This window comes from Amblyomma mixtum, chromosome 2, assembly GCF_055824585.1.
Source record: "Amblyomma mixtum isolate Tamu chromosome 2, ASM5582458v1, whole genome shotgun sequence".
NCBI classification, from domain to species: domain Eukaryota; kingdom Metazoa; phylum Arthropoda; class Arachnida; order Ixodida; family Ixodidae; genus Amblyomma; species Amblyomma mixtum.
This window is the reverse complement of record NC_143013.1, coordinates 45249238-45391665: the sequence shown is the minus strand read 5'-3', so window position 1 is coordinate 45391665 and position 142428 is coordinate 45249238. Positions and strand designations below refer to the sequence as shown.

The following is a 142428-nucleotide window of genomic DNA, read 5'->3' as shown; positions in this document are numbered from 1 at the left end:
CGAACTAGTGGCATTCGACAAATTTAAACTCTTCAATACAGGTGGTGGTGGTAAACTTTATTAAATAAAGAGCTTTGTGCCCGCCGAATTGGGAGGGACCCTAGTCCAAGGCTCCTACGGTTTTAGCTGTTGCTGCACCCACTGAACCAGCCGTCTTTGGTCTTCTAGGCTTGAACTGGACAGCACAGCCTCCCACTACTCAGGCAATTATGGGTTTAGGATTTTCGGGGCAGCCTGTACGCTTTGGCAAACCTATGTGGTGTAATGCAATGTGGGGTGTTCCCCACATAGCGGGCATGTGTTTGGGTATAATGTGGGCTGTCTGTGGCGTAAGAGGCCGGTATCTAGGTATGTGTTCCATTGCAGCTGCCTCCGAGCTATGGCTACTTCCCATGCCAGCTTCTTGTGTGGTGGAGGGGATAGATTCGTTTATTTAGCCCGTGGTAGGTAAGAATCTCACTGTGCTGTTGTGGAATTGGCTCTGGGGCCCCCAAGTCTTCGGTTGGGGCTCGCTTAGTGAGACATCAGGCAATGGCATGTACGCGCTGATTACCGCACAGACTTGTGCCCCGGTGTCCGGATGAGTAGAGTTTAAGGAAGTGGGCAGTTTTGTGTTGTTAAGGTACGGTGTGCGTTTGCTGGCACGCAGCAATTTGCATATATTCTACATGCCGCTTGTGGGTCTGAGATCATGTGGATTTTGTCTTCCACGCAGCTGCAGGCCATTGCTACAGCGATGGCCATCTCCTCTACTTCTACGGATTTGGAGGTTCATATGGTGATGGCTGACAGCATCTACAGTGAGTGGACGACACAGGCGGCCATAGCAGGTCGGGAGGAATACTGCGCTGTGTCTGTGTATTTGACGTTTGTGAGGTTTCCGTATTTTGTTCTTGCGTACCTTCTTTTTGCATGGTAATCCATGCGCATGTTTCCTGGGATTGGGTTGACTACGATTCTTGTCCCGAAAAAAATTGAAAATTGGTTTTGAGGAAAGAAAATGTGGACACCTGAACAGCGCCCAGGGATAAAGGAGGGAATGAAAGAAAAAAGGAAGAAAGAGGTGCTGTAGAGGTTTCCCAAATAATTTCGACCACCAGGGGATCTTTAATGTGCACTGACATTGCACAGCACACGGGCTCCTTTTGTGTTTCGCCTCCATCAAAACGCGCTCATCGCGGTCAGGTTCGAACCCGGGTACTCTGGCTCAATAGACGAGCGCCTCAACCACTGAGCCATTGCAGCAGGTAAGAGGTCAGACTGTCAGAGGTCAACAAAGGTGTGACTGTTTGACAGTGCATTGTGTTATGAAAGATTTCCTGCATGCTTGAGAGTGAAAACAGATGAGAAATACCTATTCACTGCGTCAGAACAACGGTCCTTAGGAACTTGAGATCTGTCTTGATCTATTAGAGAAGTATTACTACGCGAGCCACTATGATTGGGAGTTAACAAATTACAAATTTTTTTGGATTCTTACAAATGATGGTCAGCAAGTCTTTGTTGTAAAATTTTCCTTTAGAGTTCCTCAGCAAATGAATGCAATTACACAGACTAAGCAGTTTTCCCATGGTGAGGAAACAGCACAAGGGACAAGACACAAGGAACAAAACACTGAAAGACACACACGGATGCCGACTATCAAATTAATTTTTATTTTGAAGTACAGAGAATATATAGTGAAGGGAAAATGGGGTGGCACGTCGTTAAGAGGGTTGCTCAGTCACCGGAATTCGGAGAATAGTCACGTCTGTGAATAAAACACGTATTTGTGAAAGAAGAGGCGGTGAAAGGCGATAAAGGGGGAGGGGGTGCAGAGGGCCATTGCACAGACAACAGATAAACACTACTGGAAGGTGGAATAACAGGTGCCCAAAAGAGGCTAAAACCTATAAAAACAGAAAGCTCGAGGTGTAAAGGGCCTTCACACAAAAAACATTAAATCCTAATGGAAAGTGAAGTTAAAGGGGCCCTTTGCTTGAAGGCCCTGTACACCCCGCAGCTTTCCGTTTTTATAGGTTTTAGCCTCTTTTGGGCACCTGTTACTCCACCTTCCATAGTGTTTATCTGTTGTTCACGCGACAGCTCTCTACACCCCTCCACCTTTATCACCTTTCACTGCCACTTCTTTCACAAATATATGTTTTACTCACAGACGTGACTATTCTCTGAATTCTGGTGTACTTCTCTATAATCTATGTAATTCTCTGCATTTCAAAATAAAAATTCAGTTGATAGTTGGTGCCCGTGTGTCTCTTTCAGTGTTTCGTTCCTTGTGTCTAGACCCATGAGCTGTTCCCTCACCATGCAAAAGAACCAACAAGGCCACCAACTCGTTTTCTACACTTTTCCCATTTAGATGTTGAACTGAATTACTGGCTTCCCTGCAAACTTATTCTTATTGCATAATGTTCTTCAACAAAACTTTGCGCAAACAAAATTGGACAAAGGGAAGAAGAGGCACAGACGAGAACAAACTTCTCTTCTCCCCTTTGTCCCATTTTGTTTGTGCATTGTTTTCCTTGAAGTGTTTCCCTAACTAGCTCAAGAATCTGTACTACCGTATTTTCCGGTGTATAAGACGTGGTTTTTTTCCAAAAATCTTGCTGGTGCGTCCTATACAAGGGTGCGTCTTATACGCGAATTTTCCGGTTTTTTTTTGCGAGTTCAGAAATTACTCAGGTTCATGTTCAAGCTTTTTCACCGAAAAAATATTACTACCAATAACGCGGTTGTAACATGGTTAATACTTCAATACGGGGACCGCCGTGCGCTACTTTTTTAGGTGAACTTTATCATGAAACGGCGGGGTTGACCACTTCTGGGATCTTAAACACGCGGCCGTTTCGGAGAGCCCAAGCAAAGGTAATGTGAAATGCCAAAAGATGGCGACAGTCGCGCTTCTCGCCATTGTCAAGACAAGCCAAGAGAAGCCGATGTTTTTTTTTAGTCACCCTTTGCAAGTACGTAGTGCAAACAGAATGCTTCAGCCGCGTTGCCTTTTCGATAGCGCATCCGAAGATGAAGACTTTGAAGGTTTCATGTAAAAATAAATTGTTGTGGACAGAGTTCTTTTGCTTTTTTTTCTTTTGTGCTACAACGTGGGCGGGTATGGCGTGAGTGTTGCCTTTTTCGATCAATTAGCATTGCTTAAGAACTTCTCACACGTACGGTGCATTTTACGATGGTCGCATAAGCATGCTTAATTAAGCCTCACTAGCCTAACTGGGTAAATTGGGATGCGTCTTATACACGGGTGCGTCTTATATACCAATTTTTTCAACGACAACCTGCATATATGGCGGGTGCGTCTTGTACACCGGAAAATACGGTACTCAACTTTCTTCGAAATGATCAAAACCTTGGTATGGGCTAGTTGGTGGCTCAAGCACAAAAAACAGGGATAGAAGAGAAGACACAAACAACAGGACTGGCACTTCTTCGAAAGTTTGTAAACAGCATCACCACAAATACAAACTTGGGGTACACAGGATTCGATTAGTGAAATAATTCCATTCGTATATAAACACTCCTCATTGATGGATCTACTGGAAGTGGACTGTTCAAAGCAGTGCAAGAATGTGGCCAGTTCACCACCGATTTTCGAAAAATTGACTTTGCTGCAGTGGCAAACATACTTTACTAAATGTTTTCGAGAGGGAACTGTAGTGGCGAGGTTGAACATTATGGTTGCTTAGCCCATCGATGCATGACGATATCTAGATTAATTCTGGGTCAGATACAAGAGTAAGATCAAGAGGTCGAATCACGCCACCATGAAAAATGAAAGGCATAGTAACTACAGAAGCTACAAGCAATGAAAAGGGCAAGTGCGGTGCCAGTCTGTCCTTTTTTCTTGGCTCAACTGACCGTGCAATGCCATAGGCTACTTTTGTTTAACAACGTTTTCTGGTAGCCTTGAATCTCTTAAGATTGCCGGAACTATTCCTCTTTTTCTGGCTCTTTTCATGAGAAGTTCTATGAAGGAAACCTTTGTCTTACAGCAGTGCATGCAATGGCTTGATGAATCAGAGTCCTAGGAGAGAATCAAATGACAGATGCCAAATAATAAATACAATACACTTTAATTTTCATGACTGACATGTCACTTGTGCTGTAATGGACACAATACACTTTCAAATAGACACAAACACACAAAAGTGCTAGAAAAGAAGCTAAAAAAGAGTCATCTGCGTAGATATCCAACAGCCAGTACAACTCAAGTCACAAAGGCAAAATCCACAATCTCTACGTTTTTTTTTCAATTTTGTTATCTATGGACAATGCTGTCAGGTTTTGTAGTGCCTTATCACAAACACTGCTTCAAACAGCTTATTGGAGCACCAGCATATTGAGAGAGAGTACAGCTTAGGAACCATGCGATGAGGTTCATAAATTTGGTAATGCACGATGAAAGGTTTAGTGGGCTGGTGCGGATTAAAAAAAAGTAACAGTGAAGGGTTCCTTGCTTTCCTCACGACCAGTAACAAACCCAAACATGGTCTCTTGTGCTGAGCCGTCCACCCGACAGTGGGCAGGAGGCACCAGGCCAAGCCACCCCACCACTTCATGGGTGGTTCTTTCAACTGGAGCAACTTCTTTCCCACTGTGGCCACTTTTCTGTACCCGGCACCTATCAGCATTTACAGCCTTGTGCCTAGTGGTGGCAGAATGCTGACACCCACTCAATGGGTTTCTGGGTGACAGAGTGTGGCAATAGTTTCCAGCTTCCCCAAACCACCAGTGAGATTAGGGAGGCCTTGATTCCAAACTTCAGCACCTTGGACGGTAGCGAGGGCTCTGGAACACTGCAAAAAATGTGCAAAAACTACCGTAATGAGTGCATATATAACAGATGAGTCACCACAGTTCTCTGCCTTGAAACCTCCCTCTTCTGCACCACCATTCTGTAGTCCTAAAGCTAGTTCCAATCATGAATGCAGTATGCCACGGTATTACTGACAGGCAATCGCAATACACACAAGATGCAGACGACTTGAGCCTTTGTCTGCGAGAACTTTCCTTTTATTACACTCTACAGTTTAGCATACACTGAGTAGCAACACCGCTGATAGCAACTCTTATTTGTTACTGTTAGTATTTGATAGAATAGCTCAAAAATGGACGAGACACTGGAAGAAGGCACACATGACAAGCACTTACTATCAACAAAGGCGTTTACTCAAATGTGTGGTATACATACAGGGCTAGAAAAACAAGACAAAGAAACTAAGGAACAAAAACCGAAGATTAGCTGTCACAATCGAAAAGAAAGGAAGGCAAGAGATGGCTTGCTGACACAGTGATCTGTCTTGGAAATGTAGTAGGCTTCTGATCCTGATACATAAAGATTACAGATATCTGCTCCAGGAGGGCTTCACAGGTTTTACCTGTTTCCCGAATGTTTTTCGCACATGACATGCAAGGTGAGTGTTGTTGTCTGCATGAGTCTGCACCGTTGTCTGCATGAGTTGCGTAACTGCCGACCTGGTGGCCCAGCTGGCACTCCTGTCACTCCACGTCATGCACACAACAGCCCAAAAACAGCCAAGTCAGAAAGTGCCAACAGTGCCGGCCAACTCACCTCATTATGGGAGGTATATCGGGGTCGGATACCTTGTCCCAGTTCTCCACGATACCGGGGACATGGCCAATGCCCACCACGCCAACCACGACAATCGGCTGCATCCCTGCATCAGGGTCAACACACATGCACACGGCCCCGTCTAAGCTGCCTGCGGGTGCTTCTAAATAAAAACAAAAGGAGGAAGATCTGAGTCCTTTAACTGTGAGGTCTGCATGGTAATCTCGCTTCAAAGGAGTCAAGTGTGTACACAGGAGCAGTAGCACAAAAAACCCACAGTCCTACTGCTAATAAACAAACTTCAAACTGTTTCCAACATTAACGGGGAAAAACACAGTTTTCGCCCACTAATATTCCGAGATACGATTGCACATTACACTAAGCTTTAATTATAGGCCTTCTAATGAATGGCTCACCACCTCTCAGAAAGCAGCCAGTCGCTAGCAGTCAGTCAATACTAGCTTAAGGGGGGACACTGGTCTTGAAAAAAAAAAATTTATTAATGAAGTCACAGTTACGAAATCTTCAGGGAATATGTATTTTTGTGTGCTGATTCTAAATATGTCATTTAATTTCATGTAAAACAATTCCTTGAGCACTTATGCACTTTTTTTGCTAGTATTTTGCGAAGAGTTTTGAAGAAAATTTGCTGTGGGAAACTCGCTGAAATGTATGCCACTGGGTTCTCTTGACACCAAGGAATACAATAAGGGTGAAATTGTCTTCCTGCCTATCATAAAACTTAAGTTATAGAGTTTTGAAGTTGTCGCTTCAGAAATGAGAAGGAAAGTGTGTATTTCTGTTTCTGAAGTGGCAGCTTCAGTACCCTATTACTCAAGTTCTATGAGAGCCACGATGATAATTTTACCCTTATTGTATTCCTTGGTGTCAATAGAACCCAATGGCATACATATCAGCGAGTTTCCTGCAGCAAATTTTCTTCAAAACTCTCCGCAAAATACTTGCATGAAGAGTGCATAAGTGCTCAAGGAATTGTTTTACATGAAATTAAATGACATATCTAGAATCAGCGCACAAAAATACATGTGCTCTGAAAATTTCATAACTACGACTAAATTAATAAAATTTTCTTTTCAAGACCAGTGTAACCCCTTAACTAACAGATTCTCCAGTTATCATTGTTCACAACTCTTAGATGTGAGAAGGCTGTTGTGGTTGAGAGTTTGTGTCAAAACCGCACAAACTCCTCCACACATGGCATAAAGGGCAGGAGAAGGAGGAGGAGGAAGATCTGGCTGTCAACGGCAGGAAATGTTATAGCCTTGTACAGCAATGGCACCAATCGCTAGGACAGTGGGAAGCAGAGAGTGGAGCTGGGCTACACACTGTAATGTTGAATTTTACTACACGCTGGTTACACAGTGCAAACGCCAAGCTGCAAACCAAGCTAGCTCTTCATATCAGCTGCACTGCATTTAGTGCTCTGCTAGAAAAAACAAAATTCATCTCTACAAAGCACTGCAGTACAACTACAACACATCCGAGCTAACAAAAAGCAACCGCAAAACCAGCTGTTTGCAATGCTCGCTAAAATGAAAGATAAAAAATTAGAGCAAAAATTGTACATGAACAACTGCAGCACCAATAGGGGTCTGTTCGCCATTGAGTCCAAAGTGGATCATGTCTCAACCGCAAGAGACATCACAGAGGATGTTACCACTCCCCTTGCATTCTGCCCAGTGTGAACGCTGCGTTTCTTTATCTCAATCACGCCATTTTCCATGCACACCTATTTTCGCACCCTCCTCAGCACTGCTAGGGTGCTGGAGGGCACAGACCCTGGTTCAGCATGACATATGCAATGTCCCAGACAGAAAAGAACGTAGCACTCCAGCCAAAAGTCTCATGATCAGAAATGCAATGTTGACCAGATGGGGACCAGAGATCTGCCTCTGTCTGGTCTGCTGCAACGATTCCAGCTGCCCCCACCCAGGTGATCCACGACCCCTTTCTGAAATTGTCGCAGTAGACCACACATCAGTACCTTGTCAGCCCTGAAGAAAGAGCCAAGCTGGCCGCATAACATTGGGTTTCCACTCATGAGACTTCTGGGCATTCTTTTCTGTTTAATCCACCTCCTTCCCAGACAGACTGCTGCCAAATGTTCATATTCAATGTCCCCAAGGTTTTGCCACTCCCACGGTGTTGTCTTTTCACTTCACTGACGACGCGCTTACTGGCAGAGTCATTTCTTTTCTTGAGTAAGAGACTGTTCAGTTTATTTACACGACTGCTAGGCATACGAGGAGGTTGTAAAGAGATAGCTTTCGCCCTGGCGTTTAATTTTTTTTATGCAACACTGCCGTAATGCGAGGAAGCCACCACAGTTGGCTTTTGACCTGCCACTGCTGAGGTTGGGGGGTGCTGTGCAGAGAAGCAAACTTAACAGGCGGTTACCATTCTGCTTTCTGCGGCCGCCGCAAGCGGCTTCAAAACGGTGCTATAACTACGAAAAAGGTTGCTCCCAATTCGCGTTCTTTCACCAACTAAAATTAGTTTCTCCAGTGCAACTTTGGGCAAAATTTTATATTAGGAAATTCGGCTATATCGAACTAATTTAAGATTTTTTAGCAGTTCATTATAACGAGGGTTGGTTGGTTTATGGGGTTTAACGTCCCAAAGCGACTAAGGCTATGAGAGACGCCGTAGTGGAGGGCTCCGGAAATTTCGACCACCTGGGGTTCTTTAACGTGCACTGACATCGCACAGTACACGGGCCTCTAGAATTTCTCCTCCAAAGAAATTCTAGCCGCCGCGGCCGGGATCGAACCCGCGTCTTTTGGGTCAGCAACCGAGCACCATAGCCACTGAGCCACCGCGGCGGCTCATTATAACGAGGTTTTAGTGCATTAAAGTAGGGCGGTGTTTGATAATCCATGGGGCAGATTATTGCATATCTTCAGGTGTATCTAGATAAAAAATGTGGCTCAGTGGTTATGGTGCTCGGCTGCTGACCCGAAAGACGCGGGTTTGATCCCGGCCGCGGCGGCTGGAATTTCTTTGGAGGAGAAATTCTAGAGGCCCGTGTACTGTGCGATGTCAGTGCATGTAAAAGAACCCCAGGTGGTCGAAATTTCCGGAGCCCTCCACTACGGCGTCTCTCATAGCCCTAGTCGCTTTGGGACGTTAAACCCCATAAACCAAACCAAACCTTCACATTAAAAGCAGAAGCAAGAAACCTAGTGTCATGAAGACGAGTTGCATGCAGCTCCAGAAACTTGTTTTCTGCAAGAGAGATGAAGCTAATGTGGCAACAGTGCCAGTTAACCTTCAGTGCCACCCGAAAACTCGCCCTGATGCAACAAAAGCCGCGACAGGAGACAAGACACTCAAAGGAAATGTGTCTGTCTAAATGGTGACATCACTCTCACCTGAAGGGTTGCCCATGCAGGGCATGGGATTGGCAGCCAGTCGTAGGGAGTAGGCCAGGTAGATGTCCCTCTCCCGCACAAACACCTTGCTCAGTGCTGGGAACTCGCCAGTCATCTCGGCCAGCATCTCCTCCAGCAGGTCCTGCTTCTTGCACCGCTCCACCTCCTCTTTGCTGTGCACAGCCAGCATCATCATAAAGACGGTGGCGATGGGAGAGAAAAATGCTCCCTGGGCCCATCATCTTGATCACAACTTCTCATAGAGATTCAAACACCAGAAAAATGACCCTGCTCAGAGTATGCTCTGTACAGACAGCTCTGCAAAGAAGGGATGACGTTGGAATCCGAGGTGAAACTTTTTACTTTCTGGTGTACAGCAATGAAATTTGGCAAGCTTATTGGGAAGCCGACTGAATGTTTAAATACAAAATTTCAGTGAAATATCGGAAGTAGTTTTGACACTATAAATTTTTATACTGCAGAAAGCCTGCCGTGACAGTAAAAGATGGTAGGAGCTTGCAGTCGCTCCTAAGTTTTACCTAGACGAATGGCTGATGCAGTGACTTGTATCCACACTTGCATTATGCACTCATTGTAGTCATGTCAAATTAGTAACAGAGTCAGAACACGAGAAAGTAATTTAGAATCATAGAACGTCACTGCATAAATAGTTTATCAAGGAACACAATGCAGCCAACTGCATGAACGTCTGTGAAGCCATTGTCATGCTATACTTTCTGCAAGCAGGGCAGCCTGGTCAAAAAACATTTGTGAGAAAACTGGCATTTACAAGGAGGTTTCAGCCAGTTCTGCCTAGGGGCACTTAACATTTTTTAATGTCACTTCTGGGCTGTTTTCGGGAAAAAAGATTTTTGGGTGTGATTAAAGACTTTAAAGATATCAAACGTAATGTTTTCAAAAAACCGATTTTTTTTTTGAAGATTTTTGCAATTTGATCCCTGTGTGTCCCCTAAAGCAAGAGGACAGTGAAAATGAGCAGTTATGCAGTGCTGCCATCTGACTACGGGAAAGAACTCTCCAATAAGCAAAACAAGGGCTGGGAGCCAACAGGCGGCAGCATTTTCCCAGTGCCTCTAAGAGAGAACTTCTAGGTCTGCCCCGCTCAACATTCAGAAAAGGTTCATCATAAACAGTTTAGTAAGGGGACTCAGCATTAGCTATTAGAGAACCAGATTAGCTGCCTTGAATGCAAGAGGCTTCTGCGGTAAAAGCTTTGGAGTCGGCGAGTGCAGTTGGCTGACTGCAAAATGGAATGCTACATGGATGCCCACCATTTCAGCTCACAAGTTCAAAGAGACAAGCTTGCCTGATGGGGTCCTTGGCGGTGATCATGTGCCATGCCAGACGCAGCTTCTGCCACACACTCAGTGCGGCCAGGGCCCTCTGGAGGGTGATCTGCAGGGGACGATCTCCAAGGTGGATCAGGCAGCCTTTCACCTTCTCTGCCTGCATGGCCAAGAATGAAACAAAATGATGAGCGCATTCACAAAAGGCACTCACAGAGAGGCAATGAAGTGACATTATCACAAGAGGGTGAACATTTTTCAGCAAGGAGACAGGCTGAATAAGTGAGTAACTCAAAAGTTGGCAGAACAATGAGGAAGTTTTGTTATGATAAAGCACGAACATACATGAGAGGAACACCGATTGCAACGACCAACCGCAGTTGACACAACGCGCTGTGCTCCGGTGCAGTCAGCGCATCTCCGGTGCTCTTTCTTTTGGAACATCATACCATGTGGCATTACAACAGTTCACGTTCAAAAGCAGCAAAAAATATTAATAGGGCATAGCAAAAAAAAAAAAAAAAAAAGTGAGCAGTGCGCAGCCATTGCCACCGCACGGTTGCTCGCGTAATTCCGGCGCCGATGCCTCTCGCGCGTTGGGAGCGGGGACGGCGGAGAGCGACGCAAGGTGAGGAGTGCGTTTCCTGGAGCAACACCGAGGGGAAGACCGAGAGAGAGAAAATGCGGGTAGAAACACATAACCCTCCGTAGTTCAGTGGTGCGGCTGCACGCGTTCTCTAGCTGGGCCGCGGCACCCTCGCCCCCGCCTCCACCCTCCCTCCCCACCCATCCCCCCTAGTCACCATAGTGTGGTGGCGTGGGCACATTCCGTGGCAGTGCAAGTTTTTCACACGTGGTTTTTCACTGACATCTTGGCACCAAGAAGATGGTGTCCTTCAAGCGAAAAGTCGTGCTCGCTGTAGAGCAGTCTTCAAACCTACAGGCCAGTCGGGACTTCGGCGTGGGCGAAACATTCGCCGTTGGAGGCGGTGCCGTGATGAACTTTTTGCTTGTGCCGCAACAAGGAGGTCCTTCACGGGCCTGAAGAAAGGCTGCCATTCCAAAGTGGAATAAGCACTGGCAGAGTTCATGAAATCGTGGAGGTCACCGGCACTTCCAGCGACTACAGAAGTGCTACAGGTCAAGGCGAGAGAGCTGGCAAAGAGAGAGAGCTAGCTGGATCACGGCAGCCGGGGATGACATGCAGGAAAGCTTGGTTCCGTGCTCCTTCTGAAGGTACAGCACTTCCAATACACTTGATGGCACAGAAGATCGTGCACTGTACGAAGAGGATAGTGATAAGAAGGTCAGCGATGACGAGGACGAGTGAGTGGGAGCAGGTTTGTGGAAATAAAAGCCATTTGCATTCTGTCCCTGCCGTTGTTCTCAATTGTTTTCGATGCCAGCTTACATTCGAGGAAAGTTTTTTTTGTATTATTTGGCCTTCAACTTTTGCGTGTCACCTTTAGAAGGCCAACCTAGATTCGAGTAGATGTGCTACTATCACTGAGTGGATAGTTTGCAATCGGACATCGCTACACAAACTAACATGAAAAATTCTAAAAATTCTCATTCGCCAGGACAGAAATGTGTAGTGATTTCTTTTTTGTTTTTCCCCCTTTTTTTCTCCCTTTTGTGTCATGAATTATGTTCTAATTAATGTTTTTATTGTTGCACTTGTTCTTCCTGAAGTGTAACATGTTTGTTAGTATGATTGTATTGCACTCCCCTCCCCATGTAATACCCTTCATGTGAGAGCCTTTACGGGTAATGTGAATAGATAATTAAATGACTTACTGCCAACGGGGTCACCAGAGGTATTTCTTACTTTTACATCTTGCAAATAAATTATTTATCTGGAGCGTGGAGTTGAGCTTTACACAGCTCGTCTTATAACACAATGGCATAGTCAAAATCCTAGAGCACTGTGCCTAGTTCACAGTAGAGTCAGGCTCACCTCTTGGACTGCCCGGCGAAACTCTCCGCCAGGAGCCATGCCCAGTTGCCGTGTAAGGTGCGCAGACATGCTCAGCAAAAGGATGTACATGATGCCCTGAACAAGGCCATTCTGGAAGAAGAAGGGGAAGGAATACTGAACAAGAAGTGCAAAATATCTCACAAAAGCACACAAGAGCAACTTTTTTTTTTGCCAACAGTCCCTCCTACCCCTTGAGCAAGTTTTCACATACAGTAACACAGGCTTCCACACTGGCAGATCAGAAAAATAGATGTTAGCATAACATTTCTATGCTACACCTTTTTCACAAGAGGAAAAAAAAAACAAAAAAAAAACTACGAGACGAACTTGTAGGAAGTCTAGACAACAGCTTAGGTAACCAAAAACAAAACAGTACAAGTTTTTCATGAAGCAGCTTTCCACACAACAAATGGGTGATCCAAATTTTCCATGCACAAAAGACGGGGGATCTCAAACTCCGTTCTTTACTGGCACATAAAGCATACACATATGCATTATTTATTTCATCATAAATTAACATCATTTATTCACCCACCTGCTTGATGGTCGTCATCATTTTCTCCATGTTCATACTCTGCGACTCCCTGAGAATAACTTCTTCATCAAAGGACAAGATGTTTAACCGACTCTTGCACAGCTCTATCAAAACAACGTCTGGCTGAGTTTCTTGTATCGTCTAAAAAATATGAAACCAAAAGAAGGCAGAAATGAAATAACACAAACAACTGCGCCACAAAAGGTTTGATCAGAAGACTTCACACAACCTTCAAAATGGTTATCAGAGCATGCAGCTAATTTCAAAACTCTGATGCCCACACCGATCTTACCAGATATCTAACGTGATTCATCCGAGCAAAGGAAGGCAAAATTCTGGAGGCCCGGGTACTGTGCGATGTCAGTGCACGTTAAAGAACCCCAAGCGGTCGAAATTTCCGGAGCCCTTCACTACAGCATCCCTCATAGTCTGAGTTGCTTTGGAACGTTAAACTCCAATAAACTAACCATCTGAGCAAAGACCTCCTTTATGTTTGTAAACAGGATGTCACCATCTCCGATGCCTCGTTAAAAGAACTCTGCCTTATGCTGAGCAGCATGCCGAAGTTTATACTGCGATGGTTCTTTCACTATCACAGTACTTGATGAAAATATCCTGGCCTCTCTGCAACATTTCTGGCGGGTTCTGAACGACGGTCTTTGGAAGTGAAAACCTGCCACCTGCGCAAGTCCCCTTTACTCCAGGCAACCTTCGTGACAACTGGGAAAGCACAGACTGCCTTCACCTGCGCTTGAATGACATCCTGCTGCATCCCAACACATGTGACCTCAGCCTGCATACCATGAATTGTGACTGCTCACAGGGCAAACACTAGGCATGTGTGAATATTTTTTTTTTGGTTCGAAGCGAAAAGTAATTTTTTTCGAATAACATGAAGCAAATATTTTGGATACTACTGCCACACCAAACAAGGCTGAACGGCCCAATAGGCATTTTCAAAATCATGTATTTTTCAAACACACACAAGGACACTACATGCAAAAAAAAATTCTAAACGGCTGACAAGCATAGCCGGTTTGTCGAGCAGGCCGGTTTGTCGAGCAGGGTGACCGGTTTGTCGAGCAGGCCATACCGCAACACAGCACCACTTCGGGAGTACGTCCAAATTGATCAATGCCAGCTCCCGGGCCTCTGAATTAACAGCACATGGGCGTCTGACGGGACTCTGGTGGCAGTCCGGATTATCCAAATTAATGGGTGTTGAAGAGTAGGTATAAACGTTTATATAGTTGGGTCGAATTAACGATGCTGCAATACATGACACGCAATACATAAGTGGTGCGGACAAGGTTCCCTTCTCCGCCTCAACTTATGTGGAGCACGCACTCCTCTTCTATCGGGCTCATCTACTGTACAATGTTCTAGCTGCTGCTGTTGCTGATTTCACAGATGGTTGGTTGGTTGGTTTATGGGGTTTAACGTCCCAAAGCGACTAAGGCTATGAGAGACGCCGTAGTGGAGGGCTCCGGAAATTTCGACCACCTGGGGTTCTTTAACGTGCACTGACATCGCACAGTACACGGGCCTCTAGAATTTCTCCTCCAAAGAAATTCAACCGCCGCGGCCGGGATCGAACCCGCGTCTTTCGGGACAGCAGCCGAGCACCATAGCCACCGAGCCACCGCGGCGGCCCATTTCACAGATGGTACATATATAGAGTTTTCATGGCGGTGCAGGTACCACTGGCAACGGTGTGGTTTTTTTTATAGAATTTCTAACAGTTTTTTTGCAAATAAAATTTATTTTCCGTAAAATTTGGGGCAAGATCTGCAAAATCATAATACCGGTCCAAATTCGTACATTTTTAAGGAAAATTCAGAAGAGTTGGCAGGCATGAGAATGTGAAAAAAATTCCACACAAGAAATTTAAAGTGCAAAAACAAAGATTGTCTTGCCGCCCTAGCTCACGAAAATTTTTTTTTTTTAGCAGTACCTTAAGTCAACTTCAGCAATGAAACTTTGAGACAGAATAAAGAAATTAGGTATAGAAGCAGATAAACAATTATATAAAATAATTTTTTTGCTCATTTTCTGGGGATTTCAGAGCTGTGTCTCCCTTAACTTCCTGGCCCACAGCAGTGTGAAGGCAGCTGTGGAGGCATCACCACTTGCAGCACACGAAACACACCAAAGATGACACAAGTGACCGGCTGCCCTGGAGAGGCACAAACCCCACCCAAACCCACCTTGGCTACATCTTCCTGGCTCTCTAAGCTAAAGTGTGCAGTGCCCACGAGGTAGACGATGGAGCCTTCCTGCGTCTTCAGCACGGTCACCGTCTCGGGAAGCTCTGGGTTTGCTTTCCGAACTCTTTTCACGGCCACTGGCATTGTGTGCCTGACATCCCCGCTCATGTGGCTCAGTTCCAGGCCCTCGCCAATGCCTTCAGAATCAGTCTCCGACTGCACGTCTTCTGCACAGAGGGAAAGGTCATAAGTGGTGCGGGACTTTCCAGTTTCAACCGATAGAGACCGATAAAAGCACGCCAAATTTAGTTTTTGAAATTCGGTTTTAATCGAAAAAGGTCAGTATTCTTAGCATGCACAGCATAGCTAGCTCGCTACTGAGTACGAGTTACACTCAATTAAAGTTGAAAATTAACAAAGTAGGGAAGCCAGGGGCATTGACGAATGTAATGCGCGTAGTTGTGCGATTTGAGATATTTTTCCGGTTGTTTGCACTCCTCCGCAGACTGGGAAGCACCACCATCTCACCGCCTGCTAGATAAGCACTGTTTGTTTACTAACATCCCCCACTTACAGCAGTTAGTCAGTTAAGTAGGTTTATCAGGTGCATGTAGGACACTGACACGAAACCATGCATGGTCGTCATGAGAAGTTTCATCTCTGGCCTACCGCAGCGATTGAGCTGCAGCTCCAATCAACACACAGACCAAGTGATGTCTCGCTCAGCCAAATGCGACAGCTTAAAGCAAACTTGCAAGCCTAGTTCTTAGAAGCAAATTCCACTCGGGTTCTTGACTGCCAGCTGTCTCAAACTTGTGTTTCTTTTTTAATGACGAAAGAAGTTCCTAATACAAGCACACCTCCAAGTGCAAAATTACTGGTAAATTATGTTAACTACTTGCAAACAAACTGTTTATGCTGACAAAATAGCCGAGATAGACTCTCAGTGACTTTTGACCATGCAGAATTGGAAAATTAAATCACCGAAAGAAGTCAGTAATTCATTAGTTGAAAATTCATCAAAAAAACCTAAACTTGCATTCTGAAATAAACAATACACCGAATTTCTAAAAAATAAAAATCGAGAAGTCCAACCTCTATTCATAATGTTCTGGCAGTTATTCTCACATATGGGAGCACACGATAAGGCACGCAGAGCACACATACAAAAAAAAAAAATCAGATGATGCACAGCTCAATGGTAAAGCTGATGGCGAGTAGTAATGCACTCTTTAGGTGATTTCATTTTATGCGCCAAACCACCACCGTCATTGCCTATCAGGAAACAGCAGGAATCTCAAATGTGCACGAAAATCTCTCTACAAGAGTATTTGTGCTTTCTCTCTCACTGAAACAGAGCTACCAACTGTAGTGGCTTGCAATCTCATGCATCGCTACCAAGCACCAGAGTTCAACTGGCACAGTGACTCGGCATAAAACTGATTTTTCGTGGGTACCGTATTTTACGACTGTAAGTCGTAAAAATACGGAATTTTTAAAATATAAAAATTCAAAGTTGTAGGGTTGACTTACAATCGAAGCTAAAGCATGACACCATCAATAAAGGCGAAACAAAAGAGATATCAGGGACTCTTCAGCGTGGTTGCAATTTTATGCTAGCTCTACGGTTTTACACAGTAGCATTTGGCTATTCTGTGTGCTTGTTCGAAAGAATTTTTTCCTGTTTATTTTGAACTGTGCACTTGGCGCTTATGGGAGTGTCGACAGTTAATGGAAGGGCCGCTGCTGCAATCGTGGCGGCAACATCCTTGGAATGGAAACGTTTCCAAGGAGTGTCAGTAACTGATGAAATAGCTGATGCCGCTCATGCCATGCTCAAGCATAGTTTCTTTTTCGCTCTGTTTGACACATTTGATTTGACTGTCGGCCACGTTTTACTGCCATGCTTTGTGAATCGTCAATACTACTCCCGGTCCAGTAAGCGTTTGGTGCTTGTTCGTGGCTATATTCAAGATGGCTGTCATTCTTTGCACCGAAGAAATGAACTGTGCGTCGGGCCGCAAGTTCAACATTCTAGGACGGGTGATGCTGGTGTGGCGGCTGCAGCGAGGAAGAATTTTCAGCTGTTCCACGCCACTTTGTGGTACAGTTGTTCGCGAATGCTGGCACTTATGTTCATTCCTAATAGAACCCCATGCCAATGAGGGGATAATTTGAGTAAAAAGAAAAGAATGCCAATAAATGAGGTGAGCATTTTCAAAAAGGTGTGTTGGGTAAGTACACCATACTAGCAAATATCCTGCAATTTTTATTCCTGAATATCTTGACAGCCTATCAGTGCCTTTCGTAGTATATTTTGACAGTTACTACATTTTGTTCTCAAAGTACATCTGTACTCAAAATCCACTTTACAGGGGGCCAGGACATCGCCAGGCAAACCTGCCTTTTGTCTTTGCCACCTGGGAAGTTGTTTTTCCTGCGAATAAAGCGTTACTGACCAACTGAGTGGCTATTTTCTGTTTTTGTTTCATTCTCATGCCTAATCTATGTTCCTTCTGTCATCATTGCACAAGCTATCCTGGCTGGTGAAGAAAACAGCGACAAAGAGGAAGTGGCACCTGTCTCTCTTGAGAGAAAGCTGTCCTCCTCGGAGTCGCCGTCTGCGGTCTCTTCCCCCATGTCCCCTTCATCGGCCGTGGAAAAGTGCTCAGGCGAGGAGACCGTCTTGGAGTAATCCCCATCCCCATTGGTGGCTGTGAACAGCGACAGGCTCTTCTCAGAGTCGGAGGTCTCCTGCCGTTTGGCGGGGCTGCCAGTCAAGGAGCCGGGCACCTTGGTTTCGACATTCCCATTGCCGTCCCCAGTGAGCGGCATGCCTGTGAGTGTCTTCAGGGCGCCTGAGGTGGGCCCATTGGCCTTGGCATCACCAGCCACCTTGTCGGGGGGCGCACACACGCCTGGAGGATTAATGGTGAAAATGTGCAAGCTACAATAAGATGCAGTGGGAGAGCAGGCTACGATGAGCTCATGATTTTCAGCATTTCACACATGCAGTTTAGCACCCTGAAGCTGCACATGAGCCATGACAACCACTTATTTCTAGGGGTGTGCGAATATTCGAAATTTTCGAATATTATTTGAATATTATATTTTTAGTATTCGAATTCGATTCGAAATCCAAGTATTCGTGTTGTTTCGAATATTCGACCCGACGCGAATATTCGTATCTAGCCGAATATTCATTGTGAGCACCGGCGTTCATTTCGATCCGCAAGCCCTATCGACAGATGCATAACAACATGGCGGCGCCTACACGGAAGGAAAATTCTTTCTTCCTCCAAGGGCCATGCCGTAGCTGACTGTGCTGGTGAGCTTTTTTGTGGCTATACCTGCGAAGCTGGTATAGTCAGAGCTGTGCACGAAGTACCTCGCAATACGTGCCAGGTCAGTGTCAAGTGAGAGGGCATTTTCTGTGGATGGAGGGGTCGTTTCAGTTAGAAGGGAACTACTTCTGCCTGTCCATGTAGTGCAGCTGGTTTTCCTTCACGACAACCTTTTACGTCATCCCAGCAACGCGCTTTTGTGCTGATGGCAAGCTAGCCTTAATCAATGCTGTGTACTAGCCATCTTCTCTGATATTTCCACTCTTCTAAGAATAATGCTCGGGACTTTGATACTTTTTGTGCAGCCACACACACCTTTTGTGTTCATTTAATCATCGATAGTTGAACAGTGATGTTCTTGGGTGCCCAAATAAATGTTTTGTAGTGATTAAATGCGTCGTCCTTGATTATTCGATATTCGATTTGATATTCGGAGTCAAGAATTCGTAATCGATTCGTATTCGAAAAAATTTGATATTCGCACACCCCTACTTATTTCATTTTAATGTGTTACGATTAGAAGGGCCTGAGCACGCGGAAGTGGCTATTGTTCAGGGTAGATTTCAAAGTATTAATCTTAAAAGTGACCACGAATTCACGAATTAGAAGAGAAAGTTCAACATTTCATCTAGTTTCAAGAGACTTTGCCAATTTAGAAAACTCAGCCGTTGAATGGGTGCAGCAATATTTATAGTGGCATAGCAGTTGTAGTAGTGGGCACTGGATTAATTCTGCAGGCATTTTTTTTCACGTGCTATTGATGCAGCCCTGCACATGGGCATTCTTGTATTTCACCTCCACCGAATGAACACCACAGCCACTGAGTCGCTAGGCTAGTAACGTAGTGTTGTTCCAGTGAACAGACAAGCAAAGGATTTCAAATGGATACAGTAGAAGCAACCCCAAAATTTGTGACATATTAATGAATTCTGCCAGTGCGTCCTTTACACACTACTGCAGCAGGCGAACCGTTCCTAAAGTAAATGAAGGTTGGTTGGTTGGTTTATGGGGTTTAACGTCCCAAAGCGAAGGGTTGCACTACTTATGAAGGGCTAACGAGCAGAAGCAGTAAGGAACAGAAGCCTTGAATGTCAAGTTAAGATCACTGCTTGCAAGAAAATCTAGCAGGAACAAAAAAACACCAGAAGTGTTGCCAGAAATATGATCTCTGAGCACTTTATTTGTAAACAGTTGCTTGCTGCCATAGTGCCATGCACAGTGAAAAAACAGTAACAGTGCAAAAAATCTGAGAAAAGATAAAATGAGGCAGATGAGCTATGAACTTACAGCCGGTGTTTTTTACACCTATAACAATACCACAGTGCTTCTTTTGAGAGATCCCAATTTTGTTTCTGTCAACTATAACATAAGCATGTTTTGCAACACAATGGCATTAAAGTGTGCATTTTCCAAACAAAAAATGCCAGTTGTAAGTTCAGTGCTTGTCTCTCTTTATCTAGACCCTCGTTTCTTGCGTTGTTACCATTTTTTCACAACAAAGCACCATCAAAAATCTGCACCAATGCTTTTCCATTTCTGAACTTTTGTAGGAGCTACAGCCAAAAATTTGGTACCACACAACCACACTAAGTCTTGTGCTTCTGCCACTATTTCTTTTTTTTAAATTTTCATGCACAAACGCGTGTATGAGAAAGCACTAATTAAGACCCACACATGAATGTACTATTTGGCTGCAGTTCTCATGTGCCAAGGAGGACAAGAGCTATGCGGCAAATCCATTACAAACTTGTGACACAGCAGCCCATATCTGATTTATGCAACAAAATGAGAGCATGCCCACATTTTGCATTAAGGCACTGAGGTAAAATTAAGGAAAAAAAATCAAATTGCTGAATCGCCACACTCACAACACCACACATCAGGCTACTGGCCTCTGACATTTAACACCATGCACGGCAGAGTTACAGTTGAATTAGCATCCACGTGGGGATGAAGCCTGCCCCAATGAAATTTCTATTACAGTTATGTCAGTCAGCATAATGTACAAAAACAGGATGAGACTGAGCCACACTGTAAAACGAGCTGCAAGTCATCTGATCTCTCAGTTGTACAAGCTCTTATGTTAAACATTACAGATAAGAAAGAAAGGGTAAAAGCTCCACCTCATGTGGAACAAATAAAAAAGAAAAAAGCCAGCTCTGCTACAAATCTAGATTTCAGTTTCAAATGACTAAAATGGTTAGAAAAGAAATGCAGGGAAGCTGCTGTTCTTACACCCAAGTGATGCCACGTCTCACCACTACAAAGAACTTATTGTTTAGTACACTGCAAAAGGCCAGCTGATCTCTAAATGCATCAGTAGTAAGCTAACTTTGCTAGTCCATAAAGTACAACGTGTAACGGGCTTCAGCTGAAAAACTGCGCCAAAAGCAAAATACAAACATATTTACAGCTTCGCCACTCGTGCCTGCTGTTAAAAAGCGACACAGAACTTGTCAGAAGGCCGGCCTCGATGACAACCCGTAAATAGACATAACTTATGAGACTCTTCGTTCACTGGGTAACTTTTTCCAGATGTAACCAACGGTTCACCATGGAAAAGAAGCAACAAAAGAGTTCGCTTTTTTTATCCTGAGAAACATGCTGCACAGCTAGCCGTTCGTCGCCGATACACTGGCTCACGATAAGGACAAAACCATACGGACGCCCAGTTCCCCGGTGCCATTTGTGGCATGATTCATGGACTACTGTGACAGCAAGAGACATCACCTTTATTCACAATTACGTGCTGTGTGCCTCAATAATTTAGCCTGCGAACATATGGCGACGACTGCAGCGCACTTGTAAATAAATTCACGAACAGCATAAGTATGGTCCACGTCGCAAACATATAAGACACATATTTTAATACACTTATTTCCAGCAGTCTATCTCAAAGAACGCAGCGGAAGGTCACGGTGAGCACGCTACTGAGTGCGGGGGACTGTAATGACGTGTAGTGTGAAATATATTAGATTAAACGCGCACGCAACATAACCAAAAAACTCCTCCTGCCACATAACATTGCGCATTTCTACAGAAATTTACTTCATGAAAAGCATGAAAATAGAATCGCCTAGACATACGATTGTCTTTCTACACATTCGTGTGCTCCTTGGCTACCAAAATAGCTAAATTTCCGAAAAAAATCAGTTGCAATTTTCACCTTCTGCTGCCGCCGAGTCACCCATGTTTTTTTTTCGCGTTGCAGCATGTGAAATCAACCGCCAACTTAATAGCCGTGGTGGAGTATGCTAGGCGTAAACCGCATAGGCATATATAAGTTATAAGCGCAGATATTTTTATTCTCTCCAAGCACCTTTTACATGTTAAACGATTACTGCGTTAGAGCTTAACCGTATTTTTCTAGAGCGCGAATTGTAGAAGTAAAAAAATAAAAGCAGTTCAATACCGCCAGGTGCCAGGAGCAAACACACCTCTGCTAGCAAAATGAAAAGATTAAGAGGACTCTTTTATCCAGTTATTTCATGCGCATTTCTCCATCGTTATATCGATTGCGGCAGGTTCGTGCGTCGTGTGCGTGTTGCCGAGAAACTTGCGTCGGTTTTGACCGCAGCTTGAACAATGAAGATAGAGGAAGTTAAAAGTACCACAAAGACTCAGCGGATTGCCGCCCACAGTCACGTCAAAGGAATCGGCCTTGACGAAAATGGCCTGGCGATCCCTGTTGCCTGCGGTTTGGTCGGCCAGGAACAAGCGAGGGAGGTGAGCTGCCATCGCGCGGCTTCAGCTCTTCAGCCACTAATGTTTGCGTACCTCGTTGTCGACGGGTTTGAAACGAGTATTTAAGGCAGAAGAGCACTCTTGGACTCATGTCCATGCTGTCGTGCTGTTTGTTGTCCCCATAGGAGCCTTGCTGACGTGATGGAGCACTCCTCTTTCTTGTAATAAAAAAAAAAAAAATGGACCCACATGTTCTGGTGCCAGCATGAGTACGAATGTAATCGGTACTGTTTTTATGACTTGGTGCTCCTGAAATGCTAACTCCGGCTCTTTGACCAGGAGCCATTGACGTGTGTTGTTATAACGCTACGAGTCATGCTCTAGGATATGCTTCGATTTCACAAATTACTCGTTTTCATTGTGCAGGCAGCAGGCATTGTTGTCGAGATGATAAGGTCCAAAAAGATGGCTGGGAGAGCTGTTTTGCTTGCTGGACCGCCTGGCACTGGGAAGGTGAGCCTTTGGAAATAACGGTACAGTACATCCCATAATGAGCATCCATCTAGCAAGGCTGCCAACTTGATGAGAGAACGCTTCTTCCATGCCTCTGCAGTGTCTGTTAAATTAGGCCAGCAAAAGTAGCCAAACACTCAGAGTGCATTTTTGGAACGCAATATACATAGGTATGTTCTGGCCGATTTTCATTAAATATATTGTCGGTTTTCATTAACGGTATGATTGCACACGATCAATTGTGCAGCTCAACGTTGCCCTGATGCCTGAAGTTTCTTTATCAAGGCTAATATCCTTGTCACACGGGCATTGTAAAGCTTCTTTATTATAAAGGTAGACAAGTGGATAAAGGGAGCATTATCATAAAAGAGCAATGTCACTGCTACATGGCGCAGAGCTGACTTTTAGCTGCTTTTTCCTCCTGTCAACGGGCGGCCATCACTTTCGGTTTTATTTTTACATTTGCGACAGTTAGCATATTTATTTTCGTGTTAATTATTTTTGCACACACAATATATACTTGTTGAACTTAGGCGGCAGCTCGATAGCACAATCTGTAAAATGATGATCTGTTACTGAGTGTAGCCATGTTCGCATCTATCCCATCCACTATGGACTGATTTGCTTGGTTTTTTATTTGTGTGTAGTATCCGCCAGCATCTCTGGTGGCCATAGAGTTTCTTGATGTAACTGGAGGGAAAGATGGCAGTGCTACGCTTCATCCACCTTGAAGAGACTCCGGAATGCTGGGAAGATGATGTTTCTTACTATTGCTGGGCATAAAATGTGGATTCAGTCATAAAAATACGACCCTTCTCGAGGCATACCTCGAGGAAATGCTGTGTAAATTTCTGTTTCAGCCTAACAACCAACTTCACTTGCATTAAATGTGTTTAAGATGTCAAAAACATAGTATTGAAATAGTTTACTCTGCACACAGAAGAAGGCATTGTGGCGCAACTACTAGGTTCGAGCTACAATCCATGTTTTCGGCCCAGCATTAGACAAGCCAAACATGAAGCCTTGCCTTCGCGGCATTCCCACAGTGCTTGAAGTGCTCTTTAAGAAACTTGCATAGACAGTGGCACCAGCTTTCCCTCAAGGTAATATTTAGAAACTCTGTGGCAGCGGCATCGTGCTGAATTTCATCTTTTCTGACTGTCCGCATGTGTAGACAGCAAGATTGTGCTAGTTTCTAGGTCGCAGATTGTTACACCTGTTGTGCCCGTGCGAAAATGGTGACTCATGGAGGCGACCTCGGTAGTGCTGTAGATAGTATATGGCCGTCATAAAAAGCAAAACTACTCGATGACTTGTACCTGTCATCAAATTACTATTCATCGTAACGGAGCATGTCTTTAAATAAACGGGATGTTTATTGATGCTCACTGTGAGTAATATTGTGTTCGTCACTGGGAACAGGTGTGCTCCTTTAGCTCGCTGAGAGGTCCCTTAGTAAAATGCTCCCTTTAGCGAAATGCGCTTTAACTTTTCCTTAAGGCACCTCATGCAACTCCCTTTATATAAAGAAACATTAACTTAAAGGACTTCAACGTGTCCGTGTGACAAGGGTATAAAGCTGCACATGAAGTGACTCGGCCTATAATTTTTTCTTGCCATAGCTGTGCCGCACACTGCTCCAACCATTGAACACATCTTGTATGTCAGCCGCAGAAATGATGGTGACATTCATTTGTTATTCACTGATGAAATTAGTTTTTGGCTTTTTGACCTGTTCGTGGTATTGCTTGCTACTTTCGATACTTTGATGTGGCTGATTCAGGATACTTCAGCCTGCTCAGAGCATTTCAGCCATGTCGCACAGTCACCAGACTTTTCCCTGCATGAAGGTAATTGATGACACTTATTGATCTCCAAAGTGGTGTGCTGGGGCCTTTGCCTCTGATCTGTGAGCTGAAACATGCTGTAGGTAGCTCTACTAGTAAAGTTTAGCATGTTCCCTAAAAGAATTTCTTCTGGTGTTATTCACTTCCAGGGTGCTTATTTCAGACATTTTGATGTTGCTAACTGATATATCAGCATTTTTTTTTTTTGTGCCGCTCTCGCCTGATAGCCAGTCCGCCTGCATCGGGGTAAGCTAGTAAGCTAGCAGAAGGCAATCACAGTTTAAATAAAGTCCTTGTACACTGACTTTTTTTTCACGCTAAGCGGTTAGATTTATTTTCTTTTGCAATAACTTGAGCATTTTCTAGAATGAACCTGGTGTAAAATGTTGAGCATGGTAGCCTTTGTGCCTTGGTAATAGGAAACATTTGTTTTTCAAGCTGTAATAGCGCTTTCTTCCAAGAACTACAGAGCTCATAGCTTGGATTTTCTGAGCTGTCATCTTAACCCATATATGCCGAAACTTCAAATTTTGAAAAGTTAAAATATTTTTCGGTATAAAATATTCATTTCACTTTTCGATTCAGAATCATCCTTTTATTGGTGGAAATACTTGTCTCAGCACCAACTTGTGAGCATTCCTACAATGTAGGGTACTAGGCAGATTTGCTACCTGTTATGTGTTGTAAAGCTTCAAACATTTGACATCGAGTTTAAAATCACATTTCTCATCATGCACGGTGGTCTCCTTATGACAGTGCGCAAGAATTATTTATTTTTCTTGCAGAATTACGGTGCGGTCGATTGGGTCGAATTTAAAAAATGGCATTCAGAGAGAAGACTGCCGAATCTTTCTGAATTCGCACAGTGCACAAAACTGAACATACGCAACACAACCCTTGAACAAGAGAGTTTAGACCTTCTTGAACCTATGCTTGCAGGCACAAGCTTTTACACAACAAATTTTTAGAGTTACTGTGCAGAAAAGCGGTGCCCTCGTGTTGTCCAAGTCTTTCTTTGTCCGTGTTCTTGTGTGCTTGTACATGTTTGTTTCCTACATGTAGTGCACTAGGCATATATGGGTGGAAGAAGAATGGCAGATGGGGCGAGTTCGTTTTTCATAGTGACTTAAAAGTTACTTAAGAGACAGTACCATGTATGTCCTTTTTCTTCCTGTGTCCAAAGCGCTGTTTTTAGGTAAATATATATGGGCTAATGGCCATTTGGCTTTTTGCAGACTGCCATTGCCCTTGCAATATCCCAAGAACTGGGTAACAAAGTGCCATTCTGCCCAATGGTTGGGAGTGAAGTGTATTCTTCAGAGGTGAAAAAGACAGAAGTACTCATGGAGAACTTTAGGCGAGCCATCGGTGAGTGCAGGAATTCCCCGTAAAACAGTTGTTTGTTGCATGCATCATGGAAGTCCTTTCTTTCTTTGTTACAGCTTTGATCCCCTCGCTATTTTTTTTGTGTGTATGTGTATAGGCAGACAAGATTCTGGCTCTTTTTTTATTATTTCAAACATTCCTACGTTAAATGGTGGAATGTTGCTGGCTCCTGCATTTGCATTTGCAGGGTTGCGAATCAAAGAGACCAAAGAAGTGTACGAAGGTGAAGTGACGGAGTTGACACCCTGCGAAACTGAGAACCCAATGGGCGGTAAGTTGTCTTCAGTGTTGCCTTGTCACTGTTCTCGATGTGCCATGCAGTGCACGCAGGGAAATTTAGTCTGTTTCTGCTAGCACAAGAAGCAATGTTCTAATCTAGGCTGAGCTGCAAAGGCTGAATAGGAAACAGTGGGTGAAACTCTGCTTTTGTGGAAAAATTCATTTATGGCAGCACAATAGATGAGTGCAACGGCCAGAATATGCAGATATGTCAGCTTTCATAATTTCTGTTTGTGCAAGTCACTGTAGAGCTTGAAATAGTCTGCTCAAAATTTTGTAATAAAATTAATTAATTTTCACCATTTTAAATTAATTTCAGGAACATTGTGGCTACTAACAGCCAGCAGCTGACGTCAGCTTTAATTTGTTTCATTGGTCACAGGCCTTGCTGGAACATTCAGCTGCCCGTTAAGCCAACTTTCAGCTTTTACAAAAAGTGTGCCTTTTTTTAGCTTTCTCTTGTGCAAAAGCAGTAAGCAGTTTCACGCATCTCTTTAATTCATCCTCATATTCTGTGACTGAGAAAATTATAGTTACAATTAAAACTTGTCAATGTGCGGCCATCTTGAAGATCTTGAGAAAATGTTTGCTTTAGTTAAAGCTTGCTGCATTAAAGCATGGTTTCGTTTGATGAACTGAAGTAAATATCAAGCATTCTAATGGTTCCTAAAGGCATTTATTTCTCAACACTTACAAATCCGTATATGATATGTGTAACATATGTGGTAATGTGCAGTGATTTTCTGCAGAGCATTGGAATGTAGGACCTTTTCTACCGCAAATCACCGATGAGTAGCTAACTATCTGTAGACAAATGAATTGTTGAAATTCTTGTGAAGCTATCATAAGCTAGGGCAAGTAAAACTAAGGCAAGTGCACTGGGAAGCACATATGGCTACTGCTCAGGCTACTAGCCAGGCGCATAGCCATACTACCTTAAGCCAATAATGTGCAATCCCATAGTTTCATAAGGGAAAGGGTGGCACCGTGAAGTTTGGTAAGCTATGCTGTTGCAAAGGTGTAGTGCGTGCGGTTTTGTGGATGAGAAATTACTGTCTGCCAAAATGATGTACTCTGACTGAAAAGCAGTAGTTTGGTGTTTTCCAAAATGTCTGGAATTTGTTCAACTGAAAGTCATTTACTAGAGTTTTGTTGGAGGGCTTCAAAAAAGTTATCTGAAAATTTCATGCGAGTGATGTTCTTTCAAGTAATATTTCACTGTACTGTAATTTCAAGTGCATAACTTGCATTTTTTTTTAATGGATTTTTCTTTCGCTGGTGAAGTTATGTCTGATGTACACCAACTAGCCCACATGGGTACCTTGTTAAAGAAGGCACGCTTGTCAGAGCTCGAGCTTTGTCCGTACGCAGCAGCTACTGCAAGTGCGAATTTTGGTCGTTCTCTCTGACAAAGGGATCCTTGGCGCGTTTTTATAGCGCTTACTGAATGAGCAGGTGCTTCTTATACATTGATGTGACTTATGGGTGATTTTTTTTTTATTATTATTTTTTTGTCGAAAAACCGCCATTTGCAGGAGGGTGTGTGTGGCTTATAGACCTGAAAATATGGTATATGTTCATTGGTTTTTAAACATCTTTTAGGACCACTTTTACCATGCAGAAACAAATTTATTCTTCACATGTACGGAAACATTTATACTTATTGCTAATTTTGCTTTGAGACGCAATTTCCTTTTATTTATCGGATTTCCCTATGGTATTTCCTATGGTAGCTAGCTTTTGTTTGAGGTTTTTGTTTCTAATGTGTTTCAGGCTATGGCAAGACTGTCAGTCACGTCATAATTGGTCTCAAGACTGCCAAAGGGACCAAGCAGCTAAAGCTGGATCCCACAATTTACGAGAGCCTGCAGCGAGAAAAGGTGGAAGTTGGTGACGTCATTTATATTGAGGCCAACAGCGGAGCTGTCAAGGTGAGGCCTAGTGTCAAATACATGCAATGTGCACCTTGGGTTTACTCTCCACATTCATTTATGATTTATTTCACTTGCCCATGCATACATTGCGGTTTTGCAGCGGTGAAATTATGCGCAGTTGGTCTAGTCTCTGGCACGTTTTTCACGCTGCAATAATTCGAATTGCTCAGGATTTTGGACTTTATTAAAAAACGGTCATGTACTTTGTACAAGCTGGTGAGGGAGTAATTTTCTTGCTTGAAATCGCTCCACCTGAATTATTCCCCTAGGCACATTGGATTAACTTCATAGGAACATGCACAGTATGTGTTATTCTTAGGAGAGAAATGGTTAAACCGGCACTTAACTATTTCGCTACCACGGAAAAATGCCACGGAAAGAGGCAGAGGCTAGTAGAACAATACCTCAAATCATAGAGCTTCACTGCATATCCAGCAGTCCCACCGTCTTCTAACACTTAGTTAATTGTCAACATGAATGAACTCAGCATAACTCGTACTCATCAGCCAGATAGCTATGACTTGGATGTCAAGGATAGTGACCCTTTTTTTTTTGTTGTCAAAAACCAAATTTATCAGAAGCTGAATTTGGTGTATTTTTATAATTTCTTTCTCAATTTTCACCAAAAACTCCTACTCCTAGTTATGATCAATCTTCATTATGGCTTAACACTCATATCTACATTTGGCCTTGTCATTCAGCTAACATAATATCCAGGAGGAAAAGCCTTTATTAAATGCAATCTATCCTTGGATCTAATTTGAGAACCTCCAGTTTCCTATTTACTGTAAATAGGAGGAGTATTTACTTGAATCTAAGCTAACCTTGACTTTATGCAGACCATTGATAATTGCTAAACCAAGAAAGCAAACAAAAGGTATCTGGTAATATAGGTCACAAAGAGAAAGTCCAGCCAAAATTAGAAGGATGTCTTTGCAGGATCTTGTGAATACTCAAATTTAACTTGGGTGCATGTTCATTAACAACCTTCGGTGGATATTTTAATCAATTTTTTTTTTCACTTCGTAGTGAGTTGTCCTGAATGTCATTCGCCTTGGCTACTTTGCCTTCTGCAGCATAGTGATAGGAACTTCGCAACTGCGAAAATGCTTCACTTGTTGCAGCACAGCTGATTAAATGCTCTAGTTATCCTCAACAATGCATGTTTGTTTTGTCCATGTCAAACCCCAACTGCACTTGAAGACTTGATGAATTGTCCACTGCTAGTACGACTGCCTGAAAGCAGTGATGTAGCGGCACCACTTAGAGCCATTGCGTTGAGGAAAAAAGCATGATGCATTATTGCGCCTGCATCAGACTGAAAGACGGTGCAGTAGTGGTGTTGGTGGAGCCACATTCTCGAGTGTAAGCCAATCTGTGAGTTTTAAATCCTTGGATTTTATGAAAGGCATCGGCATAGATTCAAGTAAATGCATTGCATGAAATCTGGAGAAGAAATTGTAGTTTACTTGTGCTGCAGTAAGTTGCTATCAACGATTTTCCTGTGCTTTTTATATTCACTCCCCGTTTTTATTTGCTTGGGGCTGCCGTCGCTGTGGCTCAGTGGTTATGGTGCTCGGCTGCTGACCCGAAAGATGCGGGTTCGATCCCGGCCGCGGCGGTTGAATTTCTTTGGAGGAGAAATTCTAGAGGCCCGTGTACTGTGCGATGTCAGTGCATGTTAAAAAACCCCAGGTGGTCGAAATTTCCGGAGCCCTCCACTACGACGTCTCTCATAGCCTTAGTCGCTTTGGGATGTTAAACCCCATAAACCAACCAATCATTTGCTTGGGGCTGGGACAGTTTTGGCCACCATCTGCAGTCTCTGAGATCATGTTTTACTGTTGTGCAATTAGCAGCTGGCATGTTTGCTTCTTCGCCAAGCATTTACCAAGGTTGTGTGTTTTTGCTTTCCAGAGGCAAGGAAGGTCCGATGCTTATGCCACCGAGTTTGACCTTGAGGTGAGGCTGTATAAGCTGTAGTATGTTTGCTAGCTATAAAACTAAGAAATGTTCGTAAGCAGTGAGCATTGTACCATGTGTGTTGGATTCGAGAAGCTGTAGTTAGTTTGCCATGGCTACGACTGAACATATGCTAGAGGAATTGTGTTATAAAATGTTGCACTGAATAGGAGAGGTTAAAAGATGGGTAGCTATGCGTATACATAGCCGTGCTGAATGCTGGAAGAGGTGTTAGCCCAAAGTGGTCCGAGAGTGTTTGCAGCTGCTGCATTCTTCCAAGTTAGGTATCACTTCTGCCTGCTCTGCCGTTTGGACTACTTCAATCTCTGCAATGTTCCCAAGGCCTGGCAAGCTGTCTGCATCTTGGTTTTTCCATCTAAATAAGTTTTTCTGGTTTTTCAGTGTGTGCCTTTGGCTAATGTCGTTCATTTTCCCCCTCAAAAGTTCACTGTATTCCTTCCAGGCAGAGGAGTATGTGCCGCTTCCCAAAGGAGACGTCCACAAGAAGAAGGATGTCATACAGGACGTGACTCTGCATGATCTGGATGTGGCCAATGCCCGGCCTCAAGGTGGCCAGGACATTCTGTCCATGATGGGTCAACTCATAAAGCCTCGCAAGACAGAAATTACAGGTGTGGTATAGTGTTCATGTTAAATATTTTTATTCATTACTTTTTTTGGCTGAGCAATAAACACCTGAAGCATGGAAGACTGTAGCACAAAACTAGCTCAGTCTCGGAATCAGTCCTTGAATAGTGTAGGACCAGTGCTTGTATTGCATATTTTAATGCGTTAGTGTTAGAGTTGTCATCACACACAAACCCCTCCACCAAATGTCGGAAAATTCCTTGATTGGGTGAGACAGTGATGACGTCATGAGTGTCACTTGACCACCCAGGACCAATCGCAGAGCACCATAAAATTTGAAGATCCGTCACCACCGAAGGAGGTGGGAGACTGTGACAGCATCAGTATCGCTATCGCAGAGGGCAGGTGTAACAGGGAATGTCATGTGTGAGGTGGGCAGATGATGTAATAAATAAATAAAACACATCATGGCCACAATCGAGATTGAAACCCACGGCGGCGTGTACAGAGCAGTTTTGCTGGCCACTGCATTAGACCAGTATGCCATTGCCGCAGCCGAACATCTTATGTGTTTAACTGCCAGTCTCTCACACTGTTCATTGGATGTCGTCGTCTTCTTCAACTTCCATCCATGCGCAATGGATCCAGAACACACCACTATCACATTGCCCTCTTAGCTCTTTCCTTAACATGGAAAGTAGGCAATTTCAGGGTGGTGAACATAAAACTTTTTTTCACCCATTAATTAAAATTTTTCTTTATTGCAGCACATCATAGTGTAGCTAACAGAATTCTTTCTTTTTTTTCAATTGTAACAGAAAAGAACAATGTATTTTGCTTATGAAAGGAATAAATTTTTGATTGGCAAAATATCTGAGAAACACAAGAACTCGCACAAATATTGAACATATCTAGTCAAAATATAGGAAAATAAAAACTCTACAATATATGCATTTTGTGGGCTGCTAAAGTATAATCTCGATCATACGAATCTCACACGGGGTCACGAAAAGTATTCATATCATTCAAAACGATTCCTGTGCAGAATTTACGCAGATATGTTTTTGGCTGACGGGGTAGCGCTGCAGCTGGCTCATGACTTTGGCACTGTGACACTTGTGCGCTGCCCTCACTGTTAGCGGTGTGCACCGCGCAACTGATGATCGCGGCGTTGGTGATGTATGGGCTGCACGCCACTACTCACGCACGACTGGCGTTGTATGGGCTGTGCGTGTTGCTCATTACTCGCAGGGTGCACAGTGAGACTGGTGGTCCCAGTGTCGGCAGTGTACGGGTAGCAAGTACTTGGTGCTCGAAGGTGCAGTCGCAGCTCACACGTTCATATCGTCTGCAGGGGATTGTTTATAACTAGGGCCCGGAAATTTAGGCACTAAAGAACCCCGAAATAGGCAGGCATCTAGGCTCTTAAAAACACTGAAATAGGCTCTATAAAGCAAAAATAGGCGCTTTGAATAATACTCTTTATTCAGAAGTACAAGATTTATAAGTCAAGCATGGAGCGTACGGAGTCCTCAACTGAAGCAATAAAGCACATTCTCAGGTTTTCGAGCGTGAAGCTCCTTCGGTTTTCGCTAAGCATAGTTTTGTACCTTAAAGGCTTCTTTGGACATCGCATGAACTTAGTGGCGCGAACCTAAAACGTGAGAATTGATAAAGGCTTAGGCCTTCAGGTGATGTGCCCGTATCGTATCCGTGTAGAAAGACTCAGATTTGGGAAATTGTTTCTAGGCATCTATTTTTTTCTACCAATTGTTGCATCATCGTAGAAGCAGTGGCGCCCTTTTCTTCCATTCCCCGAAGTGCTACGGTACTTCTGCCACTTCCTTCAGCGATTCATCTATTGAGAGTCCAGCCTTTTCCAACTTTGTCATTCTTTCCGTCAATGTTGAGAAGATTGCACTAATGTATCTCAGGTCTCTTTCCAAACTCGCCTCTTGCTACACTTCGAGATAAACACTTCGTTACACTACGTTCAAGTTACAATTCGAGAAAAACGTTCGGCGAGATCCACGCCTTTTCTGCGTGCATCGGCGCGTGCCTTTCACCATACATAGACATATGTCTCAAAATTGAAAAACGTCACCGAGGACCAAAGTGCTGGATTTAGGCATTTATAGGCAAAAATTGCGGTTAAATAGGTAGAATTTCCTAAAAAGTGACAAAAAGGCAGGCAAGGGCAAAAAACCCTCGTTTAGGCATTTATAGGCATTTTTAGGCAAATGCCTAAATTTCCGGGCCCTATTTATGACATCCGAATTTCTGCCCATTGCACACAATGTGCTCTGGTCAGGGCGTTTTACGAATTCATATCATCCCGAAATTTGTGTAAACTCTGCAGTGCAGTGCCAAATTGTACTCTGGGCCATCTTCTGCCCGCTACACTGTTGGTGTCACAGAATGGTGTCACAGAATACCGTCACAGATACCCAGAAAGCAGTGAATCTCCTCGGAAATGGCAGTAACGAAAGTTACAGATGGGCGCCTGTCAATAATCCGGGCTGGGAGGAGCAGTCATCACTGTCCAAACTAAAATAGGACAAATGGACGTCATCTTTCCCCAAAAAAAGCTGTCGCTTACACCTACACAGTCAAATGTCAATGCAGTGAAATCGCGAGAACACCACTGCTGCTGAACAGGGTCAGTGCGAGAAGAGGATGCCACCGTGGGCGTCATACTTGTGCAATCGCTCTGTGTTGGCAGGTCTCATGCTAAGTTTATAAATACTCCCTCATGTGACTAACGAAAAAAACCGGTTCCTAAACTGATGTGCAGTCCTTTTGCAACACACTGAATAGCATTACCTGTCCGGAAACGGTGTGGATTTCTCAAAATGAGGCATATTGCACCATCGTTTAAATTGAATGATTTGATTAGGCACAATAAGCAAAGAATTAAGGTGTGGCCACATAGTTTTTTTTTATTCAGGCATGGCTGAAGACAGAGACTGGCGTAGGCTGGTTACTGCAGTGGAATGCAACTGAAACTCTAGGTTAGGACATTGGTTTAACCTTTTGCATTCCAAAACTTACCCACTTTGCAGCCGTTCCACTCCAAAACTATTTCGTCAGTTTTGGACACCACGAAAGAAAGCAAGAACTGTGCAAGACCAACTCATGGTTATGTTTGGTGCTTCTTTATGCGCCCAAGTCTTTCGACAGCATTTGGGCAGCGTGTGTTTAATAGGTGGCATCACATGGACAATGAGGAAAACGTGTGCAAGTCAACCACGGAAAAGCTTGTCAGGACAGACTGGAATGGCGGTGTTGCATGGCTGGGAGGTGCCCAAATAGGGACCACAAAGGATTAAGTTAAGACCTGTTTATTTTGGCACCCATAAAGAACACTGAAAACTCGGGAGAGATGAGAGAAAATTATGGAGGGCATTTAAGACTACTTTTGTGCTTTGAACGCAAAAGCATTAAAAATTTTCATTTTTATTTATTTTCCTTTATTATGACGCACCTATTTGCTAACATAGAGCCTTAAGGCAACACGTATACTAAGGTCACCTTCGTTCGCCAAGCAGCAGCATAGTTGTGTAGCCCAAGGGTTCCGTGCTTGCCTTGCAATCTGAAAGTCTTGGGTTCAATTAGCCGCACCTTCCTAAGAAATTTGCTTCAGAAGAAGTAAGATCGACGTGCCTAAACATTCCTATACATTTAACGAGTATCATTTTCATTGCGACTGCTTTAAACACTCATATTTTCCATTGGCAGCTAGAGAATGAAACTGCTTAAATCCTTCAATTACTAACAGTTTATCATTGAATTTACATTAAAAATGTTTACCACTCCAGTTGAGAGCATAATACATAATTAGCGAATTATTCTCTGAATATTTCTTCGCTGCTAATTTTACACTGTGGCCAATATACAGCTATTCATATTTGAACTTTATTTCAACTGTGTGACTATGCTTTCGTATCTCTTACGGTGCATCTTATTGTATATTGTTTTAAGAAACTTCATGCCTCTTCTGTTGCTGTTCTTAACAAGATGTAACCCATCATTATGTCGTTTTTGTTTTTAGTTATGTTAGAGGTTTGTTTTAATAGATTAATTGCTTCTTGTGGCTCTGCTTTACCCTTGCCATTTGTTTTTCATTTAAATGTTCACCAACTGAATGCATTCTTTTCAGTTGTTCTTATTGACCCTGTAACGTCCTTCTGCAACAATCCCAGATGGGATGACCAGTATATATAAATGAATAAGTAAAATAAATTTTATTTTTCTTTCATACCACGGTGATGCCATATGGGATTTTATGGGACTACTTCTGCTGGTCAATGTCGATGCCAGGTTTCGTTACTGATAAGCCATGTAATGCTTTGCTTTAGCATTTAAAACACGCAACAGAGTATCAACTAACTAGTAGTGCTGTTGCTTCCCTCTCACCCTGCTTAAAATACATTCTGCAATTGTGTTGCCTGTCAACAAAATGTCATTGTCACAGCATTTGCACGCATTGGGTTATGCTGCCAAAAATTGTTCCTGGCACACAGTCTTCATGTAATTTGATGTCAGTGAATGTAGATCTGCGCATATTTTATGTTGTAAGCAATGGCATGACTTCTTCTTCGATCTTCAAAGATTTTTGCTAGTGGGATGACGGCATGTGATGTGAATTCTGATAGTTGATGTCAAGTATCACGAAGACATCTGGCGAGCAAGTGTTTGGAAGCACAAAATGGTGCTTTTTACTGATTTTGCTGCTGCAGCTGACTGGTCAGGGTGTAAATTCTTATGTGTAAGCCAATAATACTTCAAACTGTACTTTCAGACAAACTGCGCAAGGAAATCAACAAGGTGGTGAACAAGTACATTGACCAGGGTATAGCCGAGCTGGTACCGGGAGTGCTCTTTGTCGATGAAGTGCACATGCTCGACATAGAGTGCTTCACCTACCTCCACCGTGCCCTCGAGTCCTCCATAGCCCCCATTGTCATCTTTGCTACTAACCGTGGCCGCTGCACCATTCGGTGAGTGGCCGATCTGACCTACTGCGAAAAGCTTGCAGTTGTTAGCTTGGCAACATCTGGTGTTATGCGAGGAAACTTGGCTATCTACGTATTCAATACAATTTCTATACTCCTACTGAGGCTATCGCTACTGCATTCATTTGGAGCACTAGGATCTATTGAAGTTTCTACCCACAGGTCGCTGTTTACAGTCCACCACACAGTTCTTTTAAGCAAGGCCTAGATTCGGCTGGCGACCGAGATATATATACTAGCCTTGCTGCAAAGTTGTCGAGTGCTTGTCGGAACCCACACAAGGTTTCCTCTGAATACCTTGCTATTTAAAGATACGGCAGTAACGGTGGTGGCATTAATTTTTCTCAGTGTTTCTTGGGTACATGTGTGGTTCTGATGCTGTACGTTTTCTCTGAAGCATTAGAGGTGATCTTGTTTCTTTCTTGTGAAGAAAAAAAAAAAATCACCATCCTTAGCACTTTTTTTTGTCATTCTGTGAGCATTTACATTTATTTAGTACATTGCTGTGCTTTTCAAACAGCCTTCACACAGTGTTGCATTTTTGTGTTTCAGGGGGACTGAAGATGTAGTTTCTCCTCACGGAATTCCCCTGGACTTGCTGGACAGATTGCTGATTGTCAGAACAATGCCGTACACACGAGAGGAAATGGTTCAGGTTGGACCTTTAACTCGCACTCCCCTTTGCGGTGTTGTACTCCACTCACGCATTGTTCCTTCTTGCAGATTCTCAGAATAAGGGCACAGACAGAAGGCATTGAAATTGATGAGGAATCCCTGCAGGAACTTGGCGAAATAGGCACACGTACCACGCTCCGGTAGGTCTGTTACTGTATGCTAACATGACAAGAAGTGCAACTAGCTATGGCGGGATGGTTTATATTGAGTATTGCAATGCTGTTTTTTCAAAGTTTTGTTGATGGGGTGTTGAAAGATGTTGCCCATCTGTGTAACAATATGAAAACAACCGAGGATAGTATGCTTGGATGGGCAAGGCGTTGTATTTTAGTTTAGCTTGCAGTCCCTAGACCACAACCAATTCTTAGTGCTAGAAATTTTAAATGTCTGACAGCATTGTGCTACGAGAGCGTCACTCTTTAATACAAGAAACCTTACTATAGTCCGATACAACTTAAGTCTGCAGTGAAGCTCCGCCCACATTCAGCCTTCGCACACAGAATTCCTCCATGACGCAAAAGTAGTCCGCTGCTTAAACGCTCCTTGTTACGTAAACAAGAAGCTTATGACAAGAACACAATTATGAGCTCTAGAATTTTTATACCCGGATTGTTTGATATAGTCAAACATTAAAAAGCTAATTTCATTTACACTTTCAATTGTCCAGCGGAATAATACAGGACGCCGCAGACCGCAGCACAGTGTTAGCAACTGCTGTTTTTTTAAGTTGTATCTTACTATAAGCCTTGTTATACAAGAATCGTGCAACTTGATTGTCATATCAAAAATGTCATGCAGTAAATGACCTCGGCTTGGTGTCTTGAGGTGTGTGCAGCAAGTAAAGTACTCATAAATCATCTCTGATATGCAAATGATTCATAATTATATTGAAACCAATGGTTTTCTGTACAGGTATGCTGCACAGCTGCTTAGCCCATCGAGCCTGCTTGCCAAGGTGAATGGTCGCACATCTATTCGCAAGGATGATGTCAAGGAGGTCAACGACCTTTTCCATGACGCTAAGTCCTCAGCCAAGATCCTGGCGGAGAACAACGACAAGTATATGAAATGAAGGACCTGTCCCCATTTTGGTGTTGTCACACCAACCACATCACCACTACCATGTTGTTTAAGTCATTAAAAACCTTTGTCATTTTTTCTGCTCAAAGGCCACATTTACTGCCAACAAGCATTTTATTCTGTGGAAAATGTCAAGACTTGAAGCATGAGGTGTGAGCTCTGCATCAAAGTGTGTTGAAATCATAGCTGTTAATGCACTAGGAATTGTCCCAAATTCTTTCCTTATTCCTGTGTAGGAAATCTGAATCCAGTTGGTTGTAGTGTATCAAATTTCAGCTGTGGTTTTTGTTTGAAGTGACTAAAATATCCTTGCTAGTAGCAGCATGGTGTCAGATTTGCACACTCACTTTAAATCTTGAATTTTCAGCCTTGTTTTTGATGTGGCAAGAGCTTCGTTAACTCATCCAAACAGCTGTGCTTTTGCTTCAATATCACTTGCATGGTTAAAAGCAGAATAGACCACCAGCCTCAATTTTAAAAGGCCTTGCGTATGAACAAGCAGTGAACAGTGTACGATAACAATGCCCTTGCTGTGTGACCAGGCAATTTGAACTGTGCACTGTGCGTTTTTAAGAAATGTCAGTACTTCCTAGACCATGTTGAACCCCCCCCCCCCCAAGTTTCAAGGGAAGGGAGGAATGTGGGAGTGAAAGAAGAAGGGAAGGGGTGCCGTAGTGGAGGGCTCCAGAATAATTTCCACCACCTGGGGATCTTTAGCATGCACTGACATTGCACAACACACGGGCGCCTTTTGCGTTTGGGAAAGGAAATGGTGCAGTATCTGTCTCGCCTACCTCGGCAGACACCTGAACCGCGCCGTGAGGGAAGGGATAAAGGAGGGACTGAAAGAAAGGAATGAAGAGGTGCCGTAGTGGAGGGCTCCGGAATAATTTCGACCACCTGTGGATCTTAAGTGTGCACCGACGTTGCACAGAACACATGTGCCTTTTTGCTTTTCGCTTCCACCGAAACGCACTGCCACTACAGGGTTTGAACCCAGGGACTCCGGCTCAGTAGCGACTGCCTCAACCACTGAGCCACCGTGGTGGGTAAAGTTTCAAAATCTGGAGTTTTGCAGTAGGGCATGCCTCGGCCGATTGTTGCGTTGGACTGTAAAACTAATCAATCCCAATTTTCATGAATGCCTTCCAATGGAGCTTGGGGTAGGCCTTGAACTTTGCTTGTTTGCATTGGTCGAGGTCTTAGCCACACAATACACAGATGGAGGTACCTTTGTGCATGCCAGCACCTCGTAATATATTACAATGAAAAGTACTGGTGAGCTGCGACTTGCAGATCAAGTGCCAAAGGGCTCCAAAGCGTACACTGCATGACAGATGTGCCTGCATCTGATAGAAGTTCTCAGAGTAACATTTTGCTGCAAGCATTGTTTGAAAGCATCAGCTGCTGATGGAGCACAGTGTTCATTTCAAACCTTTCTTATTATTGTTCCCCCGAGGGCAGAGAGCTTACATTATGAAGCAAGAATATACACGACAAACATTTTTTGTTTAGTCTGCTAGAAACATTTTGTGCAATGTACTGGCAGTGTCTGGAGTACAGAAGGCAGCAGTCTCCTCATTTTGCACCACAATGGTGGCCCAGTGGTTTGAATATCCACCTCGCATGTGGGAGGCGAGGGGTTTGATCTCCAGTTTTGCTCTTGCCTGGATGCACTGTGCGCTACTGAAAACCCACAGCTGAATGATGACACTGTGGGAGCCGAGATCAGTGTTTAGACCAACGCCAAAAGCTTTATAACATTCCACTCTGTCCCACCGCCAAGGAAAATGTGGTCAGTTTACACTGAAGGCTTCCTGCGAGTTTCAGGTACATTGCTACACACCAATGCTTCCAGACGATGCGCATGTGCTGTGCCTGAGCTTTGCTGCACCTCTGCACATTCATGCATGCAGTCAGCATCTCGCATAATAACGGGCAGGATTGCTGTTTAATAAAACAACACTATGTACACATGGGAGCTGTGCCCAACCTGCTGCTGCAGACAGTACGAGGAGGCAGGCTGCTGCTCAAAATGTGAGATCCTGTTAAAGAAAAAAAAAATGTGATCAAGGCTACCACCCATAATTTCAAAAGCAAGGAGTTAGATGCTAAGGAAGATAAGAAATACTTGCCTGGTTAGGGAAAGTTGTGAAAATGACATTCTGTTGTGCTGTTGGCTCCTGTGCAAGGATGCTGGCTGCAAGTATAGGAAGAAAACTTGTTTTCAAATGCCAAGTGCTACATTTTAATCATGCAGGAGGGGTTTCCCCAGAAAGAATACTACATGGATGACAAGCATGTGCAAATACAAAGTACAAATGAAAAAAAAAAGTTGCTCTAACAACGCAAACCAAGAAAACCAGTGGTGCTCCACTTCATATCCAACATAAATTGCTTAAGGGGGGACACTGGTCTTGAAAAAAAAATTTTTATTAATGAAGTCACAGTTACGAAATCTTCAGGGCTTATGTATTTTTGTGTGCTGATTCTAAATATGTCATTTAATTTCATGTAAAACAATTTCTTGAGCACTTATGTAACTTTTTATGCTAGTATTTTGCGGAGAGTTTTGAAGAAAATTTACTGTGGGAAACTCGCTGAAATGTATGCCATTGGGTTCTCTTGACACCAAGGAATACAATAAGGGTGAAATTGTCTTCCTGCCTATCATAGAACTTAAGTTGTAGAGTTTTGAAGTTGTCGCTTCAGAAATGAGAAGGAAAGTGTGTATTCCTGTTTCTGAAGTGGCAGCTTCAGTACCCTATTACTCAAGTTCTACGAGAGCCAGGATGATAATTTTACCCTTATTGTACTCCTTGGTCTCGAGAGAAGCCAATGGCATGCATTTCAGCGAGTTTCCTTCAGCAAATTTTCCTCAAAACTCTCTGCAAAATACTAGCATAAAAAGTGCATAAGTGCTCAAGGAATTGTTTTACATGAAATTAAATGACATATCTAGAATCAGCGCACAAAAATACATCTGCACTGAAAATTTCATAACTATGACTAAATTAATAAAATTTTCTTTTCAAGACTAGTGTCCCCCCTTAAAAACATGGAGCGAGCAAATTATGCTATTTAGACAGAGTTCTAGGGATACAGCAATGCTGAAATCCACTTGTGCAAAAATTGACAACTAAGTGTGTGCGAGTACACCTTGTCTTCTTTGTACTGCTAGCGCTAACAGATCCTGGCTTTTTTTTTTTCTTTTTGTACAGACAGGTGAAGCAATGCACTTTTCTGTGAAATTCTGGACTGCGAAGGTTATGTCACCTAATAAAGAGAGATCGGAAATCTTTTATACTTTGGTAGAAATGCGTTGACATCCTTGGGATACATTCGGGTAACAATGTTTCCTGTTATGCAGGCCACATGTCATTACTGTTCAACTGAGCTTAGCACTAATGTTGAGTCAATGGCAAATCCGGAGCAAGTTTTTCTGCTCTGTTTGGAGCAATCGTATCCCATTGGCAGAATGGGAGCGCAAGTTGTATGTCCCCATGACAGATTGGGATCAGGTGTCAATCCCGGATTACTCCGTCAAGCAGCGATATTTTCTTCGCCGAAATAGGCAGCTCTGACCGGAGCCCTGAGTGACGTTTTCCTTTCCCCCATGTCTGCTTCCTGTTACGACCAGCTGCGGCTGCTTTCTTCTCATAGTCACTACGCAGTGATCCGGGCAACATACAATATATATAGTGGTTTCTGAGAACCGAAAATGGCACAGTATCACTTCTAGGTGTACACCTCAACCGCGCTGCGAGGGAAGAGAGGAAGGTGGGAGCGAAAGAAAACACAGATGCCGTAAACATACAAGGAACATTTTTTACTTTTTTTTTTGGTTATTGTTAGCCATGTGTAACACCACATCAGCCGAAACACACAATGGTAACTCTCCCAAATGTAACTATTTTTCATTTTGTTCACGTCCACATAAATAAAGAAAACTGAACAGAATGGTAACTCTTTGTGACCACCTTTTTAGACCAAAATCGTTAACCTGTTTGAACCCCCGTGCTTTCTGACATCAGATGACGTGTACTTGCTAAGCCTCTAGTAGGATACAACTTGAAAAAACACTAGTTGTTAAAGGTGCACTGAAGAGGAATCTGAATTCGTCTTTTTGCCGTGGAACTCAATCTACACGTTCCTCTAATCACGGAATCTCAACACAACTGCAGTGCAGGCAGCAGGTTCCTTATTAGTGAATTCCTTCGAATTGACTGCACTGCATGCATGAGCTACACCTGGTACAGGTCAGCTTCCACCCCTGTGCAGTGGATCAAATGGTCAAAGGGCATGACACCACTCACGGAAAGTGTCATCTGCAAGCTCTTCAAGCGAAGTCTCGGAAGCAGATGCAGTCCCCACGTTCTTTTCACCTTTCATGGCCTGCGCAAGTCAACAAAATGATCAGGCCTTGAGCAATGCACGCCAAGAGCAAATGATCTCCAGAGTGCGACACAAAGACACTGCACTCACCACTTCACGGTACTTTTGAAGGTACAGCTTCAATGGTTCTATGTAGTTGTCGAATCCCAAGGTTGACATGGCGAAAAGGATGTCTTCGCCATTGATAGTTTTCCTCTTCTCTTGGTGGCAACGATCACTGGCTCTGTGTTGGCAGGCTCAGGAATAAGGCATCCTATTTCTTTTCCACAAACAAGCAATGGACACTGGTGAATCCCCCACTGCTTTTAATGCCTAATGTGCCCCTCAAAAATAAGCACTGCAGTTAAAAAAGAACTAGTAGCCGTTGCCCATGGCTAAGGATTTTTAAAATCTGCCAAGCTACCTCAACACCAAGAGTGAATATGAGCGAGATGGTTCTGCTGTGGGCAGCTCAGCACTATCTGGTGCCAAGGTAAGAAACTTGGTTGCATTCCATCTTCTGCCATTTTCATGCCGCTAGTTGCACTCTACAACCATTCCTACTTTTGTACTTGGTAAAAATCATGGCTATGCTGATCTTTGTCCAGCAGCGGAATATGCATTTAATGCCGAGAAAATTGAATGAAAAAATTATAAGGACGATTACAATTTTCCTTAATGCAAGGTTTGAGTGCAGTTCTGTCGGTGTTTCAGGCTCTGTAGGATCACTGTTTTGCTTTGCTCAGTCGTTGGCACATCTGGCAACAATATTATTTCAATAGCAGTATTAGTAGAAGAAGACGACAATGTGCAATGCACAGCGTGAGAGTGCGTTGCAGTTTAACACGAGGCGTGATCGGCTGCGGCGATAGCCTAGTGCTCTTGTGCAGTGGCCAGCGAAGATGATCTGTTTGCGACGCCCCAGGTTCGAATCCCAGTTGCGGCATTGATTATTTTTATTTATTTACGGTTTGGCTCAGTTACACCAATGGCAACGACGTGGCTCACCTCAAAGGAGGCCCTCCAGCTAAGGCCTCATGATGCTGCACTGGCAATGCAGCAGAGTAGTAGTAGTCAAAACATTTATTTGGAAAGAGAAGGGTAAGGGCATAGGGGGTGGGGGAGAGATAAATTTGGAGCTTCAGTGGTCCTACTGCACGGGGACAAAGGACCCTTTTCTGCCTAGCCTCTGCTGCACTGCTAAAAAAGTTGTCTGCAAGCATAGCATGAAATCGCAGGTGACTGGCAAGTGCTTCCATGAAATGGGATTAACCACAATGCCATGACAATGTGTTGGCACCACTGGCTGGAGGGCCTCGTTTGAGGGGTATTTGCCACTGCTTTCTTGACTTGTATACATACTGCAGTCTGCTTGCGAGAACGGTGGCAACACCTTTTCTAGCTTCTAAAAGCTCCATTTTCTGCCAAAGTTTTTCATTAGAACATGACAATCTGTTTATACAGGCCACCTCCAGTTTGTTCTCAGGATCCCCTAAAGCCGCCAAACTCACACCCTGCAACTAGCCACGTAGATGCTTACCACTTGGAACAATCCTCAGCAAGACTGGTATTTAAGCAAAATGTCAGTGCCCTTGTAGCACCACAGCAAGTGCATGAGAACACACAACCACGCAAGGATACTCGCTGGTGATGAAACTGACAAACTCGGAAACGCATTCTTGAACACACTCCTTCGCATCTTTGGCAATCTAGGACAAAAGAAAAAAAATGACACAGTTCACATCTTGTGGAACTCTACCAAGTATGTGCAAGCGTGCAGCACATAACAGGAATGATGTGCAACTTCTGGAGCTTTGGAAGCAATAAAAGCAAAACAAAACCAACTTCACAGCATTACAAGTTTAGTAACAGTGCACAGGCGCACAGATCTAAAACCAGTACCCCGACTTGTCACAATGGGTATGTCAGGCCTGTTGCATAGCCAAGACAACATGAGCAATCCAACAAATAGAAGTAGCTCACCTTTCCGCTTTTAGGAATGGCATTCTTCATTATTCGAGCAACATTAGCAATAGGGAGAAAGCGATCCTGTAAGGCAAGGCAAAGGAAAGTTTTATGGGCCCTCAAAACACACAGGTAAGAGCAACACGCCACAGTAGTTGCTGAAGAGAGTGACGATACCTGTTCCCGTAAAGGTTCAGTGTCTTTCTGGCTGTCACCTTGGTCAGAGCCATCACCAGCAATTCCAAGACCGTCCTCACCTTCTGTGCCAGACAAGGACCCTGAACAGGAGGCAATGCATAGTTCGAGCAAACATCCGGCACAGGCGTGACAATTCAGGCAGAAACACCTCTCCAACTTCCTCCTTCAAGCTAGCGTAGTTTACAATTGATGTTGGAACCTATAGATATCGACCACAGGTGACAGACAACTGAAGCAAGCCTTTCAGCAGACGCTGCAAAAATTTAAGGAAAAAAATACTAGCTGATATCTGCAATGAAAAAAAAAAAAATCTAGACTATAATCACCACACTTAGCTTCCCATAACTCATCATATTTAACAAGCTTGAAGATCTGGTCAGACGGCAGCAAAATTTTCAACAAGGTCATCATCACCAGTCAAAGCATATTTTGCACAATATACTGAGAAAGAGAGATTAACAATTACAATTTATCTCCAATGGTGATAGCAATAATAACTGATCACCTACTGCCCCACCGCGGTGGCTCAGTGGTTACGGCACTCGGCTGCTGACCCGAAAGACGCGGGTTCGATCCCGGCCGCGGCGGCTGAATTTCTTGAAGGCGAAATTCTAGAGGCCCGTGTGCTGTGCGATGTCAGTGCACGTTAAAGAACCCCAGGTGGTCGAAATTTCCGGAGCCCTTCACTACGGCGTCTCTCATAGCCTCAGTCGCTTTGGGACGTTAAACCCCAATAAACAAACAAACAAACAGTGTTCACCTACTGCTAGTGGCTGTTGAATTGAACAATGACAGTTCTGTTGACAGAGCATTCTTTGAAGCGTGCACAATACTCATTTCTCTTCCCACTCACGAATGCAAGATGCTATGCTAATGTCAGAGTTGCTCTGCCGTTATGCTTAGCTCGCATTTATTTCTGGCGTAACAAGGAATATAACTGCGGTAGTCTCTGGTATCGGGAAGCATTAACAGAACAGCCCAAGCGTTGGCTATGCAACAGTACAATGACTTCCCGGTGAAAAAGGAGGCATTCTGCACACTTAGGGAATGGAAGCAACCACTTTTTTCTATTTTGTTATTTCCAGGTTTAACTGTACTTCTTGTCTCGCTTCAGCCCACTAGACTTCGGCAAATGGTGACATTGTACAAAACCTACCTCAAAAATATCTAAGATTTCCCAGTAACTGACAAACCCCTGCAACACTGGTGTTTTAACTCCTGTCAATAGCCAGCTAGCTGTAGCGTGTATGTAAAGAATACTGCCCCTTTTTGACTAAAACTTAAATTCAAAAATGCAATCCGACGTACCTTCAGCAGTTTTTTTTTTGTTTGTTCAAACTGTAAAGTCCGACACCTACTTTTAGTGAGCTATAAGCCTTCCAATAGACAAGGAGCCTAACAGTGATATTAGTATAACCAGCCTGCTAGTTAGCACGTTTTAGTTGTATCCTGACATACTGCACCATTGACTATGCTATGCTGAAGAAAGTGCTCTCAACTCAAACAGCCTATTTTTAAAAATTGCTGACAGTCTTAAGTGAAACACCTTGCATACAACAGTCATGGAGTGCATTGTGGTTTTTCCATTCTGACCATTGCATAGTATTGCGGAGAAGAATCCCAGACACAAGTCATTACCAGGCCTCCACAAATATATTTGGCAGGACCCGCTCAGTCAGGCGGGAGCGGGAAAGTGTGCCACCGGCATTCGGTTGTGCAGCCTCGGAATCTAATCTGTTCGCACTAGGCAGTCTTGCTGGGGCGCGTCACCATCTTCTTCCACCACACCACTATCACACGCTACAGTATTCATTTACTATTATTTCATATCACCACTCATTAATTTACCAATATTTGCAGCATCAGAAAACGTACAAGTGCCAACGAATTAAAAAGTTTGTTTCGGAAATGTCTTGCAGTGCTCTTAAAGCAAGTGTTGTGGTTTCAAGCACTTTGAGCACCATGTCCCCAGCAAACCACAAACCTCTCAGAGACGTCTAGCTAGATGTCTCTGAGAGGTTTGTGGTTTGCTGGGTCTTTTGATGTGTTAAAAAAGAAATCAAGGTCCTTAAAAATCAGCTGCTAGTTCCTTTGAGCTCTAGGACAGAAAAATAAGTGAACGAATGGAGCACCAATGTCACTGCAAAAACAAACGCACAGGCCCACACCAGAAAAACCGAGCAGAGATGACGCAGCGTACCTTCCGCATGTACAATGTACTGGCCACTTGCAGTGAGGAATGAGTCGGAAATGTTCCCACCATCATTATCGCCGTTTTCCATCCTAAGGAGATGAAAAACAAAACAAAAATTACAACAAATTTTTATCAGCTATGAGCCATAGAATTCACAAACAGCGCCATTTTCAGCCAGTAGCGTCAAGTATTTTTGCTTTTTGAAACATGACACTTGCAATCACAGAAGAAGCAAGTAAATCAGCTTTTGGCATGAAAAATTTAATTAATTCAAAATGGGTCTCTGCCATGACAAATGTGTTTATTAGTGACACCCCTGGGCAGGCAGGTAGCCAAATGGGGGCCTCGAAGGGCCACACGCCCTTTCCCTCCAAAAATCGAGCTCCCCGCCTCACAGTCATCAAAATATCCTCAGCACCGTCTTTAAAAAAAAATCCTAACTACACTTGTAGTTAGGGCAAATAAAGTAGTCATGATGACAAAAATTTAAAGCACCTAAAGTTAAAGAACAACCAAATAAATAATCTGTTATTAAATTTTAACTATTATTAAACAGACTATATCACTATGAAATAAAGCAGCATTTGGCAACACTAGATGGCAAAAATCTCGTCAGGAGCATAGTAAATACAAAACTGTTTCTCATCGCATTATTAACTATTCTGAAATGTACAAAAAGCATTCCAAGGTGCATAGTCAGCTCTAAATGAAACATGTTGCAATTTTAATGATGGCAGCCATTAATTTAAACGACAAAATGTTAACAGCTGTATTCTTAGGATATGATCCCTGAATGGCAGGTTAAAAGAGGGGTAGAAAATTACGGCAGAAGGGACGGCAGAAAGTTAGGTGGGCGGATGAGATTAAGAAGTTTGCAGGGATACAGTGGCGGCAACTGACAAAGGACAGGGTTAGTTGGAGAGACATGGGAGAGGCCTTTGCCCTGCAGTGGGTGTAGTCAGGGTGATGATGATGATGATGATGAGAAAATTAAACTGTTCTGATAAGCATGGGGGAGAGAGAGGACTGGAAAGAGGAAATACTATTTCTTTCCAGCATGTCAACCATGGGAACAAACTCTAAGCAGCGCAAGATGCAATGGGGAGGAATAATGGTGAGCCATGAGTGAATGGCCTGAATGGAAAATACCACAGCAGAACACTAAACAGCACAGGTTGTAACATTTCAATGATGCTAGCTTTGTGCTATGGTCTTAGTAGACAAAACAAAGTCAACAGCTTTGCTTTGTGCTGTTTTCATCCCACAAATTCCAGCTTGACCAATGAAGGTGGTCTGGACAAATTATGGTGAACATACCCATGCATGTAGCAAGCTATGTTTACAATGCAAAATTTCAGCGCTCCGAGTTCCATCATTTCGTGTGATCATTCTAAAGGAGATAGTGAGATACTTAAGAAGCTTTATTTTGTGTTAACAAATCTAAGCTTCTAAATGAAGAAATTTTAGTGTTATGTTCACCTGAAAGGTGTTGCATCATTAGCAAGTGCCTGTGACGCCCACCCTGCCGTAAGAAAGAGCAATGTTAAATGCTCAAGCATATGTTATGTGAAGAGTTTTTTTATTTTTGAAATGAGCTAAACCTAGAACCAGAACCTAACTGAAATTCAGCTTTAAATCCATTCAAATTTTCTTTAGAAAAACAATCAAAACAAATGGAACCAGATATATTATCTGCAAAATTTGCATGTGCAGCCTATTTCAGATCAAGAATGAGCCTATTTCAGATCAAGAATGAGCCAAATTCATTCGCCCGAAAGAGCGTCTATAGCAGCCTTCTTGTAATTTTGCACCTCATCATTCAAACTGTTTCTAACATGGTTTCACTTCTTCCTTTTCCAGCTCTAGTACCTTAGCCACTGCAAAAGATATGGAGAGACCGGCAGATCTGAATCCAGGATGCGCTGCTGCTGCAGTAAATTAAAATATATTCTCATTGCCATGTTCTACAGTTTAGCCTCGTTATAGCAAAGTTGAAGGGGCCTGGCAATTACTTCATTATAACTGTAACTTCGTTACAGTGCGTGTTGACCGAGCTTCCAAGGGGAATCATGATTCCTTCGCTATATCCGTTATTTTGTCACACACTGTTTCGTTATAACAAGGTTCGGCTCACTTTACCACTGTCAAAGTGTGAAAAAAAAAAACTCTCATGTCAGTGCTTAACTGTGAAGAACCCTGGTTTCCACCTTTCAGTGCCCCTGATTGTACTCACCAAATTTTCCAAGTTTTTCGGCCAAATTAAGAGCATTGTTTTCAATAACAGAGCTTGAATATACTACTGTCTTTGAAACAAAGTTGGGTCAAACCTAGTGTTTCAATTAGATAAGGGCCAAATCTCATTTACATCCTGATATTGACCAAATTATTATCTCCATACTACTTCTTGGTGTGGACTCCAACTAATATGCAAAGTGTGTCATACAGCAGCTCAAATAACGCTACAGTTTCTACAAATAACCAGCCTGGCATTTTTATCAGTTGGATTTGACTCATCTCAGAAAAAAAAAAAAAAAAAAAACATTGTGTGAGCAAGGAATGAAAGCCAGAAATCATGGTCTACTATGCATTCATGTTAGTTCAAAGAAAGCTTGCAACGTCCACACTCCCACTTCGTGGTATTGTAAAGTCAATCAGAGGAGAGCATCAAATATTGCAACATTAGCTTTTGCTTCCATACAGTACTACTTAACCATCCCAAAAGTTCTCCCAAAACAACTCTAACACTTTACCTTTACTGGAATGTCTATAGCTAAACTTAACTTTATTTAAAGGCAGTTTGTTACAGGCGCACCCTCAACCAGGTCAAGTTGGAAGATTGTTGGCAGTGGCGCCGAGCCCACTAAAACTCCCCAAGTCCAGCTCTGCTCTCTGGAGGCACCAGAAGACTGCACGTTACACAAAAACAAAAAGAAGTGAAACGGCTTCAATACGAGATAAAAGGTGTTAGCAGGGCGCTACACCTATGTCCAGACGTCCAGCTCAAAATCAAACAGGTCGTGCTCAAAATAGCCCCCGGCACACTGGCAACCCAGAAAGGGATCAACTGGATGCCACACTCCGGCTATTGTAACGATGCAGTTGCTGAGCGTGCAAGAAAAGCAAAACAGGAAAACTTGTTCTCGAAAGCAGCGAAAAGGGCTAGGCCTTTTCCTGAAATGACGGCGCAGTCGTCAAACGGTACGATCGGTACATTTCTGTTCGACGACCTCGTCCAGAGAGCAGTATCGAGTAAGGTGACACACGCTTTCATACAGGCCGACACCACAGAAGGTGCAATGGCGAATGTCAGCTATTAAGCTCGCCTGCCCCGTCATTTACTTATACGACTGAAACATCGTAGCCACCTTGACGACACAGCGACTCGCGTAGATCGAAACAAGCTTTGCCGCAAATGTTACCCCACATCGGCACGTGTTTCGCATCGCGGGCGATATTTAATTCAGTCCATCAGCTTCGAATGACGGCCCAGAGAACCTATTGGTCAAAGTCACGATAAAAGGACAAACCTGGAAGCGACAGCCACTTGGTTGGTCAGCCCCGAACCAGTAAGCGACGAGCGCACAAAGGCTTCGTTAGAACTTAGCTAATCGGCAGGAATGACACCGTCGACGGTCACGGGACGGCCACATGAATCGTCTTCGTAACAAACACACCACTGCAGGAGTACTAAGCCACAAAAATGAGTGTGCATGCACGACACAGTACGCCAGTAAACAAACTCCAGACTCTCAGTTCCGATACAATGGCTGCTTCGAGGCAAACCGCGATGCGGGGAACGAGAGGGGTACGAAATCGTGTTTCGAAACCAATGTTTTATTTGTTTGTTGTTTATATACAATAAAAATTTTTAGTCAGTATATGCACCTTTACGCCGTGATAAAAACGCAATTTTTTTTTTCACTGATTATTTTTACAGTCTTGGCAGCAGGTAACGTTCTTATTTACTTGCCCCCAAATCAGCCTCAAAACGTACAAGCGCCCATTCACAATGGGCGAGCTGCAACGTCATGCGCAACGCTGGCGACGTGGTCACTTCTTTTGCTCCGGTGTACGCTACGCTATCCGGTTGTTAGCTGCCGCTGGCGGCCGTGTGTGCGTGGTGGAGCAGTCAGTTGTCGGTCGTCGTTTCTACATTACACATACTTAAGCAGCGGTCTCTCAAGTGAACAACATGGGAAGTAAGTACGCCGTCTTTCTGAGATATCTTTAGGCAATACCTAACTTGTATTTGCTGTTTACTCGAGTTGTTCAGCATCCCTTGTTAGGATTGATATTTAGCGAACTAGCTTTAAGCACATTTTACCGGCTTTTGGAGCTTACTCAGTAAGCATTTTAGCTCATAATTTAAAAGTCATCGTGTGACTGTGTCACACTGACACACTCTTTTTGCAAACAGTGTGTGTGTGCTGTTAATGTGATCGTTTAGATATTTTGAAAACACGATCTTCACTGAACTTGATTTTTGGGGTCATCTTAGACGGGACTTCGTTGTCAGCCTGGTGACGTTGACACGTTGTCGTTGCCCTGTAGCAGCCGGTTTGCAAGTTTCGTTTGTCTGTTGGTTTCAAAGCGTAACTGATTTGCTCTGGAGTGTGTGGTTTTTGAAGCTGGCACTGACGGCATAGTCGCACGTCTGGCACTCTGGAAGTCGGGGTCATTTGTGCCCATGACCGTGAAAGCATCGGCGCCAATTAACTCGACAGTGAAGCGTTTGCACTTTAATCTAGTGCGTTTCGTAGCGCTGAAACATTCAGCGTTTCTTACCGTCAGCGTGTTAACGCAGCCATGGGCCGGGGTTCTTTATTTATACCCGTAGTTATGTGCGCATACTGAATCGCCGTTTGTTCGAGGCAGAGAAAAATGCGGAGCGATAATACAAGTATGTTAGAGGGTGTCCGTAACGTTGGATAACAATATGCGAGGTACACTCCGCGGTAGAAAGCAGTATAGCAAACACACTGCCATTTCCACTAACAAGCTCTTGTCTCCACCAATTTGTCTTTGCAGTAAAGTTTCTGGAAGTTATAAAACCCTTCTGTGGAATCCTGCCAGAAGTGGCAAAACCAGAACGCAAGGTGAGTTCTTACCATAAGGTGAACCTTATGGTTCACGTTGTGGCTGTACTTGTAATGCTATATTTTTACCTCTCTTGGCATTCCAGATTCAATTCAGAGAAAAGGTGCTATGGACAGCGATAACACTCTTCATCTTCCTTGTTTGCTGCCAGGTAAGTCTGAAAGCGTTGGTAATACGTTAACTGCTGTACCACTTATGTGAGCTGCACACGCAGCATATGATTTCCAAGTTTGTAACTGTAATCACACTGAAACTGAACTGAACCAGAAATGAGTTTCTGCTGAGAATGACACATGCTGTGACAATCACAGTTGAATTTCATTAAATTTAGCCCTGCTGGAACCACCAGGACTGGTTAAATTGCTGACAAAAATTGTAAATAAGGACCAGATTGGCTTTCCTTGCAGTTTTACTTGTTTCATTACTGTAAGTGGATAACTTGTATTAGTCTAGTTACACTATTTAAGGCACTTCATCACTGTCTGCCAAGCTTAGTCCTTAGCAGGACAAAAGTGTCTCCCTATGACACCCAGATTTTTTTGCCTAATGCTAGCTATGTCCATGCTATTCCATCACTTTATCGCATCGTTCCTAATATTGTCACTTCATCTGTACTTCTGCAGTTAGTATAACACATAGGCTTGAGAAGCTGCTTGTTTTGCCTGCAGAATAGTGTTTTGACAGCACACACTGAACAGATTCACTGTGTCCTTCTCGTTCCGTGTCTGTGTTGTACTCAATATGTGGGTCAAAGCTATCTTGCATGCTTGTGAACAGACAAAACTGGGGTCTTAGCAATAGATTATTATGTACAGTTATTATAACCTTTTTAATGATGAATACATGATTTGGATAGATTTGGTGCTTTATTGCACTTGTTTGCTATTCATGCACATAGTGATTGCCGCACAACTCACTTTCCCTTTCTTTTTTGTCTTTGTAGATCCCACTTTTTGGGATCATGTCTTCAGACTCGGCAGATCCTTTCTACTGGATGCGAGTCATTCTTGCCTCGAACAGGGGCACCCTCATGGAGCTTGGTATCTCGCCCATTGTCACGTCGGGTCTCATCATGCAGCTGCTTGCTGGAGCCAAGATCATCGAGGTTGGCGACACACCTAAGGACAGGGCACTCTTCAACGGTGCACAAAAGTGTAAGTGCTGTGGTGTACAATTGTGAGAGAAAGGCACAGTTATTGCAACACATTTTCTAACATTCTAAGTTGATAGTTGCATAACATTTCTTAGTCCCCTCTTTCTGCCACAGCATATTTCTGAATACTGAGCTGACCCACTTCAAAACAGTGAAATCTGTTATAACTGATACCAAAACTTAATGCATGGCCACGGGTGATGCTTAGCATCTGGCAGCAATATGTCACATACATTACTAAAACACTAGTATGCACATCGAATGGCTGAAGTAACAACCGAAAAGGATGAGTCCTTTTTTTAAAATGCCTGAGACGACCTAATTCAAGTGTCAAAATTTTGTTAATGAGGTGGGGGGCAAGTATTAACATGCAGGTAGTGTTTGCGACATTGAAAATGTAGTGTTGCCTGTAAAAATCATCTGTACCGAGGACTTGAAACAGCAGACTTTAAAATCGATTAGCGCCAGTATGAAATGTGTCATGACTTCCAAACTTGGTGGAAGTAATCAGGAATGAGAGAAAAACATATTGTGCAAGTTTCATTAGAATATGTTAACCTTGAAAAAACCCCAGTGCCCCTTAAGCTTTACTGAAGAAATAATCCAGTTGTAAGGTGCATTCATGCATCAAAATTTATGTATCAAAACGAATGTTCACACCGCAGCATTTATTGCTGAAAAATGCAATTTAACATTCTCCTTTTTTTTGCTCACAGAGGCTATACAGTAAAAGCTCGTTAATTCGAACTTCACGGGACCGGGAAAAACGTTCGAATTATCCGATGTTCGAATTATTGAATGGCCCCGAAAAAACCAACAAGAACCACTTGCATTACGGTGTATGTAGGGTATTTACTGGTGTAACGAACCCACTCACATAATGAACCCACCCGCCCCCGATTTCTGCCTAAGAATAAAAAAAAAAAAAGCGTCAGTCGTTAACGCTTCCCTCCGTTTGGCACCGTCACGCAACGCATTTCTTGGCGGCGCGCCAAGATGCTGCGCAGAGATAACACCACTTTTGACGTTAGCTCCAGCAAGGGGGAAGGGAACTTTGGCAGAGTGCCAGCGCTTGTTCGGTTGTGCAAGCCTCGTTTTCAGCACCGTCACGGCCCCCCCAACGCATTTCTTGGCGGCGCGCCAAGCCAAGATGCTACGCAGCGATAACATCACTTTTGACGTTAGCTCCAGCAAGGGGGAAGGGAACTTTGGCAGAGTGCCAGCGCTTGTGCTGGCGTCTTGTTCGCGGCTGAGCGCGTGCTTCCGTTGGCGATCGACCGATGTGTGGAAGCATGGACGACACTCGTAAAGAAAAAAAAAAGTTTTTCGCTCGTAATTTGTAACGCCCGTCCGAAGTCATAGCCTTCATGGGCGTTGGCTGGGACCCCGCTGACAGTGCTTATCCGTATTTTCGAATTAACAGGGCTCGAATTAACGAGCATTTAGTTGCGAGTTCCGAGTTCCGGAGGTTGCCCGGAAAAGAGGGTAGGCAGCCGCCAGCGCGGTCGCCAACCCCATTCCCTCCGGTGCCGCCGGCCACCGCGCCAGTGATGGCGCCATTTAAGCTTTAGCCACTCTTCCAAGGTTTTATCTAGTTCCATCTTCTGTCCCCGTTTAGGACATACGCAGCCTCTAACTATGCGGAGGAGGTGCTTTTTTTTTTTTTTTTTGGCCACATGCTGTGTGCCAAGCCGCCCAGACGCGGTGGCGCGTAGTTCGAATTATCCGTAACGGAACCGACTCGCTTTCGAATTAACGGGCTTTTTTATACACAGATCTCTATGGAGCTTGGCCGGACCAAGTAGTGTAGTTCGAATTATCCGAAAATTCGAATTATCGAGTTTTGAATTAACGAGCTTTCACTGTATTTCTGTGAGTGACATTTGACTGAATTATAAGCTAATGGAGAGCAGGACATACCAGATGTGGTGGCTGCTAGCTGGCCAGTGGTTAGCCAAGAGGTGCTGAGCTGTCTTCATGTGCTTTGTTTTTGCCTCCCAGTGTTTGGCATGGTGATCACAATTGGCCAGGCCATTGTGTACGTCATGACTGGCATGTATGGAGATCCAGCAGACATTGGTGCCGGCGTCTGCTTCCTCATCATCATCCAGCTGTTTGTGGCTGGCCTCATTGTGCTTCTGCTGGATGAGCTGCTGCAGAAGGGCTACGGCTTGGGCTCTGGGATCTCCCTCTTCATTGCCACCAACATCTGCGAGACGATTGTCTGGAAGGCCTTCAGTCCGGCCACCGTCAACACGGGCCGAGGTAGGTCTGGTCTTTGTGAATTTTAGAACACTAACGTGTGGCTGCAAGTGAAACAGAGAGTGCCCCGCAAAGGCTTCATCACATAGTGTGATTTTCAGCAAGCTATCCCACAATTTCTTCCACTATTCTATTGGAACAACCATTGCTCTTGCTGAAATCCACTCACAGAGTAGTTGCAACAAGCTGGTTTTTATTGCACACTCAGTGGAAAAGAGTATCATTGGAGAGAGTCGATTGGAAGAGTGTGGTATAGCACGTTACAGTTGCAGACTGATTTTTGTACTAGGCGGGACCTCGAAAGTGGTCTGAATAATCGAACAGTCCAAGAAATCTGCGAACTTGAAAAAAAAAAATCTTTCTGCAAAAAACCGGCTTTAGTAATCGCATTCTTCACCACTTACCATGCTCCTTTTGCAAAGCGATAACATCGGCCTTTGTCTGAGCCACAGTCGTGCTTTCGTCATGTCTGCACCACCTCGCTTCACGATACCAGACAGTGCGACACAGCCGCAGATCGTGCCGCGATGCAACGAAAGAAGTCAATTTCCATGCACAGCAGCACTTGCGAACACAGAGGGGTGGCCCACAGTGTGATGCGAGCAGAAGCAAGCGCCTGTGAAAGAACCCTCCCCCCATCTGCCCCGCCACGGGTAGAGTCATCCAAGCCGCAGCAAACACTGCAGCTGCCCGTTCCAGTGCTATCGCATACTCTTTGTAGGCCATCTCAATGGCAACGGAAGGCCGTGCAATTGTCTCAAGCAGCAGTGATCAGGTACAAAAAGCTATGCCTATCCAAACCAATCTGTCTGATCGACTCTGTTTAAGTCCACAATGGTGCATTTCACAGTGGCGGAAAACTGGTTGGTTGTGACAGTGACGCCGGCTCGCATCACAAAAAACGAACTTTCAGTTGAAAAATGATCCCCCACAGCCTTGCTGGCATCTATTTTAGTCCGAAAAATTGAACTTTTGGACTCCATAAAGTCTGAAATATTGGTGATGAAAATGTGCATGTTCAAATGATGTGCCTGATGGTTTCTCATTGAAGTCCGAAATATTTCGCAAGTCCAATTTATTGGAGTCTGAAAAATCGATTGGCTATTGTACATGGTGAGTAAAAGCTGAGGGAGAGGTCATAACCTTGCACAGCTGTCGGAACTTATTTTGCTGGGTGTCGCCAAAGTTTGTATTTTGTAGGCCTTCATGCCTTCAGTGTTCAATATGTTGTGTAGATAACTTAATATCTTAATTTTAATAAAACACATGGGTATACATCTTGCCTGTTCCACGTAATATGAGGAACTCTTGGGTTGTGTGTACTGCAGATGAACAGCGTACTGGCAGAGATTGGCGCAGCCTATATTTGGGCAGATGTGATGGTCGAAGGATAACTGCTTGCCCATGCCATTCAGTGCACTGTGGCCCGACCCAGAAGGTGTGCACGCGGGGCCAAAGTTCGAGAACACTTGTCCAGGAAGCACCAAAGTGACCTCCAAAGTAAAGGAGAAGACACCAGCACATGTCGGTCGCTGCATTCAGTGTACTGCTGCAGTAGTCTTTTCCAGCAGTTACCAACATGACTGCAATTGTCGCTTGTTTTCCAGACGAGCTTTTTAAAAAAGCATTTTCAATGCACAGCTGAAGAGAACTCCTGTTGAAGCGCTTGGAAAATGCCGCTTGCTGTGTTCTGCTTTCGTAGCTGTACATGGACGTGCGTTTATGTACGCATATCACAGCTACAGGACACATTCTTCACTCCTCTGTGCAGGCACCGAGTTTGAGGGGGCTATCATTGCCTTGTTCCACCTGCTGGCCACCCGTTCGGACAAGGTGCGCGCCCTGCGAGAGGCCTTCTACCGTGCCAACCTGCCAAACCTCATGAACCTGTTGGCTACGGTCCTTGTCTTCGCCATTGTCATATACTTCCAGGTGAGCTCATTCAGCCTCTGCTCTTGCCTTGCGAAGGAGTATTAAAGAAATGAAGAGGCAGAGAGGAAGGGGATGAACGCCCACTGAGTTGAACGTGTAGGTGCCTTGGCGCATATGTGTCTCAGCGTCACAAGCACTGCGTGGGGGGGTTCACTGGTCCCATTATGCTTCTTCCATCCAGAGCCAAAATTGATTGGTGCGATTCCCCTTTCTGCAGGGCTTCCGTGTGGATCTTCCAATCAAGTCTGCCCGTTACCGTGGACAGTACAGTTCATACCCCATCAAACTTTTCTACACATCCAACATCCCAATCATCCTGCAGTCTGCACTTGTGTCCAACCTTTACGTCATCTCTCAGGTAAGCCAGAATTTTTTACGCAATTCAAGGTGGTGGTAATCGAGAGTTCCTCATCTTGAATGTCCACTAACTTCTATTCCTTTGTTCATACTTCCAGATGCTTGCTGTCAAGTTCAGTGGAAATGTCTTTGTGAACCTTCTCGGAGTCTGGGCGGTACGTCGGCTGTTCTTCTCTTCAAACAAGCATCCTTTATACCTGTTGTGTGCATGACAGCCTGGATGGCGATGTCAGATGAGCAAATTAGTGTCACTTTCAGTGAGTGCATATTGCCTTGTAAGATGTCGCATTGACAATGGGAAAAATGTCACCTGAGATTGGTGTTGATGACATTTGGTAAACATAATGCATGGTGCTGAAAATTTTCAACAGCATGTTGAAATTTTCTGTCCAGATTATGTTTTTCATTACTAAAGCGCTTTTACAAGCCTATTTTTGGTAAACAGCAAATGAGATCTACGTGGAGCACGTCTGGCACCCTGCCTTCATAATAGCGGAATATTTTGTTTGCACTTAGTGTAAGCCCTGTCGACTAAGATCCCTTTTAGCAGCAAAATTTAATCTCTTATTACAGAAAAATGCATTCGTTTTCAGGTGTGGTTGTTTTAATGTCCAAAGCAGCAGCGTGTAGGCTGTGCACATGGAAAATATAAATTGTGTTTGGGTTGAGTGAAGCGAGTGAAGTTCACTTCAAGATGAGCATGGCCATCAGCAAGTGTCACTAAAGTTTGCGATGTGACACTGCACAAATGACACTAAAGGCAAGCATGGCTCATGGAAGGCAACGATAAATGCACCCGTGTAACAGGAGTACCAATTTTTAGTGTAGTAATCTTAAACATGCCAAATGCATAAAAAAAAAATACTGGTTGTTCATTAGGTCGGCGTAGCATTGAGAACAGACTTGCAAACAAGGATTGAGATTGTTGTGAGCCAGATAAACATTGCATTTCATTTTCTTGTTTTTTTTTTTTTTTTTGGTGAATGGCACTGAGCTGTTCTTGCATAAAGTGCGCCTTGCTTAGTGCCCCCTCGACTTTGCCTCAGGACGTGGGTGGTGCTGGTCCTGCCAGGGCGTACCCCATCGGGGGCCTCTGCTACTACTTGTCGCCGCCAGAGAACTTGGCTCACATCTTGGAAGATCCCGTCCACGCGGTGCTCTACATTGTGTTCATGCTGGGCTCTTGCGCCTTCTTCTCCAAGACATGGATTGAGGTGTCTGGCTCCAGTGCCAAGGATGTGAGTTCCCCCTCAGCTCTGCCTTAGCCCTGTGCACTTTGTGCAGCTCCTGGTTTTGTTGTTGTTCTTTTCTCTTTTTTTTTCGTTTATAAAAGTCTGCATAATCTGCTGTACTGTGCATATTAGCTTGACATTACAGTCCATCCCAGATATACTAAACTCAAAGGGCATTGTGCAATTGCTGGCTGTATCGATAATTCGGTATATGAAACTTGGCAGTAGATCAGCTTGTCTGTAAATTAAAAGCAAGTATAGTGAGCTGCCACCCGCCAGCGTACTGGCAGCATGCGATGTTTGCATCGAAACCGCAGTGGACAGTGCTTTGGAACTAGCCACTGCCCATCCAAAGAAGTCTAATCCTGTTATCTTTGGGCTGACTATAAATAGAATAATCGTTCATTAGAATTAAGGTACAGTTGGTTTCCATGATGCCTATGGCAGTGAAGCATGCCAGACAAGGGCTGCTCTTTGCCTTCGGTGAGCTAGGTTGGCTTCACCATATGACAGCTGTGTTATGTTGTAAAGAGACCGCGGGCTACCATCAGACGCACTCCACATTCACCTTGCCACACAGTTTTGCAGCACTAGTACAGCCAGCAGGTGTCTGACCCGGCTTTGAGCACGGAAAGGGGATTGTGGGAGCACCCTTGGGAGAAGTGCCAGCTGCGCCACTTGCAGGAGCGCTCTGTAGAATATTGCGCGCTCAAGCAGTCTCCATCAAGCCAGCTTCAAAAAAAAAGTGTCAGGATTTGTTGTTTTTATTAATAAGCTGGTACTGAGTAGCTGGATGGAGTGTTAGCTGTGATGCAAGCTAGTTTCTACTCACAACCGCATACTAGCAGCTGCCGCTGGTGCAGTGTGGCTCACCTGGTTTGCTTCTATGCTATAGCTCCGCTGCTAAAGCGTTGCAGAAATCGGTCGTACAGTAAAACCTCGATAATTTAAACTCTGAGAATGTGAAGAATTTCTGTGGTCCAATAATTTTTAACATAAATTTGATCAGATAATTCAAAGCAGTGGCAAGCACCAGCCCGGTTAAGGGGGGACGAGGGTCTTAAAACAGACCTTTTTATTTGTGGCTAGAATGTCATGAAATTTTGCACACCGATGCGTTTTTCTCTTCTGATTTCAAAAATGTAGTCATAATTGAGCTTGTGGTCTTAGATCAAAAGTTATCTTAAATTCAAGAGTGTAATTAGGTAATTTCTTACGCTGCTTTAATAAACTTTCTCAATGCATTTTGTTGCTTTTAATTACATGAATTGATAGCCAGCAAATTCCCATACCCGATGACATTCTTACATTTTTTGTTTAGGCCACGTATAAATAGCAATTTACAATTAGCTTAACGAGTTGCCATGTAATATAGTGTGACCTCTTACTCTCGACATATTATGTCAGGATGACATACCTTTAGAGAAAAACGAAGAATGTCATCGGGTATGGAAACTCTCTGGCTATCAATTCATGTAAATAAAAGCAACAAATTGCAATGAGAAAGTTCATAAAAGCTGCGTAAGAAATTACCTAATTACATTTCTGGACTTCGTAAGATCTAAGACCACCAGCTCAATTATGATTGCATATTTGGAATCAGAAGAGAAAAATGCATCTGTGCAAAATTTCATGAGATTCTAGCTATAAATAAAAAAAGTTAGTTTTAAGACCCTCGTCCCCCCTTAATTCAAAGATCTGCGCTTTTATGCTGGGATATCAGATCGCGATATCCTATTAGTAAAATCAGTTCCGCTGTGTGGACAGCATTGGCCACGGTTAGCGAAAACTACGGTTACCATAACCACTGTTATGCGTGCTCATGTGACTATATATTGTCGTATATACGGTTTATGCTCTTTTTTTTTTTGTCACAGGTTGCCAAGCAGCTAAAAGAGCAGCAGATGGTGATGCGTGGTCACAGAGAAAAGTCCATGATCCATGAACTCAACAGGTACATCCCAACCGCCGCTGCCTTCGGAGGCCTCTGCATTGGAGCCTTGTCTGTGCTGGCCGACTTTCTGGGTATGTGACCAAGCTCTTTTTTTTTTTTTCACTGTAATGTTGACCCTCTCAAGTTAGGGGAGTTGAGCCTTGCTGTGATGAAACTCGCTGGACATGCAAAAATTTCACTGAAGCAAACTACAGTAGAACCTCCGCTATAGTAAACGGCACAATTGCAGTGCCAATAGTTGTACGCAAATGATCAACTTTAGACAAGAAAACGGGGCTTTTTGAGGTCTCTTAACTACCAAGTTTCTGAGCTGTGTGAAGAACCCAGGTTTTCGAAGGTTATGGGGCCATGAGGCAAAGTGCACAGCATGAGAAAGCACGGACAGTAAAAGTACAGTGAGGAGTGGGGAAGCGAAGGGGGGAGGAACGTTTGCAGCTCTGGACAGTGTGAAGTACAAAGCAGCAGTGGCAAGAAGTCGAGGCACAGCGGTACTGCACGGATGATTTTTGCTGCGCTCGATTGTGTCACGCACGTTTAGCTGTTGCCTCTTAATTGACACCGAGGCTGTGCATGACGATGCCGTGTTCACGCAAAGCTTTGGTTTACATATGGAATCAAACTTCCCCTTGCGTTATATTCGTGCAAATGCAATACACCCACAAGACCTGGACGAAATCGAGAACGTGACAGCATAAAATGTGATAATGTGAGCTGGCTGGCTCATTACTTGAGTAAATATGATAACTACTTTCGCACTTAGAAGTTAGTGTCGTCGTGCAGTTGAACGGTCGCGGTGGCATTTGCCATTTGTCTCATCTGCTCTAGCATCTATGAAATGCACTTCGATGTCTCTACTTCATTGCTCAATGTGGCGCCAGTTGTTGTCATGCTGCCGTAGCTTCTAATGGAGCAATAAAGGTGCACTAAAGAGGAATCTGAACTCATCTTTTTACTGCGGGAACTCGATTCACACGTTCCCAGCATTCTTAGAAACTTTGGATTATTGTACTGTGCGGCAGATTTCCCTAATTTAGTAAATCGGATTAAACTTCTCGGCTCCCGCCTTTCTTTTGAACTCACCGCTATAGGTAGGAGTCAACTAATGTGTGGAGGGCCTTGCAGGCAGTCGCGTGGCGGCTCTGCTTTCACATTTATTTTCTTTTAGGTTTCCATCAATAAATAGATCCAGTCAGAGACTACATAGCTGCAAATTAGGCCCATGGAAATAAAAATACGCGTGGACTCTTCGCTTTAGCCAATCACTGTGTGTCACTCCGCCGATGGCAGAGCGGCAAGCCGCCACGAGACTGGCTGAAAGGTTGGTTGACTCCTCCTACAGTCTGCGGCGAGTTCAAAAAAAGGCGGGAGTCTGAACGTTTAATCAGATTTAAATTAGGGAAATTGGCCGCATAGAACAATAATTTGAAGAATGCTCGGAACGTTTAGACCGAGTTCCTGCGGTAAAAAGACGAGTACAGATTCCTTTTTAGTGCACCTTTAATACCCCTGTCACACGGGCACGTTAAAGTCCTTTAAGGTAATGTTTCTTTATATTAAGGGAGTTGCGCGAGGTGTCACACGGAAAAGTTAAAGGACGTTTCGCTAAAGCAAGCTTTATAATAAGGGAGCGCGGCGATCTCCCTCAGCGAGCTAAAGGAGCATCCTGTTCCCAGTGAGCAACCCAATATTTCTCATGGTCAGCATCAATAAACGTTTGGTATATTTAAAAACATGTTAGAACTGTAGAAATTTGGCACGATGTCACCGCAGACACTGGCGGATAGGCGCATGAATAACAAAACAAGCAAAATGGTCCATGGTGGCTGGGATAGATGCGAACAAGGCTACATTTACCTAAAACACGTTTTATAAATTGTGATACTGGGCCGCTGCCTGAGTTTGCAAAAAAAAAAAAAACATTCTGGGTGCAATAATAACTAATACAAAAATAAAAATGCTAACTAAACATAATTTTTTGTCGCAAACATGCAAACAAAACCGAAAGTGTTGGCCCCCTGGTGGCACGAGAAGAAAGCAGCTAAAGGTCGGCTCTGCGCCGTGTAGCACCGACACCGGTACTTTAGATAATGCTACCTTTACCAGCTCGCTCGCCTTTATAATAAAGGAGCTTTATGGAGCCTGTGTGACAGGGGTATAAGGTATCTCGAGTGGTAGAAATGAATAGTGAAACCTTGTTAGTACGTTTTCGCATTCATGTCCCAAATGTCCCATCCTGGTTAATATGTTCCTGCATAACATGATTTCCCACCTTGTACTCAGATTATGGACCTCCTGTTTTCTCTTCCTTGTGCACAGGTGCCATTGGCAGCGGTACTGGTATCCTCCTCGCTGTCACAATCATCTACCAGTACTTTGAAATCTTCATCAAGGAACAGGGAGACATGGGCGGCATGAGCACACTGCTCTTCTAGGTCACCCACTGCACACTCTCCCCAGTTTTTTTTTTTATCAGTGTACATGTATTTAAAGACATTAAAACGACGACTACCTTGTTCAGATGGATGCATGGCAGGTCCCCTACATGGACATCGGAAGTGGTGGGGGTTGTGATGGCTGCCTTAAGAACTCCAAGAGAGAGGGAAGCGACAGAGGTGTCTATGCGTGTGTCCCTCAGAAGAAGCGTCAGCATGCCGCGAGAACTTTCGCAAGTCTTTTCTGATGCTTGCAACCACCTTTGTCACAGCAAGCATGTTTTTTTTTTTTTTCTGTACTTACTGTCTTTCATGTACGAATGTATGTGAGGCAGCAGATTGAATTTTTATTGTACATACTTATGAACATGGACTGTGCTGCGGGAAGGATTTTTGAGGATGTCACACTTGTGTACGACTGTGTGTCAGTGCTTCTTCGGGTTTTTTTTTCCCCTTTTTACCAGTGCCCATTGTTGCTGTATAGTTGCTGCTGCAGAAAAGTTGACTTTCGCTCATAGGAAGCTGGAAAATGTGCACACCGGAGCTTTGAACATTTTTGTATGAACAATACTGAAACAGTCTTGAAAGTGGTGAAATTGCAATTGGCTGACCGATTTGTTGTGTATAATATGTGTGACATGTGCAAGTGGAAAATATAAAATAAAGAATTCAGCAATAATAGTGAGTGTGAAGTATACTTCAGCAACAATACACCTATAGTATGTTCACATTTAAAGGGACTGTGCAATAAATTCATTGAGATTACGTAAAGCATACGGAAGGTAGGCATTCCATCACTCACCACCCCAGCGCAAGAATTTGAGCTAGCATCAATAACAACGAAGTTGTAGACGATTAAAAATTATGTTCCTCCTCTCCCCCCTTCAACTCTTGCACGTGGGGCACCATATAAAAATAAAGAAAACAGCTCTGAAACTTGGCCCCACCCATGATTGTCATTCGCTGACGTTCGTTTTGCAACTTCCGGTTGTCGCACCCAGCAGCAGCTTCTCTCCGATCGCTCTTCGCCTTCCTGGATTGCAGCGCGCGTCGGATTTCTTTGCTTGTCACTGCAACAAAGGCACTGAGAGTGGCTCCCAACAGAAAGAGGCAGCAGAGGTAAATTGAAACCATGTGCGTGAAGGCAATGCGCTGGCTCGCGCTTGCCCGAGGGGTTCGTGCGGCGGCACGATCAGACGATTTTCACAGCTGCCGGAAGTGTGCCTGTTAGTGACATCGTGGCTGCCGTGGCTCCAGCGAATGACAGCATGTGGTGGCCTGCCGAAGTCACGGGACTAGTGACGTGTGTTTTCACGATTTGTTTCGAAATTGGTCACTACGAACATACCAATCAGCCCGCGAATTTAAAAAAAAAACTTTTTAAAAATTCACAATAAATTGCCAGCTCAGCTCCGAGGACTCATACTTGGTGTGAATGCTTCTTAGCATCATTTCTAAGCACTGAAAACATTTACAAGCGACTTTTAATTTGTTGCATAGTCCCTTTAACAGATATTCCTATTTGGCATAGCAGAAGCCAGAAGAGACACTCATTCTGCATTTACCAGTCAAGGAAAAGCATATGGAAGGGGCCAAAACAACGGCATGCAGTTAGATTTCAGTTGGTTCCAATTGCATTTTGGCTCCAGATTTTTTAACCAGGGTCAGTATTTGCAGGTTGGAATAACTGTGCAATGTGTGTAAGCCGTTGAGGTGGCTCGGTAGTTATGGTGCTTGGCTGCTTGCTCCAAAAGATGTGAATTCAATCCTAGCCGTGGCGGTCGCATTTTGATGGAGGCAAAATTATAGAGGCCCGTGTACTGTGCAATGTCGGTGCATGAGAACCCCAGGTAGTCGAAATTTCCGGAGCCCTATACTCTGGCGTCCCTCATAGCCAGAGTCTCTTTGGGATGTCAAACCCCCATAAAACATAATTTACAGTAACCATCAAGGCATATCCATGACAGCACAACTGATTGAAGCATTTTAGTTTTTTCCTCGCATTAGAATGGCGGGGACAGGTGGATGGGACATTTTTACTTATCTAAAATCTTTTGCATCTCACAATCTAAGCTTCTTTACAGATTGGTCAGGTTTCTTGGCACTAATAGCATAAGTAAATAGTTAAAGGATTATTGATTGTGCCGTTACTAATATGTATCTATTGATGGTCAACCTTCAAACTTATCACAGGTGCCTTCTGGTGCCCTTGCGGAACAGTTCTGGCTGCAGTTCTCTTTGCTTTTCATAAATGATGTCGCACAAAATGCCCATGCTACTGTTCGCATGTTTGCAGATGAATACATCATATTTGAAATAGCACCAAGACCAAGCTCTAAACGATGTACTTGCGCAGATATCAGATTGGGGTGAAACGTAGCAGATGGCCTTCAACGTAACTAAAACAGACTGCATGACTACTAGAGAAATAGGGTCTTCCTTTTTCCACTACGACCTGCAGAACTCCAAAGTAAAGGAAGTATATACGAGGGGCGTTCAATAAAGATTTCCCCTGACTCACTTCTACTTATTGCAGGATGCTGAAACTGCGCATGTGTAATGACTTAAGTCCCTATAGGTCACGTGCTAATATGCAACTGTTAACTAATAACGGTCTTCCTTTCACAGGTGCTGAAGTGGTGTGAGGTGTGATAATGGATGCAGTGGAATACAAAGCAGTTATCAAGTTCCTGTACTTGAAAGGTCGCACTCCAAGGGAGATTTTCGATGAGACAAAACAAGTTTATGGGGAGGATTCCCCATCATATGGTGTAGTAAAGAACTGGCATCGTCAATTCAAATGTGGTCGGACTTTGGTGGAAACAGCTCCGATTGCAGGGCGACCTCACTCCATTATCGATGAACACACCATCCAGCAAGTAGAGGCCGCCATTTTAGAAATTCGCCGCGTAACCGTTCGAGACCTAGCCCAAAATATCAAGATTAGTGTGGGGTCCGTGGAACAAATCATTCAGAACCATCTTCGCATGCGTAAGGTATCCTCTAGCTGGGTTCCCCGGCTGCTCACACCTTTCCGAAAGCAGGAACGAGTCGAATGCTCCCAGGCTCTTTTGACCATGTGCCATGGAAACCAGGAGGACTTTTTCAACAGACTGATTGCACAGTATGAAAGCTGAGTCCATTACTATGATCGGGAGACTAGTGTCCAGTCGGTGCAATTGAAGCACTTGGACTCACCGCCTACAAAGAAGGCACGCGCCCAGCCCTCGGCGGGCAAGGTCATGCTCAAAGTCTTTTGGGACCAGCACGAAGTAGTCTTGATGGATTTCCTAGCAAATAGTGCCACGATTACTGGGGCATACTATGCTTCACTGCGGCGGAAATTGCGGGAGTCCATCAAAAGCAAGAGACGTGGCATGCTCACCAAAGGTGTCCGCCTTCTGAAAGACAATGCCTCAGTTCACAACTCTCATGTTGCCCAGATGGAAGCACGCTGCTGCGGCTTTGAAATTCTACCGCATCCCCCTTATTCACCCGACCTCGCACCATCGGACTGCCTCCTCTTTCGAACAATGAAGTGATATTTGAAGGGCAAGCATTTTCCAGATGATGAGACTCTGATTTCCGAAGTCACAATATGGCTTTTGGAGCCACGTGTTGACTTCTACAAGCAAGGTGTTTACAGATGCATAAAAAAATGGGAGAAGTGTGTGTCCCTGGGTGGCACCTATGTACAGAAGGACTAATAAATCTGCAAAGTTTCGTTGCTCTCCGTCCAAAGGAAGTGGGTCAGGGGAAATCTTTATTGAACGACCCTCGTAAATATAAATATTGAGGTATATTTATTACTGAAGACCTGAAATGAAAGAAACTTGCCTATGTTAGTAGCAAAGCCCTCTCTACTCTCATCATTTCATGTAACATAATTACTCGCCGATGCACCTTAGTATGCATTTAATGACCGCATTTTACCTTCTCCCCTTTTTGTTTCATTTCACCTTTCCCAAACTGCTCTCATTTTGCCTTTATCTCCCAAATTCCCTCCCCCCCCCCCCCCCCCACAGAGTAGCATGCCAGCTAACTTTAGATGCCGGCTAAATTCTGTTTTTTCATTAAAGGGCTTCTCTCTCTTTCCACAGCCTCTTCCAAGAGGCTAGTGGTATCTGTAAATCATTTAATAAATGATCAGGAGTAGTGTTCCCTGCACAGATTGCCCAGCATCACATGCAGGGAAAGACAAAAATTTTGCCGAAAGGATTAAACAGCACAAAGCAGACGTCTGGCAGCATGTGGCGGAGAGTACAATGGTGATTGACACCAAACTGAACCTCAAGAGGACTGCTATTCAAGCACTGCCACACTCGTAATAGACGCAAGGGGACGTTAATAGTTTTCTCGGTTCGCCAAGATTGACACGGAATGCTCCAGCCTGCCACATAATCAGACGATGCCAAGAATCGCGCTGCGCATACATTTTGGATCCAGCCACACCTAGCGCCTCACATAAACTGGGCTGACTCAGAACTTCCAAGAATCTTCAAGCTTGTTAATAAAGGTAAAGTTCTACACCGCTAAAGAAAGACGAACGCACGGAAGGCAATGGACAAAACAGATCTTAGGCTTGTTTGATACAATCAAACATTGAAAAGTTGATTTTTTTCACTGTTTTGATTGACCAGCAGAGTAATACAGGACACTGCCATAGTGCTTTGTCCTAGCTACCATAGCAGGGCTGGCCAAACTGTGGCCGCATGTGGCTCCTCATGGGTCCAACTGCAGCTCGCGGCTCTCTGGCATTTGTAAATGTTGGTGTCTCGTTAGGTTTTGGAACTTCGCAAAGTTTCTTTGCCCACACCCAGTGTCCCGTTAGGTATTGAAGCTTTGCCTGGGAAACGGTTGTTTACGAGTTACATGGTTCTTCTACATATCGCATTTGTAAACTCTACATGAAACTTTGCGTCATACTCGTGCAGTCACAGTTATCTCATAGAATGGGGTCATGCTTGGCACATGCCAAGAAATTTTTTGTTTCAGCTGTGCTATGCAGCTTCATTCACGTGGCACTAAAGCGGTACTAAGCAATTAATCTAAAACAACACCTACATTCTGCAGAAAATTAGACATAAAAAAAAAACGAAAGTGCCATCCTCGGCACTTTCGTCTTACGCCCCATGTAAAAGCAGACCCTTAGCTAGAAATATCAGTTGTGCCGATACGTTTGTCACTGTTTATCTTCCAAGGTTTTTGTGGTGAAAACTGAATGACTTTAAATATGGCTCGCAAAAACCAAACACACACAAAAAAAAGTCAATGCTTTCGGGGCCCACAGGGGTCACACCAAGAAAAAAAAGACCCTTAAAAATAAATGCATACAAGCTTGGTGCTTCCAACATTTCCGAAATGAATACCTGAACATGAACTAGTTTGCCACATTCCTTCACTCTAGAAATGACATGGAAGAGAACCTTTTCTCTAAACAAGAATACAAGTTCTTGTTTAAGAAATTCCACATAAAAAACAGCCATTCTTAGTACGAGTACAAACTGCTCGAACAAGACGGAATGTAAGGCACACAAAAGGGCAGACAAAGCACTCCCTTCTGCGCTCTGATGAAGCGTTCTCTTCATCATGAACCAGCTAGCCTGCCAGAACGTCCCGATTCTTAGTACATAAGGTCATGCAAAATACAAACAACGCCAGCCCTCTGCTCAGTTCAAGGTGGAGGTGGCTGTACCCCAATCTTTCCTAGCACATTGTCACAATACTCCACAGCAGCTGGATTCCAGGCTGTTTGAGTCATGCCGCTGATAGCTGCACAGGCAATGGCCATTCGCTTACAGTGGAATCACACTCATGCTTAGCAGCTCAGCCACAGCAGTGGATGAGAATGAGGCACACAGTCTTTGGCACATTTATTAGTAGCAGCAAAGGAGAAAGACTACCATTCACAGGGAACACCAGTACCTCTAAGCTGTATGTAGTATGCCAACAACCACTGGTCATACAGGCACAAGAAAGCAACCGCACTAAGAATAGGCAACAAACAAAATGACATTTACACACCACACACTCCACAAGGAACTTCAGCAATGCTGAATCTTTCTTTCATTTCAGAAGTAGTGCTGTTTATCATGAGAATCGAGCAGAAAACCTAAAGTATGCTGACACACTTATACATTTCCTATAAACAAAGCAGGTCTCATATCCCCAGTGAAAGCAGCAGCATTGAGTACATATTCTGTGGGTATCCATGCAAAATGAGCCACACTTACTAAAGGAATCCTATGGATTATGCGAAGCTGACACTAAATAACTTTCATGGCAATTGCCTGGTCTCGAGTGGTTAGAAAGTCTGGGATTAATTGTTAGTCATGCTAGCTAAGTCGTAAAAATACACTTACCAGAAAAAAACAACAACCAATAATAACTGCAACAACCTAAAACATATTTTTATTTTTAAAAAATTGGCTTGAGTTCTGAGAGACTGTGAAATGCCACCAGCCACCATCTTGCAGCTCATGCACATTACATTATCCATGCAAAATCCAAAACCCTAAGCTCCTGCTAAATGTATGTGCCCTATAACGGGAAATTCTAGCACTGAAGTCCATCCACCTATTGGGGAGAATCAAATGCAATAACTGAGCCTAATGCACCATGCATTTGCATATTACAGCTAATGACTGCAGATAACGACAGTAGCATTACACTTCCAATACTCTGCGTCCTGAAACCACCCTTTCTTCTCATCATGAGTAAAATAAATATATACGCTCCACAGCCTAACTACTTAGCGTACCGGTGTTTAGCACAAATATGGCAGCATAACTAAAAAAAAACTGTGCTGTAATTATGAAAATCTACAAAATGAAATGGGCACAAACACAAAAATGTTTAATGTTAAAGGTGAAATGTTCCAAAGGAAAAAAAAACTGTTGTGCAAGTTTGGCAATAATGAGCACAATCCGCTATGCAAAATAAATGCCACATTTCACATGCGAATTAGAGGCACCACTACAGCTAATGCACAGAGCAGATTCAAAACAACGCCTGCCTCGTTTTTTTGCCTCTAACAAAAATTTCAAATAAGCCATTTTGAACAGGTGTCACAATGCCAGGATCAATGAAAAGAAGCTAAACACTGGCTGTGCCAGCTTTGCTACAGGACATCAGATTAGAGCAGAATGGACTCCAGACTAGACCCTGGAGAGATTAGGCTTTACTATGAGGTTTTGTACAAGACTGTGTACCTCTAGCATGTGAGGCACCCCATGAACGAATGTGTGATGTGATGATTCGTGTGAAGTCTGACTGGACAAAGAATAAGGAGGGCAAAATGTAATGAAATGAAAAACAACATGTGTGCATGGAAAGTCTTAAAACAGATGTGCTGATGGTGCTTAATCTTCGAGCTTGCGCTTGGGCTTTTTGGGATTCCTGGAGCGGCTCTTCGCCTTGCACAGAGGGCAGATTGGTGCATTGCGATGGATCTGTTGGTGGCAGGACAGGCAAGCCTACAAGAGCAAGTGGCCAGGTTAATTAAAAGCAAATGAGGATCTGTCCAGCACAGATACAGAAAAGTAGAGCGCGCCCGCGAGATGAGATGGCGATGTGCAGTGAAATGTTGATGAATGCTTGTCTTGAACATCACTGCAAGATTAATTATGAACGAAAGCGAAAACAGCAACACAACGTCAAAACTAGTAGCATAAAAATTTCATGATTGCAGACCACACTTTCTAAGTAATTACTTACCACTAGTCCAGCTGAATTCCTGCCTCTGACGAAGCATTTTATCCATGTCTACCGGTAAAATGCAAGTCGAAAAAATGACTAACTTCTAGAGCAAGTATTCCATGGTCAACAATGTACGCCTGTATTTCCCTAGCCATATGAATGAAAAATCTAAGAGTGAAAACGAGTTTGAGTGTCCCTGCCAGACTGTTCTACCCAAGTGTGTTAATGGCTATTCTCACCTGTTCAATATGCTATGACAGACAATAACTGCATGCCTTTTTTCTGCGCCCTGCATGTGTCATGGTACATTACAGACATCTTAATGTATACCAACCAGCCAACTTATAAGCATGCTTCAGTCTCCGCTGCTTTTGTCAGCTTGACGTGTAGACACAAGCCATCAAATAAGGTAATGTGGGATGTCGGCAACACATTCACAATAGCATCGCAATTGGATCCATGCCTTCATAAGAGGTTGTGCTTTCAGCTCAGACACTGATCCTCAAAAACAGTCATACTGCTTTGTGAAGTATTGAAGAAAAATCCCTCAGAAAACACGCACGAAATTCACGCATGAAATGGCTGCAGTGGTGTTGATGTAATGCACATCATGGGAGGCCCTTCAGTGCTAGACTAACTGAGGGCCACATTCCACATTGACCGTAAGAGTACTCAAAGGTGACTAGGAATGCCATTTCTGAAATCTTGCTGCAGTATTTCAATGCAAGACAGAATTCATATACTATAACATCAATGCAGCAGCAGCAGGAAGAATTTCCTGCTGAAGATGCACAGTTCTTGGTAGAAGCAGCTGATGACTTCTGATGACTGACTACAATGGCTGTGGTAGGGAAACAAATGTGCAGTGAATGTCACTTTTTAATTTCATTTATGAAACAGACATGCTGGGCTCTTTTTAAGCTTATCACATCATCAAAAGGTGTCCACATGCTCACTTGGTTTTGTATATTTCGCAACATTGCTTCGTCGGTCAAGTCTTACACTGGACTGCTTGCTTTTTGCTCACACACTTGCAACAAGCATGGACTGTTCACTGTCTTCAATGCAAGACGGTAAAATGTGGGCTGAGGAAAACCTGGCAACTGCTGAACTGCAAAGACAAAGCCAGGTGCTTTGCTCACCAGAAAGAAGGCAGAGAACAGTTAGATGGGCATCACAGTCTCTCAACATGTCCTTGAGTAGAGAATGTAGCCTCTCTCTACTGTGGTGGCTGTGGTCGAATGACAGCACCTCTGCCAGCTGCCATGGCATGAGCTACATAACATGTGATTACCCCTTAAATGTGAGTGTTTACACGCTGGCTAACGCTCGACACGTGGCCCCTTACAGCTAGTGAGCCATGTCTACCGCAATGCTCCTCCTGAGGTACACAGCTAAAGCATGTGCTCTGAGGCCTTGCATCAAATGCTGCGCTTTGCAAAACCAATAGCGACTGCTTCAGAGCACAGTCCAAAGTTGAGCATTCTCAAGCAGAGGTGTACTCTCCATACATTACTGCAAGTGCGGACAGCCTGCGAGCGCATGGCTCCCAGCAGGTTGCCAGATTCACTTGCCTTCATGGGCGGTGGCTGCTGGCGGAAGGCCGAGGGCTGCGGGCGTTCGGCCAGAGCCTTGCTCCTCCCCGGCTGCTGCATCTGCTGCACCGCTGCGGCCAGGGACGGGGGCAGGGCTGCTTCAGCCATGTCGCTCTGGTGCCACTCGGTCTTCTGCTTCTCGAAAAACCTGCACACAACGCCACCATCCTGCAGTTGCTTCCAGCTAGCCCGCACCCGGGCAACTACCATCAAGGTGTAAATGTAGGCAGGATTTTAAGGCAGCGACTTAATGGTGCCGCGCAAAAAGCTCCCAGACCTCTTGCTCTCCCTTGCAGTGAAGTAACAGTGATTTCCTCACCTCTGCAGTTCACGCACTACTCAGTTAAGCTGGCTACAGACGGTGCACTCTTGAGATGGACCAGAAGAGACTGGTGACCTGGGTCACATTAAATACTAGTCAGGGGAGACCAATATGAATTTTTCATTACAGCATGCTGAACTGACAGCAGGCAATTGACACTCTTCGGAGAACATTTTTGCACACTAAATGCTTAGCGCTATCGAAGCAGCACATATGAAAATGTATTTTAGCTGACCAGAGAGAGGTGAAGCATTGGGGGGCGCTCACTGGTTATAAAAAGTTTGGTTTATGGGGTTTAACATCCCAAAGCAACTCAGGCTATCAGAGATGCCACTATGAATGGCTCCTAACTATTTCCATGACCTGGGATTCTTTAACATGCAGTGACATAGCACAGTACATGTGTTTCTAGCATTACGCCACATATAAAAGCTGGAACTACAACAATCAAAAGGAAAAATTAACAGTCGTTTATCCTAAGACACGTATGAGTAATCAAGCGTTAACTTTGGACAAATTTGGACGAAGGACGGGGAAACAAATGGAGTAAGTGCTGCATCCTTCGTGCAAGTTTGCACAATCCAATTCAACACTGGTCCAACACCACAGGTGACACCACGGGTGACTGCCACTGCCACCAAACTTATATCACAGTCTGAAATAGGGGCATCAGTTTAGAATTAGGCTGCCCAAGCTGGTCTATGTCGGAGGGTGGAGACAAGGACAGGGTTAATTGCAGAGACATGGGAGAGGCCTTTGCCCTGCAGTGGGTGTAGTCAGGCTGATGATGATGATGGAGACAAGGGTAGTGTGGCCATGCCCCTGAGCTGGCAGCTGTGCACCGTTTTGCTTTGAGTCTTCCTAAGCTGGCGTATCCAGACATGATGACAACGATGTGAAACCAAGGGAACTAGGTGTTTCAGGAAGCTCCCACAGATGGCGCGGCTACACCATCAGCACCGCGGACCTGAAGTGATCAGAGCAAAGGAACTGCGAGCAACGCGTCAGGCACATCGGCCCGCAGTCGCAGTCTTTCTCCCCACCCTCGGGTACACATGGAGCAGACGATTCACCTTACAAGGCGCTGCCCCTCAAGCAGCTTCACAGAAGACCCATCTCTACATTCCTCGTAACCACACCTATGCAACCTAGACTGACATAAAACCTCAGATATTCCCAAGTGAATGAAGTCCTCAGTCCATTAAGCTATCCAATAATAGACAGGCACGAAACAATAGGCCGATACAATGGCGCTGCAAATAGTTCATTGCCCCGCTGCGCTAAAAAAATAACTGCTTTTTTCTAAACATTTTAAAACATGAAAAAAAAAAAAAAAATACTTCTGGTGTTATTTATTCTTAAACACAAATACATAAGACAAAGTATGAAGTGGCAGCTACCATACTGGACAGGCCGGTTCAACAGCGCCACTCCACATAGCTTCATGCTCCACTGGTAAACTCCTGCCTGATCGTTTCAAGCATGCACAGTAATGCTTCCGGTTGCTCACTGAGCAGAGCCAGTGAGCAATCATGCTCTGCTAAAACTCTCCGACATTGTGCACACCACAGAAATTGCCTTGTACAGTTATTGCTGTAAGAAAAAGCTAAAGAAGCCACATGATGATCATCACCGGCCTGACTAGGCCCACTGCAGGGCAAAGGCCTCTCCCATGTCTCCCCAATTAACCCTGTCCTGTGCCAGTTGTGGCCACCGTATCCCCACAAACTTCTTAATCTTATCCGTCCGCCTAACTTTCCGACGCCACCTGCTGCGCTTGCCTTCTCTTGGAATCCGCTCCGTTACTCTTAAGGACCAGCGGTTATCTTGCGCTCAAATTACATGCCCTGCCCAAGCCAATTTCTTCCACTCAATTTCGAATAGGATGTCATTAACCCGCATTAATGATGTGCCAAGAAGCCACATCGTGGCAGATGAATAACAATCACGAGTAGCAATGATTCTTTTTGTGTAAAAGTGAGAAACAATTTAAGGGAGGAACACTGTAATTAAAACTTTTTTCATTATTTATGTACGACATGTAATCAAGTTTGACACAGATATGCTATTTTTTATGCTGATTTCAGAACTACATTCATTGTTCCACCTCATCCTTAGCCCCAAGCCTGACACTTAAGTGGACACTTTTTTTTTCCCTCACATGTTTCCTGTAGCATCTGGTAGCATCTGGCGGAGTATGAACCAGAGTCCTGCAGTCTTCCCTCCCATTTAACACCCTCACAAAGTCATCCTCTGGGCATTAAGTAATTAAGCAGAAAGTGCACAAGTTTTTTCACGTCATCTACAAAGCTGTTGTGTGCAATAAAGCTCCATGAATATTCATACAGTTGCACACAACTTAAAGGGACTATGCAACGAATGAAAAGTCGCTTGTAAATGTTTTCAGTGCTTAGAAATGATGCTAAGAAGCATTCACACCAAGTATGAGCCTTCGGAGTTGAGCCGGAAATTTATTATGAATTTTTAAAAACGTTTTTTAAAATTCGCGGGCTGATTGGTGTGCTCGTAGTGACCGATTTTTTAACTAAAATCGTGAAAATAGACATCACTAGTCCTGTGACATTGGCAGGCCACCACATGCTGTCATTCGCTGGAGCCACGGCAGCCACGACATCACGGACACACTTCCGGTAGCCGTGAAAATCGTCTGATCGTGCCGCCGCGCGACCCCCTCGGGCAAGCGCGAGCCAGTGCATTGCCTTTGTCACAGTGACAAGCAAAGAAATCCGACGCGCGCCGCAATCCAGGAAGGCGAAGAGAGGCCGGAGAGACGCTGCTGCTGGGTGCGACAACCGGAAGTTGCAAACTGAACGTCAGCGAATGACGTATTCATGGGCAGGGCCCAGTCCCAGAGCTGTTTTCTTTATTTTTTTTCTCGTGCCCCATGTGCAAGAGTTGATGGTGGGGAGAGGAGGAGCAAAACTTTTAATCGTCTACAACTTCGTTGTTATTGATGCTAGCTCAAAAATTCTTGCACTGGGGTGACCAGTGATGGAATGCCTACCCCCCGTCTGCTTTACGTAATCTCAATTAATTTATTGCATAGTCCCTTTAAATGTGAACCTCTGCTCACGTTTAGGATCATTGCACAGAATGCCTCCATAGCAAAAAACAGTCTGTTGTCAAAACTTTTCTTGTTACCTAAAGAAGAAGCTAATCACAAGAAAAAATTATAAGCTCTAAAATTTTGTTGCGTCTGGCTTGTACGATGTAGTCAAACTTTAAAAAGCTGATTTCGTTAACTGTTGTGATTGGTCAGTAAAGTAACACAGGACGCTGTGCACCATGGCCCATTGTTACCAACTGGTGCTTTTTAAGTTGTATCCTAGCATAAAACGTTCATGGTACGCTCTCTGGAGCCTTCAGATCTTGTATGCCAAATTTTGCTGCCTCGAACCATTTCCTTGCAACACAAATTAATTTTAAAATTTTCCACCTTGTGGCCTCAATCGAGGCTACTTCTATGGGCAACCTTGCACTTGTGGTGGCAGAGTTTGCACTATTTTCTTTAATTTGCTCTGTGTTTTAAGCTTTGATTCAAATTATTTTTAGCCATTTCAAAAAATAATGATCCAAGCTGTCAATTATAGGTGCCATTTTAAGCTATTCCTGTGCACACGACAGATTTTGTGACAGTATTCGTGATGTCAGTCATAGTGTGGTTTATCGTGATATCATAGTTTGGAAGGAACCCAGTCTAGGTTTCGGCTGCCTTATTTTTTCTGTTTTAAAATACTTCCACTCAATATTTTTTTTAAATTCTGTTGTTGTTTTTCTTTTGTGCCGGAGAGAGGGCAGCTCTAAGGGGGTCATGTGATTATCAACTGAAAATGTTCAAAGAACCCTCGGAGCTACCCTTTAAATTTCCTCAAGAAACTGCAAACCACTACACCCATGCAACCCCCCTTTAGCAGCATATGTGCACAAACTCTGGCTTGAAGGTCTGGTCTTCCTCATGCAGCTCTGGTAACTTGGTCAGGCCAATCTCCAGCCGGAGCCTGTCGACCAGGTCCTTGAGTGGCTTGTACTCGTGGTGCATTTGCTTGGCCCCATCCAAGTGCTTGTTCCTGTCTTCCTCAGACTGCTTGATTACAGTCTCCATCTGGAGCAGCCAGAGAGCAGAGAAATACCCTCGTGAGACCCAGACATGAGGCAACAGCAGAGGTGCTTCCCATAAAAAAGCTTATTAATAAGACAGAACTGCATATTCACGTCAAAATGACAAACATTTTCTGATACTTACCACATTGATGTCAGCATGAATTTGCCTCAGTTCTTCAACATGGGCCATTTTCTCTTGTAGCAACAACTCCATCTCGTGCCTGTACTCTTGAAGGCATCTTTCTTCATTCTCTGTGGCCTCTATTTCATTCCGAAGTCTTGATTTCAGCTTTTCCATCTGAACTGTGCGTGCCCTGTCAGATAACAGCGTTTTTACAAACGAGTTTTATGCACCCTGTGCACTCTGCCACGATCTCACGAAACTGATGTACAATGAAGGAAGCATGCACTGGACAATGTAGTACACGCACACACATATGCATACCACAGAGAGAGAGAGAGAGAGAGAGAGACTGAAGCAACCAGCAGCCACTGTGTGTATTTCGTGTGTGCACACATTAATGAATATCTAAAAAGTCAAAAACGTGTAATCAAAGGCAATCACTTTGCGCGCTTTCTATGCAGTGTCAGTACAGGCTACGTTTTGGCGGAACTCTAGCAGCAGTTTTATCGTTCCGGTGAAAGCTCAACGTGATTCCATGTGAAAATGGAAGAAATCGATCACATGAAAAGAAGCGTGGAGTGACGATCCCGTTAAGTTGCTTTCTTGCATCCACAAAAACGAGCTTATTGTCGCTTTAGACAAAGAACCGAAAGGGCATAAAAGCGAAAATGTGTTTACCTGATTTCCTTGAGGCACTCTAGTTTTCCCATGATTGTTGCTTCATCCGTCATGGCCTTGAATATGCTGCGATTGTGGCCTATTGGTCAAACGTAACGCCTGATTTGAGGGTGGGCTTTCCAGTGCGATAACCATAAAAGTGCGGATATTTGCAACGACTAAGCAAATACACCTCAACAACGCGCAGCAGCGAGCAACCAAGCCACCAAGCTTTACGAACCCTGAGGCTGAGGTTGACATAAAACCCCTCTTGGGACACCGTGTCTTGGGAAAGTAGCGTCAACTACTTTCCTCCTCCTCCGTTCTACTCTCCGGTGGCCGCGGTTGGCGTGGTCTCGACCGTGGCGCCGTCTATGCTAGTACTGCTGTAGCAGACGATGGCTAACGCGCTACTGGAAGAAATCCGTAGAAAACTTCGACACTGCGCGGAGCACTTTTTAAGTTAATAATGCCGTGTTAGAGTTGCGCAAAAAAAATAGAGAAAAGGACCATTATTTAAGGCGTAAAGCGTCCGTACGATGGGAGTTCATGTTGCTGGAGCACGCATGCGCGCAGTGTGCTCTGAAACACGCGCGTAATGTAGCAAAATTACCGCAGTTTCAAGGTTTGACTGCGTAAAAGTAGGCGGACGTTGTTTCGTACGTTCGCTTGATTGTAGCGCCTTTCATTCCAGGGTCAGTTCTCTGCGGTAAAGCTATTACAGACCCGATACACAGCTAAATTCGTGTACATCCGGTTATAGGTGAAAGTTAAAACGCGCTTTTGTCGAGATTATATGCGTGCAATCCTTGCCCGCAGCAAAAGCCGGCGGCCGACAGTCTACAGCTGAATGGACCGTATCCCGATTCTTTTCTGATTACAGCCCACAGGAAGCAGTTCACGGGCGTAGAAATCGCAACGACGAGTCAATCCCCATAGGTATGCAGGGTCGATCGTCTGCTTGCGCGTATAGCAAACAAACGCGATAATCCGAGAGTACAGTGTGTCGTTTGATAAGCAACGCACGGGCAGTTTTTCCGTTCTATGTGGTGTCAACAGAAACACGTTAGATTGCGGCTGCTCATCGCATGCTTTCGGTGCACCGAAGGCACACGGTCGCGTTGTCGTCACCGATGTATACTTGTTCTGCAGTCTGCGGCAGCCATCAATAACTTCAGGTCATCGTTTTCGATCTCAAGCAGCCTATTTCTGCCGTACGTGTGCGTAGCAATGAGACGCAGCAGAACACGAAACTACGGAAAGCATCTGCCCTCCGTGATCCGCGACTTGCCTGCCGCAGCCCATCCATGATGCGTTTTCGCCGCCGCGGTGGCTCAGTGGTTATGGTGCTCGGCTGCTGACCCGAAAGACGCGCGCGGGTTCGATCCCGGCCGCGGCGGTTGAATTTCTTTGGAGGAGAAATTCTAGAGGCCCGTGTACTGTGCGATGTCAGTGCACGTTAAAGAACCCCAGGTGGTCGAAATTTCTGGAGCCCTCCACTACGGCGTCTGTTAAACCCCATAAACCAACCAACCATGATGCGTTTTCCTGTCAGAGGCGAACTTTCTGGCAGCCAGCGGAGGCCCATTGGGGCCACGGTTTTATCGGGCATGACAGGTGAAAGCAAAAGGAATGAAACAAAATGACATGCGCCTTGCATTCGTCACTCAAGCGCGGGCGATGCGATTACGCGCGTCGGCTATGTCGGCTCCACCTAGTACGCACCTGAGTGTTCGTCGAACTTGGGCGTGGGGTACTTACTATACGACAACAGATAGAAATGACGAGTATAATCACGGTTAACTTAGTCGAACCAAACTCAAACAGCACCGCTGTTATGCCGCTGTGTCATCAGTCTTACACGAGAGTGCAATGTGTCCTAAAATTTTTTTCTCAATATTTCCAAGCTATCGCAAAAAAAATTATGCAGTATTCAAGAACGTTATCTAGTAGCGGTAAATTTTCAGGTACTCTGAAGCGCTGCAAGTGATAAACTTTCCAACTTTCTATCATGCGTGAAATGGTCTTGACGTTAAGCCTAGTTTAGCCGGTTGCGTTCCGGGCTTGGCAACCCAGAACGCGCGCATTTATCCCGATTTGGCCGTTGTTGGTCCTTGAGCGTCGAAGTCGAACTAATAGACGCAATCTCAAACGAGAGACGTTTACTGATTTGGCTGGCTTTGGTTCGAGGATCTGTCACTACTTTCATTAACGCAGGCAAGTAAACTTCTTGCGCTTTCATAAACCCATTGTATGCTAAGATAAACAGGACTTGCTGTCCTGTAACCAAGTATGCGTACCCGGTCATGTAAGCGTTGCCGACGGCGTTTCGCTCAGGGTACACAAATTTGCGGATTGGCGTTTGCGCTGTCTCTTTCACTGTCTAGTCTCGAAAGACGCGTGAATGAGCAAATAAAGCGTTTATTTCAAGAACAGCTCGCGATTACTACTTGGTAGTAGCGCGGTCGCACCATGGACGATATATTTCGCTTTTCTGATCTCCCAAAATCCGTGACACCTGAATTCCCGACCACTACTTGGGGGTGCATTTGTGAAGAGGCGGGGAGGGCGGTCGCCACCACCTCCCAAGCGAGAAATTTTGGGTATGAAATTCGCGTCGGAGCCCATTTTTTTTTTTGTTCAAAAAAGTCGGAAGAAATACATGCTGCAAATGGGTCCGCCCCTGCCACAACTTAGTTTTCGCTTTTATTTTACAGTTTTTCGCAATCTTTTGCCGTCGTTCTTGCTTCAAGCCCCTTCCCATACGCACTGCGACATGTCAGCAGTTCCTGCCTAAATACGTTGGCAGAGATCTGCTTTTTGACTGAGAAGCCTTCTCTGTGTACTTCTGCCAGTGCATTGAGTTTCGTGTGCTGGTTATTAGTGTTGCCTCATTTCGGTTTTTTGCTTATTTGTTGGCTGCTGTAGTGCGAGGGATCCTGATTATGGCAGAGAACGGTACCGCCGAGAACCATGCTGAGGAGATGGGGGAGGATGAGGATGAAGAAGGAGGATTTCGTGAGTTCTGAGCAATGTTTTGAACGACCGTATGTGCTTGATTGCTAGATGTTCTTTTTTTGGTACTTTACTCACCAGCCTCAGTGACAAGCATTATTGTATACTTGATAGTAGGGGTGTGCGAATATCAAATTTTTCGAATACGAATTGAATACGAATACTTAGTTCCGAATATCGAATCGAATATCGAATAATCAAGGACATACGCATTCAATCACTACAAAACATTTATTTGGGCACCGAAGAACATCAGAGTTCAACTATCGATGATTAAATGAACACAAAAGGTGTGTGTGGCTGCACAAAAAGTATCAAAGTCTCGAACATTATTCTTAGAAGAGTGGAAATATCAGAGAAGATGGCTAGTACACAGCATTGATTAAGACTAGCTTGCCATCAGCACAAAAGCGCGTTGTTGGGATGACGTAAAAGGTTGTCGTGAAGGAAAACCAGCTGCACCACATGGTCAGGCAGAAGTAGTTCCCTTCTAACTGAAACAACTCCTCCAGCCACAGAAATTGCCCTCTCACTTGGAACTGACCTGGCACGTATTGCGAGGTACTTCGTGCACAGCTCTGACTATACCAGCTTCGCAGGTATAGCCACAAAATAGCTCACCAGCCCAGTCAGCTACAGCATGGCCCTTGGAGGAAGAAAGAATTTTCCTTCAGTGTGGGCGCCGCCATGTTGTTATGTATCTGTCGATAGGGCTTGCGGATCGAAATGAACGCCGGTGCTCACAATGAATATTCGGCTAGATACGAATATTCGCGTCATGTCGAATATTCGAAAGAACACGAATACTTGGATTTCGAATCGAATTCGAATACTAAATATATAATATTCGAAATATATTCGAAAATTTCGAATATTCGCACACCCCTACTTGATAGTAATTTTCTGTGCACAGCTTGCACACCATTTCAACAGAGCCTGTGTGAAAGTCGCATTTCTCCTTGCTACAGGCATTGACGACATCTATGTCCCTCCACCACCTCCAGCATCGTGCACATTTGACCCAACTGGTCCGCGCCTAATGATTAAGAAGATCGAGAACATCAATTTCAAATCGTACGCTGGCAAAAAAATCATTGGGCCATTTCACAAGGTGTGTATACGTGCATGAGAGGTGCACCATGGTGTACAAATTTCCAGGAGGGCATAAGATGTAAGGAAGCAAGTTCTTCAATGTGACGTCAGATATTGAAGCTCTGTTTTCTGAGATTTGGCGTGCCTTGCTTGGGCTTTTTTGGCATTGCAACCTGGAGGCTGTGCTGGTTTTCCAATAATTGTTTTTGTAATACTTGTATTTAGTTTTAAATGTTGCTACTTTTCTCTTGTGGTTTGCTACTGAAGCATGTTCTCGTGTAATTTTGGTTTATTTTGCACTAATTTATTAGATTAATTGATTGTTCACTAGATTGTTGCTTTGGAGTATTGTTGGACATTTTGCATGCAGCTTGCTGGCTATATAAGGTGTTTTACTTGGTTATAACTTCAGCAAAACAATAGGGGATATTCAAAACTCCGCAAGTGCGCTTTCCCGCATAACATTGTTGCCCCTAACAAGATGGGCGACCTCGCTATAAAGCAACTATATGGGCTTCAGGACAGGCGCTAAAGGTGTGGATAGAATGTAAGAAACGTATTTTGGAAGAATCAAACAAAAAAAAACAGTCTTTCTTGCTTTGTTTCAGCTGGAAACGCATGGTCCGCCATCTTGTTGGGGGCAACATTGTTATGCGGGAAAGCGCACTTGCGGAATTTTGAATATCCCCTATTGCTTCGTAAATGCAGTGTGGACCTTTCATTTGCAGTGTTTTAAATTGCAAGTATTTCTCTTATATATGGGATGCACAAAACATACGCATCAAAAGTGCAGCCATCTTTCTTGCATTGTTTCATATCATAATCTAAAACATGTTTCCTTTTGTTCAGAATTTTACAGCCATTGTTGGACCAAATGGCAGTGGCAAGTCAAATGTCATAGACTCCATGCTCTTTGTCTTTGGCTACCGAGCGCAGAAGATTCGGTCTAAGAAGGTTGGCGTCCTCATCCACAACAGCACAAACCACACAAACCTGGACAGCTGCACAGTGAACGTCTATTTTCAGAAAATAATTGATGTGGTATGTTGAAGCAAAACCAATGCCTAGTTTATAAATTTTGATACAGACCTTTTGAGCTGTCGTATTGCTTACCCTCTCCCATTTTCCACCTCTCTTTGTCTGCGACAGGACGAGAACAGTTTTGAAGTTGTTCCGGACTCCGAGTTTGTGGTGGGCAGAACTGCTCACCGTGACAACTCCTCATATTACACAGTGAACGGTCGTCGTTGCACATACAAGGAAGCCACAAGGATACTGCGTTCATTTGGAATAGATCTTGACCACAATCGATTCCTTATTCTTCAGGTTTGTACTTGTTCGTCACTCTACGTGCTAATCCATGAATTGGGAAGAGCATTATATTTAATTAACGTCAGTCAGTTGCGGAGCAGTCGATTAACCCTTTCAGGGACATATCTTCTGCAGTGCAGCTGGAGGACTACCTTTTGATGATTTTCTTTGAAAATGGTTTGAATAAGGCTCTCTAAAAAAATTCATTGCTAAGTTTATTGTCAAGAAGTACGTTTCCAATGGCAAAAATAGGTGTGTAAAAAAAAATGCTTAAAAAGCTTCCAGATTTGAGACAGTTCATATGCAGAAAGGCCTCCAAATGTTTGCAGCAGTTCCTGCATTGTAAAAAAAGTCCCTTACTTCTCGCATTAACACTCACTCATGAGTGCACTCAGATCGGCTCACTCACACTCACGTCTATGAGTGCAAGTGTGAGTGAGTGGTTGTGAGTGTGAGTGAGTGGATGTGAGTGTGGGTAGAGGTGAGTGGACATGAGCATACCTCGGCACCATGAGAGGTGGCTGGAAAAGTTCGTAGGTTTCTTTGTAAAGAAATACAGCTTCTTGAAACTTTTGCAACCTGTGAATGCGGCTCTATTTCCATACTGCACCGGTTGTTGCACAGAGTGCTTTGAAGTTGATCAGACGTCGTCTTGATAATTACAGCTGCACACTTACAAATTGACTGGAATGTCAAAGAACTTTGTCCAGACTTAGAAGAGGTTCAAGAAACCATGCTCGGAATGTTGCTTGCATTTCTCCAAATGCACGGAAATGCAGTAGCTTGTCGAACTGCTGCATGTGCTGTACTTTTTTTGTCTTTCAGGGAGAAGTCGAGCAGATTGCCATGATGAAGCCCAAGGGACAAACGGAGCACGATCAAGGAATGCTCGAATTTCTAGAAGACATTATTGGCAGCTCCCGCTACAAGGAACCAATCGAACTCTTGAGTCAGCGTATTGAGACACTCTCCGAAGAAAGAGCAGAAAAGGCAAGTGGGGATGCAAAGCTCAGTTTTGATGTTTTGTTCAGCCTCTCATTTCAACGTCGGCCTTAATCAATACTTCAGTATATCACAGAAACCTTTAAACTGTCCTATGATGAGGAGGTGCAATGAGTCTGATAAGCAGAGATATTGGTTCAGTTTTCAGTATGCTCCTCACTGATTCGCCCATGACATTCGTGCGTGTTCTTGTGGGTTCAAATTGGCGTGTAATATAGCAGCTGAGCTCTATAGTACAGTCCTGGTCAAAAGTAGTACGTAGCCCATCGTGCTCTGTCTGTTCTCCAAGGTATGTACACCCCCCCCCCCCACCCCCGTCAGAAGTTCCCCAGGCCACAAGTTCTGTTTTTTTTTGCTGTGTAGTAGGGCATTTACGACATCCCTGAACCTGTCTCTGTAGGACTTTGAGGACCTGGGTAGTTTCATAGCCATCGTGAGAGCCAGAATATATATATAGAAGAAAAGTAGGCCCTGTAGCCTGAGAATGTACCCTTACTTTGGAGTGCACAAGTGTTGATGTTACTCCTTTACTGACGTGCAGGTCAATCGTCTCAAGCTGGTGGAGAAGGACATGGAAGACCTGAGAGGGTCGCGTGATGAAGCTGTCGAGTTCCTGAAACTGGAAAACAGCATTGCTGTAATTGAGAACCAGCTCTTCCAGTACTACAGGTGAGTGGTGTATTTTCTATAGTAGGATACAACTTAAAAAAACAGCAGTTGCTAACGCTGGGCCATGGTCCGCGGAGTCCTGTATTACTCCGCTGGTCAATCGCAACAGGTAACAAAATCAGCTTTTTAATGTTTGACTATATCAGACAAGTCAGGTATCAAAATTCTAGAGCTCATAATCTTTTTCTTGTGACAAGCTCTTTGTTCAGGTAACAAGAAACGTTTAAGCAACGGGCTACTTTTTTGTCGTGGAGGGATTCTGTGCGCGGAGGCTGAATGTGGGCGGAGCTTCACTGCAGACTTAGGTTGTATCCGACCATAGATTACATTATATTTTTGCTTATGAGTCAACTTTTTCTTTTACAAAGATAATCATCTGAAATTAAGGGGGGGAAGGGGGGGGGTAGCTGAGGTTTTGCTGTTTTCAAGAAGCATGCTGAAACTTGCATTGAAACATTAAGTTGCATGAGCCACTTTGGACACCATGATTCAATGAGACTCAAATCGTGTTGGAGCAAGGACTGGTCAGAGTTAGCGAAAATGCGACAATAAAGACCACAGTCATCCGTAAAGAGACGTATACTCGATGATAAGCCGATTGGAAGATCACTAATAAATATCAAGAAGAGCAGTGGTCCCAGCACCGAGCCTTGGGGAACGCCTGGGATGACTTTCGTTATTCCGGAATCTTGATTGCCTATAACAGTGTATTGCGAGTTTAAAAAAAAGCTTTCTTTAACTGAGAAATTACTATAAAGAGCAGTAAGAAGTGACTTAATTAGGATGTTATTTTGCCATATGTTTCCTTTCAGGTGAGATATTCGAAATCTAAATGCATATCCGGAATTGGCACTCTATTATATACCAGCATGCTGTTTCAGCAAGATATGTTCACAAATAAAAAAGCTTTTGAGACCTTCATTCCCACTTAATTACCACCTGCCACAGTGGGCAGATTGCTTACAATCTGGTGGCCAGGTGGTGACATCACACGGTCGTGGACCCCTCTCGACCAGCCAGGGTGGCCCACGAGGGCTGGTTGGGATGTTGCAAGGTCACGTGACCTCTCCGAACCAATCTGTGAATTTCATGGCACCAGGCTTTGGTGGGATTTGGTGGGACGAGAACTGTAATGCTATTGCAGTTAAAGAAACATTATTAAAAAATCAATTTGCACGCAAATGGTGTCCATTAATGAAAATTAGAACCATGCGCCACTTACTCGGCTCGCTCGCACTGGTGACCTCATTCCTGGACGAGTGGTATTTACGAGATTAAGTTTCCAGTTACTTGTGGTTAACCCTTTCAGGTGCCATTTCTTGTTTTCACTGAAATCAATTATTTTTTCACCTAAGTAGTACATTCAGCCCTCAAGAAAGGGTACTTGTTACTTTTCGAGCGTAAAACACCGGCAGGTCAGTTCTTAAAACGATGTGGAGAATTCCGTACAAAGTGTCAGATTTGTTAGAAATAATAACACCGATATGTTCTCGTGTTTCAGGTAAACAGCCTAGGGATCGTGGAATCGCTTCGTGTTTCAAAGATGGATGTTATACTCAAAATTGAGCAAAAACAATCGATGTTTTCACTCGCGGCAAAATCTGTCTGCACAAAAACGGCGGACAAAATGCTACCTAGCTCACTCTTATGTGAAATATTATTTATTGCATTCGCTACATGGTACAAAAAAAGCAACTTATTTGCAACAAGAAGGATGCTCAATTTGACTGAAATAATGAAATCACTGTTAAGTGCTCCAGTTTTTCAGAAAAAGCTGTAAGTTTGCCGCTTACACAATTGTGTACAAAGCGCCTGAAAGGGTTAACTCACTGTGGTATGCTTCTCATAGTGTTATTACATATCATTGATGCCTGAACATGGTTTAGTGCAAAAGTCAAAACATTATTTAACTTGAACAGAGCGTATCTTGCATTCTGCGTCAAACAAAGAGCAAGCTTGTGGCTTCCTGTATGCACTGTGTTATTGATGTGCCGTAACTGTCATTGGCACTGCAGCGTCTGCAGAAGCCAGAGTTTGTGTGGCCCTGGGCGGAGCTAGGTGAAGACTGCGATCACTATTTCGTGGTGTGGCTGGCGAGGGGTTGTGTTGTTAAAGTGCGATGAAGAAATTGGCTTGTGGTCTCCCTTTTGTGTTGTCTGCTACATTGTCGCTCAGTTGACATTGCCTCGCTGAGTGACAAATGCACACTGTTATAACTCATCGTCCCTCACATGTCGGTCCTAGTTAAGTGCGTGCAATTTGCTTGGCAACAGCAGTGTCACTTTCATTGTTGTTAGCGCACATTCTATGGCAGGGAACGTCACCGTTAAGGTTTTGCATGTGTGCAGGTTTGCCACGCAAAAGTTGTACTGTTCGTGTGCTAAAATGATTGTTCATTCATTTGCTGTATTTAACCAAAAATCTCTCCTTTGTTTTGCATGACAGTCTCACAATGTTTAGTGCATACATCTGCTTCTAGATTTTTTTTCTTCCGCTCCAAAACTTCTTCTAAAATGACTGCCTGGTTCCTGATCACATTTATGCACGATGAGATGAAGTCTGTATTCATTATTCAGGCATTCGCAATGTCTGGATTAAGTTTTTAGTGACATTTATGTGTTTGTCGTGCTGAAAATTGCGCAGGTGCCTCCATCATGTGACTGTGCACGAGTTTAATTCTTCAGTGTTTACAGAGCTCTCAAATGTTTAGCAGTTTCTTCTGCGGTTTGCCTTTATCAGACGGAAGGAAAAGGCATCCGAAGCAGAGGCAGCCAAGCAGGTCCAGGATGCCCAGGAGCAGCTTGCCGAGCTCAAGAAAGAGCTGGAGATGCAGCAGCAGGGCCAGAAGGAACAGCTGGCCGAATTCAAGAAGGCCTCTAAGTAAGTGATGCATGTGCATGCATATAGTCTGACCCTTCCCATTTTTCCTGCTGATTTTCCTCTCTCTCTCTTTCAAGCTGAGCAGAAATGTGCTGTCCGCATGCTTGCCATGCCCTGTTTGACACCAGCATTGCTTCTCAAATGCCACATTGCCTTTGAAATGAAACTTGACTGGAAGGAAATATGTGTGGTACATTTTGTGCAGGTCTTAAGCAGAACTAGAACACGATGAACATGCAGATTGCTGCCCAATCTGAAAATGTGGGTGGCTTCATGGGTCGCAAGTGCCAAAAAGCATTGCCTTTGGGGTGTCATGATGCTCCGTGAAACGCAAAAGCAAGAAGCCCGCCACGGTGGCTCAGTGGTTATGGCACTTGGCTGCGTACCCAAAAGACGCGGGTTCGATTCCGGCCGCGGCGGTTGAATTTCGATGGAAGCGAAATTTTAGAGGCCCGTGTACTGTGCGATGTCAGCGCACGCTAAAGAACCCCAGGTGGTCGAAATTTCCGGAGCCCTCCACTACGGGACGCATAGCCCGAGTCGCTTTGGGACGTATAAACCCCCATAAAGCAAAAGCAAGTGGGCAATAGCGGTGCACTTGTCACGCTGTGTTATGTAGGAGCCGAAGGTGGTCTGTTCACTGGTTGCAACAGATGGCGTCACTTGTGCCGTAAAATATGGGGGCAGCACACTACTACACCGAATGAAAACAGTGCAGGCATCTCGGCATCGGCACTTATCATTTAAACCATTAACGGCACCTAATTTCCTTGGAATAGAAACCGGCATTGAAATATGGGGCAGTTAAAGATCACAGACTGACGGTGCTGAGCTAACAACCATGAAGGGAATGTTCAGCATGGAGCAGTGGGCTTCCAAGGACTTTTGCAGCACAAACGACGGTTTCTTGGAAGTGGTTGACTTCTGCAGTACAATCTCGATGGTACAAATATGATTGATACGAATTTTGGGATAGGTTTTCGTAAAATTTCTGGCGTGAGTGCATTACTTGTAATGTGCGGAGTATTTGATGTTCCAGACACTCCCCCCCCCCCACTATATATATATGAGCACGCAAGCCGTGTCCGCACCCTTGGGCACTAAGTGCTGCCCATACATCGCCAATGTCACGGTTGCCAGTTGTGCTGTACACATTGAACATAGCAAGCTGCGACTGCATGAATCTCGTCAGCCGTAAGCAGATCTGCATGAATGCATTTCCTACGCATCTGGATATAGATCTTGTTTGTTCTGAATGAAACAAAATTTCGGATGGTACGAATAGTTTTGTCTGCCTCATGAGATTCGTGTCGTCAAAATTGTACTGTATTATTCTTTATTATTATCATTATTATGAGCTCACAGTGACGCAGCAAGGAACAGGCTTGCAGAACACTAGTGTGAGAGAGATGTTAAACTGTTTTTCAACTGTAGAATTGACCACAGAGAAGGATGTCTTCAGACTGACAATTTCTATGCATGTGACTGTGATGGTATAAGGTTTTTGCAGGGACACCGAAGTGGTGCACTAAGTTCAGCTAGCTTGAGAGATTGGTGTCCCAAGAATGGAAAGATTGCGCTTTTATCAGCCAGCAAGTTGCATAGAAGCAAAGACATGTAGGGGTGTCTCATGAGGCTTCCAGTAACTGTACCCAATCTAGTGAATTTGTCGTTGGTTATGATTGATTTCACATGCAGCTGTCCAAATAGAACGATAGCAGCATGGTGAGTGTGCTGCTGAGATATGAGAAAGCAAAGCATTGCTCAATTCACATGCTGTCTATTTGGCCTGAGCGAAGTCATTGGGCACAGCACCTTCAGAAGTGCAAGCCAAGCAGAAGCCCCTTCCATATGATCTATTGAAGAATGTTGTAGCAAAGGGCTGTCTGATCTACAGGCCATGAGTTTGGCAGGTTACATTTCTTGACAATGCTTTAGTGTTGAATGGAGGTGTAAACGGGGTGCAAAATAATGTAATCCATTTTATTTTCTCAGTGATACGGGTGCCTGCTTGCACAGAAAAAAATGATAGTTGCGTTCTTGAGGGGTTGTTTGTCTTGTAGCATAGCTTGTTGGTTGGTATATGAGGGTTTAACATCCCAAAGCGACTCAGGCTATGAGGGACGCCGTAGTGAAGGGCTCCAGAAATTTTGACCACCTGTGCTTCTTTAACGTGCACTGACATCGCACAGTGCACGGGCCTCTAGCATTTCGCCTCCATTGAAATGCGACCACCGATCCGAGTCTTTCGGATCAGCAGCCAATAGCCATAGCCACTGAACCGGCGTGGCGGCTGTAGAGGGTGGCATAACTATCCACTGTTCAAGTGTCTAGAATGTCATCATTGTCATTCTCTCTGTACATGAGGTCTCTTGAAAATTGAAATTGGAAATTTGTTTTTTTTTTTTTTTGAGGAAAGGAAATGGTGCAGTATCTGTCTCACATCTCTGTGGACACCTGAACCACGCAATAAGGGAAGGGATAAAGAGGGAGTGAGAGAAGAAAGGAAGAGAGGTTCCGTAGTAGAGGTCTCCAGAATAATTTCGGACACCTGGGGATCTTTAATGTTCACTGACATCGCACAGCACACAGGTGCCTTCTGCGTCTCTTATCAACTTTTTCCTGCCATGCCTATACAGATTAATGTGAACGATGGTGCGTAATAGCCCAATCTGCATGATCCAAGCCGCTTCCGGACTAGCAAGTTCATTCAGTGTGTTGCAGAAGAACTGTATTTAGTTTGACATTTTTGTCAGCCATATCAGGAAATATTTTTGAACTTCTTTTGAAACATCTCCATGCGAGCATGGTGCCCAAGGTGGCGTTCTCATCAAGCATCGGCCCTGCTCAGCAGCGGTGGTGTTCTTGCAGTTCCGCAGCATCAACACTTGACGTCATAGATATAAACGACAGATTTGTGCAGAAGGATGATGTCTGTTCATATGATTTTAGTTTTCTATGGTGATGTCGTGAAGCTACGAGAAGAATTAAAAAGTAACTCCGCCACTGGTCCTGACAACGCTCGATGTCCTGTACTAAACCTCTGTGCACCGGTCATAGCCAGATATCTGATCGTTCTGTTTAGTATGTCTCTAGACACATGTACCCTACCCTGTGAATGGAAAATAGCCAGCCTTGCACAAGTGCATGAAAGTGGTTCTCATTGCCAGGTCGAAAACTGTAGATAAGCTTTAAGTTCTTAGAGCACATTCTTTACTCCAGTATATTTCGTCACCTGCAGGCTCAAAATTTTTTTGCAAATTTTCAACATGGATTCAGAGCTGATTTGTCCTGCACTACTCAACTTGTTGAATTTTGTCATATTTTTTTCCTCTTTTGATTGCAGTAAACAAGTTGACTGCATAATGTTAGAATTTCGGAAAGCCTCTGACACTGTATCACACTCTCTTCTGTTGCTCTAGCTTACTTTCCTAGGTTTGCCAGACAGCATACTTTGTTGGATAAAAGACTGTCTCTATGGCCGCACTCAAAAAGTAGTAATAAATGGCTCTGAGTCATGCTATATATCAGTAACATCTGGTGTGCCACGAGGATTTATTTTGGGTCAACTTCTTTTTCTGGTTTTTGTTAATGACATTGGTATAGGTGTGACATTAAAAATTTGGCTATATGCTGATTGTGTACTTTACCATGATATAATAGCAGATGAAGATTCAGTCGAATTGCAAGCAAACTTCAGCCGGATATTGACATGGTGCGGAACCTGGAACATGACGCTGGATCCCAAAAAGTGCAGCCTCATGTGTTTTACCAGGAAGAAAGTTAACATCTTAAAAAATTACTTTTTGGATAATGACCAAATAGCTGAAGATCAGGATGTGAAATACTCAAGGGTATATTTCTAGTCTAATTTAACCTGGGCAAAGCATGTTGAATATGTAGCTTTGAAACCTGGTAGAGACTTAAACTTCATTAAAAGAAATTTTGCCAGTGTACCCCAAGACGTCCAGAGGGTTCTTTGTCTGAAATGTGCAGTTGATCTTGGAGTATGTTCCAGTGGTATGGGAAACAGCAACAAAATTTTTAATAAGAAACTTAAAGGCAGAAAGGCATACAGGATCATGTAGCACATCTCGTTTTGAACTGTCATGACCACAACGTCAGTGTAAGCAGGTTAAAAAGGCAGCTTGGCTGGAACACCCTACAACTTTGTCGCACCTTGTTCAGAACAACATTTTTAAACAATATTCTAAATGAAAGAATTTGCATTGACCGGGACGTTTACCTGAAACCTCCAGCATACATTTCACAAAGAAGAGACCACAGTCGTAAAATAAGACATCTGTGTTTAATTCATCTTTCTTTTCACGCACAATTAGCGAATGGAACATCCTTTCAAATGAATAGTCACTTTAAAGAATGTCTTTTTGACTGCTCTTAAAGGTGCACTGAAGAGGAATCTGAACTTGTCTTTTTGCCGCGGGAACTCGATCTACACGTTCCGAGCTTTCTTAGAAACTGCGATTTACTGCCCTGCGTGGCCGATTTCCCCAATTAAATCGAATTAACGTCCGGCTCCCGCCTTTTTTTTTTTAATTCTGCCTCGTACGGTGGGCGGAGTCGACCAACGCGTGGAGTGCCTTTCACCCAGTCCCATGGCGGCTCGCGCTCTGCCATCGGCGGAGTAATACGTAGTAGTCCCTAGTAGCAAATAGTCCGCGCGTATTTTTATTTCTTTGGGCTTATTTTGCGGCTATATTATCTGCGAATGAAACTATTTATTCATGGAAACCTAAAAAACAAAATAAAGCGAAAGCAAAGCCTCCACGGGATGGGTGAAAGGCGCTCCACGCGTTGGTCGACTCCGCCCACCGTACGAGGCAGAATTTAAAAAAAAGGCGGGAGCCAGACGTTAATTCGTTTTAATTGGGGAAATCGGCCACACAGGGCAATAAGTCACTGTTTCTAAGAATGCTAGGAACGTGTGGATCGAGTTCCCGCGGCAAAAAGACATGTTCAGAATCCTCTTCAGTGCACCTTTAAAGCACATCTACGAACCGTAAATGGCTGGCAGTTAAACAGTTTGCACCATGTTTATTTGTCTTTGCATTCGTTGTTACATGTAACTTCTATAATGCTGTAACTTCTAACATTTGTACTTTTTTTTTTAATTTTTACATGTTTTTGTATGTTTCTGTATACATATGAGGTGTTTCTTGCTGCAGTGCTTCCTTGCTACATTGGCCATGTCTGTATGTGCAGCAGTGCTTCTAATAATTAAATAAAAATACAGTGTTTGCGGCAGCTGGTGTGATAGTTTCTGCCTTTGCACTGGGCTGCAGCGGAAGCAAATCTGGTTTGCCTCCTTGCCATTAGACTGCAGCAGGACTTGGTACTTTCTGTTCCACTTGGCTGCAGCTGGTTTGCTTGGGTTTCATCCTTTCCACATGGCTGCAGCTGGTTTGCTTGGGTTTCATCCTTTCCATATGGCTGCAGCTGGTTTGCTTGGGTTTCATCCTTTCCATATGGGTGCAGCTGGTTTGCTTGGGTTTCATCCTTTCCATATGGCTGCAGCTGGTTTGCTTGGGTTTCATCCTTTCCATATGGCTGCAGCTGGTTTGCTTGGGTTTCATCCTTTCCATATGGCTGCAGCTGGTTTGCTTGGGTTTCACCTTTCCATATGGCTGCAGCTGGTTTGCTTGGGTTTCATCCTTTCCATATGGCTGCAGCTGGTTTGCTTGGGTTTCATCCTTTCCATATGGCTGCAGCTGGTTTGCTTGGGTTTCATCCTTTCCATATGGCTGCAGCTGGTTTGCTTGGGTTTCATCCTTTCCATATGGCTGCAGCTGGTTTGCTTGGGTTTCATCCTTTCCATATGGCTGCAGCTGGTTTGCTTGGGTTTCATCCTTTCCATATGGCTGCAGCTGGTTTGCTTGGGTTTCATCCTTTCCATATGGCTGCAGCTGGTTTGCTTGGGTTTCATCCTTTCCATATGGCTGCAGCAGCTGCGGAACCGGTTTTCCTCCACCAGGACACATAATGACTTTTTCGCTAGTGACCCACTAATACCCCTGTCAAGCGGGCAAGTTAAGTGCACTTACGGGGAGTGCGCTTCGGCATCCCGAGTGACACTTTGGGATACGCGGTGCTAAACGGGAATGCAAAGTGCACTCATAGTAAAAAAAAAATGGCGACAGGAAATGAGCGAAATTTCTGAACAGGACGATGGAAAAGAAAAAAAGACTCATAATATTTGATTGGTTAACGTGATAGTGCAAATGAAACTAGGTTCAACAGTTTTTAGTGATGAAAAAAAAATGAAAATAGAAGAAAAGCCAAGACCAGCCAAGACGATCCAGAATTTCGGCAACAAACAAGATGGCGGCGGGCAGCGATCATAGAGTTAATCACGTTTACTCACGTTTACTTCTTTTGTTTCTTCGCTTGTATCTATAACCAAGGAACTTTTTTTCTGAAAACAGTGTTATAGCACATAAAATAAAGTTGTAAGTACTTTTTATGCACTATAAATTTTGTACCATTGGAACCGCTGGCGTCGAGGCTACGCACTCGACCAGCTAAGTGTGGTCCGTGAACACACTCTCAGCAGAGTGCACTCTTCCGCGAGTGACACTCCACTTGCGTCGTTTAGATGCGCCAAAGTGTACTTACGGCGAAGTACACTCTCCTTAAGTGCACTTAACTTGCCCGCTTGACAGGGGTATTAGTGCTAGTGCATGAAAAGGAAAGGGGGATTTCCCCCTCTCTACTTCACCACCTGCCAACTGTGGCAGCTGGCAGGTGGAGGCCTCACCCACAGACAGTGCTGGTACACTAAATACATTTCTCAGGCTCATTTCCAGCACCATGAACTAGTCAGTGGCGGAAGATTATTGCGAAAATCAGCAAAAAGCAGTCTTGGGGTAAGAAACATGCCTGGCTTCACATAGCATGCGAGAAAGTTGTCTATAAGCCCTTTCTTTTGGGGACTGTGCTATGTAGGGTGGATAGGCAGGTGAGACGGTGGAAGATTTAAATGAACATGCCAGTTTGGGATGTGAGGACTGAGCAGCCACTTTTTTCGTCAGCACATTCACAAAAAGGTGCCGAAAAGCCAAAGAGCAGGGGTCTTTGAGTCTTCACGAAGAGCAAGAAGGCAACTTGTACAGTAGTGAGCCCCCTGTGTCACAAAAATGGTGGTTTTATCACCCGGGGTAACTCGAAGATGGGTTTCACCAGGGTGGAAATTTGGGCAAGTCGGTATTGATCCATAACATAAGAGTAGCGCAAAACCAGGACGACGGACACAAGGGGAGAGAACACACACCAACAACACAGGCGCTAACTTCCGACTGACGAAGAAAACCAAACCCAACCAAGTGAACGGAACCTGAGGAGATGGGGATTCCTCCCTTTTTCTCTTTTAGTGTTTGTACTTGTGTGCAGGTAAGCATTCACCTTCTTGTGGATGCTAAGCACTCGGTTTGTTGTCTATTTATGCCCCCCCCCCCCCCATGGCTGTGCTGGCTTCCATTGGAAGGCCTAGTCTGGCGCCGTTTTGACGAGGTGCTGTCTTTCCACCAACCAGGGAGTGCGAGAAGAAAGAGAAGGAGGCCGAAGCCCGGAACAAGGAGTACAGGGAGCTGGAGCTACGGGACCTGCAGTGCCGGGAGCGGATCAAGCACATCAAGCAGAAGGGCAAGGACGTGGAGAAACAAGTGGAGACGTCCAGACAGAAGGTGCGCTCTCTCCTCTGGAACTCACCCCCTTTGCACATTGGTGCTGCACTTGTCAGGAAGTGAGCCTTGTCTGCTCCACTTAGGCGCGCTTACACTTGTGCCCAGGAACTTCCCCCTCGCACGACTGCTTCTGCTAAGGTAGCTTGTTTTCCCCGCAGCACTTAGACAACCATTGGGGTGACTGCTGTGTGTGTGCGCCACTGATTTCACCAATGATAACAGCCTTATTAATGCACCGCATCACTGCTTCACCTACCAGTTGACGCTGGCATTTGTTTGTATTCAAGTATTCTTAGTACTAACACAAAAAACACTTAAAGGGCCCCTGAAAAGGGTGTTTGAGGTTGGCTATAATACTCTTTCATTATGTAGAGTACAGGCCGCCAAGTGTTCATGCCACGTACAGGACCTCAAAAGCGAACCAATCATTGACAGTATATTTTAAAAAATTCGCGCTTCCATGCCTCGCGGTGACCTGTTTCGCCCGAATCCGCGTGCAACGCGTCATGCAGCGCTCGTTACGTCATCAGTGGAGGGCTGTCATTGGTTTGCCGTGACGTCTCTTTCTCGCGTCACGTAGCTGCCATAGCCGTGGCCAGAAGCTCCGCCACCTCCCGCGCGCGTCGGCAGCCGGTGAAAGGACCAAGTGGGTGGGGCCGGCAGAGCAACACCGTCATTTCAGCGTGCAAAAAGTGACGAGAGGAGAGAGAAAGGCGCGAAGACACGTAAATTCAAATTTTGATGACAGATAACTCTGATTCCACAAAACGCATTAAAAAAATTCTTGCTGGAGGATATTTGTGAAGCGGCGTCGTTTTACATCCTAGGCATACCGCAACTTTATTCGGAGCCCCATTAATAGTCGCATCATGCTGTCTCAAATATTGACAGACTGCTCCCTAGTGTTCAGAACATAATAAAGATGAGCTGTTTCCACCATCCAAAAAACTGCTGAGCCACATCACATTGCGGTCAGGCCTGCAACAATAAGATGCTGTACAAAGTGTAAAGAGCCAAGTCTCGTCTCATCTTAAAGTTATGTGATGGACAGTTACCGCAGGCGGAAATACTTAAGGCAGAAATACTTACAAAAGTGTGAAGGCCTGAGCAAAAATTTGCTTATTTATTAACCCTTTCAGGCGCTTTGATCGTGTTTTTTTTAACCACTGCGCACTGTTACATATTCAGCCATAGTTGGTGCGTTCAGCAGCCCCTGTATGCCAGTCCATTGTGATTTCAGTGCCATCTAAGAATTCTGATAGAAATCACTAGGCTTACATGCATCTGATGACCAGGGAGTACCACCTGCTCCGCATCGGCAAGCTAAGTACAGCTTTGTTCACTATCATCACTTGCTTAGAGAAGTTAGTCGGGTAAGTAGGTTAATCAAGTGCCTGCGGAACAGTGACATGATACCATGCATGGGTGTCACGAAAGATATGTTATGGCTGCTGCAACAAAAGGGCGGCAGTTTCATTGCTGACCTCAACACACAGACCACTTGATGCCACGCCCTCGCGCTCAGCCCTACACGACAATCCAACAATAACATGTTACCCTAGTTCTCGGAAGTAAACTTCAACCTGTGTTTTTGTGTGCCTGTTATCTCATTTAGCTTGAGCTGGTCTTTTAGTGGCGATAGCAATTTCTCCTACAAACACAGCTCCAAGTACTACTATTTGCACGCTAATTACTGGTGAATTAGTTGTTGATGAAGACAACACCGAGATTGGCTTCAGTTGACTTTTGACCACGAAAAAAGTCAGTATTTCAGTTGTCAACAATAATATTCACCAAAAAAAAGTGGAAACTTGCGTTCTGAAATAAAAGCCGGAAAAAAACACGCCGAATTTTAAAAAAATAAAAACTGAAGCGTCTAACCCCTACTCATTGCCTTGGCAGCGTTGTAACGAACTACTGAATGGAGTGTATAGTGCCCTCTTCTTTCATGTGCCTTTGTTGGTTCCTCTTTTTGTGCAACGTTTTAATCATGCCAGTGGGTATATTTTCCTGTGGACAAATGTAGGTTTCGAATGTTCCTTAACGGTGCAGACTGCAACCGACTGGGCAGAATAAGATTTCCTTTCTTATCCTCTCCTCTTTTCCAGGTTGAGGAATTGAGAAAGCAGCCAGAAAAGCTTCAGAAGGACATCGAAAAGCTCCAGGCCAAGAAAGAGAAACTGGAAAAGGAAAAGGTCGAAGCTGAGGAGAAGCTGGCTGAGGTAGGCTTTGTTAGCTACAGAATGCACTTGCAGGCAACTGGGATTTGGCTTATGGACTCACCTTGTCACTTTGTACCTTTGTGTTTGCATTGGTTTGCATGTACGTACTACATTTCAGCAGCATACATACTGTGGAATGTCATTCTAATCTCATTAATCAAATTGAAGATCATTTGAACTGATGCTTAAATCCTATCAGAATTAGCCTGTATTTCAACAGGCTTGAGCTCATACTTCCTTAGGGGCCAGTGAGTGATCAAAAGTAGGTTGCGAGGTTATAGTGAAAGCGGAAGGTTTGGCTTTCTGCAGGCAGAATTGTGCTTGGTATACCGCCAGTTAAGCAAGGGAATCTAGTTTTAATTTGGCACAGTTAATTTTTTAAATTCAGTGATGCTGCTTTGAGGGTTTGGTATAGTAGTAAAACTTTGTTAGTTCGGCCTCGCAAATTTGGAAAACTGAATAATTTGGTCTCATCCATTATATGGCATCAAACTCCTGTTTATTCGGTGGAATTTGGCTGCACTTTGGTTAATTTGGACGGGTGGCGAAACATGCATATGCTTAGGGCACCAGAAATGAGGGGATGAGGATGGTGAGTGGCTGACTGAGAAGTCTGGGCACTGTAGGATGAGTACTGCTGGCGTCCTAGTGGTATGTAAAGGCCCCATGCTCATCACTACAATCATCGGCCCAGAAGGTCGGAGGAGTCCTTTTTTGAGTAGCAGAAACTGTTGGGCCAGTTGCGGACGCTAACTTCAAGGAAAAACTGCACAAAACAGTCAAGACAGAGAAGAAAAAAAAAAGATGAGCGCAGGCTCTGCGCCTGTGCTTTTCAGGATTCAGTTTTCTTTCAGTGGTGTTGCAAATTTGCTTTCAAGTTTCTTCCTCTCCTGTATCCTCTCTGTTTTGCTCAAATCTTTTCTTGCAATGGTTTTTTTGTTTCATGCTTCGCTGTACCATTTCCTTCATTATTTCGTTGCGTGGGTGTCACAGACCATGCTGTAAGTGTTATTGGGTGCCTTTACATTACGTCCTGTGCAAGTACCTGGAGTTTATTTTATTTTATTTTATTTTATTTTTGCAAGATGCATGAACGCATGTGTTGGGGTGAGAGGGAGGCTGCTGATGCCTGAGCATCCATCACCACTCTGCCATTTACTCCACTGTTTGGTGGAACCCCTGGTCCACTAAAGGGGCTGGATGGTGCACCTGGTGGCCGACCGTGAAGCCACTGGAAGCCGGCCTTTGGCAGTGCATTAAATGGGACATCAGCACAGTTTTCAGTCACTTCACATTTTGTCTTTTCATCATTCTCGTCTTTTTCCACAATAATGCCTACCTGTTGCACAAGAAGATCATAAGTCTTTGGGAAGATCATTCGGGAAGGAAGGGTTTCTGCAGCACAACCGTACGCCACTAGCAGATTGCAGTGCGTCACTACACACAGCACTTATGGAGACTTGTCTGCTGTGTGTCGTTTTGTTGCACTGCAAAAGGCCCTTCTTAAATTATCAACCAACAGGACCAGATATGAGCCAACGAGTTTAGCATGAGTTTCTGTTAAGTATTTGAAGCTGTGTTATTTTATGTGGTACCGTTTATGTTTATAAAGTACAGTCACCATGCAAGCTGGGCTTTATTGTGATGAACATTCTTGTGCTCTAAGCCAATGTTATGCCTTCACAGGGTGATAAATTTTAAAAGGGGGTAAGTGGAAACCCCAAACCAGGCTACCTTGCCATGACCACTTTACTGAGTTGTAAGTTTTAGAATAGTTTTTAGCGTATTTGGCACGAGTTTAGAATGGGGCATGCTGTAGTTTTCTTCAGCTATCTACAAAACACTACCTGCTCTGACTCTGCACAGTATGCTGCTGGGCTTTAGCACGATTGCCTCACGTGCAGAAATGCCTGCACTGTCCACTCCTTGTCACAAAAGCGGCGGGAGCACTTGCCGCGTGCCATAATCCCCGTGTTTCAAAAGCCCTGTACCACGCGTGCTATGCCCGTTCTCAGTACCTTGTGAACTGTGCGATGACACCACAGCGGAAGAGGTTACTGGATGCAGGCTAAAATTTCGCTTCTCCCAGCAACAACCTTGGTTTCTCAGAAATTACAGCGTTCTCCAAACAATGCTCTCATTTATTGTGTTCAGCATTCTTATTCCTCTGCTATAGCAGCAAATATTGCATGCGAACAACACAACAAACTAAATGAAAGGCACGGCCTTTTGCAGTGAAAAGCACAGCAGACAAGCCATCCAACTTCCTTCTGCTTCATGTGTGCTCGCCTCAGAAGGCAGGGATGTGGCAACCAGCCAGTGCTGTCTTAATGGAGATCAGTGGGGGGAACTACGAAAAACATTAGCTTTTGCCACACAAGTTTCTTGCATGAAACAATAAATGGTTATGAATGTTTTGAAGAAACGGTGGTATGTTGATTTTGGACACCTATTTGTATGGTGTTCAGTTAATTTGGACATTTTTTTTCCGGTCCTGTGAAAAATGAATTAGTAGGATTTTACTGTATCACTGCTCTATCCTGCCACGTGATCAGAAATCAGTGTACATGTCAGCTTTTCAATAGGGGTGTGTGAATAACAAATTTATTGGTTGCAAAGGGAATTACAAGTAATGAAAATTTGTTGCAAGTCGAATATTTGAAGGTATCAGTACAGGTAGTTTGACTACAGACAAATGCTGTTCCACAAAACACAGCAATTAAAGAAACGGATATGACAAACAGATTTCAATCCTTACAATTCCTGTTTGCAATCCTTTGGATAAGGCCGGAAGTTGGAAAGTGGGTCGAGGTGAATCGGGTTCTTCATGTTGAAGGTAGCGCGAAAGACGAGAGCACTATTCCGCTAGTAAATCTTCTTAGAAGAAGACTGAATATAAGCCCACCGCATGTCCTGTCTTGCTTCTTCCTCGCCTTTCTTCGCCTTTCTTGCTACCTTCACCATGAATCCTTTGGATAACAGTTGCATTGAGTGAAAAAAAGCATCATGATAGAGGAGCTTCTTGCTACTGGTGTAGGCTGCTATTAGTTATGGCTAAATGCTTGATGTATTGCTAGCTAAGGATAAAAGCATCGTGTGACAGGCACCACTTTTTTCCTTGAGGAAGACGCGGTTCGTAAAATGAATTTTCGCTGTTAGAGATGTCGTAATGAAATCAGGTGTGTGTGCATATTTCTGCCTCCTGTTTTCAAAAATATAGTTGGTTTCAGTATATCTCAATTAATTCCTGTATTACGGAAAAATAAGTAATATCTTAAGGGTCTTTAAGGCACTCTCCTTCATTAATTTTTTGGTTACGATTAAAATTGAACTGTATCCAGAGACCTGCCATGTGAAGTCATGTTACTTTTTTTGTTATTGAGCTACATTATTGTATAAAAATGTTCTATTATGTCGCACCGTATTTATGAAATATAATTAGGTGGCATACTTGTCCAGAAAATTTGATATGTTCGACTCAGCTATGAAAAAATAGCCTAGCTTCATAGTTCAGTTCTGCCTGAGTTGAAAGGTATAAGACTAATTGAAATTGCACCATAAAAACATAAACTTCCGTAAGCCTAGTCATGTTGGCAAAGGACGCAAACTGGAGAAAATTGCATTTGAAGTGCACACACCGGCCATTTGGAGGTTGTCATAGAGGCCTGAGAAAATGTCGGTTTGCAGATATCCCAAGAGAATTTCACATTAATGAGTAATACCAAGATGTAGAGTAGAGTGCCAGCTTTCAAACAAGACCAAGATGGTGACCAATGGGACACTGTTGCGGAAAACGACGAGTACAAAGTTTTGCCGCTTTTGCGCCGAACTGTCCATTTCGGCCCTTCAGAGGCGTCGATATATCTATTGTTTTTAGTAATTGGAGGTTGAATGAGACCTTTAAACTTTGTAGGCATATGCTTTAGAGTACTGTATTTACCCAATTCCAACGCGCACCTTTTTGGGGGGGAAAATAAGCCTTAATATCGCATGCACGTTAGAAGTAGGGCTTGTAGTCTTTTTTTTCGTCACCAAAATCGGGCACGCGTTAGAATCCGGGCTTTAAATTTTTTTTTTGTGCCATAAATTGGGTGTGCGTTGGAATCGGGGGCGTGTTGGAATTGGGTAAATACGGTATATTGATCTTGAATATGCCATTTTTGAAATAATCGTTTTTTTTTACCATTTCGAGACTCTAGTCTCTCTGCAGGTGACCCCGCTTTTCAACTCTGCATCATTCAAATTTTCAGTCTGTTTGGAGTGCGAATTAACAAAGTTCAGATGTATTAATTTTGGAAGCATGGATGTTAAGCGTGTCTGCATTTGGTGACAAACCTGTCACCTGCATTGGGGGAGGAGCAGGTGTTGCCTCACAAAGGTTGTTTTTGCTCCAGGTCATGGAATCCCTCAAGACACAGACTGTGGAGCTTCAAGAGCAGAAGGCCATCCATGAGGAAGAACTGCTTGGCCTCCAGAAGGGAGTTAGTGAGAAGAAGTCAAAGGTAGACACGACTCATTGTGAAACTGGTGCTTTCCTTGGCATGGCAGTGTTTCTAGGGCTGGCCAGCTTGGTGCATGTGTCCTCTTAAGGGGGGACACTGGTCTTGAAAAAAAAAGCTTTTATTAATGAAGTAACAGTTACGAAATCTTCAGGGAATATGTATTTTTGTGTGCTGATTCTAAATATGTCATTTCATTTCATGTAAAACAATTCCTTCAGCACTTATGCACTTTTTATGCTAGTATTTTGCGGAGAGTTTTGAAGAAAATTTGCTGCAGGAAACTCGCTGAAATGCATGCCATTGGGTTCTCTTGCCATCAAGGAATGCAATAAGGGTAAAATTATTATCCTGGCTATCATAGAACTTGAGTTATAGAGTTTTGAAGTTGTCGCTTCAGAAATGAGAAGAAAAGTGTATTCCTGTTTCTGAAGTGGCAGATTCAGTACCCTATTACTCAAGTTCTATGATAGCCAGGATGATAACTTCACCCTTATTGTATTCCTTGGTGTCAAGAGAACCCAATGGCATACATTTCAGCGAGTTTCCTGCAGCAAATTTTCTTCAAAACTCTCCGCAAAATACTAGCATAAAAAGTGCATAAGTGCTCAAGGAATTGTTTTACATGAAATTAAATGACATATCTAGAATCAGCGCACAAAAATGCATGTGCCCTGAAAATATCATAACTATGACTAAATTAATAAAATTTTCTTTTAAAGACCAGTGTCCCCCCTTAAATTGAATTACATTATCTCCACGGTTCATCATGCAGAACGCTATGCCTGAAAGATTCTTTTAATATGTATTGTAAAAGCTGGCCATAGGCTTGCAACATAACATGGCATGTGCTGCCATTTTTTCTGTGGCAGGAGCTTTTAGAGTGAAACTGAGTGTGCTGGACAGCCTACCTTCATTCCTGACTGTTTTGCACCTGACACCATTGTGCTTGTTTTTCCACTCCAGTATGAGATCACCCAATCAGAATTGGACCTCTGTAAAAGCACCTACCAGCGAGAGAGTGCAAGGCTGAATGACATCGAAATCAACCTCGATAAAGTGACAGCTTCATTGAACGACAAGGCCAGGTAAGGTTGCGGAGACCAATTTTTACTTATTTTGTTTACATGCATAATGCAGTGTACTATCGGTAATTCAAACTCATTTAATTTAAACATCCGGTGTACGTGTACTGGTGATTTGTTCCTATCAATGTAAAGTGTATTAAAAATGCTGAGTTGTCTACATGTACTGTGTGCGCTATAGTGATGGGTGGAGGAGTATGGGAGAGGCCTTTGTACTGCAGCAGACGTTGTTAGGCTGCTTATGCTAGTGATGATGATGATAGTGACATCAGCATAGAAATTAGCATTCGCGCACATCTTGCATTGTGTACCAGCTAACAGTTTGTTCCATACTCAGCGCAGTTTCTACTGCTGTGTATGACTTTTATTGCAGCAAACCCAGAAACATTCAGTGATTGCAGAATAAGACTGTCCTGCTTTTTTTCTTCCTTTACACTATAGCTATTAATTCTGAAGCGCTCAGACCAAGTGGATGTTTGGTTTTGGTAATTTTTGTGGTTTAACTTCTTAAAGCGACTCAGGCCATGAGGGACGCCGCATTGGAGGGCTCCGGAAGTTTCGACCACCTGGGGTTCTTTAACGTGCACTGACATCTCACAGTACGTGGGCCTCTAGCATTTCACCCCCATTGAGATGTGACCATTGTGGCCGGGATCGAACCCACATCGTTTGGGTCAGCAGAGTCAGCCGAGCACCATAACCGCCCAGCTGCTGTGGTGGATGTGCTCTTGTTTGTAATGTATCGCTGCAAGGGAGATGTGTGCGGGTGGTGCCCACCTTCCCTTTTGCTGTTTGGGATTGAGTTCTCATTGTTAGTCCCTATTTCATTGGTCTGTTCTTTTTCTGACTGTCTTATCACACCTCACTGCTGCGTTGGCCTAGTGGTTGGGCATCCGCCTCGCATGCGAGAGGTGCGGGGTTCGATCCCTGGCGCCACCGGGTACCCGCCGGTGATACAGTGGGTACAAGCTTCCCCAGGCCTGGTGCTCGGCTTCTTTAGAGTGACTTGCTTGGGAATTGGGTCTTTGACTCCACCTTGAGTAGTGCTGAGGTATTTTTAGATATGCGATGCGCCATTCAGACCCATGGTTGTTAGTGTGCCACTGTGGCCCTTCTTTCTTTGAACATTCACAGGGTAGGCATGCACTAGCTGGCTCACACCGTTCTCTTTTTTTATCCTGCAGTTGCCTGAGCAGGCTGGAGAAGCTTGTCCCCGAGAAGGAGTCCCAGCTGCAGCGGCTGGAGTCTGAGCTGGCGCAGGTGAGCCAGCAGCACCAGGAAGCCCAGGAGCAGCTGCGCGCTGATCGCCACCGGGTGGAAGAGCTGCGCTCCAACGCTCAAGCCAACAGGTCGAGGTCGCGCGTCCTCGATTCGCTCCTGCAGGCCAAGCGGTCAGGCGAGCTGCCGGGCATCATTGGGCGACTGGTGAGTCAGGTCACGCTATGCCCAAGGGCACTGAACGCTTTTTTAATGCGATAGCATTGGGAAGGTCATGAAGGCAGAAATTGTAAGGCGGCGTCTGTGGGGGGAATTTGCCTCTCCCCACCTGTCAACCGTCCCCCTCTTCCTTTGCCCTTCTCCACCTGTAGGGGAGAAGAGGGAGACGCCAGATGCAGAACGACCCAGCAAAAGTGCAAAGGACCTTTGAAAAATTACTCAGTCAACAGCAGGGCTATGTGCAAAGTATACAGCCTCCAGAAGTACGATGTGTGCAAAAATGATGCTTGCAGGAGCTATTCCTTCTGCATTTCTTGGGAAGAGCAAGCTGGGCTAGCCACCTGCCAGTGCAGTGGCGAACCGCTTAACCGCAGTGCCACTGTGCTGGTAGTGGTATGAGGACTTGTAGCGATCTGACAATATCAAGCATTTGCATAGTTGCATAGTCATAATTGCAAAAGAACCACAGTTGCAGTAGATTGAAAGACTATGGATTCAGAATTGAAGCAGAATCATAATTGGAATAGAATCAGACTTCACTGCTACACATTCAGTTCGTTAGGCCTGAGAAAAAAGATTGTAATGGTTTTCGTACTCTCTTCCTTTATTGTGTTCATGTTGGGGGAATCTGATGCGTCATGTGAACTGTGCTGGGTATAATGATGGAAAACATGGTGAAATGCCTTATTTACATCACTCCAAAGCTGATTTGTTTTAGGAGATCATGCTGATAGTTACACATTTACAACTGTTGTGGAAATGAAGCGAGTTTGTAACACATTCACAGTCATCCTAAAAATGCAATGCAAGCAAGGTCATAAAAGGTGCAAGTTGTGTAGGTTTCAAGCAGAATATGCGCCAAGCTTGTGAGAAAACATAAGCTTGTTTACTCATTCTTCTTTTAAGTTCTAAAGAAGTCTTGACAGATAAAGGTGATGTTGGCAGTGTGGATTTGAAGTTTGCTGCAAGAGCTTCACAGTGTTGTGGTTTGGTTACTTGTGTACGCAGGGTGACCTTGGAGCGATCGACGAGAAATACGATGTGGCCATATCCACAGCGTGCGGGCAGTTAGATTATATAGTAGCAGACACCGTGCTGACAGCCCAACATTGTGTTGAGTATCTGAAGAAACATGACATTGGGTCCGCCAACTTTATCGCCCTCGAAAAGGTGAAGCAAATGAAATTTGCCACTTTGCGCCATTTGTCCCTGATATGTGATTGATGTTATTTTTATGAAATTCCTTGTGCAAGAGGTGTGGTTCAGAAACAGGAAGAAGGACCGTATCTTGCCTTGAGAGTTTGCATCAGCAACTGCATAATTTTGGTTATCTAGTTGCAACGCAGCCAGCTATGGAAAGAAAAATGATGGGGATAACGTTAAGAGACCGGAAGTGGGAAGAGTGGGTGAGGGAACAAACACGGGTTAATGACATCCTAGTCGAAATCAAGAAAAAGAAATTGGCTTGGGCAGGGAATGTAATGTGAAGGCAAGGTAACCGCTGGTCCTTAAGGGTAATGGAGTGGATTCCAAGAGAAGGCAAGCGTAGCAGGGGGTGGCAGAAAGTTAGGTGGGCGGATGAGATTAAGTCTGCGGGGCACTGTGGCCGCAGCTGGCAAAAGACAGGGCAATTGGAGGGACGTGGAGAGGCCTTTGCCATGCAGTGGGCATAGTCAGGCTGATGATGATGATGAGTTTGGTTAGACCTGGAGTGTTCTTGGAGGACAAAAAGGGCAGTTTTTCTGTTTGCTATATCCATTTCATTAAAGCTTATGCGAGTAGTTTTGTTGTATTGCTGCAAGAGGTGTTTAGTTTAGAGGTCATGGGTGCATTTCTGACATGTTAAGGGGGGACATGGGTCTTAAAACATTTTTTTTTATTTACAGACCAAATGCAATGAAACTGCACAGACTTATTCAGTTTTTTCTGCTGATTTCAAATATGCAATTTGTTTATTTCTACGCCAATTAGTTCCTGAGATATTAATATAATCATCTCATTGTCTGCTCAAACAATAGGGAAAAAAATGGGCCACCAGAAATTTAATTTTAATATGTGGGTAGGTACTACAATGTGTGAGGAATGCAACGTTGGAAGCAGTTTTCAGTTTTTTGTCCGTGTGGACAAATGGCTTAATAGTTAATTTCATGTGTGTCATGTTTTCTGGCACTGTATGTCTGGTTAACTCACTTGGAAACTAACTATTAAGCCCATTTGTCCACACGGACAAAAAACTGAAAACTGCTTCCAGCGTTGCATTCCTCACCCATTGTAGTATCTACCCACATATTAAAATTAAATTTCTGGTGGCCCATTTTTTTTCTATTGTTTGAGCAGACAATGGCATGATATATAATAATATCTCAGGAAGTAATTGGCGTAGAAATAAACAAATTGCATATTTGAAATCAGCAGAAAAAACTGAATAAGTCTGTGCAGTTTCATTGCATTTGGTATGTAAATAAAAAATGCTCTAAGACCCATGTCCCCCCTTAAGTCTTCTAAAAGGAACACTTTGAAAAGTAAAGTCAATGCATATTACACCACCTATTAAATGCAAGCACATGAGTTTAGGATGCTTGACATCTTTGGGGATGCACAGGACTTTTGGGAATGAATGGAAATTATTTAACTTTGTCCGTACCGTGGGGGAAATGACCATTTTCTGTAGGTTTGAGTACTACTTTTTTCCATGTAAAATATTTTTATGCAATGCACGAAAACAAACCTAAATAAATGTGCTTTTTAGGCACTAAGTTTGAATAACGAGTTATGTTGTGTTGCAACAGAAAGTTTTATTTGCCAAAAAGAAGATTTTAGGAAAAATTGAACGAGACGTATAAGCACACACTTGTATCTAAAAAAAAATCATAATTTTATGAAATATGCAAAATGTTTGGTATTCTATTGGCCACTACCTTTGAAAAAAAAATTTAACTTCTGTCTTGAATGATATTCTTGCTACGAAGCAACAAAACTGGATACCGTGTAGTTCGGCACTGAAGCATGGCCGCCTGTATTCCAGGCTGGTTTCTGTGGTCACTGATGTCGGAATTGAATCCTGATGAAAAGGCAGCATCTTCAGCTGCTGTGCTGCTCTGGTCATTGATAAAATCAATCTCAGACAAAGCGGAGTCCTGACATTTGCGATGTTTCGGAGTGCGCGTTGTGCATGCAGAGGCTGCCAAGGGACTTTGACGCTGCTGTGTCTTCGGAGCATGTTAAAAAACTGCTGCCTTGCAGGGAAAAAAAATTGCGTCAAATTTAAAACTTAGTTGTCTGACTACAAGCTGGACAACACAGCATGCAACGCTGTGTGGTACTTCAGTGGTACTTCAGTGTCAGCTAGTGTGTTAACTAACATTATGTGAAGTGAGAGAAGCCAACAGCCACAGAAACCAAGGAGCACAGGGGATTTTTTTTTTAATTAATTAATTTTTTTTTGTGGTGTTGATCAAGTAAGAATATTACTGTCGCTTAAAGCTAATTGATTAGAAAAGCAGAAGAAAAAACAACCACATCCCGCCGGTGGGATCCGAACCCACGACCTCCGAATTACGCGTCCGGTGCTCTACCTCTGAGCTACGGCGATGGCTGTCAAGTCTTCTGCTTTCGGGGGTATTTATGTTTACAAATAACCGCACCTTGGGAGTGTTCATCAGTGCCACCCACGTTCGTAAGCGGCGGACGTGGAACGTCCTGAGTTACCGCTGGTGTGACGTAGAACGCCATCGAACGGCGAGGGTGGAAGCTGTGTGAGAACCCTCTTATGCTTCCTATGGCGTCAAGGCTGCCAGAACCGAGGCCCTCGCTAAGCAATTAAGCAAACAAGGGAAGGGGAATGAGGGGCTCGTTATAAATATGAAAGAAGCCAACAGCCACAGAAACCAAGGAGCGCAGGGGATTATGTGAAGTGGGCAGTTCAAGAATGGTTACCTATGCTTGGTTTTGCCTCAGTCGTGCATCTTAGTGCACTGTGTGTTGCAGAAGCTCCCCTTCCGCTATGCCTTTGAAAGGAATGGACAAAGGGACAAAATGGTTGCTTTTGACATTGAAGGTGGCTACAAGGCCTTCAGCTACCACTTGATAGCTTCGTTGGACCAATTCCAAATGATCGGCAGTCATCCACTCTGGCCACCAGTGTGTCAGTCTGAGAGCTCTTGCAGTACATGGTACATATGTGGTACTTGGGAAGTTTGTAGACCAAACATGTGCCAAAACACATACAGTCAAGTCCACTTATAACAATGCTGGTTATAACCATATATCGGATATAACAATGGTCGGTCATGGCACCATCAGCTTTGCCATGTGTTCTATGGTAAAATAAATTGCTTATAGCAATGCTGTCAAGGCACATTATTGTTTATAACAATTAAATCAGGTAATTGAGTGTCAACCATTACAGAAAAAGAAAAAAAATGCTACAACCACACTAGCAAAACCATGCTTACAACACAAAAGCGTGCATGTGTGGGGCCGACCAATGGACTAAGCTGGCGCAGCAACGCCATGAAAGCAAAAGAGGCAGGCGTCATTGCGTCAGGAGAGCTGCTGCATTGGCTACGCACGCCATGTGTACCCCAATCAGTCTGTGCAGTGCGCGCGTGTGCAGCCAGTGCGGTTTTTATCCTGTCAGCTGTCACCGCACCCTTAGTTCTGCATGCTTCTTGAATTTCCCATAAGAATCACTTCCGGAAAGCCGGCTTGATTCCTGTGACGTGGAGGCGCGCGAAGCTCCCGGTGGCGCAGTGATGGCGGTGCTTTGGTCATTGGTGAACATTTTTCCGGTTCCCTGAAGTTTGAATTAACGAACTTTTACAGGCATTAGAACAATCAAACCCCTGCGAGTATTTACTGTCAATAAATGCTCTGAAGTTTGTCGTCTTTTCTTTTTTTTGGCACAACCCTGTTATAACAATTATTGGTTATAACAATGGTATTTCCATGGCACTTGAATATTGTTATAAGTGGGCTTGACTGTAATTAAATCAGCCTAATTGAATAGATTACTCTTCAGTGCCACCAAATATGTGGCCTAGTGGTTTGAGTGTCCACCTTGCATGCAGGACGGGTGCAGTCATCAGTGCTGTTGAGCACCCACCTTGTGCTCGTCTTATCCAGGGTGGAATGTTTGGGAAATGGGTCTTGGACCCACCTAGTGCACACTCAAATGCATTGGGCCATGCCACTCTTTAGTCAAAAGCTGCCCTTGCTCCATGAAAAATTCATCATCACATATACAGATCTTGCCAACAATGGTGCTTTGTTAGGATTATGGCAGTTTGTGGACAGTTTGTTAAGGGGGGAGCCTGGTCTTGGAAAAAAAAAGTTTATTAATGAGGTCACAGTTAAGAAATCTTCAGGGAATATGCATTTTTGTGTGCTGACTCTAAATATGTCATTTAATTTTATGTAAAAGAATTCCTTGAGCACTTATGCAATTTTTATGCTAGTATTTGGGGAAAAGGGTTTTAAAAAAGTTCTTGTGGGGAGCTTGCTGAAATGTATGCCATTTGGTTCTCTTGACACCAAGGAATGCAATAAGGGTAAAATTGTCTTCCTGCCTATCATAGAACTTGAGTAATAGGGTACTGAAGCTGCCACTTCAGAAATGAGAAGAAAAGTGTGTATTCCTGTTTCTGAAGTGGCTGCTTCAGTACCCTATTACTCAAGTTCTATGATAGCCAGGATGATAATTTTACCCTTATTGCATTCCTTGGTGTCAGGAGAACCCAATGGCATACATTTCAGCGAGTTTCCCCACAGCAAATTTTCTTCAAAACTCTTCCCAAAATGCTTGCATGAAAGTTGCATAAGTGCTCAAGGAATTGTTTTACATGAAATTAAATGACATATCTAGAATCAGCGCACAAAAATACATGTGCCCTGAAAATTTCATAACTATGACTAGATTAATAAAATTTTGTTTTCAAGACCAGGCTCCCCCCTTAAATTGCTCCCCATCATGAATTGCTAGCAAAGAATAACAGTGAAGGTATCAAAGCAAGGTATCTTGTGGAATTTTTAATAATTTTTAATTATATTTTATGTGTTCTAGATGGATCGCTGGATTCCCTATACAACGAGGAAAATTACCACGTAAGTCTGATGGTAAAATGATCCAATACTGTACGCATGTATTTTGAGCAATGCAGCTGGTAGCAATATGGGCTCCTTGCAGCCTAATTGTGTGAGTCGTGATTGAACTGTCACTTGTATCCTTCACTCATCATGGTGCAAGTTGCCGTCGGCACCTGTGTGAGTGCAGACAATGGGGCTTAGTGGTTCTTCATCTTGAGACAAGCAGCACAAAAAGAGACATATGGCAGATGACACATGCACACATAAGAACTGTGCTTCCAGACCTTTATTTGGAAAGGCATGTTCAGTGTGCATATTGTGTCAGCTGTCAAGTTGACATGCACCTGAAGGGAGGCGGCAAGCTCACACATTCATCACTATCCCATTTTTCTGCCTTGCCTGTCATGAGATGTCACTGGCTGCTACGATGAGACCCCGTTAAAGCGAACCTCGTGAGACTGTGAAAAAATTGCGCACAAGGCAGCAGTACGCCTTAACTGAGAATAACCTAAATATGTCCACTGAACTGGTAAAGGATGATGCTTGAGGTATTCCTTGAAAGAAGACACACAGGGAAGTTTTTTTTCACCTAGAATTACAGCGATCTCATTTATGCCTCACAGTTACTAGTACAGCTTCAGCACTTAAAGCAGATCCCGTGTTTGGGCGAGGCCCCGTGTTTGCAATTTCTCCTGTGGTAGGGCCTTAGCTGTCTTCACCTTCCTTGTCGGTATCACTTGCATTGGATGATATTTCGCCAGTGATGGAGGAAACAATGTCAGTATCGACCCACGCTGAAGAAGTCTCAGCTGACTGTATATGACTCTGAACATGCTAAAGGTGACGGTTCTTACACAGTCGTCCCGCTGCAAATATTGTGTGAAGGGCCCTTCACAGGGGACGATTCCTGTGAAGTTCAACACTTGGAGCTTTGCCTCAACGCAAGATATGCTGGGTAGTGGTGTTATTTGGGAAGCACATGGTTCATAGCAATGCCGATGATGTGACAGTGCAACGAGATGAGGCAGAATCACAGATGTGCAGTGATGACGCTGGTCAGCCAGGAACATGGGAATGGCGGCTGTGGCTCTTGGAGGAAAATTAGTTTTCTGCAACCAGCAGAGTTATGTGACAGTGATATGTGATATACTATGGCGAAGGGCACACCCGTGTGGCCGGGCTCCAGCGCACTCGAACACCAGTGCCTTTGAAAGGGGTGATGGTGGGGCCCCAGTGACAGGAGGTGGGAGGTCGCTCCCTCCGGTAGTCTCAGCAGTTACAAGCATTCTCATCGCGTGCTATGCCTGTTGTCAGCATGCATCTCTTAATGCGTTGCTGTGGTCTACATGTTCGAAGTACCGGTGGAGTTCTCTTGCAATGCACTGTGTAGCTCATGGCTGCTTTACGCGAGACCCCTGCAGCATCATACACAAAGATAGGTATGTGCTAACCAAGGTGTTCACAATAAGCCACTACGTCATAAGCGGGCACCAAATGTATGAGGTTGAATGGAAACTGACTTAGAGATTTCACTTGACTATGCTCCGTTTCATGCATAGCAGGAAATGCAGCGGAGGCAGCGGAAGTAGTGCACCTGCTGAACCATCATGTGTTTGGACGAAAATTAAGAGCGGCATAAAACGAAGAGCTAGCATGGAAAATCATGGTTGAAGCTGTGAGGTGCTCAGTGTTCGGACCCTCTGGCTGTAATTTTTTGAGTGTGCACTACTTTTTCGGCACAGATGGCGTCTGAGCGATTCGCCCTGCCAGCCGCGTGTCATACCGCCGCGTGTCATTCTTATTTCTCGAAATATCGAGTCACAGGACGAAACTGCGGCAAGACGTGAAATGAAGTGCAGGAGATTGCCAGTCTTGGTACTTGATATTTGTCGAAACTGAATATGTCTGTGCTCACTTTAGTTGTATGGCGAACTACTTTTTGGAGGAGCACTAGCTTTGGGAGCATTGCCTGCTATTTATGAAATGGAGTATACGTCCTGAGCAGAACTACTGTTTAAGTGAGTATGCCTTAACAAGATTACTGTACTGTGTTTTACAATAAAGCCACCGCGGTGACTGAATGGGTATGGCTCTTGGCTGCTGACCTGAAAGAAACGGGTTCAATCTCGGCTGTGGCAGTCACATTTCGATGGAAGCGAAATGCTGTAGGCGCGTGTACTGTACGATGTCAGTGCACGTTAAAGAATCCCAGTGGTCGAAATTTCCAGAGCCGTTCACTTCTGTGTCTCTTATAACCTGAGTCGCTTTGAGTCGTTAAACCCCTATAAACCACTGTAAACCATGAGTTTTGCAAGAGTCTGTAGAATACAAAACCACCACTGGTGCCCTGCTTTGTTGTCTGCACTGTGCATGTCTTTGTTACTCATGTCTGAATGGTCCTGAGAGGAGAACATGGGAGCTAGCTGGTATTAGAAGTCTGTTGTGCATCTTGAGTATGAACAAGCAGTTGGTGAATTAGTGAATAATCTAACAGTGCACGGTGTCCTAGATATAACAAATATCGACTGTTGCGGAAATAAACGCGCCCCGTAAAATGCTTCTTTCAGCTAAACGGGCTCATTGTTCGAGCTCAAATTTTGCATAGAAATGGCATTTGGTCGGCAGAATTGTTTAATACCACGTTTGCTTGGGGTACTTACCTGATTCGAACAGAATAAGTCGGATATTCACATCGTCTGCGGCGACGACGAAGGAAATTAAGCTGCTCTGTCAGCTATCGCACCGGTGGCGCCATCTCGTTTGTTGGTCGTGAACAATCAGAAAAGGAATGGGTTTCGGGGGGTTTGAAGACGCTCTTTCAACTGGTTTTTTAATGCTCACAGAAAACTTAGCTTGCTGAAAACTAAGTTTTGCCAAGCTAAGTTTTCTGTGAGCATTAAAAAACCAGTTGAAAGAGCGTCTTCAAACCCCCCAAAACCCCTTCCTTTTCTGATTGTTCATGACCAACAAACGAGATGGCGCCACCGGTGCGACAGCTGACAGAGCAGCTTAATTTCCTTCGTCGTCGCCGCAGACGATGTGAATATCCGACTTATTCTGTTCGAATCAGGTAAGTACCCCAAGCAAACGTGGTATTAAAAAATTCTGCCGACCAAATGCCATTTCTATGCAAAATTTGAGCTCGAACAATGAGCCCGTTTAGCTGAAAGAAGCATTTTACGGGGCGCGTCTATTTCCGCAACACGCGATACTCAACTTTACAGGCTCCCCCTTTTGGTTTTAAAGTGCTACGCTCAGTTTGTGGCAGTAATGCTCAGTCAGCTCCACTGGCACTACTTTTGTGGCGAGTACCTGCATGATGCTTACTCAGTGTCTTTATGTATTCAAACTCCGATCATTATGTGCACTGCTTATAGTGAGTGATGATACATCCTGCAGTGAGTGCATGAATGCCTGTTCCGCTGGTCAGTGCACTGGAGCTCGCATGCTTGTTCTGCAGGCCTGAAAATGTGCCCCGTCTGTTCGACCTGGTGTCGGTGAAGGACCCCAGTGTGTTGCCAGCTTTCTATTTTGCCCTTCGAGACACTCTGGTGGCCAATGACCTTGACCAGGCCACCCGAATTGGCCTCCAGGGATCGACACGTCATCGTGTGGTCACTCTTCAGGGGGAACTTGTCGACGTGTCTGGTGAGATCTTTTAGCATTGGTGGCTCCAGGGGGAGGGCTTTCTGAAGGAACAAGAACCTCTCCTTCAATACAAGCATACAGGATGATACAAAAGTAACAGAAAAAGTAAATATTTAAAAATTAAAAAAGTTTCACACTAGCACAATGCAGTTCTCACAGGATTGCACTGAAAAATGTGATCTTTGCTTAGTAATGAAAAATTTTATTGCCAGAATGCCGCATTTCCTCGAATGTAGTGCAACAACGACTGTAACATGAAATTCAACTTTGTGGGCTCCAAGCAGGGGGAAAAAAAAAAAGCACATGAAACATAGGCAGCAAGGCCGCAGTATACAGGAAGTTGGGTAGAAGTTTACGAACAACAGTACCTAAAAAATTGGCTTTCCTTTAGCTAGGCTTCATAGGAAGGCGCCTTTGAGTCTTAACACATCACAGCAGCTTTTATCACCATTAGAGCAGGACGGTTTCACTCAGCCCTTCTTTTTCAAGAGGGGCATGGGACAAGACCGTTATGAAGACAAGCACACAGTCTCGCTGCATTGTCCCCATTGTCAGCTGTGCGGCTTAGAGGCCTTGTCATAAGAACAAAATTTCTGTGTACCTCAACACCACTTGGCAGCATTTAAATGAGTCTTCGTCTTGTTCACACAGCCGCCGAACATTGCACAGCACCACGCGTTTTTGATGTCGGCAAAAATGCAGTCACCATAGTTAAATACTTGCAGCTCAGCGCTTCTGTTGGTCAACCAAATACGGCATTGTTTTTCCGTTTCTCTTCTTGTGTATGGGGTCACTGTCGCATTCAGGTGCTGGATGCGTGACTGTAGAAGCAACTGCATTCTATCTCTTTTGATGATGCTTGTTAATGTCTTCAGGAACTCTCATGGTGAATGATGAGCGCAAACACTCGACAATCCACGAAGAAAAGAGAAACACAAGCACAGTAGCGCCTGCCCTGCTGTTTCTTTCTTCGTGGATTGTCTAGTATTTGCGCTCATCTTTCACCAGCTATCCCCAACCGAGTCTTTATTTCGCCTGAATGATTCCCACGTTGCCAGAGAAGCTTCGTGGTTTTCGAACCAAATTCTCGCTGGTCCTTCCACGGCGAATGAAACATGCCTCTCTTTCGTCTGGTCATCTGAACTGTTGAATGCAACGAAATGCTCAAGCAGGTCCAGCCATTCTTCAAGATCCTCGTCTGGTGAACCATTGAATGTGGGCGGCAGTCGGGACTGGTGCAAAATAATGGAGGCTGGTTTCGTAGCCATGCTTGACATCATGAACATAAAAACATGAACAAAACATGAAAACCTTGTGCAGGCAATGTCTTGACACATGATAAAAAAATACAACTCGTATACATTTTCCACAAAAATATTTCGAGGATGAAAAAGGGAATAGACATTTCATGGTGAATTTTTATGGAGACCTAGTTTTGCATTAGTCTGGAAAATTGAAAGGGCTGTCACATGACGGGAAAATTTTTTTGCCGCTAAATATTAAGGGAGATTGCTTTTGATGCTTGAGTAAAAAGTCATCAATTTTTTAAATGAAATTGGAGATGGTCCAGCGCAAACATGGTGCTTTTGGCGTGGAATGACCCTGCTACAGTCTAGCAAAGTATGTTCAGTTTTTTCTACAGATTTACTACCACACACTGAACATGAATTTTCATACTGGTTAAATTTGTTTTTCTAGCTTCACGTTCTAAAATGGTCAACTTTTACTTTCTCTGTCTTTTGGACCACCCTGTACAGTCGTGAGCAATATGAGAGGGAACAAAGCTTTTGCAAAAAAATTGCAAATTTTCATGTTCTTTCTCCACTAAGTGGGATTATGACTTTTGGACATTATACGCCAACAGGAAACTTAGTTATAACACTGAAAGAACTGAGGCTGTCACACGTAATTATAGAGCAGTCAATGAAATGACTGCTCAAACTTTGTTCTCTCTCATATTGCTCGTGACTGTACATACAATTGGCTGGGATAGTTTAGTAAGAGTGGTGGTGGCAAATTACTTCTGCAGCAGCTGATTTTCACTGTCATGGATTCCTCAGTAGAGGGCATGTGCAAGTGCCACTCATTAGTGTTGCTATGCATGGCTCGTGAATGTGTTGGTGTGCTCCCCAACCTAATGATTGCTGCAGGCACCATGAGTGGCGGTGGCGGCCGTGTGATGCGTGGCAAGATGGGCCAGACGGTGCTCGATGAGGGCATGAATGCAGAGCAGGTGGAACAGCTGACGTCCCAGCTGACAGCTTTGGAGAACAAGGCGAGAGACCTCCACGAGCGCCGTTCCATACTGGAGGACAAGATCAACTCTCTCCGCAAGGACGTCACTGCCTCGAAGCATGCCTTGCAGAAGTTCCAGGTGGAAGTGAAGGTGAGGACCCCTCTTTGTGGCATTCGGGGGTAGGAGTCATTGCGACGTTCGCCAACGTCTGAACACAGGACAAGACAGGCACTCTCCTACAGCTAAGAATGCGTTGTTCTGCTCAGGTGATTATATGCTGTGATTCTGCAGAAGTATGAGCAGAAGAAAAACAGCTAGGAGGAGAGAAAAAAAAAATTATGGTCGATTTGCACAGTTAGGCCGAATGCGCTACTGTGGCTGCTCTGTGGCTACGGTGCTCGGCTGCTGACCCAAAAGACATGGGTTCAATCCCAGCCGCAGTGGTCGCATTTCTAAGGTGGCAAAGTGTTAGAGGCCCATGTAATGTGCGATGTCAGTGCACTTTAAACCCCAGGTGGTCAAAATTGTACGGAACCCTCCACTGTGGCATCCCTTACAGCCTGAGTCACTTTTGGGATGTTAAATGCCATAAATCAAACCAACTGGGCCAAATGCATTAGGTGCACTAGCACTAAGATTCTCACTTCAGTTCTGGTGTTTGAATTTTTTGTTCACTGATGGAAGTTGTCCAGATAGAGACAATGGGCTAATGCCCATATATGCGGAATTGGCCATTCTCTACTTTACATTCATAGATCCCTGATAGTCCCGATACCACTCCTGGTGCAGTGGTGAAGCAATGCACTATTGCCCTGTGATGGCATGTGCTGCCAATGACAGGGTTTGGAGACCCATGTTGCTCTTCCCGAGCAACCCCTCTTGACCGTCATCAATTGAACTACCACCTGCCATGGTGGGCAGTATATATATTGCAATGGACAAAATAGGCTTCGGAGAACACCGCACAACCAAGACGACGACGAAGATGAGTACAAGCTGAAGCAGCTTCTCAGAGGATCGCCAACAGATCTTCCGGCTCAGCATTTCAGCAAGGATTCCCTGGGACTAAACCCCACATCACATTCGTCGTCTTCTTAGTTGTGTCTCGTTGTCTGACATGCTCGCATGCACACACCTTGCAGGTTTCCCATAGCCTGATGGGCAGTAGGGGCAGCCTGCCACAAAGCAGGCTTTAGAAAAACAACGGCTAAATGCGGGAATGGCCACTAGGTATAAGTGTTATCTCACTAAAAGACATGATTGAAAAAATTGAGAAAAGAAATGTTCCTGTTTTGTCAGTGATGACCATTTTAATTAATCTGCCATGTACGAGGCCTGTACCATATTGATTTGCACATTTGTACTTCCTGCACAGCATGGTCTACTGTATCGTTTGTTGTGCCTGTACTATTAGTGTGGATTGTGTTCCACCACCAGATGGCAGCAGGGGTTTGAGGCATCCATATTGTGGTTGCCAGCGCATGTTCTTCCTGTGCATGTCAGTAGCCAAGCGGACAGGACGAAGAGTGACCGGCAAGGGCAGCGAGGGATGACATGGTTCTTGTGGAAGGAGGGTGTGAGTTAGTTCTCTGGAGATTCAGGGAGACATGTGGCAGTGTGTGCTGAGCAGGAAGCATCTTCTGCTGGGTGGAAGGCTGGAAAGCAGGCCACACGTCAACAGCGAAGAGGACCACGCTCGGATGGCCGCCAACTGTTAGGATGCCTGCCATTACTACACTGGTGGAAGCCAGGGTTGCCAGCCTTCAACCCAGTAGAAGACTTTTCTTCGCACTGCTGCCTGCTTGACGCACACTGTCTCACCCTCCTTCCATAAGAACCATGTCGTCCCGCACTACCCTTGCCTATCAATATCCACGCTGTCTGCACAGCTCCTGACATGCGCAGGAAGAAAATGCACTGGAAGCCACAAAACGGGTGCCTCAGACTCCTGGTGCCGTCTAGGGGTGGAACACAGTCCCCACTTCTAATGATAGGTGCAACGAACTATACATCGTACTGCGGCACGGGAGATGCAAAAGCACAAATCAGTATGGTACGGCCATCTTATTGTTCTTCAGTGCTTCAGTTTGTTTGCTGATTTGGAGGGTGGTTGGAAGTAGATAAACTTTCCTTGCAAAGCTGCTTTCATGAGTACGGGAGCCTGCGGCTGTATGGGCGTGTCATGCTTGGCAGTGCAGAGCAGGTGGAATAGTATGTCACAGCTCTTGTACTCGGAGGTTCTTTTTGAGATGTGCTGCCAAAGCTAGACTGCAGCCATGCTGCCAGCATCAGGGAGCAGGTGGAATAGTCTGTCACAGCCCTGGTGCTCAAAGGTTCTTTTCGAGATAAGCTGCCAAAGCTAGACTGCAGCCATGTTGCCACCGTCAGCGAGCAGGTGGAGTAGTCTCTCACAGCTCTGGCACTCAGAGGTTCTCTTTGAGATGTGCTGCCAAAGCTGGACTGCCATGTTGCCAGCGTCAGGATGCACTTTTCTTGTGGCAACCTGCACACTGGGTCTCAGTGTCACTGGCTTTCTTGGGATTTACCCATGTCAAGCTTCACTACAGTGATGGGAATAGCAGTGCTTCTTAAGAGAGCATGGTCTGCATCCAGAGATCTTTGAGGTAACTAGTGTCACTTGTATGGCTTTTCACTAGAAAGCAAGCAAGGCATTTCTTAACTTTGCTAGTAGCCATTTGACTTGTATTTGTCAGCATTAAAGGTGCACTGAAGAGGAATCTAAACTCGTCTTTTCACTGTGGGAAATCGATCTGCACATTCCGAGCGTTCTTACAAACTTCGAATTATATTGTCCTGTGCGGCCGATTTCCCTAATTTAAATCGGATTAAACGTCTCGACTCCCACCTTTATTTGAAGTCGCCGCAGTTAAAAAGCCAAAACGAGTTTACCCGGGAGAAGCAGGGGGTGTGCATATGTGGTCGCCCGAGTTTTCTCGGCAGTGAAAGGGTTAATATAAAGGCAGATTGACCTGAATTTTTCTTTCTTGTTTTCACCCTCTGTCTTGGCCAGGGCTTGAAGGGGCAGCATGCTTCCCTCACCACCCAGCTGGAGGAGCAGAAGGAGCGAGTCACCAAAGCCGCTCCCGACAAGAAGAAGCTCGCCCAGTTAGAGAAAACTGTGGCCACCTACAAGAAAGGTTTGCCCGGTCTACCTCCTGATGCATTTCCATCCCCTCTGAGGGGGAGGCATGTGGCACATTTTCTAAGTGTTGGTTTCCCTGAGAGAGCTGAGCACAGCCAGGCAGGGGGGATGCGCTTGCACCCACTGGAAAACTGACGCATTGCAAGTGGTATACTAGTGGGCTATGTATCCTGGTGCATCTGGAGCAGTGAACTTGTTCTACTGGACCAGCACTGTGGTGGGACTTGGCAGATAAAAGGCTGCCCTTGGAACTGTTCTTGTATGCCCGCCACTTGGGGACATATGTTAGGATGGGCCACAAAAAGAAGGAAAAATAAAATATTAGTGGCCTGGCTGCACCACCTATAGGCACAACGGGCTTGCCACTTGGGAACAGGAGCATTTCGTGCTACTGGCTTTGCATGACTGATCAGGGCTTCTCCAACACCTGTCCTTTATTCGAAAACACTTTTAGAGTTTGTTTGATCAACTTTGAAACAGCAGTAGCGCCAGCCACTGGTCGTGCAACGTCACTCTGCACAACATCATAAGGTTCCTGCTTCTTGGGGCAAGGTGCCTGGGTTCCTGCCTCCACCACTTCCCTCATCCCACTAAACCACCCTTCATTTTGCTTGCTCTGTTGAAAGTGCATGTGCACTCGGTACAATCTCGCGTGCAGGCTTTTACAGTGCTTCGTGCATATTGTTGCACTTAGTGGCACTCTCTGTATTTATGAGATTGAATTTTATAGCTACGCCCTTGTCTTTGATGCAGAGTACAACGAAGCCATGGCATCATGGAACAAAGTGGAAGCGAAAGTCACGGAGTAAGCATTGCTTCTTATTAGTTTGGATCTTAGCCTGCATTAAATCAGAAGGTTGTGTTTGTGCCCAGAATGTATATACTGTGTTTCATCATGACTTTGGGGGGGACGCAACTGTGAAATCCCAGAAAATGGCCAAAAAATTGATTTTTTTTTTAAACTGCTTTATCCGCTTGTATGCGTCATTTCTCATGGCCTCCTGAAGTTTCATTGCTGAAATCAACTGGAAAGTACTCAAAATAGTTTCTTGAGCCACAGTGCTCCGCAATATGGGGAAATGGTCAACAAAAGGCATTTTTCTCCACTACAGCTTTCTGCTTAGGTACTCTCCTTGCGGAGCAGATTTCATCATGACTGTTGTATCTACTGCGAGGCCATCGCAGTGCAGCAAAACATGCAGATATTCACACAGCTCTAGTTGCTTCCAGTGATTTCCACTGACAATCTGGAGTGGATATTTTAGGCTTGTGGAACAAATAATCCTCGTTTCATTGGTCGATCCAATTCAAGTTAGGCCTTGCTCTTTTTGGTCAATGGAGTTTCAGTGGAGTTTTGATGATTTTGATGGAACACTGAAGATGGGGTGCCCTCGCTTCTAGAATGATGGCATTCATCGCTGCACTCCATTTTTTCCTGCTTTTTCCTGTCCCGCATGCGATTTTTAGTAGGAGTTTTTTATTATTATTATTATTATTATTTTTGATGGCCATGAGGAAATGGCACGCCGGTGGCATGGATATGGTACTGGTGAATCGGAAGCATCAGCAAACGCATCACCTACTTCAGTACTGGGCGACCACATGTGCACAAAAAGGCCTAGCGCGCACTGCTGCGTTTCCAATGCAGCTACCTACCCATGTGACGCAGTTAGTGAGTCCCTCATTCCGACCGAGCTCGCTTTATGTTGAAGTTTGCATAGTATGAAGAGTGCCAGTCCCCTTTTAGTTTAGATTGTCGAGATTCAATTATATTGTGACTTCTATTTACTTTGGCTACATTGGAGGAGTGTTTAAAGGTTTATTTGCTGCACATGAAAATGTTTTACATCTCATTAGCACAAAAGCCGTCCGCTGCCGTCTGTGGCACGAAATTCGGATGGTGCAGTATGTCGGTGTACAATGTAACGGCACATGTAGGTGAACATCTATAGTCATGAATAATGATACGTGACATTCTATGACCTATGAAATCATGACTCATGGTCATTCTGCAACATATGACTCAGCACTTTACAAGTAACGTAATGTAAGGTGTATAGAGTTTGTACAAAGTATGCGTAGGCATGACTCAATCATTCTGCAATGTAGCACGACTTGGCACTTTACAAATAACATAGGGCAAGGTGTTTAGATTTGTACAGACGTTATGCATAGTCATTCCTTGTTGTCATAGTCATGACTCATAATCGCTCTGCAACATAGCATGACTCAACACTTTAATGCTTTCGCATTCTTCCTTAGCACAGCTGTATTGTTTCATGCCATTGGTGTTGTTTTCTGCTCTTAGACTTCATGCAAAAATCATGGACGTCACTGGCCAGTGCATGGGCTCTGTCCAGCAAAAGGTGGAGAGTGTCACAAAGCAGCTGGACGCCACTTCTATGGAGATTACAAGGGCACAGTCAAGCATCAAGACATCTGAGCGGTATGAGCTTTGAAGATTTATGATGGCATGTGCCACCCCGCGCTCGCGGCATAGGCAACGTGCGGGCAGTGCGCCAGCGCTCATTGTTCGCTATGTGTAACACGCGACTGGCAGTGGGGTGTTGGCAATGTACAGGCGGCGCTCGGTGCTCGATTTGTAGTCGTCACTCATATGTGCTTGTCATAATCATCCGTAGTCGCGCTGGAGATTGTTCAGAACGCCTGCAATTTTGCACCTTGCACACAACGCACTCCAGCCTTGGAATATTACGAATTTATATCAACTTTGAGCTCTGTCGTCCAATCAAATATTTGAGCAGTGTAGGACTATTAATCAAAAAATAAGCACAGCAATTTGAAGAATAATTTGGACTCGTAGATTTAAATGGTAGAGTGTTTCAATTATTGGTGAAATTAACAGACGAAGCCCATACGGACGCAGCTCTGCAGAGGCCTGCTGCAAAGTAGTGATGCATTGCCATTTTTCAACAATGCTTCGGCCGAGTCGGTTGCGTCGCCTATGTGCTCTACACCGATTGTGCGCTGTTTTCTCAAGCAGGGGAAGCTGTCGGCTTTAATTGTTCTTGAAGCGCTTTGCGTCGAGTGCGGGGCAGTTCAAGTATGAATGCACACATCAAGGGGATGGCAAAACTCGCCCAGGTGTGCGAGTAAACGACGTTGAAGGCAGGCCGAGTGTTGTCACCAAAAAAGCGTGCTGTGAAGTAGGATAAAGTGCCACGGATGAGTAGCCTCAAAAAGGATATACATGATTGGCTCTCTGGAAAAGGTGTCTCATGCAGCAGCAACATGGTGAAGGTCAAGCTCATGAAACTTGTCAACGTGAACACAGGTGGGGACCGATACCGTGTGGACTGCATCGCCGAAGCTGCTAGCCATCTCTTTGTGCACCTGCCACCCTACCACTGCCTACTGAATCCGATAGAAAGTTTGGAGCGACGTCAAGGGTTTCGTGGTCAGTCAAAACAAGACATTTAAGCCTCCAAGACCTATAGCCTCTGGTTTGGCAAGCATCATGCAAGTGACTGCTGAGAAATGGAAGAATTATCTGCAGCATGTTATCAGTGAGGAAGATGTGATGAGAAAACTGGACCACATCATCAACGATGTTGTTGACTGAGGACCGGTTACTGTTGTCAACCTGGAGGACAACACAACCAGCAATGCTGAATGGTGTTATGATGTGGACGATGAGATAAGCCCCTTTAACGTGCTAGCATGATGCCTTAAATGTGTGCTCACAAGTCTGGACCATTCAGTACTGTCACTGTGCAGTTAACAAAAACGAGGACGACATCGTCTCTGATGAGATGTGGCAGACGCCATAGTGGAGGGCTCCGGATTAATTTTGACCACTTGTGTGCTGACTTTCGCACAGCACATGGGCTTGTTTTGCATTTTGCCACCATCGACATTCGGCTGCCCAGGCCTGTATTTGACCCGCTTACTGGTGGAGTGACCGCACCGGAGTAAATAAATTTATATACGCATGACAGGGCCATTGGAAATAACTGTGAAAATAACAAAGAAACTGATACGAAAAGGTGGTGACAAAAAAAAAAAAGAAAAAAAAAGACATCATGCGTCACCTGCTAAAGATAGAAGCAGCTAACTACTAGTACGCCTTCTTTCACATAGATGGAGCCACCTGTCACTAAGTGGCGGGGCGACGGAAGTTTAGGAACACAGTCATGTGGTGCGCGCCATCCTGATTGGACGAGAAAGCTATACCTTTCGTAGTGCTGTAAACATTTTGTGAGATGGAGTATAGTATTTAGGATGCCGTGGCCTTGCTAGTCGCCCATTTATGTTTTTGTTGCTGTAAAAAAAAAAAGCTCAGTGTCTTTAATGTAGTGTGTGCTTCAAGTGAGCCTGCGGGACTGCTTTATGTGCACACGCTTCAGTGACTGCAATAGCTGGCTTTGGTGCTGGAGGTCGTAGTGGAAGGCAAGTTGTCATGGGCACCGCCCCCAACCATGTTCAACGGGGCAGTGCTCCCAAATGTGTAATACCCCTGTCACACGGCCAGTTTCAATGGCCATCGAGTCGAGGGCCATCGAGATTTTCGATCGCCATCGAACTCGAGGGAGTTGTGACGCTGCTACACGGCAAATCTCAATGGCCATTGAAATCGTTCTCGCGTCTTACGCCAAGCTCGTGTGGCGCCACATTCGCTACGTTCGGTTTCGCGCAAATAACAAAAATATATTGACGAAATTTAACTAAACGTTGAAATACACTTTTTTGCAGTCATAAGGCGCGTTCCCACTTGTTAAACAATCCGGCAAGCGAAGCGGATTCGCTCGCCGCAAAAACTAGGACCTGTTTTAGGGGTGTGCGAATATTCGATAATTTCGAATATTCGATCGAATAGCACGGTATTCGATATTCGCTTCGAACCGAATTCTCGGTATTCGAAATTTCGAAGTATTCGCCTCGCGCGAATAGTGTTTCTGGGGCGCTTGCCTGCTTGCTTTATGTGGTTTCAGTTCCGAGTATTGCCGCATAGATGGCTTTTTTTTATCGCGCTTTCAACGCTCGGGGGTCAGTCAATACACGAATCACAACCAGGTCGGGTTGCGAACCCAGCTACAAACGAAATAAAGGTGAGGGCGAAGCGCTCTTGCTGAAGATCCTGCGTTCTGGCCGTCTCCGAGCCTCCGCACTTAAGCCGCGTCGCTGCCATGGTATCGAGGCAGACGCAAAGACGGAAGAGCACAGCCATCAGTCGTCTAAGCTTCAAAACAAGAAACCTCAGTTTACTGTTGTTGTTGTTGTTGCGACTGAGCGAAGGATGAAAAGGAAAGTGTACGGGCCTGCCGACTGGCTCTTGCCGAGCCACCACCGCTGCCACGTGCAGATAAAGGAGAGTTCAAAGATAAGAGGAAAGAAAGAAAAACGAAAAAAGACGCGCGTCACACAACGCAACAACCGCGTCCGCCGCGCGGACGCTGGCTGGAAGATCAGATAAGCACCTAAGCCGCGCCCGGTCCACCGCCTCTCGATTTTTTTTCCCGTTAGAGTTGCGGAAAAGATTACCAGATAGGACAGATGCAAAGATAAACACGCAGCCCTACCGCGCTATCGCTTCACCCAATCAGGTGACGAATCATGCGTACGGAACATGAGCGACCGTTCTCGGCAGCTTTCAAGCAAGCCATCATATTACCGGCGGAGGCGCGAAAAATTCAGCGGCAGCGCGGGGACTCGATGTCGCCGAAGTGTATACTTACGTCAATGGGAAGGGCGCGTTTAGCGTGTGATAACGCTAAGCTTATTGTGCACCCGTGGAGGATTACTGCCGTTAACGCTCGGCATCTACGACTGGCGTATTTTCTTACTATTCTGACTGCTTGCGCGTTGATGGGAACGGAACGCCGCCGTAATCAGGGCATTGAGCCATCTTCGGTGGTGTGCCGAACTCCGTCGCCGCAACTCGGGCACTCCCATACGTTGGAGGCTGAGAGCATTCTTGATGGAAGCGCGATGCTGAGTGCTGCTCGGAAGTACTACCGGGGACAATTTTGCCAGGGCGAATGACGTTTCGCTTGCGGCGCGAGTTTTGTACAGCCGTTTCCATTCTTGCTCGAGGGAATGCAAGCCTTGGAATGTAAAAGTTGTTCTTCCAGTATAAATTGCCAGTAAAAATTGTTCTTCACTCTAGGTGTTAAAATTTTGAAGTGTGGTTTTAAATAAAGCCTCAGTGCAGTGTGTAATGGCATCGTGTGTTAGGAAAATAAATGGTTTTGGAAATGCCTACTGACACTCAGCCTCTTTTTAGTGCCAGAAGTACTATTCGAACTATTCGCTTCGAAATTATTCGAAGAAAATTGCTATTCGCTTCGAATTCGCTTCGAATCAAAAAACCACTATTCGCACACCCCTAACCTGTTTTCATCTGTTGACGCCCGGGCGAGATGGAACGGTCGCGCCGCTGCTGCTTCTCGCTGTGCGCACCACGTCGCCGCTCGCGGCGTACACAAATACAGTGAGAAAAGAGCATAAATTTATGCTGTCTACGTACCACGAGCATATGCACGCTTACGTACGCTAAACGAAGGAGCATTCCCACTCTTAGTTCAGCGTATGATAGCAGAGACGCAAAAATAAACTCAGCCTCTAGTGGCGCCATCTGGTTGTCAAAACGGGAACCATCACTGTCAACAAACCGACTCTCCTCTTAGGCCTAGCAGCGGCAGAATTGTCACTCTAAATAAAAAATAAAGCAAATTTATCACTTATACATTTTCTTATAGGCAAGATGAGACAAAGCGAAAGACCGGTGCCCCATTTATGACCAGTGAACGGACAGAAAAAGGCAGCAACAACGAGAATTCAGTCCGAAGCGAGGGGTCTGGCTTTGAAGGGCGCCGCCATGTTTGTTGTCGTTCGAAGCAATGCCAGCAACCTTGGGCAACGCTCGAAGGCCCTCGAAATCTCGATAGAGTTCCGGGCTGCTCCGTCGACTCGATAGACTATTGACTCGATGGCCATTCAAACTGGCCGTGTAGCAGCGCTCGATCGCCTTCGAGTCGATAGACTATCGGTTCGAGGGCCTTCGAAATGCCCGTGTGACAGGTGTATAAGTTGAGGGGGCTAGAAATGAGTGCCAAAATAGAAGGATGAGAGCTCAGGAGGTCGCCTCCATCGCCTTGTCTTTTAACAATACACCTAAACCGCGGTTTAATGAACTTCAGTGTGGCGAGATCCTTTATGTAACAAAGCATTTCAGTTTTTGTAAGTTGATGTCCACAGAACACTTCATTTTTAGTTTCTTTATAGTGAAGTAAATTTGGCCCGCACTTTCAACGGGGGTTGCTGCAGGGGTTTCTGTTGACTGTGTGTTCTTGTGCTCTCTCTCAGGAATCTGTGCAAAGCTGAGAGTAAACTGACTTCTGTGGAGGCTGAAGTGGAGGAGGCCAAGAAGGCCCTTGAGACTGCAAGGACTGAGTATGCCGAGCTAGAACGTGTTGCAAGGGAGCTTTATGATCTTCGTTATCAAAATGCGGTAAGCATGCTGTTCCCCGTGCATTATGTTTGACATTATTCAGTAGAATGTGGTTGTCAAGGGAGCAACATCATTCATGGAATAATGTATATGTAGTGCGCTTTCGTTGTGCTAAAGGCTTCTCATTTTCAGCAGAGGTATTCGCAGTGCAGAATCGGTAGACTGCCTGCACCTTCCTGCTTTTGTGGGAAAGTCCCCATCATCGTAGAGCAGTGCAGCCTGGTCGGCACTCTATTATCTTAGCTACTGCTGCGGGTGCTACTATGAGGAGTTTCTTTTTTTCAGTGTAAGAAGAGATGTGGGTGAGTCCACCATGTTTCACATTGGTCAACAGCGCTTAGACACATGGACTGAACACAAAACACAACATAGGCGCTATGTCATCGCTATGTCGTCCATGTGTCTAAGTGCTGTTGACCAATGTGATGCAGGACCGACTAGCCCGATAGCTTGTCTTATCCACCGTGTCGTTCTCAAAAGTTTCAAAGTTATGAGGGAGAGATGCCACTCTTATTTGCTGGAGCAATGCTGGGCACAGCAGTTGCATTGGGTGCCTTTTCAGTCTGCTTATCTGTGGCTGTAGACTTCATCGCAAACGACCGACTACTGCTATTGCAGTGAGTGGGTTTGCACCAACGCCTGTCTCAGTGGCATACTCGCCGTGTCGTCGTGGTGGTGCCGCCAGCTCAGAGTGCCGTTGATTTTCAGCACTGCTTTAAGCATCAAATGCTTTTAGTTCCCATTCTTTTCAGCAAATTCAGAATAGCATTGTTGCTAATCACCAAGCTTACCGTCCGAGTGTAAAAAACAAGAAATAAAATTTTCAGTCTGAGCTGGATTTGAACTGACACAGCAGCATCGGTGACTGACGCCTTGGATTGCTCAGCCATTGTCAAAATGATATCTAGGCATGGTCTGATTACTACTTCTATGACATTAGTGACTAAACTAGGCCACAAGTAAGCACATTGTATGACATGCTTGGAAGAGATGAGGTAGGTTATTGAGGGTGGTAGTTTAGGTTTAGTTGCCATCGACAAGTGCAGAGATAAATAAATTGTGCCTATTGCACAGAGATCAGTAGAGTTGAAGGAAGTAAAAAGATGATAGCTGAGAATTTCAAAAAAAAAATGGTGTACCTACTCTCCTATCCCAGTGTGCGGCTGCTTCCTTCTATCTACCATCCTAGATATGTGACACGTTTCATGACGTGTTATTTGGTGTGACACGTTAACTACTCTCGATGACAATATAGACTAGAAATTATTCTGAGCAGTAAAAGTTTTGTTAAAATTGCATGTTCTAGATAGGAAAATCACTTCCTTAGGGAATCGCTTCCCTAGATAACATTGGTTTCTGTTTCATCTCTGTAATTGAACTGTCTTTTTTTGGAATTTCCTGTCATAGCAAGACATGTTTTTCACAAGTGCAGCTCAATCACTCCCTGTGTCTTTCCTCTTCTGCAGGATGAGCTGAAAACTATGAAACAAAAGCTGGCCGAGATGCAGGCGGAAATTGACAGTAAAAAGTCTGCCGAGAAATCGCTCAATTCGAAGCAGATTGAAGTCAAGAACCAGCTGGAACAAAGCGAGGCTGCTCTTCAGGAGCGGCAGGCCAAAGTGGCACGCTGGACCAAAGAGGTGGGCCACCGTTTGCGCATACAGTGAGCCCCACTTGTGAATTGCTGCAACTCCATGAGGAGGTGTAAAGGGCAACCCTAACGGAGCGATTTTCCTGCGAAGAGCAGCCAGCCGGTGGCTGTTCGTCGTCGATCAAGCCAGGCTAGATGAGTTCGGCAGGCGATCAGCCACCCACTGGAAACTGCCAATGTGGATTGTCAGCGCGGACCAGTTGAGGCGTGACCACGTCTGACTTCTGCCCGCTCCTGCAACACTGCGGTGCCCATCGATGCTCTCGCTTTACCACCAACTCGTCTTTGCTGCCACACTCTGTGTCACGCTCACGGCAAACGAAGGGCACACGAAGCTTTCGCTTTGTCTGAAGATGCGTGCTGAACAAAATTTTAGCAATGTAACGCACCGTATTTTTCATTGCTTCTGGATTTTCAAAACTGCTAGGCTAAGCCAGTACACGTCGTTTGATGTCAGAAAGCACAGGATTTTCAAACAGGTGTACGATTTGGTCCAGATAGGGGTGGCAAAGAATAATTCCTTTTTGTTGCCATTGAATAAACAATGGCTTAATTCTAAGTGCAGACCTGTTCTTTTCAGCATTTGACCGAGTATATAGAATTGCGCCATTTCTAGCAACACCGAAATCAAGGCGGCAGCGATCTGGCGGCAGCCGCCTGTTTTTCGCCGTATGTGGTCCATTACGGCAACGGTGTGTCAGTATCCTGCCGCACTGGTGCTTGGTGTGCGAAGTTCACCATAAAAGTTTGCGTCACGTGGGTCACCTTTAAGCACCTGCTGGCTAGCTAGAGAACATATTTCATTTCATTTTACTGCCTTAAAGGCCCCAATAAAGGCTGTTACATAAGGGGTGGCGAGATTAAAAAAACAGCAACAGGAATTTGTCACTTCAGAAATAGGAAGAAAAATTGAAATTAGCATTACACTCAAATTACACTCAAATTACACTCAAATTACACTCAAATTACACTCTTAACAATCTACTGAAATTGCTGGTCTAATCCTCGTTGAAATGAATTTTCACGAGGCTTGCAGTACGGTGAAACTGAGACACGAGGGTTAAAAGTGCTGCAGTGTTCCGAGAACACAGCGATATTCTGCAGCCCCTGTTTCGTATTCAGGCATGATCACGGTTTGAGAAAGGATATGAGCAATGTTGTGGCCCTTATCCACGTGAGCTGTGAGGTTGCATTCTGCCTGCAATTCACTGCACTGCATGCCTCTGGCAGCAGCCTGTCATGCTAGTGTGGCAGCCGATAACAACACATAAAGCTTCCCTGCAACATTTGCAGGAAGGCACATGTGCCTCAGGTGTCTTTGTAAGTGAGCAGAGGTCCACACTGGGCATTGCCGGGAGTGTTGCCTTGGGTAGCTGTGCTCGCCACTAGTCCCCTAGAAGCAGCCTCTGCGCAAGCATGTAGCTTCTGCAAAACTTCAGTCGCCATCGCTTGTGAAGAGGCAGAAGGAGAGGCAAGAATTTAGCACATATCTTCTTTAAGGTGCTGTCTGTTGTGTTTTTTCAGGATTTTCTGTTCAGCAACCCTTTCAGCTTCGTTCCATGCTTCACTCAGATTTACTACTAATCTCAGGGACAAGCTTTGAGTGACTGTGCAGTGGAATTCACCAGCTTACAGGCCTGTATACCTGGCTCATGAGCACGTGAGAAGAGTGCTTGTGGAAGCCAGCGCCTTGGTACTCATAGTTTCCACTGCATATGCATAGCCGCAGAAAGCTGTCCCCACTTTAGCTGGCATTGACTAGTGAAACTGTGGGCTGCCAAAAACATCTGGCTGTTGCCATTTTTCTTTTACCCGTTGCGGTGACTCAGTTGCTACGGCACTTGGCTACTTAACTGGAGGACCTGGATTCAGCCCCGACCGATTCAGCCCCTCGATGTTTCAATCGAGGCAATATGCGATGTCATTGCAGAACTCCAGGTGTGTGTAATAAATTAATCTGGACCCCGCCCTCCTCTAGGCGTCCCCATAGCCCGTTTATCTCCTCGGGACGTTAAACCCCACTTTTTTTTTTATTTATTTTGAAGCACTCGCTAGCTAGCAACGATCTCAGAGCGGGGCTCATTTCTCGTCATAATTGGGAAACGCCGTTTTCATCTTTGTTCTTAGCTGAAAAAACTGAAATGCCACAAAATTGATGGTGAGGCTGAAGTTACGCTGCTGCCTGAACTGGAAGACAAGGACCTGGATGAGCTGAACGAAGAAGCACAAGTGATGCAATCTACTATGCTGAAAGAGAACCTGTCCGCCATGAAGCCGAACATGGCTGCTATACAGGAGTACCATCGAAAAGTAAGCTTTCTAGTTCACCCCTCATAGAGATGAGAGATGAGTATGCAGCATTGCTGCTGTACCGATTTCCTTACAGTTGGGGAGAGAAACGCATACTGGGTGAAGGTGACCAGGTGGCTGTGGAAACCTTTTCTAGTCACTGTGAAATTGAGCATCCTTATCTGAAGGCATAAACTGGTTGTAATATTGCACAACTTCACTTAAATCTGGATTGTATAAAACCTACCGCTACCTGCTGCAGCATCTTAAGGGCAGTATACTATACACACCTATGAACTAAAGGGACACAGTGCCATCAGGTGCCCATTGGGCAAACAAAAATCCCATTAAATAACACCGGAATATTTTTCTATGGGTTTTGTGTGCTTAGAAAAGAGCAAGCAATGAATTAAAAGCCAAAAAAAAGCACATTACTGAAGATTTTAAAACCACTGCACTGGCAGCGTTGGTGTTTGCATTTATAAATCTCTGCAATTTCTGCAGGTCGCTCTGGAAGTGGTAGTAGTCTAATGCGCAAAAATTTCCAGTGTTTGCGAAGATGTTGAAGCATCTTCCTCTCCCTCCCGCCTGTTCGGCCCTAGGTGCCCTCTGCACTTGGTCAGGAGGCGCCTCCTCTGGGCAGTCAGAGACAACACAGCCATCAGAGTGCTTGTAGGATGCTTGGTGGGCTTACACACACCCGGGCATAGAGCCGATAATGAGAGAAACTCTCATATGCGCACCATAGTGTGCAAGAAAGCAGCAGGCATGTGCACACACTTTCATACCTCTCAAACAGAGTAGCGACAGCAGATAACACCCTGACTTTCCACCCTCTTTCAGCACAGAGGCAACAGCAAAATAGCTTCCATTGGTGAGTGATGGTGGGCGTAAACATAGGAGCAGTCATGGTTGTGCAGTTTGTCATTGCTCATCTAGAGGTGGCATCACAGGATGGCAGAGGGTTCTCTGAACAGGGCACTGCCATAGCCAGTGGAGGTAATTCTTATTTGCATATAGCTCCACAATTGAGCACAAACGGGTGAAATTCTTTAAGAAAATGTCTTTTGAGTATTGACCTCCATGCCTACTAAGTCAGTGAGCCCAGTCAGGAACCCGACTTCGGCATGGCTGTGTGGCAGAGGTATTACTCTGGCTAGATTAGCCTACTTGTCATAGTTATAGCTCTGAGCTGATTTGAATGTGACCTTGTTTTTATAGGAAGAAGCATACAAACAGCGTACTGCTGAGCTGGAAGCAGTGACGGAGAAGCGGGCTGAACAGCGACGTCACCATGACAGTTTGCGCAAGCAACGCCTCAATGAGTTCATGAAGGGTTTCGGCATCATCAGCAACAAACTGAAGGAGACATACCAGATGCTCACTTTGGGCGGTGATGCAGAGCTTGAGTTGGTAGACTCTCTGGACCCCTTTTCGGAAGGAATTATTTTCAGGTATGTGCATCTTTCTGGCTAACATACTTAATTTTGAAACCACAAGTAAAGACAAAGGACAAGAGAACAGGACGGGCGCTGTCCCATTCTGTTATACCAACTTGCCTGGCAGAAAACTTTTTTACGCCCTGTTTCCTGATTAACATTGACACTCTGAGCGATTTTCTAAAGGAACGTTTGTTTTGCTTGCTCTGCTATGCATCAAGTGCTCAGGGGTGGCATTCCAGAGCTTTGAAGTAGTGCATTTAGGCCAGCATGAAGTTTAATGAAAAGCTCGGATGCCTGTCTGCAAAGCTTTCAAAGTCATGATAAGGAAGGTTGGAACTGTGTATTGGACAGGGTGCTGCGAAGTACAAACTTACTGAGCAGTTGAGCCACGGCAAAGCAAACCCAGAGAGGCCTTAAAGGCACATACCATCATGGTGGTATGTACCCCTGTGAGCTAGCATTAAAAAAAAAAAACTGCTCCCATGTTGAACTGACTTAGTATGCTGTATGCCAACACCCACAAGTTGCTTTCCAGTGCAATGAAGGAACTGCTGTGAAAGCAGATTATACCTATGATTCACTGCTTGCTACGAGCCCATGACTATGCCAGGGATCCCGTGGGCACCACTTGAGGTGCTAGGGGTAGAAGTGTTCCCAATGGCAAAGGACAGGTTTTCTATAGTTTTGACTGTGAATGGGCTTGTTTTATGGATGTACTGGAATAGATGTGGACAAAAAAAAATAAATCTAGAATCACTGTGCCAGTTCTGCTATTATATTGCAGCTCTGGAGAGCAGTCATTTCTGATTAGTATTATACTCAAGCCATTTAGTAGGCTTGAGTGAACATTCTTGCAAAAGCACACGATTCTGTCAGGTTTCATCATTCAGCTAGGAATATTAGGGGACTTCATCAAAAAGTAAGAGCACCAAGGACTGTAGTGAAAGCCTTAAACGGCGACTGCGGATTCTTTTCAAACATTCTGAGTTGGTAGTTGCATCACGTTCCTTAGGGTCCATTACAACAAACAGTTTTTCAAAGTACTGAGTGGAGCCATTTTAAAACAGTGAAAACAGCAATCCAAAAGTGAAACGCAGTCCATGGCTTGGGATGATGCTTCATGTGGTGCAGCAATAACAGCAGAGAAAGCCACACAAGCTGCTTCTGCCTTTAATCCTGGCATTCCAGTTCATTCGCATGCCACTCTCCTCGCACAGTCTTCCATTCGTGTGCCAGGCACCAATCTTCAACAATGACATCAAAAACATTACTATAAAGACAGTCGTGCATGTGTTGCATGGAAGTACGTATTGATTGAAAACAATGGCTCCTTTGATAAAAATCCAGGCCTTAGAATTTTGTTACTGAAGAGGGGATTGGGTATGAACATGCAGGGAATGTCAAAAATGCAGTGTTGCTCATTGAAATCATCTGAACTGAGGCCATGAAAACGGAAGACTTTAAAATTGATTAGTGCTAAAATGAAATGTTGCATGGCAGCCATATGGGCTAAAGTAATCTGGAACTAGAGAAAAACATACAGTAAGAGGTTCTGGAAATCCCCGAAAACCTCTGGAGCTGCTCTTCTTCTAGAACCCTTTAGGATCTTTAGACTCTCATTTGAGAGCTATGCAGATGTAAAGTTCTCATGCCTCTGCCTCTACACCTGTGATGAATGAGGTGAAAACAGTATTTCTCTCCAAACAGCGTACGACCTCCAAAGAAATCTTGGAAGAATATCTCCAACTTGTCTGGAGGTGAAAAAACTCTGAGTTCCCTGGCACTTGTGTTTGCCTTGCACTACTACAAGCCAACACCTTTTTATGTGATGGACGAGATTGACGCTGCACTGGACATCAGGAATGTCTCGATTGTTGGGTACTACATTAAGGTATGGTCAACGTTGCCTTATTCAAAGGTTTCTCAAGGAATAAGCAAAACTGAGCCCTTTCCTTTGGACTGTAGTTGTCTGAGTCAATGCACAATATTTGCACAATTGTTAGTCGACTCGAATGCAAGTCAACCGCAGCGCTTGCCTAGTGGTCGAGCATCCACCTTGCATGCGGGAGGTGTGGGGTTCGATCCCCAGTGCCGCCGTGTACCCACCGGTGATACAGTGGGTACAGGCTTTCCGTGGCCTGATGCTCGACTTAATCAGGGTGAAATTCTTAGGAAATGGGTTTTTACCCCGCCTTGAGCGAACGAAAATACCTTGTGATGGCACGATTTTACCGCAGACGCCCTTGCGCTGTAAAAATTTGCTATCATCATCATCATCATCATAGATTGTAAGTCGACCACCCCAAATCACATGTCAGCCGCCACGGTGGCAGAGTGGTTACGATGCTCGGCTGCTGACTCGTGAAAACCGCGGCCCAGCATGCGGTTTGTTTTTTTCAGCGCAAATAATGACGGCCACGTTGAATGTAGCCATGAGCGAGCACTGAACGCTTACTGGACCCAGAGTACTAGCAACGATTGACGAACCATGACAGTAAAAACTGCTAAAAGTGGTTGGCAGTCAAGGCACATGTGTCAAGCAGAGGCAAAGAGAAACTATGCACGAGTGGCATTGGCTCTTCCATCAGCTACCAACACTCCCCGGAAGCGCTGCCTTTTCAAATTTGGTTTGGTTTATTAGGGTGTAACGCCCCAAAGCGACTCAGGCCATGAGGGACGCTGCAGTGAACGGCTCCGGAAATTTCGTACACCTGGGGTTCTTTAAAGGGACACTGAGGAGAAATTGAAGTTGGCTTGTATCGACAGAATACCAGCTCCTGATTACAAAAACGCCACTCATACCAACAACAAAGCTCTTGTAACGTAGAAAAGAGCAAGAACCAAAATACAGGTATCGCCGCCACAGGCCAAACTCGCAAGTACAAGCGTCATGACGTCATATAACAAAACAGTGTTGCTGGAACCAATGGTTCTAGCAACACGAGAAGCACAAATCACTGAGGCGCAGCCAATGCATGCGCAAATCTCCTTGACGTCGCCAGATGGCGCCACGTGCCGGGCAGCTACGCGCTCGCCTGAAGCATCGGGACCAATCAGCGCCTGCTCGCCGGCGTTAGGCGGGCTCCCGGTATTCCGCTAGCGGTATCAAGGTACACGGTATGCTAAAGGTGTCTATTTGCGAGAACTTCGTTGACGACTTCGAGAACGAGATCCATCGTAACGCTCGCAAAACGCCGGTGCAAACGTAAGCGAAGCGACTGTAGCGACGGCCGCAGTAGCCGATAGATGCCTTCAACGTGCGGCCGGCGGTAGCTCTCTTTTCGGCTGCTGCTAGGCCGCACTGCTGGCCGCCAGAAATCACGGAGTCTGCATCACGTCATGTCACGTCATGTTTCACGTCACTTAGTCCTCTGTCGTCATAGCCGAATCCCAAGTTTGAATCACAGAGGCGGGAAAAACCTTTTCAACTTCGAATCCAAATTTCTTAGAAATAAATGCATTTTTCGCTGCCGGCCAAGTGGCAACAAAGCCATGACATGCCGAACTATCGGATTTTGCTATAAAAAATATATTAATAGTGCTCTCCTCAGTGTCCCTTTAACATGCACTGACATCGCACCGTACACGGGCCTCTAGAATTTCGCCTCCATCGAAATTCAGCCGCCGCAGCCGGGATTGAACCCGCGTCTTTCAAATCAGCAGCCGAGCGCCATAACTGTGAGCCACCGCGGCAGGGGGTGGTGCCTCTAAATTTGGAACAGCGGCCCTTCCATCAACTATCGACACTCCCAGGAGCACCGAGTGTGCAGTTAAAAGCAATAAGAATAAAGAAAATTTTTCCAAACAATAGCCGAATGCTACTGGGTAGAGTCGCAGAGCAAACATAAATATGCAACCACGCTGTAATGACCCTGACATCTCTTTTGTCTTGCCTGTATTGGTGGTGTTATGCTTTGGCTTTGATTGAAACTCAACCCTCCAACTTGGGATTTTCAAATTTTAAAAGATAGGTAGACTTGCAATTGTGTAAATATGGTAGATAGACAACCTTGCTGGGTACTTCTAGTGTTGTATATTGGCCATTGCGTCATGTTCTGGAAGTTATAGTAACAAAGCGATTTTACCACAAAGCCATTTTTAGTTGAAGACCAATGTTTTTTTTCCTACTGAAATTCATTGGGACTATAGGAATCTGTTGCAAAGCAGTCATTGTTCATATTTGGATGAAATTTATTAAATTTCATTGTCTCTTTGTTATTACAGAAGATTGCCTACCAGAAATCTCATATGTTAAAATTTTGTACCTATACATATTCAAACTGTCTAACTGCTGAACAAAAGCACGTCAGAGTTGTATTAACTGAGCCTGCTACAACGTATAAAGGAGATGAAATTGACAGCTCAGATTTTGTAAGGTTTTTGCTAAGCGCATGTAATTCATGTTATAGTTTTGTGTAAGTGAAATTGAATGCTTGTCATATACCGTTAACACATTAGTGCAAAAGCATCATCTCGCCTAGCCCTTTACTTCAAGGAATGCTAATGTGCTTTAGCAGTCCTTGCATAGATAGCCCACTTCCTTGTGGCTTTTTTGTGCATTAGCAATTGTAGCGTATTAAAGGGACAGGCTACTGTCAGCGGAGAGTATGCAGTTAGTGGCATGTTCCAGTAGATCTCGCCCCATGGTGACAATACCAAAGGCAGAATTCACGATTTAGGCAGGAATTCATCTCTTAAATTGAAAAAGAAAGTAAAATCTGAGTGGATGGCAATGCCACGCTATCATCTTTCGTTGCAGCTAGCGTGGTAAATGCTGGAATCGATATACTGCTTTTCATGACTATAGCCCAGTGTCATACAGGCTGTTAATTTCTTTTATATAAACTGAAGGCGGGCTCTTCCGTTTTGTCAACAAAAAACAGCGCCTTGTATTGTTTAACCTTACCAGTTAATCTTTTGAAACGTTTTTGAAAAAGAAGCCGCACTACCGACATTGTCACTATGCTTGCAGCGACGCTGCCAGCAAAAGTTGTTGTTGGCATCAGCAATAGAAATCAGAATTGTTTGGTTGATAGTATTTGGTGAGCGGATGAGGGAACAAACACGCATTAATGACATCCTAGTCGAAGTCAAGAGGAAGAAATGGGCTTGGGCAGGGCATGTAATGCCAAGGCAAAGATAACGACCAGTCCTTAAGGGGAACAGACTGGATTCCAAGGGAATGCAAGCATAGCAGGGGGCGGCAGAAAGTTAGGTGGGCAGATGAGATTAAGAAGTTTGCGGGGATCGGATGGCCGCAGCTTTCACAATACAGGGTTTATCGGAGGGAGATGTGAGCGGCCTTTGCCCTGCAATAGGCATAGTCAGGCTGATGATGATGCTGATGAGTATTTTGAGAGCCACCTTGGGGCTCTCAGCTGTAATTTTAAAAAACCTGTGCATCTGAGTTAATGTCGCACTCATTTCTGCCATTGCGCACCGCATGCGGCAGCATGCATAGTGTCCATAGAGTTGCATAGAGTCACTGTACTCACTACATTTTGTGTCCCTGATTTCAGGGTTCGCATATGCCATCTACCATTGAGAAAATTAGGTTACCACACGGTAAAATTAGGTCTTGAACAGGTCTGCTGTGTGTCTCAGCGCCACAACCGGGTATTCATTTATCTTGACAAGTTTTTGATTACCGAAAAAATATTTAGTCGGTAAAAGTCAGTAGTCTGTTCCTTTAATCACTGTTATTGATGTTATTGTGATAACTTATGAAGAATTATCTTCTGAACCTTGATGCACTTTTCTTGGCTTATCTTTTTCAGGAGCGAACAAGAAATGCTCAATTCATCATCATCTCGCTCAGGAACAACATGTTTGAACTTGCTGACCGCTTGATCGGAATTTACAAGGTGCACAACTGCACAAACTCGTGTACAGTGAACCCACGAGTTCTTGCGGAAAGTGACGTGCCTGAGGAGGCAGTCCCAGCATGAGATATTCATCTCATCAATTTTTATCGATGGTGGAAATGTAGATTTATAACCATTTTATCAACTTTCATTGACAGTCAATACTAATGTTTCAATCGAAGCTTTTAAAACTCATTTAGGTCCAGACAAATCGTAACTCATCCATGACGCTTCATTCTAGAAGCATTTTTCATTCTCTGATTTGTCCGAGTCAATAAAATAGTGCCTGAAGCTATAGCTACTGATGTGTTTATTATTTTCTGAGCAAGCGTTGTTTTGGTCTAGGAGGAGGAGGAAAAAGATATGGTCGACTTTAGTAGTCTACTGATATTGGAGGTGTAGCTCGATCAAGTAGCCATGAGCCCTTGGCGATCATTTACTTCTAATACTCGCGTCATGGCCCGGATTTGGGTATCAGGTCAGAGCTGAGCTATGCGGCCTCCCACTGTTCAGGTTTAATCTCGGTGAAGGGGGTTTTTTAAGGGCATGGCCGTAGAATGTGGGGTAGACTGGCATACTGACCTCATAGATTACAGGAGGGGGCGTAAAACGGGGGCGGGGGGGGGGGGATGGACGGTGATTGTGCGTAATCGTATGGCTCTTTGCAGTGTCATTTGTGTCACTAAAAGCTGCTTCCAACTAAAAATTACTGGGGCACTTGAAGAATGTAGGTGGGGCCCTTAGTCCAGGGCCCCAGTGGCTTGTGCTGACTTCTTGGTGATGGTGAGCAGTCATCCGGGGAGCTGCTGGCCAGCTTCACTTCGCACTGCTTTTTGGCATGCGAAAAGTGCCGAGAGGAGAGGGAAAAACGCGAATACGCTGAAATTCAAATTTTGAGTGCAGATTTCTTTTCCCACTGATCTCCACTAGGGGGCTGATGGCTCATTGGGCGTCCTAAAGTGAAGCCATCAGAAGTACAGTGTCTAGACGCTGTATCAGCTCCCGTTCTGGGGTTTACTATGTTCATATAGCCGGACCATCGCCCAGGAGATATTGCACAGCGGCAGTTATACATCAGGGAACTCAAGTGGACTGACTCTCATTCAGAGCCGTGAATCCAAACCAAGCAGAGGAGTTCGCTATCGCCTTGGCGGCTGCAGACCCGAAGTCCAACTGCGTACTTGCAGACTCTTGAAGGGCCTGTATAAGTTACTTGGTAGGGAAAATCTCTCCGCTAGCCAACAATATTCTGAGACTCTGCATCAGGGAATTGGGATCCTGCACCAAAACGAAAAATTCTGAGGGCACTTATAATGTCTGCTTACGTGGAGGAATGCGAAAGCATGTGTTTTGAGGAAAGAAAGGGACGCAGTAGCTCTGACCAGGTGGGCCGAATGGTTCGCCGCGTTTCCAACAAGTGAGGAGGGTTGCGAAGTAAGGATGCGATGCAGCTTGCGGCTTGCACATGCCTTCGTAACTGTGGACTACTATACTAGACTCCCTACCTCCGCTTACGGAAACATGCCAAAGATTGCTTGTAGGTTGTACTCCTCAAAATTTTCAAGCGAGCCCTTCGACTTCCCGACCTCCACTTCCAATGCGCAACTCCGCGCGTTGGGGGGAGTGAACACCTACCGGGAACTTCGCGAGGCGCATCTCGTTAACCAATACACGCGTCTCGCCCAGGCCATGTCCGGTCGCCGCCTCTTGGACCGGTTACATATTAAACATGATCACCATACGATGCAACGGGCTCGAGTGCTCAAACTGTAGAGACGCGTCCTCTACGTTCTACCCCTTCCGACTAAGATAATGGTCGCGGGCGGATGCCCTGCACCGCCACTATCGCTCAAGGAAACACGTCTTCTATACATCAACATTGCGGGCCCCTACCACTCCAAGGGGAAATGGTACACGGCTGCAGTCATAAACGAGGGAGAACAGGTGGACGGCCTCTTGTTCAGAGCGCCCAACTCAACGCATGCGGAGAAGGTAGCGATCACCTTCACAGCCTCCCATCCTGACTCTTAAATTCATCCTCACAGACTCTCACAGAGCTTGTCGTAACTGAGTTCGGTTTGAGTGCCCTCTAACGTTGTTTGTGGGATGGTGGAAATGATGAAAACAATTGCAGCAGAAAGCTACGCATATCTTTTTTACAAAAACATTAGAGGGCACTGCGGAAACCGCATTGGAGTAATGCGAAAGTATTGACGCCTCCTCGCCACCTCTAAGTAGTCCTCTTTGCCTCTATGTCAGTTATGACATCGCATCTGACAATCAAATCACATAATTCACCTTAAACCACAGTTAATGCAGCTTACTCTCTTAATTTTTTTTTCGAGATGTTTGTCATTAGTCATAATGTTACATTACTCTATAATTAATTCGCATTTAATTCGCAATTAAATCTATCCATATTTAATTCACTTAAATTGCATTTTTTACACAAATAATCCATTCAATTCTGAATTGTTTTATTCTGAAGTCAAATACATTAATCTGCCTTAATTTATAATTAATCTTAATTCACTCTAATACACCTTAATTCATCTTCATTTACTACTGCCGTTTCTATAATTTGTTATAGATTAGATTTCGACTAACTCCAAAGCTCCCACCGTTTCACCTCGGTATTCATTTCGGACATTCAAATTTCGCGCCGCGCGTTGGCTCCGCCCACCTTCCCGGTCACGTGGTACATCACATGGCGTGTCACGTGCACCGCACTTTCGGCTATTAAAATTTTGCGCCACTCCCGGCCCGTCCGCGCCCACTTTTGGTCACTTTTTTTGGCTCTGATAAATGATCCGGTAGGCACCAAAATGCTCGCGCCTCATCCTCCTCCGATAAAACCACTTTTGAGACGATATCTCGATGGTTTCACACAATCGCTGCGGACGCGGTTTTGATGACAGAAAGCCGCCGACATAGCCTAGTAATGCTTTCGTATTAAAAACCTAATTAATTCACTGTTCTGTTAACAAACAGCAATTTGTAGGTCTCACCCAAGGCAATCATTGGCTTGACTTTCCAATTTGAAATTTTCCAATTGTGTATCACTTACAATTCCAGTTGGGGCTTGCAATTGCTTGCAAATACGTACACTACTGAAAAATTTCTGATTGCAACTATATTTGCAACTAGAAATTTTCACTTCCGTTTTGACTGTGGTTTAACTGGTTACACTGTGGTTTAACTGGTTTATGAAACAGTTCCCATTTGTATGGTTCCAGTTGGAGCCGACTGGGAATTCATTTGGTCCCAGTTGGTTCCATACACCAGCCAAACTGGTCAGTATTTTCTTCTGTTTAATTGACACTCAGTTTCTTTGTTGTTGTTTACTGGTATACTACATGGAATGTCAGGAACAATTGTAATGTACAAATGGAATCGTGTTCGATATATATCTAAACGGGTTTGAAAATTCCCGTTGATTCCGATAACATTCCAAAATTTAATTGGTGTCATCTCTCCCACTTGGACGGCACCAACTTGTTTCTTAGAATGAATCGGAATAGCAAAACCAGTTGGGTAATCCAACTGGACCAACCAACTGAATTGCTATTAATAGTGTCCAATTGCACCCCAGTCGGTTCCATTTGAATCCAAATGAAATTCCTAATGGTACTAATCGTTTTTTTTTTTTTTTTTGCTGTTGTTGTGGTGGGTCGGTTGGTGCGCTCTATGCGCAAGGCAGAAGGAAGGAAGCGGCATATAAGCTTCCAGAAGTTTATTGCGTTCAGTCAGGGCGAAAGCAACGGACAGCGACCGTGGAGCAAGACAAGTTCGACGACGGATCGGCTTCGCGCCTAGCATTGCATTTCTGCATCGAAATCTGATCAGTTTGCGTCTCTCAATCTGCATGACTGCAGGTCGCAAGGCGAATTGTGCAAGAACAATGCCTGCAACTTGTTCGCGTTCTGTCGTGCACTCAGCATGAGACAATATAGTTTTAGTATGGGGAATAGCGGGATGCTACTGCGCATGCGCAGAACGCTATCAGCCCTTGGGTGAGTGGGCGACGCTAACGCTAAATCGGCGAAACAGCGTGTGCCCATGGTGTGCCCCAACGCCGCCGTACGCAACGCTCTTAGACAGTTTCAGTGAAACTGTGAAACTGTCTAGGAACGTTGGTTTCAGTTTCGCAGCTGGCGTGCCTATCGTGGACGTTGCTGGAACTAATGGCGCTGCAGTCGTGCTTTTCTACATATCTCGTGCGTCGTCCGCTACACACTCGTAAGGGGCGGCGCCGCGCCCATACCTGCAGGTAAATTAATTTTTTCCGGCGTGAGCAAACAAGAATATGGCATAACTGCTGTTGGTACGTGGTGAAAAGCTGTTCCGCTTGGAGGACACAAGGGTACAACCACTGGGGTTGGGGCGAATGATATGACGAGGCGCACTGCCGTTTTCTTCCTCGCTCGATCCTGTCTTCGCAAACGCAAGCAACGCGCACAGATTAGCTGCTTCGAAAAAAAAACAAAAAACAGCAGTGTTTGTGAACACCTTCCGATTTCGTCGGCTGTTCATCAATATTTGTATTTACTCCTGCACAGATATTTATAAGCCATCTGTTTCCAGCAGAATGTTTTCCAGGTCAGTGACAGAAGCTTCGTCGATGGTTGAGTCGCAGTCACCAGGTCACCAAACCGTGAGAATGGCGGGCTGACGCTCCGTAGCGAGTGTA

The 142428-nt window shown here is 44.5% G+C and overlaps 6 protein-coding genes across 8 annotated transcripts; 3 read left to right on the top strand and 3 right to left on the bottom strand.

The window, feature by feature from the left end:
- Positions 1-4066: 4066 nt before the first annotated feature.
- Positions 4067-21621, bottom strand: LOC149359200 (traB domain-containing protein). The gene is made up of 9 exons (XM_089571466.1): positions 21514-21621; positions 17583-17921; positions 15004-15230; positions 12797-12937; positions 12241-12351; positions 10304-10443; positions 8977-9149; positions 5585-5690; positions 4067-4808 (listed from the first exon to the last, which is right to left on the bottom strand). Exons 1-9 carry the CDS (start codon positions 21536-21538, stop codon positions 4658-4660), a joined length of 1413 nt encoding a protein of 470 aa, XP_089427592.1. The 5' UTR covers positions 21539-21621; the 3' UTR covers positions 4067-4657.
- Positions 21622-21829: 208 nt separating this feature from the next.
- On the top strand, positions 21830-37386 carry pont (RuvB-like helicase pontin). The gene is made up of 11 exons (XM_089571467.1): positions 21830-22073; positions 22458-22544; positions 25627-25759; positions 25965-26048; positions 27830-27987; positions 29908-29952; positions 30416-30584; positions 35342-35540; positions 36108-36210; positions 36279-36370; positions 37143-37386. Exons 1-11 carry the CDS (start codon positions 21933-21935, stop codon positions 37300-37302), a joined length of 1371 nt encoding a protein of 456 aa, XP_089427593.1. The 5' UTR covers positions 21830-21932; the 3' UTR covers positions 37303-37386.
- A 1652-nt stretch (positions 37387-39038) lies between these two features.
- Nf-YB (nuclear factor Y-box B) lies at positions 39039-49847 on the bottom strand. Of its 2 annotated transcripts, none has more exons than XM_089571469.1 (9): positions 49569-49847; positions 46048-46130; positions 43827-43927; positions 43668-43733; positions 43326-43393; positions 41796-41928; positions 41627-41705; positions 39446-39510; positions 39039-39355 (listed from the first exon to the last, which is right to left on the bottom strand). In XM_089571469.1, the coding sequence occupies exons 2-9, from the start codon at positions 46127-46129 to the stop codon at positions 39341-39343; spliced, it is 609 nt and encodes a 202-aa protein (XP_089427595.1). In that variant the 5' UTR covers position 46130; positions 49569-49847; the 3' UTR covers positions 39039-39340. The 2 variants fall into 2 exon arrangements, with proteins under 2 accessions (XP_089427595.1, XP_089427594.1); XM_089571468.1 differs by lacking the exon at positions 49569-49847 and adding an exon at positions 49385-49460.
- A 232-nt stretch (positions 49848-50079) lies between these two features.
- Sec61alpha (SEC61 translocon subunit alpha) lies at positions 50080-63139 on the top strand. Its single transcript, XM_089571465.1, has 11 exons — positions 50080-50240; positions 51070-51137; positions 51224-51289; positions 52082-52292; positions 54293-54556; positions 56325-56485; positions 56703-56843; positions 56941-56997; positions 57889-58080; positions 59952-60099; positions 62345-63139. Exons 1-11 carry the CDS (start codon positions 50234-50236, stop codon positions 62458-62460), a joined length of 1431 nt encoding a protein of 476 aa, XP_089427591.1. The 5' UTR covers positions 50080-50233; the 3' UTR covers positions 62461-63139.
- Positions 63140-68320: 5181 nt separating this feature from the next.
- On the bottom strand, positions 68321-77245 carry LOC149359196 (zinc finger C4H2 domain-containing protein). Its single transcript, XM_089571464.1, has 5 exons — positions 77000-77245; positions 76340-76511; positions 76026-76198; positions 71733-71901; positions 68321-69935 (listed from the first exon to the last, which is right to left on the bottom strand). Exons 1-5 carry the CDS (start codon positions 77050-77052, stop codon positions 69822-69824), a joined length of 681 nt encoding a protein of 226 aa, XP_089427590.1. The 5' UTR covers positions 77053-77245; the 3' UTR covers positions 68321-69821.
- A 1808-nt stretch (positions 77246-79053) lies between these two features.
- On the top strand, positions 79054-138035 carry glu (structural maintenance of chromosomes 4-like protein gluon). 2 transcript variants are annotated; one of them, XM_089571463.1, is made up of 26 exons: positions 79054-79195; positions 79907-79996; positions 80962-81104; positions 81935-82126; positions 82235-82411; positions 83222-83386; positions 83940-84067; positions 86807-86947; positions 94497-94647; positions 96756-96869; positions 101264-101371; positions 102335-102456; positions 103638-103878; positions 104899-105060; positions 109952-109992; positions 113435-113622; positions 115773-116008; positions 118890-119016; positions 119775-119826; positions 121330-121467; positions 126348-126492; positions 127959-128132; positions 130271-130453; positions 131654-131886; positions 133582-133765; positions 137652-138035. In XM_089571463.1, the coding sequence occupies exons 2-26, from the start codon at positions 79924-79926 to the stop codon at positions 137820-137822; spliced, it is 3789 nt and encodes a 1262-aa protein (XP_089427589.1). In that variant the 5' UTR covers positions 79054-79195; positions 79907-79923; the 3' UTR covers positions 137823-138035. The 2 variants fall into 2 exon arrangements, with proteins under 2 accessions (XP_089427589.1, XP_089427588.1); XM_089571462.1 differs by lacking the exon at positions 79054-79195 and adding an exon at positions 79424-79581.
- The last annotated feature ends 4393 nt before the right edge of the window (positions 138036-142428 follow it).

Coding starts and splice junctions, on each gene's coding strand:
- LOC149359200 (XM_089571466.1), bottom strand. CDS start 21,538: ATGGGTGACTCGGCGGCAGCAGAAG. Junction 17,922..21,513: donor TGACTCGGCGGCAGCAGAAG/GTGAAAATTGCA, acceptor TTAATCCTCCAG/GCGTGTGTGCGCCCCCCGAC. Junction 10,444..12,240: donor TTCGCCGGGCAGTCCAAGAG/GTGAGCCTGACT, acceptor TTGGCCATGCAG/GCAGAGAAGGTGAAAGGCTG.
- pont (XM_089571467.1), top strand. CDS start 21,933: ATGAAGATAGAGGAAGTTAAAAGTACCACAAAGACTCAGCGGATTGCC. Junction 26,049..27,829: donor AACTGAGAACCCAATGGGCG/GTAAGTTGTCTT, acceptor AATGTGTTTCAG/GCTATGGCAAGACTGTCAGT. Junction 36,211..36,278: donor CACGAGAGGAAATGGTTCAG/GTTGGACCTTTA, acceptor TCCTTCTTGCAG/ATTCTCAGAATAAGGGCACA.
- Nf-YB (XM_089571469.1), bottom strand. CDS start 46,129: ATGGAAAACGGCGATAATGATGGTGGGAACATTTCCGACTCATTCCTC. Junction 41,929..43,325: donor GTCAGTTTCATCACCAGCGA/GTATCCTTGCGT, acceptor CTGCCAACACAG/AGCCAGTGATCGTTGCCACC. Junction 41,706..41,795: donor TTCAAAAGTACCGTGAAGTG/GTGAGTGCAGTG, acceptor TGACTTGCGCAG/GCCATGAAAGGTGAAAAGAA.
- Sec61alpha (XM_089571465.1), top strand. Junction 51,290..52,081: donor TCTTCCTTGTTTGCTGCCAG/GTAAGTCTGAAA, acceptor TTGTCTTTGTAG/ATCCCACTTTTTGGGATCAT. Junction 52,293..54,292: donor CTTCAACGGTGCACAAAAGT/GTAAGTGCTGTG, acceptor TTTGCCTCCCAG/TGTTTGGCATGGTGATCACA.
- LOC149359196 (XM_089571464.1), bottom strand. CDS start 77,052: ATGACGGATGAAGCAACAATCATGGGAAAACTAGAGTGCCTCAAGGAA. Junction 76,512..76,999: donor GAGTGCCTCAAGGAAATCAG/GTAAACACATTT, acceptor GTTATCTGACAG/GGCACGCACAGTTCAGATGG. Junction 71,902..76,025: donor GACCAGACCTTCAAGCCAGA/GTTTGTGCACAT, acceptor CGTTGTGTGCAG/GTTTTTCGAGAAGCAGAAGA.
- glu (XM_089571463.1), top strand. CDS start 79,924: ATGGCAGAGAACGGTACCGCCGAGAACCATGCTGAGGAGATGGGGGAG. Junction 84,068..86,806: donor CAGCTCTTCCAGTACTACAG/GTGAGTGGTGTA, acceptor TGCCTTTATCAG/ACGGAAGGAAAAGGCATCCG. Junction 121,468..126,347: donor AGCATCAAGACATCTGAGCG/GTATGAGCTTTG, acceptor GCTCTCTCTCAG/GAATCTGTGCAAAGCTGAGA.